This window comes from Halictus rubicundus, unplaced genomic scaffold (assembly GCF_050948215.1).
Source record: "Halictus rubicundus isolate RS-2024b unplaced genomic scaffold, iyHalRubi1_principal scaffold0029, whole genome shotgun sequence".
NCBI classification, from domain to species: Eukaryota; Metazoa; Arthropoda; class Insecta; order Hymenoptera; family Halictidae; genus Halictus; species Halictus rubicundus.
In genome coordinates, this window is record NW_027488570.1 from 122,327 (window position 1) to 249,351 (window position 127,025).

The 127,025-nt window shown below is 42.6% G+C and overlaps 17 protein-coding genes, 1 long non-coding RNA gene and 1 pseudogene across 18 annotated transcripts in view; 8 read left to right on the top strand and 11 right to left on the bottom strand.

The window, feature by feature from the left end:
* Positions 1-11,076: 11,076 nt before the first annotated feature.
* On the bottom strand, positions 11,077-19,784 carry LOC143363272 (uncharacterized). The gene is made up of 7 exons (XM_076803882.1): positions 18,681-19,784; positions 18,336-18,512; positions 17,470-18,122; positions 14,040-14,156; positions 13,839-13,942; positions 11,514-13,673; positions 11,077-11,411 (listed from the first exon to the last, which is right to left on the bottom strand). The coding sequence occupies exons 1-7, from the start codon at positions 19,782-19,784 to the stop codon at positions 11,077-11,079; spliced, it is 4,650 nt and encodes a 1,549-aa protein (XP_076659997.1).
* LOC143363273 (uncharacterized) lies at positions 19,784-20,599 on the bottom strand. The gene has a single exon (XM_076803883.1). The coding sequence runs from the start codon at positions 20,597-20,599 to the stop codon at positions 19,784-19,786; it is 816 nt and encodes a 271-aa protein (XP_076659998.1).
* Positions 20,600-65,068: 44,469 nt separating this feature from the next.
* On the top strand, positions 65,069-65,467 carry LOC143363252 (histone H4). Its single transcript, XM_076803861.1, has one exon. It carries the CDS (start codon positions 65,111-65,113, stop codon positions 65,420-65,422), a length of 312 nt encoding a protein of 103 aa, XP_076659976.1. The 5' UTR covers positions 65,069-65,110; the 3' UTR covers positions 65,423-65,467.
* Positions 65,468-66,594: 1,127 nt separating this feature from the next.
* On the bottom strand, positions 66,595-67,050 carry LOC143363261 (histone H2B). Its single transcript, XM_076803872.1, has one exon. It carries the CDS (start codon positions 66,997-66,999, stop codon positions 66,628-66,630), a length of 372 nt encoding a protein of 123 aa, XP_076659987.1. The 5' UTR covers positions 67,000-67,050; the 3' UTR covers positions 66,595-66,627.
* A 1,559-nt stretch (positions 67,051-68,609) lies between these two features.
* On the bottom strand, positions 68,610-69,458 carry LOC143363254 (histone H1-like). Its single transcript, XM_076803864.1, has one exon. The coding sequence runs from the start codon at positions 69,354-69,356 to the stop codon at positions 68,691-68,693; it is 666 nt and encodes a 221-aa protein (XP_076659979.1). The 5' UTR covers positions 69,357-69,458; the 3' UTR covers positions 68,610-68,690.
* A 2,907-nt stretch (positions 69,459-72,365) lies between these two features.
* On the bottom strand, positions 72,366-72,976 carry LOC143363260 (histone H2B). The gene has a single exon (XM_076803871.1). The coding sequence runs from the start codon at positions 72,910-72,912 to the stop codon at positions 72,541-72,543; it is 372 nt and encodes a 123-aa protein (XP_076659986.1). The 5' UTR covers positions 72,913-72,976; the 3' UTR covers positions 72,366-72,540.
* A 148-nt stretch (positions 72,977-73,124) lies between these two features.
* On the top strand, positions 73,125-73,706 carry LOC143363259 (histone H2A-like). The gene has a single exon (XM_076803870.1). It carries the CDS (start codon positions 73,179-73,181, stop codon positions 73,551-73,553), a length of 375 nt encoding a protein of 124 aa, XP_076659985.1. The 5' UTR covers positions 73,125-73,178; the 3' UTR covers positions 73,554-73,706.
* A 966-nt stretch (positions 73,707-74,672) lies between these two features.
* Positions 74,673-75,190, bottom strand: LOC143363257 (histone H3). Its single transcript, XM_076803869.1, has one exon. The coding sequence runs from the start codon at positions 75,129-75,131 to the stop codon at positions 74,721-74,723; it is 411 nt and encodes a 136-aa protein (XP_076659984.1). The 5' UTR covers positions 75,132-75,190; the 3' UTR covers positions 74,673-74,720.
* A 144-nt stretch (positions 75,191-75,334) lies between these two features.
* LOC143363262 (histone H4) lies at positions 75,335-75,835 on the top strand. Its single transcript, XM_076803873.1, has one exon. It carries the CDS (start codon positions 75,377-75,379, stop codon positions 75,686-75,688), a length of 312 nt encoding a protein of 103 aa, XP_076659988.1. The 5' UTR covers positions 75,335-75,376; the 3' UTR covers positions 75,689-75,835.
* Positions 75,836-76,551: 716 nt separating this feature from the next.
* Positions 76,552-77,270, bottom strand: LOC143363255 (histone H1-like). Its single transcript, XM_076803865.1, has one exon. It carries the CDS (start codon positions 77,186-77,188, stop codon positions 76,556-76,558), a length of 633 nt encoding a protein of 210 aa, XP_076659980.1. The 5' UTR covers positions 77,189-77,270; the 3' UTR covers positions 76,552-76,555.
* Positions 77,271-78,510: 1,240 nt separating this feature from the next.
* Positions 78,511-79,185, bottom strand: LOC143363258 (histone H3-like; annotated as a pseudogene).
* Positions 79,186-90,120: 10,935 nt separating this feature from the next.
* On the top strand, positions 90,121-92,095 carry LOC143363253 (uncharacterized). Its single transcript, XM_076803862.1, has 2 exons — positions 90,121-91,652; positions 91,896-92,095. The coding sequence occupies exon 1, from the start codon at positions 90,216-90,218 to the stop codon at positions 90,933-90,935; it is 720 nt and encodes a 239-aa protein (XP_076659977.1). The 5' UTR covers positions 90,121-90,215; the 3' UTR covers positions 90,936-91,652; positions 91,896-92,095.
* A 920-nt stretch (positions 92,096-93,015) lies between these two features.
* On the top strand, positions 93,016-93,491 carry LOC143363249 (histone H2A-like). The gene has a single exon (XM_076803857.1). The coding sequence runs from the start codon at positions 93,117-93,119 to the stop codon at positions 93,489-93,491; it is 375 nt and encodes a 124-aa protein (XP_076659972.1). The 5' UTR covers positions 93,016-93,116.
* A 1,518-nt stretch (positions 93,492-95,009) lies between these two features.
* On the top strand, positions 95,010-101,244 carry LOC143363297 (uncharacterized). Its single transcript, XR_013083784.1, has 2 exons — positions 95,010-95,205; positions 100,183-101,244. It is a non-coding gene; the product is annotated as an uncharacterized LOC143363297 (long non-coding RNA).
* A 2,017-nt stretch (positions 101,245-103,261) lies between these two features.
* LOC143363251 (uncharacterized) lies at positions 103,262-105,531 on the top strand. Its single transcript, XM_076803860.1, has 2 exons — positions 103,262-103,547; positions 104,708-105,531. Exons 1-2 carry the CDS (start codon positions 103,311-103,313, stop codon positions 105,392-105,394), a joined length of 924 nt encoding a protein of 307 aa, XP_076659975.1. The 5' UTR covers positions 103,262-103,310; the 3' UTR covers positions 105,395-105,531.
* Positions 105,532-105,850: 319 nt separating this feature from the next.
* LOC143363267 (uncharacterized) lies at positions 105,851-109,284 on the bottom strand. Its single transcript, XM_076803876.1, has 5 exons — positions 109,279-109,284; positions 108,659-108,817; positions 108,192-108,518; positions 106,730-107,698; positions 105,851-106,475 (listed from the first exon to the last, which is right to left on the bottom strand). The coding sequence occupies exons 1-5, from the start codon at positions 109,282-109,284 to the stop codon at positions 106,116-106,118; spliced, it is 1,821 nt and encodes a 606-aa protein (XP_076659991.1). The 3' UTR covers positions 105,851-106,115.
* A 2,612-nt stretch (positions 109,285-111,896) lies between these two features.
* LOC143363268 (uncharacterized) lies at positions 111,897-120,861 on the top strand. Its single transcript, XM_076803877.1, has 3 exons — positions 111,897-114,112; positions 117,393-117,535; positions 120,683-120,861. Exons 1-3 carry the CDS (start codon positions 114,012-114,014, stop codon positions 120,859-120,861), a joined length of 423 nt encoding a protein of 140 aa, XP_076659992.1. The 5' UTR covers positions 111,897-114,011.
* On the bottom strand, positions 119,993-121,264 carry LOC143363250 (paramyosin, short form-like). Its single transcript, XM_076803858.1, has one exon. The coding sequence runs from the start codon at positions 121,252-121,254 to the stop codon at positions 120,895-120,897; it is 360 nt and encodes a 119-aa protein (XP_076659973.1). The 5' UTR covers positions 121,255-121,264; the 3' UTR covers positions 119,993-120,894.
* Positions 121,265-122,905: 1,641 nt separating this feature from the next.
* The window catches only part of LOC143363269 (paramyosin-like), a 12,308-nt gene continuing 8,188 nt past the window's right edge, over positions 122,906-127,025 (bottom strand). The window contains exons 2-7 of the mRNA XM_076803879.1: positions 124,647-124,766; positions 124,222-124,371; positions 123,983-124,129; positions 123,635-123,851; positions 123,343-123,470; positions 122,906-123,043 (exon numbers count right to left, since the gene is read on the bottom strand). Of these exons, the coding sequence (XP_076659994.1) occupies positions 122,927-123,043; positions 123,343-123,470; positions 123,635-123,851; positions 123,983-124,129; positions 124,222-124,371; positions 124,647-124,766 (879 nt within the window). The 3' untranslated portion in view covers positions 122,906-122,926. The remainder of the gene's footprint in view (positions 123,044-123,342; positions 123,471-123,634; positions 123,852-123,982; positions 124,130-124,221; positions 124,372-124,646; positions 124,767-127,025) is intronic.

The following is a 127,025-nucleotide window of genomic DNA, read 5'->3' on the forward strand; positions in this document are numbered from 1 at the left end:
TCTTTTCCGAACGCTTCGACTCGTCGCGTCTCTTTCTTCCTCATACGCTGTCCTTCTCTGTGTTCGAAACTTTTAATGCTTGTTACACAAGTAAATATCATCGGAATTATATCATATTTGGTGTCATTTTAATCGGAAAAATGCCACGAATATGTTGGTAAAAGTTTCATAAAAAAATAATGAAAAATAAAGAAGTTTTGTAATTGGATTAGTAGTGGTCTTCTAGCCTCACACCGATATACGCGACAATTTTGTGGCCGCGACGGTTCTCGAGTTTCGCCGTCACCACCTGGGACGCCGGCGAGAAACGTCCGACGTTCCCCGGATTTGTCACTCTGAAGAACCGAAAAAGTGACAAAACTCGAATCTTTACTGTACTTTCATTGCGACTCAAAATCATTGACTCTCGTGATCTTGCACATTTCGATCTATCCCTACATTCTTATTACTTTTTCAATAGTTATAAAACATATATTAAAAACAAATTAAAAATGCATAAAAATGATTGATACATAATTATTGCAAAATTGTATTATGCATAAATATGGTCATTATATGATTATTATTAACAATTTCCATCCTAATACGCATGTTTTGCAAAAGAAATGTATTTCATATCGTGATATACACGAATATTGAAATTTTCCAGTAAATTCCCCACTGTAACTGTGGCGAACAAATTGCGAAATTTTTTACAAAAATCCAAATTTGTTTACAAATGTATACTTATTGTTAATTATTCACAAAAAATGAAATTTAACAATATAACTAATACATTTAAAAATAAAATAACAAATTTTCCACGATAGATCCTAAAGCAAAGGTATGGACACTTCTTAAAAAGTTTATAAAATTGAGAGTCGCAAAAAGTGGCAGACAAAACTATGAAATTCTTAAACTATAATAAGTAATGTATCCGAATATGCATGAATGTCAGGATATACTTTGCCGTTTTTGTTTTATGTTAATTTGAAGTTTTATATGCAATTAACAAATAAAACCACCGTTGAAAATTTGTACAAAAAATAAATCCACTTTATTAAATGTATAAAGAATGCATATTCCTTGGTAAGAACTTTCCATTACACAGAATTATTATTGCACACTCATGTACAGTTAATATAACATTTTTCGATTTTTGGCACTTTAGAGAGTGCCTCCATGGCCAAATTTTTTCACAAAAATCTAAATTTAGTTACTAATGCATATGCAATGGTAATTAGTCACAAAAAATTAAATTTAACAATAAAATTAATAAGTTGAAAAAAAAGAAAACAATTTTTATGCATAAAAAAAATTGTTAAATGATTTTTAAATAAATAATAATATGCATTTCCTGCTAATAAAGAGTTCTGCCAAAGGAAATTTTTGTGCATCGTCAAATAAAAATGTAGTGAGATGTGCCGACTTGTCCGCACTGTGCACCGTGCGAATTACACTTATACTCGTGTCGTGTTTGATCAAGAAATTGCGTCACCTGAAAACATTGTTCTAGTCTTTCATTTTGCGTCTCTACACACGATCCTACTTTTAAACAATTCAAACATCTTTGGATTCATTCCATTGCCCCAGTCAGGCAATTCAAGCAACCATTGACTAAACCAGGGATCTTGTACGCCACTATAAGCTCAGATCGATGAAACGATAGACATCCACACCTAACACCACCAAATCCCCAAATTTCGAGTCAATCCGAAGACAACACGAAAATCTCCTTTTTAAAGTCCCCGACAAAGAGCCTTCAAAACACAATTACTGATCTCACAAATAAGTTTGAGCTTTTTAGCGCACAACTGAACAATATTATATCAGCACTCAGAAACGACCCTTAACCCATATGCACGAAATATAATGGTTACCTCCTGAAACACAAACTCGCTCATAAGCAATTTTAAAAAAGTAGCACTTCTAAAAAAAACTAATAGAGGATAATAATTCCGATATCCTGCTTCTAAATGAAACTCACCTTAAACGAAAGCTCACATTCTACCTTAAAGACTACCACATAATCAGAAATGACAGACGGACTGTGAAGGGCGAAGGCACAGCAATAATAATAAGAAAAAAAGTTTCAAAATAGTAGAATTTAATAAATAGTTTGAAGTAATAGAGAGAAATGCTATCCAACTAAACCTAACCCCAGTGATATGAAGGATGGACCAAGTTCCTCTCGCCTACCAAAGTTGTGATATGAAGGATGGACCAAGTTCCTCTTGCCTATAAGGGCTGTGATATCGGGAAGGACCAATTCCCAGAGGCCAATGATTGTTGCACTTACCTAATTCAAACTTTACAACCTAGGGAACTTGGCGTCGGCGCTGGCACTAGTATTTTGACTTGCATGAGAAAAATTTATATCCGGATAGATAGTATTACTAAAATAACAAATAATTTGCAAACATATAAATGCATTAGCACTTTTAAAATTAATAAAATGAATTATACACAATCTCTGTGACTGTTTTACACGTCGCCATCTTGAAATTTCAAATGTCAGTGTTGCACGATGAAACGAAAAGGTTAGAAATACATGATTATGACAGGACGTGCAGATATGCAAGTAATGAAATATGTAATTGTACGTAAATTGTACGTGAATAGACTGCCGGTCGCGCACGTGCTCATGGTTCGGCGGTCGAGAGCAGAGAGAGCTCGGCGATCAGGCGGCAGCGGTCAACGCGTTACAAAACAAAAATATACCGCACGCGGTTCAGGTGTCTTACGTGCGGGCACTTTGAAAATCTTAACACGTACCTTCCGCCGAGCATTTCGCCGTCCGTTGGAACCGAAACCACACTACGACAGTCGCATTGTAATTGCGCCGACCATCCGCGCGCCGCGAAGTTCTCGTCTCGGCGAGAACATTAACCCATGCCAATCTACCGCACGCGAGTGGGAGATTTTATCGAACGACTCCCACGCGCTGCGATCCCTCCATCGATTCGCCAATCTTGTACAAAGAGCGCGGGTGCGGCCACGTGGCCGCGTACCTTGTAACATCTGACAGGGAATAAATCTTTTAGAGCCCATTTCGTATTGCGATTCTTTCAACCTGCGCGACCTGCCCTGCCGTGAGGGCTGTCCCCGCTATTTCCGTGTCCAAACCCCAGGCAGGTGGATGGTAGATTATGCGCGTATGCGAGACTTTAATGATCGCAAAAATCAATCTGCCGGTTTTAGCTGGGCAGATGAGGTCGATGTAAGAGATCGTTATGAGGCTGCGGTCGGTGCAGGCAAAAGAGTAACTCCTAGCCGCCAGCAACATAACAAATCTCGTTCCGACCGTTGGAAGGAGGGAGATAGAACACCAGCAAATAAACAACCCTCTTCTAGAGATGCCGAGTCCGTTGTGAAGCCAATCTTATCACCTATCCGACGCATAGAGTAAACTGCTCCTTGGCTCACCGTACGCGTCATCTCCTCCTAATGCATACAACAATTACTAAGATGCCCTTTGGATTTGAAGACTCATCATCGAAGATAACGTGCCCTTTCGGACCCCCAAAACTGTATATAAAGCCCACGCCAGTTCAATAAACCAGTCCAGCTGTCAATACCTTACGCCACGCACTGTTATTCTACCCCGCCGACTCCGTATCTCGTACTACGGTTCAGAATACGTAATTTCGACGTACTAATACGCGAAATCGCGAAGTAATCATTGTCGTTTCCCGGATTACGACAATTGTCTCGTGACACCGTGGTGGACTTGAAGATGTTCCGGGCACAGAAACAAACGCCTGAAGTAGTCGAGGACTTGTACTCCGTGGGGTCATGGTGCCACTGACGCCCATCGCCCAGCAGTAGGGTCACAATCTTGACTATTCGACATTTCCGCTCCTTGTTGAGCGGACATTTCGAGACTTACTCACCGTTGACGAACGGTTGTCACACAAGATGCCGTTTTGTGCATTCTTGCATTATTGCAACACGTTGCTTAATGCAACTATTATTGACGTCTCCCAAAACGAATATCTTGAACACGAAAACCGATATCTTGACTACATGGTACCTAGTCAGATTGGAGAATACTTCTCCCTTATATCACATGTCACCACGATTGCTGGTGACCACGTCCGAGTTAACATTCCGGACGTTGCTATTCCGCGGAGGGGGAACCATGCTGGCGCGTTTGTACCAGTGACTGCACAAAACCATAATGCATATGAGTGCTATGTCGCCCCGATGGTTACGCGAAGAAGAGTGGAAGCCATTCTTGATAGGAATAGGAACTGGCGTCCATTGCCCGAAGACCTGATGGGCTTGGAAATGGTTCCAACATCGAACTTCCTAGGATACGGACCAATTGAAGATCTTAGTCCGGAAGGAATGAATGTTCTTACGGGGGTATATTTTCCGCCCGCAACCGCCGACACTTTGGAGGGACGCCTCCAATTCTCCCAGGAATTGATGACCCGAGTTAGCCATGTTATGCGTAACATGGAAGAAAAATATAAGATGACGTCGGCCATGACGAAAAAGAAGGTTGTACCAGGCCTTGTTGGCTATCGGGAGGTGACACAACCTACTGAGAGCACTGAAGACTTGGCGAATGTTAATGCCGCCGTCTTGACGTGCAATAACGTCGGTTCTTCCATCGTACAGATAATGCAGAACCATGGAATAAAGAGGAAGCGATCTAGAGTCGCTCCTGGACCATGCGCATTGAGTGTGGAGCACACGCCTCTTGATGGTTGGATGACCACCATCAATGCTAATTTTGTTTGCAGTGGAGATTTCTCCTGCACGCGATATCGCGATGATCCAGGACTACGTTCAGCCCGATTCATCGCCATCGCACCAGATGGCAATCGGTCATACGAAATTGACCGATAGATCATCCGTAACTTCAGAAAGGCAGGTGGATGGCGTTGTAGCGCGTTTGAATCCGGGGTGGATTCTATGGGATTGGAAACATTTGGAAACACTTGGAATCATTGGAAACAAGAGTAGTAAAACTAATGTAATACTACGCATCGATAGCTCAGATTCAGAGCCAACGTGTAGTGCTTACTTCAAGGGGGTAAGAATGTAAGTAACAAAGGACATCTTTTCAATTATAATCCAAAAATCATTTAAATAAACCCTTATTATACCCCGATGGAATTTTACGAATCACTTTTTTAATATCTTTTTGTATCTTTTTTTGATTCCAGAACTCTAACGCAGCTTTCTCATCCCTCCAACAAGTAGTGAGTGCACAAACAAATGTCTTTTTTATTGCAATATTTGATTAGTAATAGATGATTTTGACGAGTACAGCGACCGAGGAAACGCCAGGCGTTTCCGCGGGTAGTAATTTGTTTCCTAGCTAGGTAGGGTCTTTTTGTACGTCGCGTTGTTTTTTTTTTTTTTTTTTATAAATTAAATAATTTCAATAATGTAATCACCAATTTTCGATTTTTATCGTCAAGATAATTATTTATTTTTAAGAACGTGTTTTAATATTAGTTTGAATTGCTCGGAAGCAGTACATCTTACGTACAAAAAGACGATTCGCGACGGATATATCCTCGAGACAAAGCAAATACGCACATAAATTTAAACCGTATTATTTTCACGAGTACTTTACACTTAGTAGAGTACTGTTTCCATTTTTTCGAAACTTTGCTTTGTCGAAAGGATCATCCGAGGGTTTTTTAATATTTCTTAAAGTTTCCTTAAATCAAATAAATTTAAATTTGTCTCAGTCAGTTTTTCAATAATTAAATATTTAATTCATACATTGAGATTATACTTTCAATTTCAAGTAGAGTCTTTTTGCAAAAATGCATGAAAATCAGCTCGTACACAATCTAACAAATTCTTTTAGTTAGGATTTTCAGGATATTAAGATTCCTTGTTCGTTGCTCGAATCCTCTCGCGTGCCCAGGCGCTACTCGGAAGGGTGAAAGCAACGGGCACATGGAATATTGTTTCAATAATATATATATTGTGACGTTGCAAATTTTGATCCTGCCCGTTACGAGATAGCGCAGGGACCGGACCGCCGAATTTCGCGTTAAACGACTGCTCGTCAGGTTAGGAAGCGCTCCCCGAGGAGCTAATACATTTCGCGCGCCGAGCACAGCCGAGTTTTCAGGGACGAGCACGACGCACCAACCAGATTCCGGGCGACCTGAGAAGGGCGCCTCGCTTCGCAGGACTCTCCCACGACAAATCATGGCCGATGACGGGGAAACACAAGTCCTGTGCACAGGCTCAATGGAAATGGGAACGCTACACCCGGGCGTCATCGACGTTACGTCATAAACAGTTGAACGAAAACCTGGTCACGATGTGGAGAGGGCCGTGCCGAAGTTAGTTACTCCAGAACCTTCTAGACTGTCGTATTGCGAATTATCATTCTGTAAATCTCTGTATAACTTCATCGCAGCGATAAATCAGTTAATAAACACCACGCAATTTCAAGAGCGTTCTTTCTTCCACTACGAAGCGAAACCACGGAGCGTGCAAGATCGTTCCGACGTGTAAGAGTTCCTATACACAACATTCTATTATGTTACATGAAATGAACAAATATATGAAACGTCCCATCATTTTGTCCAATACTCTACACCACCAGGTCACCAGCAATACCTGCCCGTGCCCGTTCATGAACCCTCCCCGCCCCTACCTTTGCATTTTGCTATAAAAGCGTCGGCATTCGGGTACGATTTCCACAGTACGACTCCTACAACGCTGCTCGACAGTCCTCGAGGAACACTCAGCGAACGTAAGTATAATGCATTACAAGAATATCACATTAGGCAAAATTATTTTGTTCACTAATAACCATGTATTGTTTTTTTACAGATTTAAAAAAAATGAACCAATCGGAGGTGGCAGCGACGGCGACGACGGCGGCGGCGACGGCAGCGTCGTCCAAGGCCGTTGTTGAAACCAAGGAGGCTTTGGTTAAAGCGAAAGCGGCGGAGGCGGCCGCAAAAGCGGCGCACAGTGGTCTGAGAACGCGATTTTACTGGCCAAAAATCAATTTTCGGTTCAAGATTTTGAAAAACTTTTTTGCTATACAGTAACAAAACACTTCAAACCTTAAAAATCCAAAATATTATTCATTTCAGATAATTGTGGAATCGAGGGTAACGTTTTGAAAACAAAATTCTGAAATTCAAAGTGAAACTAATTATTCTAAGAACTCACTATAGAACATGATATAACAGGTTTGAATGAATGAATGGTTTGAATGGTTTGTTTGATCCCGATCAAAATGAGTCCAAAGACGACATCATTTGGACTATCTTTAATGAAATTGTAATTTTTATCGTAACATTACGTATCAGCGAAACTTGTTCGATTACACTCGAATTTGACCTCATTTTCATCAGGAAAATCCCCTCCTTTCGCTCGTCACAATTTTATGAAGATATATGGATAAATCTAAAAGTTTAAACTTTCATTCGTGCGCGATTCTCCATCCGCTTACATTGTATGTCGTCTGTCGTCGCTGGGTCTTTGAAGCTCGGCGCTCGGCAAAAGTTATTCGAAGCTTTATTCGAAGCCTTCGAATAAAAGATACAGATAAAAGATGAAAAAATTATTCGAAGTTCGAATAAATCCGCTTCGAATAAAAAAAATTATCTTTATTCGTCGGATAAATTCTCGTAGAATAAAATTATTTATCCGATACTCGTCGAATAAAGATACTTTTTTTATTCGAACCTTGTAACCGTGTCGGTTACATATCGATGTATCGCGTGTATCCGACAGCGATACCGACCCCACCACAACATTCTATTACGGTGCTCGCGAGTCCGAACGTAGAGAAGGACCGCGAGATATCGCGATACCGTTCGAGTTGCGCACGCATCGATCCCCACTCGATAACGATCGAAGGAGGTCGATGCGAGCCGTAGATCCGGCACTCTACGTCTGGAAGCGGTCCGGGAAACACCTATTGTACCTTACTGTATACGAAGGCCTCGAATAGTTGGTCGTTGCCTTCTTCTCAATATTTGAATTGATATTGAGCACCTTTAAAGATGGGGAAGGAAAACACTTCTCGTGGTTCGCGTTTTGACAAATATATTTATTCGCGTTATAGATGTGGGAGTTCGCCTGACCCTTTTTCGTTTTTACTTTTTGGTTTCTGTCTGACTGTCTCGTCGTGTGCGTCCGTCGTCACCTTGGTTTTTTGGTGATTGGTGGAGGATGGGTTAGGTGGGGGAACTGTTGCCCTTTTGCAATTGGACGTGGGTGTGTTTAACGGATCTTAGGTTGAGGAGTGGGAGAAGTCTTCGGTCGTCAGTGGTATGATTTATTGGGACAGGTCTGGGTTCGGTCGTTTTAGGGAATCGGAATTGTCGGATTGCAGTAGTCATAAAAAAATATAAACGGTCAGTTTCGCAGCCGCTCCGCATGCGCCTTTTACATTTTGAATATCCCTTCCAGGTATATCGCCTGGAGGGAACGGAAGACCGGTGGGGTTCGTAGGATTTCTTGTTGCTCTCGCAACATGCCGCCCCCCTTGAACAATTGTGTTCAATTATTGTTAAGGCTGCTACGACGGTTTACAACGCGTTATACTTAATGTACTCCTTCTTAATCTACGTAATATATAATTATGCTATGGTTGTTGACTATCTTATATGACTAGTATATATAACGCTTTATGACTGTTTATAATATAATACAAATATAGCTTATATCTTAAATCGGCAAGGGTGCTAGACATTTCAGTGATCTTTTGTATTCACCGTTCGCAGTTCGTATCGTAACGACTCTAACAATATTGTCTTCTCCCGGGTGAAGTTGTATTATTCTCGCTAAGGTCCATCGCATCGCTGGTAAATTGTCGTCGCGTACGATAACAATGCTGCCTATGTCTACTTGTTCCGGTTTACGAGCATGCCATTTTTTGCGTGTGGTGAGTTCGTGTAGATACTCTTTACTCCACCGTCGCCAAAAGTGTTGTCGCATTTTCTGAACATGTTGCCACGATGACAATCGACCAGATGGGACCTCTGTCCAGTTGTAATCGGGTACACTTGTTAACGTATCGCCTATTAGGAAATGTGCAGGTGTCAGGACGGAGAGATCGTTTGGATCGGAGGACAGAGGTGTAAGCGGTCGGGAATTAAGAATGGCCTCGATCTGATTGACATAGGTTAGCAGCGCCTCATACGATAGTAGGGTTTCACCTATTACTCGCGTCATGTGAAATTTTAACGATTTTACGGCCGCCTCCCAGAGTCCTCCGAAGTGCGGGGACCGTGGTGGAATAACGTGCCACTGTATGTTTTCGTTGGCTAGAGTGTTTGCGATGTTATTATTTGTCGATTGAGACCTTACAAACGCGTACAATTCGTGTAATTCTCGTTTGGAACCAACAAAATTTGTTGCGTTGTCCGAGTAAATATGAGCGCTTTTTCCTCTACGAGCAAAGAATCGACGTAACGCTGCGAGGCAAGCTTCGGTAGTTAAATCGGTTACTATTTCTATATGGACCGCCTTTGTGGCAAAGCATACGAAAATAGCCAGGTATACTTTTTCCTTCCCCCGGTTTCGTTTCGTTTTCTCCTTAATGAATACTGGCCCGCAAAAGTCAACGCCTGAATGTAAGAATGGTCGTGTGTAATTGACTCTACCCTTCGGGAGATCCCCCATCAGGTAATCTAATGTGATAGGTTTGGCGCGCCGACAGGTAACGCAAGCATGAATATTATGCTTCACCGCATTTCTACCGCCCGGAATCCAGTATTTTTGTCGAATCGAGTGGAGGGTCGTTTGGGTTCCGCTGTGAAAGTTTTGCAAGTGATGGTGCTTTATAATTAAGTTTGTGACATGATGTCCCTTGGGTAGTAACAACGGATGTTTCTCCGAATATGTTAGGTTGGAATGCGCCAGCCGACCTCCCACTCTCAATAATCCATCCTTATCTATGAATGGAGTTAACGGGGATAATGAGCTACTGCTATCGTTTTGTTTAATGATGTTGTGAATTTCTTTACTAAATCCTTCCTGTTGAGTGAGCTTTATTATACGCAATACGGCCTTGTTTAACTCATCTGCTGTGAGCCCAGTCGAAACCCGTTCCTTACGTGAGCTGTTAGTCCGAAATCGCAAGCAATATGCTATGACACGTTTTAGTTTTACAAACGATGAAAATCGACGTAGTATTTCGTACTCTGTTTTTTGGGTGATGAATGCCTTCAGGGGGCGCAGTTCTGGAATTTCCACTGCGGTTAATTTTGTAATTGGCCATTGATTTCCTTCGGCCGACAACCACACCGGTCCGAAATGCCATAATCTGTTTTCTAGGTATTCTATGGTCGTTAAGCCTCGAGATACTACGTCCGCTGGGTTGTCGCCTGACGGAACATGTCGCCATTCGTATTTATTTGTGATTGTTTGAATTTCCGCTACTCGATGGGAAACAAAGGTCTTTAAAGCATGAGGTGACGAACTTATCCAATTTAGCACTATTGTTGAATCTGTCCAAAATTTAATTTCTTTAAATTGTAAATGATGTAAACTGCTCAAGACGTTATTAAATAAATTTGCTAGTAGATGTGCTGCACACAGCTCGAGTCGTGGTAGCGTTAATGTTTTTAGAGGTGCAACCCGTGATTTGGCACATAATAATTGCGTTTGTATCTCCTGATCGTTCTGCGATCTTATGTAGATACATGCTCCGTATGCTCGCTCACTAGCATCACAGAATCCGTGGAGTTGTAGTGAGGCGTAATTACCGATTACTACTTTACGCGCTATGTTGACCCTTTTGACGTGTGTTAAGTCCTGGCAATAATTAATCCACCTTGTATAGATTTCTACGGGTACTGATTCGTCCCAATCTAGCTTAATTGCCCATAGCTCTTGCATAAGCATTTTTGCTCGAATTATGATCGGCGCTAGCAGTCCTAGGGGGTCGAATAACTGTGCTACTTGTGATAATATAGAGCGCTTTGTAATGCGTCTTGTTAATGTGAATTCTTTGTTCGCGTAATTTATTACGTCTTCTCGTGCATTCCACTGTATACCTAGAGCGTTTACTGTATTGTCGAGATCTAAATTGAGATGAGCATCCTCACATTTGTCTTGCTGACCGTCAATTAACTCAGGGACATTGGATGCCTATTGTCTGAGTTGAAATCCTCCTTTATAACAGAGAGTTGTGATTTCTTCTCGGATCTTGATCGCGTCCTCGTATGTTTTCGCGCCTGTTAGTAAGTCGTCCACGTAAAAGTCTGTACGAAGTATGTCTGCCGCTAGTGGGTGATTGGCGGCTTCGTCCTTTGCTAATTGATGCAACGTTCGGATGGCTAAGAATGGGGCGCACGATGTTCCGTACGTTACTGTTTTTAAACGGTATGTTTTTATGGGCTGATCAGAAGTTTCTCGCCACAAGATTTTTTGATATTTGCAATCGTCTGGGTCTATTTCTATTTGCCGATACATTTTTGCGATGTCTGCAGTAAGTACATAAACGTGTGACCGAAACCGAATCAACAGGGAAAATAAATCCCCTTGGATAGTGGGGCCAGTCATAAGTGTCTGATTCAGCGATATACCTGTCGAGGTTTTGCAGGAGGCGTCGAATACAACCCTGAGTTTTGTCGTTAGACTATTGCCTTTTATTACCCCGTGGTGCGGTAGGTAGTAACCGTCATCTGGTGCGCAGACCTGGGCTACGGTCATGTGCCCTAACTCTTCGTATTCCCTTAAAAATTCTGTGTATAGCGATTTTAATTGAGGGTTCCGGCTAAGTGACCGTTCTAAGCTGTAAAACCGTTTCAAGGCTACGTTGTACGAATTGCCGAGATTCATGGTACCCGTTTTGAAGGGAAGTCCAACGGTATATCTGCCCGTTTCTTTATTACGGGTAGTTGTTTCTATATATCGTTTTTCGCATTCTGACTCTTCCTCAGATCGGAGTAATCGTTGAGGACCGTTTTCTACTTCCCAAAATTTCGCGATTTGTTCGTGAAGCGACTCTAAGGCTAAATTACAAACCTGAGGGTTTGATTTATTTGATGTCGGTAGGTTGCCCGATACTACCCAGCCCAATTTGGTTTTTTGCAAGATAACAGACGTATTACTGAGAGCGATTTGACCGATTGCGAGCAATTTATAAAATAGTTCAGCTCCGATTAAGCCATCAATTCGCGAAGGTTTATGAAAGTTGGGATCTGCTAGTCGTATGTTCGCAGGTATTTTTAGTTCCGCGGCGCGTATCGCTTGATTGGGGATGGAACCGCTGATCCGGGGAACTACCAAGAAGTTTAATTTTGCAGAAAACAGACTCATGCGCGATTGTATCGTAGTGCTAACCGACGTGTTGATTGTTGACGTGATTTGATTGATGCCGGTTACTGGAATGTTTATTGCATCGCGTCGGAGACCGAGTTTGGTGACTATATTATCCGTAAGGAAATGCGATTGTGATCCTGAATCTAGTAAGATGCGACATGTATGGAGTGTGCCGTTCTCGTCTGCAATGTGAATCAATGCGGTCGACAAAAGTACCTCCGATGGTGAATTTATCGTACTGAGCGTGGTAGTTGGAGATGGCGATAGTTGGTTGGATTCTTGATTGTCTATGTGTATCATCGTGTGGTGCTTACCCTTGCATTTTTTGCATGCGGTTGCCTTACAGTTTTTGGTCGCGTGATTCGACCGAAGACAGTTATGGCAGAGTCCCGACTTCCGTATTAATTCGATTCGTTGGTCCACATTCATGCTTACGAGCTTTGGGCAATATTGCGTATAATGACTTCCCTTGCATATATTGCAGATACAATTAAATGCTACGCTGCTGGGATACGCGAGTGACGATTTCGAATGATTGTACGGATTGTGTGGTGCGCGTTGTACGGATTGATACGGTTTTCTACCTGTTTCTGGTTGCGTTTCTTCTAGCAATTGGCAGCGGTTATGGAGAAACTCTAAGAGCTCATTAACGGTCGGAGATGTCTTCCCCTGTGTACGTTCCTTCCATTTTAGACGAGTTTGCTCGTCTAATTTTGAGGTAATGGCATATATCGGAAAGGCCTCTAAGAACGGCTTGTCTAAGGCCTCTAGCGCGCGATAATGTTTATTGGCCTTATCTAACAGCTCGCGTAAGGAATTTGGTTGTGCTCTATTAACAAGAGGTAATTCAAAAAACGACTTTACTCTACTGTTTACGATCGCGGTGGGATTATTGTAACTCTTTTCTAAAATGTCCCACGCTACCTTGTAATTGGCTGCGGTGGTCTCTAATGATTCTACCTTTTCTGCTGCTTTACCTGTCAGGCATGAGCGCAGATACATTAATTTTTGCGCGTCTCGAAATCGAGGGTTTTCGTGTACCGCTGACTTAAAGGTGTCGCAAAAACCTGGCCATGTTTCGTACGATCCGGAGAACTTAGGTAAATGTAATGTAGGCAATTTTACGTTAGTTTCATTGTCAGATTGTTCATCGTCATCTACTGGGGACCCTGTGCTCCTTGCTACCGATTTTTCGAATTGCTTCGTTGCGTTATCGACGATAGTCTGTGCTTCTGCGATTACTTCGAAATAATTGTGTTCGAACTGTGCACGTTCTTCTAATCGCGTCTTAAATATTTCCGGTCCCGCCAACAATTCTAATGCTTCTTGAATCGAATCGAACGTTTTAAAGTCCTCTTGTATTTTTGTGATTCGCGTCCGTAACTGATTGATCGTGGTACTTTCCGATCGATTACATTCCGCTATGAATTTACGAAACGTGGTTATCTTTGATTTCATCGTAGCGCGTTTTCTAACGAGGTCGGATTCGCTTAATTCCTTAGAGGTCGCCATGCTAATCAGAGTCGAGGTATGACGGCGGATCGAGATATTAGATAGGACAGGCGATACTTTTATTAGTGACTTACGATTATCGATGTTCTCGTTACGCGTCTGTCTGATGTGGTTGCTTCCACAGGTGATGTCTTCTTTCGAGTGTTGTCGTTGTTGCTGCTTCCGTGATTGGATGCGGCTGATGTTTCGATGGAGTGTTGAGGATCCCGCTGCGCTTCTTCGGCGGCGATGATCCTGATGACTGCAGTCGTCGGATGTGATGCTTCAGGCGTCACTGAATCCTCTCGCTGCTTTGTTGATGCTGTACTTCTGTACAGCCGATTGTGATGTTGTCCCTTGGTGATGCAAAGGTAGCGCTCACGTCACTAGCGACTTTGCAATCCTCCTTGGCACTGATGCGATGTTGTGGATCAGCAGTTTTTCAACAGTGATCCGGCTCGAAGGACCAATTTATGTATACGAAGGCCTCGAATAGTTGGTCGTTGCCTTCTTCTCAATATTTGAATTGATATTGAGCACCTTTAAAGATGGGGAAGGAAAACACTTCTCGTGGTTCGCGTTTTGACAAATATATTTATTCGCGTTATAGATGTGGGAGTTCGCCTGTCCCTTTTTCGTTTTGACTTTTTGGTTTCTGTCTGACTGTCTCGTCGTGTGCGTCCGTCGTCACCTTGGTTTTTTGGTGATTGGTGGAGGATGGGTTAGGTGGGGGAACTGTTGCCCTTTTGCAATTGGACGTGGGTGTGTTTAACGGATCTTAGGTTGAGGAGTGGGAGAAGTCTTCGGTCGTCAGTGGTATGATTTATTGGGACAGGTCTGGGTTCGGTCGTTTTAGGGAATCGGAATTGTCGGATTGCAGTAGTCATAAAAAAATATAAACGGTCAGTTTCGCAGCCGCTCCGCATGCGCCTTTTACATTTTGAATATCCCTTCCAGGTATATCGCCTGGAGGGAACGGAAGACCGGTGGGGTTCGTAGGATTTCTTGTTGCTCTCGCAACACTTACAATAAAGAGGAATGGCTTAGGCTTATTTGTACCTGATACCTCACTTTCAAAATAGTGGTAGTATGTAGCCCTTTTCTCTCAATTTGACAAAAACCAATACTTTGCTGCGTGTTATTTATTCAGAGTTCTTCTTATTTCCTCCCTAATTTCTGAAGACGCAAGGCTTAGAAACTAGATTAATGAATTTTAATATTAACAAAGTTAAACAGGACCGCAATGATGAACATATACAATTAGAGAATCGAGGAAATAATAGATACTGCAAAACTATTTTTGTATGTATTTTAGTTAAAAATGTTACCTCAATATTTTTAAAACATTAACAAAATATTGTTAAAATCACATGAATAAACCATATAAGAAATTGAAAAAATAAAGATGACGTATGGAAAAAAAACTTTCCCACCGACGGGATTCGAACACCCGCGTATCCGCTCCGTAGTCCGACGCCCTAACCGCTGTGCCAACCGGCGATGTTGTAAACGTTACGAACATTCTGGTATATACCGCACAAAATACAATCCATTTTTTCTCTTAAAACATTTCGTAGGTCAAACACTTACTTGTTTCAATGTAATAATGTTTAAAATGACTTAATATATACCTGCGATAAAACCAACAAATGTAACTTTCCTCCTAACAGCAGAAACGGCGAACAAATTCGTTTTTTCTTGTCTGGACAAAAAGTGCCCACAAGAAAAAATCTAAAAAAAATTGAGGACACTGCCTGTTATGGTACTTTATCGGGGCACTAAACAGCAAAATAGCATGTTTTCATATTTTTGAGAAATGTACATTTTTCCGATTTTTTTTAGATTTTTCATTTTTTACGACCACAGTTTGCAAGAAAAAAATCTGAAAAAATTCTCAAAAATCTGTCTTAGGATCCAAAATATGCCAATTTTTTCAGAATTTTAGGAAGCATCAGAGTGTGGGAAATGCGCGGAAAAGCGCGAAATCTAATTTACCCTGTAACTACCCTCACGGGCAAGATAGGGGGTTGAAATTTTGCTCAGAGGGGTTTTTCTGGGTCAGCTTTCGAATGGTTCATTAATCATTGAAAACCTCTAAGGGCAGTTTTGACCATCTTAATCGGCTAGGCCCTTTAATTAAAGAGATAATTGTGTGCGAGATCGTAATTCTGTTACTTAACAAGAAGCTTTCCTACGCGTATCAAGCAGAGATTGGTGCGTGTCACAAGCACATTCGAAGCGAGATCACCGTCACAACGCTAAACTGGTGCGGATACCTGCACAGACTAAGCCTAATCAAGATGCATGGGGTACTAAGTATCAAAAAGTGGGATCCGATAATCTCTGGGGATTGAAATGTACAGAAGTGAATGTGTGGCGTACCCATGTTGTCGGCGCTAGTATGCATGAAATACATCCTGACATAGAAGCAAATAATAACCCCAGCGTTAGGTGTTATGGAGCGACTGATACATATTGGATGCTCTGGACAACTGTTGCTGGGGCTAAGGAGCAGTTTATAATTAGGCCGAAACAGCCGTTTATATTGTGGGAGTCGGGTGAAATGACTGAGGCCGTGTTCGCGGGTATACGTCTTTATTCGTCGGTGGACCGTCAACCGTCCTATACCGACGTTCGCGAGCGAGTGTCGATCGCATACCTTTGACCGACCGATTCTCCCTCGCGTCAGTCGATTGTTTAGCAGATGGCGACCGTCCCCGAAGCCGATCTTCACGTGTTTCGCTGCGGCTTTCCGAGGACGGTCGCCGCCGCGTATACATTGTATGTTGTCGGTGGTCGGCGTGCTCTTTGCGCGGGCCGCCACATCACCCCCCTTGGTGAAATTAGGGGTTCGCTCGCTTTTATTTATCGCTACAAGTTTACTATTTACAATACTATATACATTGTTGCTTACAAACTACTTACACTAATGACTAAATCTAAGGAGTCGCCGCATAGCGGTCGGGAAAATGAACGCGCCTTCCCGATCTTGTCGAGCGTCCGATTCGCTCCCCCGTACTGAGGACCGGAGCATCGCTGTTGACCCCCCGCGGCGAGGGCCTGTCCGGTGTACCCTGCTCGTCGTCGTTCAGCAGGTACGCGGGTTTGAGGCGATCTAACGACACCGGAACCACTCGATCTTTAACACGAATGTTAAAGTGTTTCGGGTGCCGCTCAATCACCTCGTAAGGACCGTCGTACGCAGGCTGCAAAATACTTTTCAGTGCGCCGTGCCTCACGAACACCTGCGTCGTCGTATTGAGGTCCTTGAATATAAATGTTTTCTTTTTTCCGTGGCGCGTTACAGGCGTCGGACGCAACCCACGGAAATGTTCGCGTAATCTCGCGATGAACGCCTCGTCGTTAACGTTCGCGTCTCGCCGGTCTAAAAGAAGCTCGCCCGGTAGGCGAATCGGTTCGCCGTAAACCATTTCGGCGGAGGTCGCTTGAATGTCCTCCTTCCAGGCGGCTCGAATGCCCAGAAGGACGATCGGCAACGCGTCGGCCCAGCTGTCCGCGTGGCAAACGATTGCCGCTTTCAGCTGGCGGTGGAATCGCTCCACCATGCCGTTTGCCGCCGGGTGGTACGCGGTCGTACGGAGGTGTTTCGTACCGATAAGGTGCGACAACTGCTTGAACAACGCAGATTCAAATTGTCGCCCTTGATCGGTAGTGATTCGGTGGGGTGTACCGTATCGGGCGATCCACCCCGAAAATAACGCGTACGCCACCGTCTCGGCGGTGATGTTTTCGACGGGGAACGCCTCCGGCCAGCGCGTGTAACGATCGACGTACGTCACACAGTATCGATATCCCCTCGACATGGGCAACGGGCCTACTATGTCCACGTGGACGTGTTCGAAACGCGCCGAAGGTATTCGAAAAGTACCGACCGGAGCAGACACGTGTCTACCCGTTTTCGCCCGTTGGCATGGTACGCACGCTCGTGCCCAGGCTTTGCAATCTTTTTGCATACCCGGCCAAACGAATCTTTGTGCGACCAATTTCGCGGTCGCCTTGGCACCGGGGTGCGCAAGATTGTGTAGCGACGTGAACACGTGTTCTCGGAACTCCCTCGTTACGAATGGTCGTAACGCGGAAGTCGAAACGTCGCAGTACAACTCGGTGTTGTCGCTCGGTAATTCTATTTTCTTGATATTAAGAGAGGAGTCGGGTGATCGCAGGAGCGTTCGGAGCTCCCCGTCCTCTCGCTGCGATTTCGCGAGTTTCGCGTAATCTATCGCGGTAGAGATCTCCGCTATCCGGGACAGAGCATCGGCGACCACGTTGTCTCGACCGGCCACATGCCGAATGTCGGTTGTGAATTGGCCGATGAGGTCCAGATAGCGGAACTGTCGCGGCGTATGTTTCTCGGGGCGCTGCGCGAACGCGAAAGTTATGGGCTTATGGTCGGTAAAAACCGTGAATTCGCGACCCTCGACCATATGCCGAAAATACCGTACAGCCTTGTATATCGCGAGCAGTTCCCGATCATACGGACTGTATTTGCGCTCGGCCGCCGTTAACTTCTTTGTAAAGAAAGCCAACGGCTGCCATCCGTCGCGTGACCGCTGCTGCAACGCAGCGCCTACCGTGAAATCCGATGCGTCGCTGAAGATCGCAAGGGGCAGCGTGGTGTCGGGATGGGCCAGAAGAGCTGCGTGCGCCAGGCTTTCCTTGCACCTCTCGAAGGCCTCGATTCGCTCCGGAGTCCATGTCACCGGTGCTCGTCCCTTCGCGTTACCCTGGAGGGCCGCGTTGAGTGGCGCCTGCATCTCGGCGGCCGTTCGCACGAATCGTCGATAAAAGTTTATTACGCCCAGAAACTGTCGAAGCTCTTTCACCGTTTCCGGGCGCGGGAAAGTTCGAATCGCTTCAACTTTCTCTGGAAGCGGTCGGGTACCGTGCGCGGACACTGCGTAGCCGAGAAACGTCACCTCCGGCGCACCGAACACACACTTCGCACAATTGACGAGCACCCCGTACTCGTTTAGGCGGGAAAAAAGTTCGCGTAGGTGCTCTTCGTGTTCCTCGACTGAGCTCGATGCGACCAGAATATCGTCTATGTAAACGTAGCACCAGTCGAGGCCGCGTAACACTTCGTCCATAAACCGCTGGAATGTCTGCGCTGCGTTTCGAAGTCCGAAAGACATCCAGGGGAATTCAAACAGACCAAACGGGGTCGTGATCGCGGTTTTCGCGATGTCCTGCGGGTTCACCGGTATCTGGTTGTATGCGCGCACCAAGTCTATCGTAGAAAACACGCTTTTTCCCCCCAAGCGCTGCGCGAAACCTTCGATGTGCGGCACCGGATATTTGTCCGCGATTGTTCTCGCGTTTAATGCGCGGTAATCCCCGCACGGTCGCCACTCGCCGCTTTTCTTCGGTGTCAGGTGTAGGGCCGATGACCAACAGCTTTCGGATCGGCGCGCTGTTCCGTCCCTCACCATCGCCACGAATTCCGCCTTAGCGATGCGGAGTTTATCCGGGGCCAGCCGACGGGGCTTGCACGATACCGGCGGGCCTGGCGTCGTCCGGATGTGGTGCTTCGTCGCGTGTTTGGCCGTGCGGTGTCCTCCCGACGGCCGCGTGAGGTCCGGGAATCCCGCGAGGATCCTGTGGTAGGTGGACTCACCGGAAATCGCCTTCACGCTATCGGCACAACACGTCACTATACGACCAGCCGCCGACAGCGTCGTGACACCGCCTATTAGTTTTTTCGCGCGCATATCGACTAGGAGTCCGTAATGGCTCAAAAAATCGGCGCCGATTATCGGGGTTGTAACGTCCGCGATCACAAACCGCCACGAAAAGTCCCGACGCAGGCCGAAGTTCAACGCGAACCTCACGGAGCCGTACGTTGTGATCGTTGAACCGTTCGCGGCGTAAAGTTCATATGCCGTCCTTTCGCGTGCACCACTCACACGCGAACGCGGGAAAACGCACAGGTCGGATCCTGTGTCCACCATGAAGGTGATTTTTGTTGTCCGATCCGTCACGAACAGGCGGCTTGTATCCGGCGCAGAGTCGTTCGCCGCCATCAACGACCGTCCCGCCGGTTTTCCGTCGCCTGGGAACACGGGTCGCGGCACTTCCTCGCGGCGGGACCGTGCTTCCAGTGGTACCAGCATCTGCCGTCACCAGGTGGTACCTCGTCGCTTCGGCTTCGCGACTTCGACGCCCTTCTTTCGCGGGGACCGCGCGACTTGGACCGCGCGCGGCGGGTGTCCATACCGACGCGAAGGGCCGCGATTTCGCGGCGGAGTTCCGCTATCAACGCCTGGGTCTCGTCCATTCGACTCGTCGATGCGGCGTTGACCTGCGGACGAGACGACACCTCGATGACGGCATCGGCGAGGGCTGCGAGGACGGATAGCGGGTCCTTCCGTCTCGTCACCAGCACAGTTTGTACGTTCGTTGGCAGCCGCGCCATCCACAGCGTCTTCAGGAACTCGTCTGTCACGGCACCGGCGGCGAGGCCCTGCAGGCGTCGCAGGAAGACGGAAGGCTTCCGGTCCCCGATCTCCTCGTGTTCCAGCAGGTTTCGGATGTCCTGTTCCTTGGAATCCGCGATTCGCCGTATGAGCTCCGTCTTGAGCGTTTCGTACATATTGCTTTCCGGCGGGCTGCCGATAATGTCGACCACTACGTCAGCGTACTTGTTTTCCAAGTTCGCTGTGACGTAGTGGTACTTTGTGGCGTCCTGCGTGATCCCAGACAGGACAAACTGGGATTCCAATTGCTGGAACCATATTCGTGGGTTCTTTTCCCAGAACGGTGGGATTTTTATGGCCACTCGTGCTACGCCCGCCAAGGGTACGACGTTGGCGTTACCGGGCGCTAGCGGGTCAGTCATCGCTGCGTTCCGTAATTAATTTTTTTTTTATGCACCCGAACTGCACACTACCGCGGTTCGCTCTGCCTTTGCGCGACAGATCACGTCGGGGTCACCAATCATGTGGGAGTCGGGTGAAATGACTGAGGCCGTGTTCGCGGGTATACGTCTTTATTCGTCGGTGGACCGTCAACCGTCCTATACCGACGTTCGCGAGCGAGTGTCGATCGCATACCTTTGACCGACCGATTCTCCCTCGCGTCAGTCGATTGTTTAGCAGATGGCGACCGTCCCCGAAGCCGATCTTCACGTGTTTCGCTGCGGCTTTCCGAGGACGGTCGCCGCCGCGTATACATTGTATGTTGTCGGTGGTCGGCGTGCTCTTTGCGCGGGCCGCCACAATATTTTTCTGCAAAAGACTTGTTAGAGTTGTTTTAGCTCATGTCATTGTTAGCAAAAACAAACTTCCTTCAGGGCAGTGCATTTATACGTTGTCACGTCCGGTGGTTTGACCGTAAATGAATAAACGCTTAGATAAAGAATTAGTATTAATTATTATAGAAAAACCCGATGATGTCGCGCGAGAGGAAATAAAATAAGATTAAAATATATGTTAGCAATTCTACGCAGTTAGGTAGCGCGGAAAAAGACTCCAACTTATCTTCCTGCAAGACACGCAGACGAAGATCAGTTTACACCTTGGAAACAAACAAGAAGAATATTATGCCGAATTACAAGAAAAGACGTCGACTTTATAAGTAAAAGAACCCTGGCAACACACAGCTGACTAATCAGGAGACATTGAGAAGATCAACTCCTCAAAATGAGTTCAGTCAGTTAGTAAAAGATCCGTACGGTAGACGCGTCGCGCAATTATTAACAGTTCCTTTTAAAATCTATGAGTTTCGGCGTATAAGTCCCGCGAAGTGCTCGTGAAAGTTCAGCAACTTCGACCTACGAGCCACTGCGGAAAACCAGCGACTACAACCTGCGAGCGCCCTTCCGAAATCAGCGACTATAAACTTGCGAGCGATCTCCACAAATCAGCGACTCGATAAATTAATATTATTATAAAGCGAAACACTTGTAAGCCCTCTAGCTTATGCGCTATACAAAATCCCTGCTTGTAAAGTAAAGTCAAACTTCGAATATCTGATTCAGCACCTAATTCTGAATAAATCGATAATTTTGTTGTTTTTTTTTTAAATCCGGGTACAACATATTTAACCAATCCTCAATTTCCCGAACCGTAGCCGATGAATGCAGGTAGGTTCAAAACTGCGACTTATCCCCAAAAAATTATAATCCGCCCCAACTGGGACATAACAAAAATTGGTGACAGCGGTGGGATAAAGCGCAGTGACAAAGACCTTTGATCAACAAAATATTAGAAAGTTTTGGAAAGAACCTTCGATATATGAGTATGTATATCGGAAAATTAGGCCAGGGAAGCTGCTATCAATCCTCAGCACATCAACTTGTATGGGTAAACCAGTGATAAATTACATCAGAAACCCTGATATTCCTGAGACCAACTATATAAAATAGATGAAGGTAATAGCGGGACAAAGGATCAATTCAGAAAGACAACAATGCCTATACCAAGGCCGAATTATCGCCCAGAGGAAGAGGTGTTACAAGAATTCTAAGGGCCTATAGATGGGTTAGTACCGACCCACTATCCAGAAACATACCGGAACCTCCTGAATCTGTACTGTGTCGTCGCACCACGACAAGAGACGTCCTACATACATCACTGAAATAGGATATGTCGTGCGTGTTATGGCCGCCTGATCAGAAGGGAACAATGGTATTGTGAAGAAGGAGGCTGGCACATCTTGTGGCAGCTAGATCTAGCCCAAACCTACTCCAAATATGGACTGCCCGCCGGGAATTTTCCGGACCAAGACGTACGGAGGAGACGTATGCACTACCGCCCCGAAGAGGAGGTATTAGAGGAATTTTATGGGCCGATAGATGGGGTAATACCACCCCATTACCCTGAAACGTACCGAAATCTTCTAAATTTATACTGCGTGGGTACATCACAGCAAGAAGCATCGTACGTGTACCACCAAAATAGGATATGCCGGACATGTTATGGCCGCCTAACCCCAAGAGAGCACTGGTACTACGAGCAACGGAGCAGGCACATCATGTGTCAGCTGAACCCGGCCCAGACCTACTCCAAATGCCAAGACTGCGGTCGGCAACTAGAAAGGGTCCGTCAGGCATGGGAGTGCACGGAATGCATCGAAGAGCACTTCGAAATGAACGTGGACGAGTGGTGTCTGATCCATACTGACTACGCCCAAGAAGTAGTGACCCGATGGTGACAAGCGCACCCACACCATGTACACAGTTTTTTTCTTCTCTTCTCATTACATTTGGATCCTTCAGTACAGGAATATTAGCAGTCCTTATAATCCTCAAATTTATAAAGGTGTCACGTCCGGTGGTTCGACCGCCAACGAATAAACCCTCAGATGAAGAATTATTATGAATTATTATGGACATCCGATGATGTCGCGCGAGGAGAAGTAAAAATAGGATTAAGATATATGTTAAAAATTCTACGCAGTAAGGTAGCACGAGAAACGTATCCAACTTATCTTCCTGCAAGACACGCAGATGAAGATCAGTTTTCACCCTGAAAACAAACAGGAAAGGTGTCCAATTATGCCAAATTATAAGAAAAGACGCCGACTTCATGGTTAAAAGATCCTGTCGGCATACAGCTGACTAGTCAGGAGACATCAAGAAGATAAAAAGATGCAAGGTAGAGACTCCTGTGCCAGCATCTTTGAAAAACAAAGGACTGTCCATCTCATAAAAAGGGGGACCAACTCCTCAAATTCAGTTATAAACAGTCAGTCGGTCAGACAATCGTGAACAATCAGTTATTCAGTCATAGTCAATAGTCCAGTAACCTCTTTTGAAGTTAAAATAGTTCATTCGGTTGTTTCGCGACAAACCGTTTCAAAGACCAGTGTCAGCAGTCGGAGTATATTGTAACCGAATTCGAACCCGTGATCACGGTAATATTAATATTATTATAATTATTATCAAACTATTTGTAAGCACTCCAGTATATGCGCTATATAAACCATATTTGTAAAATCAAATTTGTAATCTCTGATTCAGAACCACACTTTGAATAAATCAATAATATTGTTGTTTTCAAAATAAGGGTACAAAGTTATTTAAACGATCCTCAATTTCCCGAACCATAGCCGGTGTATGCAGGTAGGTTTGAAACTGCGTCCTATCCTCTTAAAATCGTAATTCATCCCACTTGGGACGTAACACTATCAAAGCTTGCAAAGGAGTATCTTTGTGTTATGGCAACATCTGTTCCTTCCGAAAGAGTATTCTCAAAGACTGGCGAAATAATTAGAAAAAAAAAGATTAAAAGACAATATAGTGAATAAAATATTGCTTCTTAATATGTACAAAATAAATCCTTTATTATGTCTATTTCGTATATTTTCGTTTTATCTACGTTTTTTTCTTGCCGAAATGTTCCAGTATTTCCACTCGCGGCATTTCTATACTCATGTCAGGTCCGAACTCACAGTCAAATTTAAAGCATCGAGATATTTGAAGGAATCATTTGGCAATCGATACATATAGTACAGAAACAGCTTATAGTGATCATGAAAAAATTACTTCTGTGAATTTGATTGCAAAGTGGAAGAACATTGACCCCTTCGACTCAATAATTTCATACCTTCCTTCATATATTAATGTATATGTTAGCGCCAATATGTTTCGGGCCGAATCAGGGACGGCTACCGATACTTGGTAAGCACGGCGACCTCTGAGAGTCGGCCGATGCTTTGAGCGGCGACCTCTGAGAGTCGGCCGATGCTTTGGGCGGCGACCTCTGAGAGTCGGCCGATGCTTTGGGCGGCGACCTCTGAGAGTCGGCCGAAGCTTTGAAATCGGTGACAGAGACACCGATCCCCAATTGCCGATTGCCGACGCTACCGTTGACGCGACGTAATCGGTGACGTGTCGGATGAAGAACCAATCGGGATGATTTCGGAGCGGATCTGGCCACGGAGTGGGGAAGGCTATGCCTTTTTGGTGAGAGGACTGTGATGAACCCCACGGCACTTACCCCGGAACTAAATAGGTGAACGGGTCGCAACCGATTTCTAACATATATATATATAAGGCGCTAAAACTCAAGGAACGTAAAGAATATATTTCACAGAAGTCATAAGAAAATACCAATCCCTACGACCCATATCCCATAAATTCCAAGTTCAAGAAAACAAAATCTATTCAAATTAAAACATTGATAAAGAAATAATGAGGAAATACCTGCAAAATTACTTCTTAACCTTTGAAAACGAAACATGAGCACTGCATCCGTTGGCGAACCTCACCCATTTGAAAACACTGAAAATAAATAAGAACATGTATCCAACGGCAGAAGGTGAAGTTTTCAAGCTACTACATGCGGTAAGGATAATAAATTGTAGGGACAACTTGAGAATAAATGAAGGGATCGTTTGCGGTGCAATTAGAAATTGTCTCTACCTGAAATACTTCCACTTGTGAAGACTTCATTCAACGTTGATGAACTCAATGGATACATATACAATAGTATATCATGAATAAATTTCTTCCGTGAATTTGATTGCAAAGTTCAAGAACAGTGACCCCATCGACTCAATAATTTCATAGGGTGGATAATAAAAATTCCCTTGTAGATTGTTATGACACACAGCCATTTCCGAGGAAAGACCATTAGACCTCGGGATACTTTTACAAGGGTCTCGAGAAGGCCTACGCATTTTTTATATACACGTTACCAGTTAAGGCCTAATCGTCACGGGTTAGGCATAGGGCTGTTACTTTGCTTCGAAGGTCGAAGATTTCGAAGCTTCGAAGCTTCGAACATCGAAGCTTCGATTGCAGAAAATTCGAAGGTGATGAAAATCGAAGGATCGACACTTCGAAACTTCGAACCTTCGATTCGTTTCCAGTTAACGGATAAAAGGAATAAATTTTCATAATTTGTTTCTATATTCACCATCTGAATTATTTCAATAATTTATTGTTAAGATAATATATTTATTATTTGAATTATCATTTCGATAGTTCACTGATAAAATAATTGTTTAAATAAATAAATTTTTACAATTTGTAACTATATTCATTATTTGATTTGTTATTTCAATTATTTATTGTTAAAATAACTTATTAAATAAATAAATTTTCACAATATGTTTCTGTATTCATTATTTGAATTATTTCAATAATTTATTGTTCAAATAACTGTTTAGACAATGTACACGTATTTACATAATTAATATAGGAATACATTTCTATAGAGTATAAAAATTTATAATCTACGGAAATTTTTATAATCTATAGAAATGTGTTTCTATATTCATTATGTAAATACTTGTACATTCTTTAAATAATTATTTTAACAATGAAATATTGAAATAATTCACATAATGTATGTAGAAACAAAATTTGAAAATTTATTCATTTAAACCATTATTTTAACAATAAATAATTGAAATAACAATTCAAATAATGAATATAGAAACAAATTGTAACAATTTATTTATTTAAACAATTATTTCATCAGTGAACTATCGAAATTATAATTCAAATAATAAATAAATTATCTTAACAATAAATTATTGAAATAATTCAGATGGTGAATATAGAAACAAATTATAAAAATTTATTCCTTTTATCCGTTAACTGGAAACGAATCGAAGGTTCGAAGTTTCGAAGTGTCGAAGTTTCGAAGGTTCGAAGGTGCGATGGTTCGAAGGTGCGAAGGTTCGAAGTGAGATTTCTTTCCCCCAAAAATGGGACCATCTCCCACTCTTCTCCAAAGTCACCACCGAGGTGAAGAGCGAGCTGACCCCAGAGCAGAAATTAGATACAAACTTGTTCTCAAAGGAAACCGAATAATCACCAGTCCGAATGTAAACTGTATATAGTCGTTGTTCTAATAAACCAAAGTTGTTATTGCAAAGGAAGGTGTCGGGTCATTAATTCGACAAAATAACACGCAGAACCTCTCCTACAATTGCGAGAAACTGCACGACATAACATAGATTTTAATGAAAGAACTCTCCTCCATCCTAAAGAACAAATTCGGTCATTGAAAATAGGCAGAATTCGCAATGGAGACTCTGACAGTTTTTTGCAAATATCTCAGAAAATAAAGAGACCTCCGTACAGTGCGGACAAATGGTCTGTCTTCGGGCACTTCTCGTAATTTGGTTATTAATGTATATATTAATGTACAATAACGAGCAAAACTGAGTCTACACTATTTGAAGCAACATAACTTTTTAAAAATTAGATCAAATGACTTGAATTTTATTGAGAAGTTAGAAGGATTAGTTTATTAGACGAGGTGTAGGAAGGAATGGGAAGGGGTGGAAAGGTTGCAGGAGAGGTTTCTGAGGTGGGTCCTAGGAGTAGAGAGGTACGCACCTGGGTATATAGTGCGGGAACAGCTGCAGAGGGAGTTGTTGAGAGGGAGGGCGGGGTTGAGGGCATGGGGGTACGAGAAGAAGTTGAGGGTGGGAAAAGGGGGGAGCTAGGTAGGTTGTGCTAGGAGCAGGTAAGAGGAAGGGGCAGAAGGGGAGGGGAGGTAGTAGGGTGGGTGAAGGAGTGACGGCGTTTTTGGGAAGAGAGGGGCTGGACAGCGGAGGAGGCGGAGGAGATGATAGAGGCAGTGAGTGAGGAGATAGTGAAAAGGGAAAAGAAGAAGCAACAGGGGAGAGATGGGAAAAGATAGGAAGAGCAAGGTACAACATGTGGTACGGGAGGGTGAAGGGAGAGCGGATACCGGGGTATCTGAAGAAAGGCTGGGGAGAGAGCAGGTGGCAAAGGGTGGCCAGGTACAGGTTGGGAAACGAGATGAGAGGTGGAAAGTATTGGTTGGAGGAGGAGAAGAAAGTATGTAAGGTCTGTGGGTGGGAGGAGGAAACGTGGGAACATGTGTGGGAAATGTGTAAGGGAGGGTTGAGGGGAGTGGTTGGCAGGGGATGGTGGGGGAAGTATTAGGGGATGAAGGAGGAGAGGAATGGATGAGGAAGGTGGATGAATGGAGGAAGAGCAGGAATGGAGAGATATGGGAGATGAAGTAAATGGAGAGAATGCATAGGAATGGAGTGAAAGAGAGAGCAGCCGAAAGAGGAGGTCCAGGAGGCGTGGGAAGGATGGGTGAGGTGTAGGGAGGGGAGAGAGCAGAGAAGCATGTATGTGTGGGACAGGGAAAAATAATAACGCGGCGGATATTAGTGAAAGATCGTTCTCTCTCTCTCTATGGCGTGTTTTTAGGACACGTTTAACTAAGTTAGGGTAAATTAGGATAAGTTTAAGGTTAAGATTGGGGTAAGAGGGAGATGTAATTAAAATTGTAACCCCGAGGGGAATCAATAATTGATATATATATTAGACGAGGTGTAAAAAATTTTTGAAAAAAATTTGAATTGGTCGGAATCGCAAAAGAAATAGTAAAAGTTGGTTTTTTCAGCTTTTTTATCTGAGCCTGTATTGAAAATATAAGGAATGTATTTGATTCGCTCGAATAAATTATATCTATGCTTAAAATTTCACAGATATTGGTTAATTCGATTACGAGTTATAAACGATTAAAAGTGTGATTTTAAGTCGAAAATCATGAAAAACGGCAATTTTTCCACTTTTAAGCGTTTATAACTCGTAAACGAATTAACCAATATCGGTGAAATTTTCAGCATGGATGTAATTTACTCAAGCGAATCAAACACATTTTTTAAATTTTCAATACAGGCTCAGATAAAAAAGCTAAAAAAACCAACTGTTACTATTTCTTTTGCGATTCCGACCAATTCAAACTTTTTTCAAAAATTTTTTACACCTCGTCTAACAAACTAAACCTTCCAACTTCTCAATAAAATTCAAGTCATTTGATCAGATTTTTAAAAAGTTATGTTGGCTCAAATAGTGTAGACTCAGTTTTGCTGGTTAGTGTATGTATATAAAGCGGTAAAACTCAAGGAACGTAAAGAATATATTTCGCAGAAGTTATAAGGGAATAGCAATCCCTGAGACCCATATCCTATAAATTCCAAATTCAAGGTAACAAGATCTATTCAAATTAAAACATTAATAAAGAAATAATGAGAAAATACCTGTGAAATTTCTTCTTAACTGTTGAAAACAAAACACGAGGCCCTGGGGTGACCGAGGAACCAGTCAGTGAGGTGAACAGCGAACCCACATTGCATCCAATGGCCGGCCTCACACTTAAAACACTGAAAATAAATAATAACATGTATTCAACGGCAGAAGGTAAAGTTTTCAAGCTACTACACGCGGTAAGGAAAATAAATTATAGAACCTGAGAATAAATGAAGGGATCGTTTGCGGTGCGATTAGAAATTGTCTCTACCTGAAATACTTCCACTTGTGCACTTCATTCAACGTTTATAAACTCAATGAATAGATATATAGAAACAACTTATAGTGATCATGAATAAATAACTTCTGTGAATTTGATTGCAAAATGGGAGAACATCGACTCGATAATTTCATAGGGTGGATAATAAAAATCTCCTTGTACATTTTAACCAAAGAACCCTCCCGCGCCCTAAAGAACAAATTCGGTCATTCAAAATAGGCAGAAGTTTACATCAAAATAGACAGTTTCTGCAAATATCTCGGAAAATAAAGAGACCGCCGTACTGTGCGGACAAATGGCCTGTTTTCGGGAAAACTAATCAAAATGTATACTCCAAACCTAATCGCCATAATACGTACTTACAACACACGGCACTGACACGAATGGCTGTGAAGTGAATACTGGCCGACGCTCGCGAGCGAATGTTCGATGGCATTCCTTCGACCGCCTTCGGAACCGATCTTCGCTTCTTTCTCTGCAGCTTCCCGTGGACCGTCGCCGCGCCGCCGCGTATACAATGTATGTTGGCGGTTCGTCGGCGTGCTCGTCGCTGCGCGATGCCCAGGCTGCCACATGTCCATTTTCATCTGTCTTTTTCGGCGGTTTATTTGACTTCGAATAATTTCCGGAGGCGCGTTCGAATGCTGTAACGAGGACAGAGCAGTCAAAGACTGGCGCGCGCATTGCAATGTATGTGGTTGTATCGCCCAATGACAAAGCAAGGATCAAATAAAACTATAGTCTGTATATAGACACTTATGAATCGTAGTTCTTTTTAGACCTTTGAAATTTTGAATCATTTCATTTTTGGTTTAATTTAGCTTTACACATGAATTTATTGACTCTGTTGTAAACATTTATTTCATAATAAAAAAAGAGAGACCGAGGTGTGTGCATGAATAATAGTGGTAAAGTATTTTTAAGTTATAACATTCACAAAACATCGTATCCGGACCTAATCTAATCATACATTATCATTATTAGGATCATACTCTTATGCAAATGCACGTAGACTTTTTGACAGTGATACTGAAATAAATGTAATGTAACAATTACAATTTTTATTCTGTTATAACGTCTGACACCTGATCGTTCCATACTCCGGGTAAAAAAAAACATGTCCACTTAGGACCCTCCTCCCTATAAATATCCAACATTTAATAAAATTGAAAGATTCCCTTTTCAGTTCCTTTCTTATTCATTATCCAACACGCCGGTGTTTCCATCTCGTATTCATCAGTCAGCTACACATCTGTAGGTAATACCATACCTCGTCTATGGCACAGAAGAGGTATAAGAGTAGACCAATCACCATATGCGGTTTCGTGTCTCACATGTAAACAACTGGTTTTCTTATGCCCTCTACGCTGACGAACGATAAATGTTGGAACTAAAGTCGCGTTCATCAGAGTCTGGCACTATTTCGCGCAGCCCGGAAGACGTTGGGGGCGCTGCGAGCTCCTCAGACTCCCTACTCCACTACTCAGTCCCCACTTTGTAGACTGCGAGATTAATATACGCGGTAGAACAAAAGTACAGATTAATAGGCAGAAGAAGTGGGTAGGAAATGAGTGGCGAAAATGGGCTTCATTTACGAATTTTTATCTTAGGAACTGTTTGTCCGATTGCGCTAAATTTTTTTTTTGTTTTATTTAGAAAGGATTGGACTATAGTAATATAATTTTTTCAACCTCGATAATTAACTGTATAATGTCGGAAAATGTAAATGAATTCTTTCTTTACGTTTTTAGTTGAAAAATGTAAATGAAGCGACCATGGTGTGTGGGAACGAGGGAATTTTCGGACGCGGAAATTCCATCCTTCCCAAGTGCATGCCATAGGAGGTCGGGTTGAGGGCCTGGTCATTTAAGTGACGATTGTCAGAACCTTTCGCTATTTAAATTCGAAATACTTTGACACACCGCGTATTTGGTTGCGAATGCCGCTGCCGGACATGGCGTCACATCAGTCCGCTCCGCGCATGCGTAGTGCATTGGGAAGGGAGCCAATAAGAGCGAACATGCGCAGAACGAACGTAAATTGGTTTCTGAACGATGCCAGACTCTGATGAAAGCGACTTTAGATCTACAAAAATTATCAAATGTGGTCAAATACAAATGATTGACGAGTTATGTACATATCTGATGTTATGATCAGAGTTATGACTATATGTTCAAATTATATTTTTTAATTTTGTTCCGTCGTAAAAACCCTCTGCAAAGGGACGTCAGTACAACCGTGAAGGTCAGTTAAACTAACCACCCGCGGCATAATGACCATGACCGCCATAAAAAACCTACCGTAGTTTGGCGTAGTCAAAAATCCGAACAACCTCAGCTGACGATCACATGTTGGCCTGCGAACCGTTAGCGTACCGAAATTTATAGTTTTATAGCCGTAGCCGCCTGTAACCAAATGTATCTTCCACTCCCACTCTTCCTAATTTTCCACCACTTCCAAACACATCCTTCAACTAATCATAGACAACTTCCTAAGACCACACCCACATCCGAGCCTACCTTATTCCAAAATATTGTAACAACAACAGAACTGTCTGATACACCAACCTGACTACTAGTACACCGAGCTGTCTAGAGCTATCGAGAATTCGAATTCCTTCAAGCACCGAGCTGCTTAGAAGCTACCGAAGGCAAGCCGAGTCTTGCATTTTAGAAATAGAGACTACACTCTGCACCACGAGAGAACCGTACCGCGTGAAAACCGATTTTCGTTCGTCGCTGCGCATCTTTGCCCTGATTGGTGGTATTCCCACTCCGTACGCTCCCTTCCCAATGCACAGCACATGCGCGCAGTGACGCCACGCCATACCGGGTGTTTACACAGTATGGTCACGATTTCCTATACCCTATATTTCCATGCTAATCCGTTTAATTACGGTACACCGCGTATATGAAGTGGAGTGGGAGTTGTGAGGTTCGCAGCACCTTCCGCGGCCAGTCAAGCTGCGCGAAACGGTACGGTTCTCTCGTGGTGCAGAGTGTAGTTCTCCGGAGTTTGAATTTACAATCATTCGCCGTTAAACCATTACCCAGTCGCGAGCCGAGTCTCCCCAATTCCGGGATCGACGCGACACCACAAATTTGATGTCATTATGTTATATATCTACAATTATCTTTATCAATACAATATTAATAAATATAGATACCATGTTTCCAAATTATAGAAATACAATTTTCATAAATCTTGAACGTAAATAACATTTCTCCATATGTATAATTATTCGCATTTCTACAATTTTTTAACACTATTAATACGCATCCATTTTGAATATCTTTTGTAACTGAACTTGAAAAAGAAATTAAATTGAAATTTACTATATATTTCCATGTATATTTCATTTAAACAACATAAATTTTAGCTTTAAAGAATCATGTAAAATATCAATTAATATTAATTGTGAAATTCGAAAGAGTTAAGAATTAATTACTCAATAATTATGTAGTTGATCGTTTTTTGCGAGATGTCAATCTATTTCACTACTGACTGAGAATGTAGTTGCATTATTTTCTTTCACGTTTCTAGTGAGAAAATAAACGACGAACGCAACAGTACGACACGTACAAACACTACCGCATTCATCGAGCTCGATCAGACTTGTTCAGTCGTGATGCCAGAATCGCGTGACGCCGCACAGTGGTGCCAAATGGCCAAAAAGCGGCAAAAAATCTGTAAAAACGAAACTATCCAACGAATTTTCTCTGTTTTCTGCCCATTTTTTATTTATGGAAGCATAAAACAAATCCTTTAATAGATTTTGGTCTGGAACTAATCGTTTTGGCAAGGTGTAATATTGATCTAACTTTGTGCAAAAAATCATGAGACCCTTCCGTCACAATTTAAGTTTAAATATCAACTTTCAGAATTTCCGAGAGTGAATCGTGCGGAAGTTACGATTATTTGATTTTCCAGGTGAAAGTTTTTAGGAATATTTCTAATTAATAAAGAAAAATGTGAAGTGCATATGATTTATTAATTTTTTATGTATAAAAAAATATTTAATAACAATTTTTTTATCTTACATAAATTATTTTTATAGCGTTCATTGGAGCACTACCAAAAAATACCTGTTGCATTTTTGCGACAGTGGTCCAGTGAACGAAAACTTTGTTTATTTAACATAAAAAATTGTTATTAAATATTTTTTTATATGTATGAATGTAATTTTTTTTGTTATCTGATATGTATCCCTTAAAAATTCCACCTGAAACATCAAATAATCGTGACTTCCGCGCGATTCATTTTTGGAAATTCCGAAAGTTGATATTTGAACTTAAATTGCAACGAAAGCATCTCGAAGTATCTCATGATTTTTTGCACAAAGCTAGATCAATATTATAACTTGTCAAAACGATTAGTTCCAAATCGAAGCTATTCAAAGGATTTTTTGTATTCCTCCATAAATAAAAAATGAGCGTAACGCAAAAGGGCTTCAGGTTAGTCCATATTACTTAATGTTAAACAACTTTTTTTGGAAAATTTTTTTTGCCAGTTAATAGTTGAAGCCATTTGCAATAACCCATATGATTTGTAGATCCCTAAGTATTCAATTATAGGCGGAGTAATTACATAACTATCGCACTGAAAACTGATGAATTCTCAGGAACGAGGAAATGGTTATTTACCATGCGTATATCTCCATAAAACATATTTTTTCAAAAATCTGACTGGCACATCATGCACGTACTATTAGGCTATACAAAAATAATTTCTTTTTATAAAAATCAAAAATTTATAAAAAGGATTTTTTGCCGCCTTGGCACCACTGTGCGCCATCCCTCGTGAAGGGGTGGGGGGGGGGGGCACTCTCTCGTACCGTCGTCTCCTTAAGGCTCGTACAGACCTGAACATTTCGACGAACATTGCGCCGAACAGCGAACGAAACGCAAGATCGCGCCGTTCGGTTCGCCGAAATGAATGTTGATTTTGCGTTTCGTTCGCTGTTCGGCGCGCCGTTCGGTGCAATGTTCGTCGAAATGTTCAGGTCTGTACGAGCCTTTACGTTGCTTCTACTATGCACGCGCTACACACAAGCGTACCCCTATTCTGTCCGTGTGAGCTGCCTGCTCGACTGTTCGACGCGTTCCACCGAATTCACGTTACCAAAGTTTCGAGCGCCTGAGCCGCAATCGATTCCCGGTTCGGCGAGGCGCACATTTTGCTACAACTTTTAAACTAAAAAAGATATCAATGCGAAATTTGGACTAGAAATCTTTTTTAAAGATCGGGTTTAATGGCGCATACTAAAATATGTTCTATATTTTTTACATAATTTTTTTTTTTGTTGATTTTTAAGACAGAGCCGGATAAGATGGTCAAAAGTGCCTCCAAACCAAATTAATTTTTAGTCGTACCATGCTCAACAAAAAATTACGAAAGTGTTCACAAGTATTCTACCTATGTAATATCATACACGACTGAGATTTTTTCAGAATTTTTGGCTGCAAAATCAATTTTTAAACAAATCCGAATGCATAAAATTGCCGATTTTATATCGAAGTTTTCAGTTGACCACGTTTATTGGTCTTATTTTTTATGGGTCGTATTTTTTACAGATTTTCCAGATTATGCAAACGCGTTTAAGAAAATTGGATAGTTGGATGTCCAATCATTTGGAGAAAGTGCACATTTCGAATTGAAGTTTCAGAGATACCAGTTTTATAAAAATTCAGTAGTTAGATATTATTGAAACAATTTTTCCGAATTTTTTCAGAATTTTGTATAAATTGGATCGTCGTTAAAAAAAAACAAAATCAATTATTTCGATGCCTTCTGATCGTTTTGTAGGTGTATTATGTAATATTGAACATTTTTATATTCAGGAAAACAGTGTAGAAACTGCAATATAAAATATTTTTTTGCGTTACATTTCAATATATGACTGTGACTCTCAACAGTTTCGGTTGGCGCTGGTCGTAACATCTCCGGCTGAGAATCTGTTGGTCCGGGATCGAATCCCGCATCGAATGAAATTTTCAATTTTTAGATATTTTCAATACACCTTCAGAAAATTGTGGCGAGTGAATTGATGAGGGACTTTTCCTGGTGAAAATGTGTCCAAACTCGAGTGTAATCGAACAATTTTTATTGATACTTAATGTTGATAGGGAATCGAGGATTATTGGCAATTTAAGCTTTTATATTTTTAATGGGAATAATAATTTTAATTCTAATAAGTTGTAGAGCTTATCCCGATGAAAACGAGTCCAAACACGACATCATTTGGACTATCTTTAATGAGATTGTAATTTTTATCGTAACATTACGTATCAGTGAAACTTGTTCGATTATACTGGAATTTGACCTCATTTTCATCAGAAAAATCCCCTCCATTCGCTCGTCACAATTTTATGAGGATATATTGAAAAATATAAAAGTTTAGATAGAGGAAAATATTAGAGGAAAACGTTAGCTTTAGATAATGACCTGGACGATATGAATGCTATGATGGTCAACGACAATAATGACGACCTAATCTCTGACGACGAGGTGTTACTGGATGAGTTGAAAGTGTCTGGTAAGCCACCGCTGTGGCAGGCCACACATGCGCAAGAGACGAATGACAACGGGTTAAACATAGAGGCAATATGTTTATGCCCGTGGTTGATCCTTGGTGATCTTTCAGGCCTTTGATGTTGTCACGTCCGGTGGTTCGATCGCCCATGAATAAGACAAATAAAACTTCAAATAAAAATTATGCCACGCGAGGAGAGAAGAATAAATAAGATTAAGATAAGATTCTAGGAAGTAAGACGGTGTCATGTCCGGTGATTCGACCGCTTAAGAATCAAACGAATAAAACTTCAGACAAAGAATTATTATGAACTATTGTTGAAACCCAATAATGTCACGCAAGGAGAAGGAAATAAATAGGATTAGGATAGGCGTTAAAATTTCTAGAAAATTAGATAGCGAACAAAACCATTCCAATTATCCTCCTGCGAGAGACGCAGCAAAGATCGATGTCACCCTGAAAAATAAACAGAAAGTGTGTCCAGTTGCGCCAAGTTCCAAGAAGGAACACTAATCCCATGGTAAGAATGACGCGCATTAGATAAAAAAATCAAATCAATATCCTATTGAAACAATGGACTGTCCATCCTATAAAAGGGAACCAATACTTCAAAGACCAATCATTCTGTCATAAAGTTTGGACCAGACCAGTCCGTCATAGAAGTGTCAATTCAGTTTTAATAAAGTTTCAGTAAAGTTCAAGTTCAGTGAAAGTTTTATAAAGTTTAAAAGAAGCGATAATTGGAATTGGTGAAATCTGCGACCTGCGGCTGCGATATTGGAATTGGTAGAACCTGCAACCTACTACCTGCGAACCGCAGCAACTGCGATTAGCGGTATTTCCGACCTGCGGTAACTGCGATCTGCGGAACCTGCGACTTGTGGACTTGCGGTGTCCACTTAACGAAGCGAACCCAACAACTCGGTAAATTAACATTATTATTATTGAACGAAATATTTGTAAGCTATCTAGTTTATGCATTAACTACACATAATCTCTATTTGTCAAATCATATTTAAAATATCTGATTCAGCATCTAATATTGAATAAATCAATAATTTTGTTTGTTTTTGGAAAATAAGAATACAAGTTATTTAAAGAATCCTCAATTTCCCGAACCGTAGCCGGTGAATGCAGGTAGGTTCAAAACTGCGTCCTATCTCATAAAAATCATAATCCGTCCTACCTGGGACGTAACAATGTTTTTGCACTGCGAGGTGCCCGCTATTTAACTATGGATAACTCGAAGGACCACCTACCAATGGTCGGAAGGAAATAAATGAATGGAATTCGATATTGTAGCAAACAAACTATAATTCAAACTAAGGATGTGAGAAAGCTGCTGGAAGGAGCCAAATCCCGTCGAGGCTACAAACCATGTATCTAAAGAACTATACCGAGCTAGTTGGACTTCCAGAGCGATCTAACTGGGAGAACACGAGTTACCAAAAAGCTAAGCTCGGTTCTCCCCACTACTCTAGAGTTTAACCCTGCTTCGGGGGTTTGGTGGGAGGATCTAGGAGCTGGGTGCTTGAAGCAGGCCCAGGGTGCGCCAAGGCCACACACGCTTGGCGACCGAACCCTGGGTTTTTCCAAACATGTGCAAACTATTCAAACTGCAGTTTCAAGCACCCGGATGCGCTGAGCCTAAGGGGGAACGGTTTCGAGTGTTTTATGACAAGGGACGCATTGACGGGACCCAGGCACGGACGGTAACATTATTAGCTAAGTGGCCATGACAGGCCCATCGCCGTAGCCAAACTACGAAAAGTCACGTACCTGGTCTGCTGGCAAATGTCAAGGCCCCTGCCATAAAACCGTCGCCCAATGCGAGTCCCTACAAATTGAGTTTGTCACAAAAAGATCGCGAATAATGCATTCATGGCATCCTTGACCTAAATCTCACTACAGAAAAATAAAAAAGAGATCATACGAGATCCTTACACCGTTTGAAGCGTAATAAACCCTCCAATATCAGATATACCTTTTCCAACAGCAATTTTTGCAAAATAATCCATAAAAATCTATATATCTGTACAAAAATGTTTACTCCAGTAAAAATACGCGTTTGCAAAATTAATTGATCTTCGCACACAGCTCGATTATTTGAAAATTAATTCACTGTTTCATTATAGATATAAACATGCCAATTTTGATCATTGTCCCGTGCTAATTACCACGGATCCCGCACCGAGACACTTGATCAACGCGAGGCGTTTTGCAACGATCATGCTAATTGAATTTACGGGATTAAAGCGTACGCGTTGCCGTAGTAACCGTGATTTCCATAACTTGAAAGCCACCGATTATGTAATCCTTTCTGTCTGACGCAGGGCGATGACAGCGTGGTCGAGTGTACGAACGAAGGCGGAGAAATTGCATTACACATGTCTTGGAACTCTGGCAAACAGAATATGCGGCAGCCCATGGTACGTACCGCAATACTTGCGTTTGCACGCCGTTCGCAATGCTGCAAAACGCTCCCCTGGACACGATTATACCGTTACGCGATGTAACGATCCGTCAAAACAATGAGCTCGGTTACAACACCGCAACGAACAATTGATTGAAACTTGTTCGATTTGTAATTGGAACGGTTAAAACTGCTATGCTTTCGAGAGGATGCGATCAACGTTGATTCCATCGTGAATTTTTATATAGTTTGATGTATTTTGATATCTCTGCTCCACCAGAGAGGTCCTCCAATTAATCCAGTTCTTGGCGAATATATAGATTGTATTCAATAGTTTATCTATTTAAATTCTTTAGATGTTTTAAGTGCTTGGAATAATTAAAAATTGAAAATGATCTCGATTTTCTAATATTCTGTGACACGCAGGTGGTTTGAGATCAGATAAATCAGGGCTGTTTAACTTCTTTTCCGCCGCGAGTCACACGACGCTCCCACCATTCCCCCTCTACAATCTCCTCGGAATGACAGCAAAATCAATTGAAAACAAAATTCTAAACAAATCCCGGGAAATCTTGTTGTCTCATTCTGCCGCGCTTTGCCTCGCTTGCTTTCTTCGTTGCGCCCAATCCCCTCCACCAACGTCCATCGCGTAGAGAAGCACACAAGCGAAACGGAGCGCGGTAGAATGAGACAGCTACGATTCTCCTTTCCCCTGTGACTGCCTAGCTTGTGGGACGACGTCGTACGCAGTGGGGGTTTCTTGTCGAAAAAGGAAGATAGGAAATGGTGTTAAAAATGGAGTTTAATTAATATTGGCAACGGTAATTTTACGCATATTGTTCGAAATCGCTGCAGGCGTTACCGAGAATCTCGGTAACGCAAACACCATTTCTCGTGCCATATAGTTTTGCGACCTAATCCGCAGACGAGCGGCCTCGGTGCGACCGTGTCTCGGCGTTGACAATAGCCAGCTGATCGACCTCGGCGCCGAGACCGGGTGAACGCACTCAGACGTAAACTTTGTGTTTACGTCTAAACGTTTACTTGTCGCGTGAGCCACCGTTCCCATATTCCAAAATATCAAATCCGTCACCCACCGTCCTTGTTTCCTGTGCAGTAGCGGCCGTTAGGGCATTGCCCTCGTGCGCTAGCTAACGTTCGACACTGCCAAATCCTTTGTCATTTTCAAAAACCCCACTCCTTATTCCTTCCGACGCCGGTGGCCACGCACAGTATAAATAACCCGCGATAACCGCGAAACCAGGTCTTTAGACACGCTCGATCGCTCGATCACAATCTCGTTATACTTTCGTTTATTCGTGCGCTCCACGACACTTCACTCTCCCAAATCGTGCGCTTCACGATTTGCGCGTTACATCTCCGACTTCTATATATTCTCCGCTTTCTTGTGCCTCTGCACTTCACCGCTGTCTTGTATACTTTCCGCTTTGTTCTTAATACATTATTTATTATTTCATACAGTCCACTATTATTCTCTACCTGTCTCTATCGCACCCTATACCTCTTTCCTTTCGCTATAGTTCCAAACACATATCAAATTATCGTTTATTCGCCATGAACCTGATGATTGCAGGTAGAAAGGAGCTTCTACATTGTAATTCTAGGTATATGCAACGGTTCTGGAGAGCACACAAAATTAAGACTACAAAGCAAGAGGGGGTTTCTGCAGACGCGACAGCATTTAGAAGGAAATTGCGTTTAAATATTCATCGGGCACCCGTGCTATTGAATAAAATCTCGCTAATATATTTCGCCATCGTTGTTTCTACTTGCTGTGGACACTGCCGATGCTGTCACTAATTTATTCCTCGTTGGACTCGCCATTTCTCAATTCATCTTAACCATACCGTAAGAGAAAACGATCGACGATGAAGAGACTCGCTCATTTTCCTATTAAAAACTAACGAAATATTCGGTATAATCTGAACTACTCATTTATACTCCATGGGAACGATTGCGTGGGGCCGCGGTTTTGTAAGAAACACCGTGGCGACCTTGCTCCTATTTCCGATTTCCTTTACAGCAGGAAGGAGCCGTTCTGCTGGAGTCGAGCTCCATCAAGGACGACGTGATCTCTTGTGCTTTTTGGAGAGAGAAAACGACGGTCGTTCAGGCTCGGGAATACGATCTCGTCAACACACCGTACAATCTTCTGGTCGCTGCTGGCAAGACTCTCAAAAGTATGCAATTATCCCCTTTGAATATCCATCATCATTCACATTATCATTATTGTTCATCTCAATTGAAATTCTCAGGATTTATTAGCTCATTGGACACCTGAAGACTTTATTCAATTTTTATGCCATACATTCTCAGTATCCACTGAGTGGAGGCTCTATAAAATTGGGACCCTACAAAATTAGGATTTAATGCAATTGGGACCCTATGAAATCGGGACTATATGTAATGGGAGGACTTGCAATGAGGAGACTCGCAATGGGAGGATTTGCAATGAGGGTCGGTGCGTAGGGGGGCCTTGTAATGGGGGCTATGCAATAGCGTGTTTTTGGTAGTCGAATCTTTCTTCGGGGAACAAAAATGTCTGATGCACGTGTGAATGTTTAGGTAACGGGGTTGGTTTCCATGACACGGCGTTCGACGCGACCGGCGGTGCAAAATGGTTATCGGACGTGGGTGGTTACGCAACGGCGAGCAACGTGTTGATTCGTGTGCACGGCGCGCTGATGCTGGCTTCTTGGATCGGCACGGCGTCGATCGGGATCCTGCTGGCCAGATACTACAGGCAGGCGTGGGTTGGCTCGCAGTTGTGCGGAAAGGACCATTGGTTCGCCGTAAGTATCCAATTTTTCCTCTGACCGGGATCAGACGGGTTCAGGGAACGGGTCCAGACGGTTCCGGCGACCGTGGATCTGGATAAGGGTCTATTCATATTTTCCGGAGACGAACGCTAGTACCGATACTACCACGTTTTCTATATTCATACGCACCCGAACCGAAGCAAGGCCACTTGAGAGAAACATGAGATGCACGCGTCAAACGCTAAGAGCCGCACACGGCGGGTGTTTGTTACCTAACACCCGAACAGTTTACACCCCCCTCTACACCACCGGGAATGCCAATGCATCCGCTGAGAGGTGGGCATCCGGTGACAATACTTTGGGTATTCGATCTCCGTCGATGCTGTCCGGCCGTCGAGTGCCACGATAGCATCCGAACAGTATCGATTTTCGAAGTCGAGAAGAGAATATTGTTTGCAATGTTGCAACGTTAACCCTTTCGCTTCGGCAGTCCAGTCCGCCGAAGAACCGTCACCGAACGGAAGCATGCGCCAGAAATGTGCACAGTGCGCGTGATTTTTGTATATACGTTCTTCTAAGTCTTAAATAATTACTATACTTAATAAAACAATTATTAACTCAGAACGTAATTTTATTATTTTATTTCACGTTTGTAATGAGAAAATAAACAATGAACGCGAAGGTTATAATATTGTTACGAGTATTGATATGTTTCGATATCGAGACATTGCGCCGAATGGTCTTCGTTGCCGCGTCGTCTTAGTGACGACGATACAACGGAGACATGACAGAGTCGGTTGACGAACGTCACTGAGGGAAGTCGCAAAGCTAAGTACTCCTCCTCTATTTAATAAAGGTCTCTTTGGTATTTCACTCGTTTTATTCTTTAAAGATGCCCCGAACCCGTAACACTGGTGTCAGAAGTGGGATTTCTCTGGCGGCGAGTTGTGAGGGAACCGGCAACGTCCGGAGCCGACAAATTTTAAATTCGGAGGCTTGCATGGAGGAGCGGTTTGCTGCCTTGGAACGGCAGGTCGAACGACTGGCGGGGCGCTCTGAGGAGAGATTGACGGAATATCAGGCCAGAATTTATAAATTCTTTCGAGACTTTTACTTCTCACTTTTCTGGTCAGCGTGTTTCAAATAATGGAAATAGTGATGTTCGTGTGGATGACAGTGTAGCGGATTGTGGGACCGGTAATGTTTATAGTATGTCCTCTGTCCCCTATCGCGCTAAACCCGCGAAATTCAATGGGTCGTGTTCGTGGACACAGTACTTCACACAATTTGAGAGTTTGGCTAAGGTCAATAATTGGAACGAACGAACAAAAGAAATAGCTTTGTTGGATTCGCTCGAAGGGGAAGCTCTCTCGGTACTGACATGCGTGGAAGAATCGAAACGGACCGATTTCCACGCGTTGGTTGCTGGTCTGAATGCTCGTTACGGCACTGAACACTTGGCCCAGTTAAATCGTTACAAATTTCATAATTATAAACAAGGGGCAGGAGAGTCTCTTCAAGCTATGGCAGAACAGATCTGCCTCCTTCTCGCTCGGTCTTCGCAGATTTGTCTCTCGATTGTCAGGATAAACAGGCGCGAGAAAAATTTGTCGAAGCAATAAGAGATAATAATTTGAGAAAGGACGTCACCCTCGCTTCGATTAATGCCACTTCGTTGGGGGCGGTGCTGGATGTAGCGTTGAGAACAGAAGCTCTGTATCATTCGAGTAATCGTCGTGTTGAGCATTTTACTAAGGCATAGTCTGGCTTTCAGTCTCGGCGCCAGGAATTTCGGAATGGCCACAATAATGGTCCTCAAAACTACATTGTGGATCGCAAAAATAACGGGATCGTTTGTTGTAACTGCGGAAAGCCAGGCCATCTATCTTATAATTGTTCCGATGCTTACTTAGTTTCAAATTATGGAAGTCAACGGTTTCAAAATTTGCAGTAAAGGGGATTGCGGAGACCCCGATTATCGCACATAAAGGAAATCCCCCGTTCTTGGTAAATTCTAACGGTATCTGCGTAGAAGGTTTTTTTTTAACGAGGTTGGACAGAAGTTTTTGATAGATACCGGGTCGGCGGTTTCGCTTGTGAGAGGTACGTCACAGAGTGACACGAAAGGATCTGACATGAACTTGATGTCAGTTACGGGGGAATCTGTCCGAGTTTTCGACGTCAAAGAAGCTCAAATCGAGATCGGAAAATTTAATACTAAACATGTATTCTATGTTGTTGATATTTCGGACGATTGTATTTTAGGCCTGGATTTCTTGACGAAACATAATTGTTCGTTAGATTTGAAGCAGAATTGTTTTTCTTTTGATGGAGGAGAGAACGTTGATTTTGTGGGCTGTAGTTTTAGAAGACCGAAAGAAACAAATATAGCCGTAGTCGATTCTGCGATTGCTAATGAATCCGTAGTTCCTTCATTGAGTACGTTGAGCAACGAATGTAGCGCTGTCAGAGAGGACAGAGGGATGAATGAGAAGGCTGAAGTGGCCAAGGTCGATGTCGTGGAAGTAAGGGACGATTATGTTGAGTTTTCGCAACCTGACGGATCAACTTCGGCCGGTAGAGGAGAACAGTCCGATTTGCCTGGATATTTAAAATCGATATTTGAAAGTTTATTTTTGATTTGTTTCCAATATGTGTTCGCCAAAGATAGAACTCAGATAGGCAGCTGTAAGGTCGTTAACCCTTTCGCTACGGCAGTCTGCTCCGCCGGAGTGACGCCACTGAACGGGGCACCGCGCCGAAAAGTGTGCACGATGAACGTCGGTAGTCTTTTCGGTGTTTACAAGTTGCCGGATATAGACGGCACCCGTACACACAGGTCGTCGCGTGGATGCCGGCTATAGACGGCACCCGTAGCGAAAGGGTTAAACACAGAATTGACACTGGAGAACATCCTCCGATTAAGCAGGCTCCTCGCAGGGTTCCTGTTAACCGGAAGGATGAAGTTCGTCAATTGATTGCGGAAATGGAGGGCCAAGGAGTTATTGAAAGGTCTTATAGTGCTTGGACTTCTCCAGTAGTGCTTGTTAAAAAAAAAAGATGGGTCGACGAGATTTTGTGTGGATTATCGTCAACTCAATAATATCACAAAGAAGGATTCTTATCCATTACCTCGTATCGACGACACCTTGGATGCTGTCGCGGGGTCGTCTTGGTTTACAACTTTAGATTTGCAAAGCGGTTATTGGCAGATAGAGGTTGAAGAGAGCTACCGTGAGAAAACGGCTTTCTCAGTCGGCGAGGGTTTATGGCAATTTAAGGTCATGCCGTTTGGTTTATGCAATGCTCCGGCTACATTTGAGAGACTGATGGATAGTATTTTGGTAGGGTTAACTTGGAAGAAATGCCTCGTTTATTTGGATGACATCATTATATTTGGCACAACTTTTGAAGAAGAATTAGAAAATTTGCGGTTAGTATTTACCAGGTTACAGAAAGCGAAGAAGAAGTAAAATATTTGGGGCATATTATCTCGAGAGACGGTATTAAGACGAATCCAGATAAGACTGCTTCTATCGAAGGTTGGCCTAGCCCAGAGAATAAGTCTGGTGTTAAGAGCTTTTTAGGCTTGTGCACTTATTTTTCACGGTTCGTGGAAAATTTTACAACAATTGCGAGGCCTCTCTTTGATCTGACCGAGAATAAGGATTTTGTTTGGTCATCTGATTGCGAGGAAGCATTCGTGAAACTGAAACGTTGTTTAGTTTCGGCCCCAATTCTGGCATTTCCATTACCACAAGAGCCGTTTATTTTAGATACCGACGCTTCTAATGTAGGTATAGGGGCAGTTTTGTCTCAGATCCAGGATGGTGGTGAAAGGGTGATTGCTTATTTTAATAAATCTCTGAGCAAGGAGGAAAGGAATTACTGCATTACTAGAAGGGAACTATTGGCAATGACTAAGGGCATGGAACACTTCCATCATTATTTGTATGGGAGAAAATTTAGGGTACGAACGGATCACGCAGCGTTGATTTGGTTGTTATCGTTTAAGAAGGGGTCCAGAGGGTCAAATGGCGAGATGGATCGAGCGTCTTCAGCAATATGATTTTGAGATTGTACATCGGAGTGGAAGGGTACATTCTAATGCTGATGCATTGTCTAGGAGGCCTTGTTCGGAAGAGGATTGCAAGCGTTGTTCTGGTTTGGAAAAGAAAGAGGCGAGTCTACGGAACGAAAAGATTCCTGTTTTTCGTACAGAATGTGATTTGTTTGATGAACAAGATTGGTTCGGTTCCCAGCAGAACGACCCCAATTTAGAATTGATTTTAAGAAGTAAGAGTAGTGGACAGAGGCCTTCTAAGGAAACCTTATCATCTTTTACGCCAGAAGCTAAATTTTATTTTCTTATTTGGGATTGTATTCACATTAAGGACGGCCTGTTATTCAAAAGGTGGGAATCTGCGGGTGGTCGTAAGATCATTTGGCAGTTAATCGTTCCAGAAAGTAAACGGGAGATGATTCTTCGAGAGGCCCATGATTCAGTCTCTGGTGGTCATTTTGGAGTGAATAAGACATTGAGTAGAATCAGGAAAAGGTTTGACTGGTATAACTGTATTAGGGATGTTGAGAAATGGTGTCGCTGTTGCGATGTTTGTGTATCGAGGAAAGGTCCACGTGATCTTGGTAAAGGGTTACTACAGATTTATAATGTGGGCTTTCCTTTCGAACGAGTGGCCATGGATATATTAGGCCCCCTTCCTAAATCTACTGCCGGGAACCGCTTTATGTTAGTTGTTTCTGATTACTTTACACGTTGGCCAGAAGTGGTATGTTTGCCCAACTTTCAGTCAAAGACGGTTGCTGAGGCCTTTATTACACATGTTGTGAGTCGTCATGGTGTCTCTCGAGAAGTCCATTCTGACCAGGGACGTACTTTCGAGTCGAATGTTTTTAAAGAAATATTAGCATTACGTGGTATCAAAAAAAAAACGAGGACGACCCCACTACATCCTCAGTCGGATGGCTTAGTAGAAAGGTTGAATAGAACAATTCTTCAATATCTTTCAATGTTCGTTTCCGATCATCAGAGAGACTGGGATGAGTTAGTTCCTTTGTTCCTTTTAACATATAGATCAGCAGAACACGAGACATTGAAACTGTTTCCTTCTATGGTGTTGTATGGTCGAGAAATTTTATTACCCTTGGATTTGATTAGAGGAAGTCCTTTAGAAGGGACTTACGGTCTAGATGAGTTCTCAACTGTGGCGGACCCCTTGGAGAAGGGTTGATCGGACCCAGGTAGGAGCGTCGTCCGCGGGCTGGGACCTTGGACGCACTTGGTCGCCAGGCCCAAGCTTTTCCCGAGCGCACACTTAGTCGCCGGAAGTCTGTTCCTACCTGGGGTGCACATTTGGCGACCAGGTTCGGGGTTTTTCCTTGGCGTGCACATTTGGCCGCCAACCCTTGACTTTCGCCAGGACACGGATGTTCGGTGCAAGGACACGAACTTTCTCCAAGGGGCACGTACAGGAAGCGACATCCCCACTCCAGAAGTTTCCTTGTTCGAAGGAAATTCCTGGAGGCACGGGGAATAGATATAAGCGCGGATTCTGACGGATGACAGAGGTCAGTGAGTCGTAGTCAGTCAGTCGTTGTCAGTTGTCGTCCGTTGTTTGTAGTCATCCGTCCGAGTATTAACACGTTCCGTAGCGTTGACATTTTGTCGCGTCGTTAGTTCGTTGTTTTATTTGTTCCTTGTTACGTTGTTGAGTTTTTGTTGTTTTATTAATAAATGGTTATTGTTGTATTGGGTGAATCTTTACTTAACACCCAAACTACCACACATACCAAACAACTAATCTTAAAGATAAGATGGATTCTGTTCATAAATTTGTCCGCGCACAGTTAGAAATCTCTTCACAAAAATGAAACGTCATCGTGACTCCAGAATTGTAGAAAGATCTTTCCGAGAAGGGGAATCGGTCTGGCTTTATCAGCCTCATAGGGTTAAAGGTAAATGTCCTAAATTACAGCCCAGTTGGGAAGGTCCTTACGTTGTTGTTAAAAAATTGAGTGAGGTAGTATATAGAATTCGCAAGAATCCTAAGAGTGGGTACAAAGTGGTGCATGTCGACCGCTTGGCTAAGTACCACGAGAGGTGATATTTCTGTTTACGTAAGATTCTGGGTTGACTGTGTTGCTTAAATCACTTTTTTTTTTAAATTGTATTGTTTGCTCTGGACTTTTGGGAAGATTGTGATATGATCGTGGTCGAGAGAAAGAACAGTTAACTAGAAAAGATTACAGCTAGTCAGGATTCCCCGCTTCATTCGTACGCCAAGGTTTAGGGGTACCATGGAGTTAGGTGGAAATTTAGGCGAATGAATGTTGGTACACTTACTCCCCGCATCCTATCTGGGGTCATTGATGCTCCAGAGACGGAACGGCGGACGGGAGGAAGATCAGGGCAGTTTTTGTCTACGGTTCTTGCATGTCGAGACCGATATTAGCAGACGCCTTGATCGAAGTGTACCGTGACTGATACGATGCATGACTCGAATGAGAGAGCGAGTGTACGTTCCGTTATGGACATTGTTTATAATTTCGAATAATTTCGAATAGTTTCAACTTCGATTTGGGTTATTCGACTCCGTGTGTGCACACAATGGCCACCTTGACGGAAGTAGGGGACAGACGAATTTTGATAGTTAAGGAGAGATAGTCTCGAGTGATGATGCGGAGCTAAGTCTGGAATTGCCATATCGTGTCGTTTCAATATAACCTACATTACAGTGGTACTCGTGGCATCCGACCCCGAAATTTTGTTGGAATCGACAACTTCAAAGGAAGGGGAAGGAGGACACCTGATACCCAGGATAAGAAGATACCTACTGTTAAACTGTTCTTTTAATGTTCTGTTAATATTATTCTGCTTGGTGGACCGCTAATTTCCCCAGGTTTTTAAACCGTGGTTTTCCCTGGGGCAAGAAGGGCTTCCTTGTGACGTCCTTTTTGGGCAAATGCCAAATTAGTCGTGGTGCTGACGGGTCCACGGTTTTCGTTTCTTTGTGTTTATTCCCGCGGTACCATTGGCCTTGTTGATTGAGAGAGTTGAAGATGCCCCGAACCCGTAACAATGTTTCGCTTGCGATTCGTACGCTCGATCCAAATTTTCCCCCACCCAGTGGCGCAAGGTCGATAAACGCGCAATTCTACTTTTCCAGTCTTCCGTACCGGAAATTCCTACCTCGAGCGCCGGTTCCCCGTCTGCTCGTCGGCATGCCCGCGGTCTCGGTTCTCGTCCGAAGTTTAAAAATGCGGGCGAGGATTGGAGTGCAGTATGGTACGCGGTATTATAGGCGAATCGGAAACTCGGTAGATTTACGTCCCAATCGCGATGGTCGCGGCCGATATACAACACGATCATTGTTTTTAGTACGCGATTTACCCGTTCGACGGGATTAGCCTGAGGGTGGTACGGGAGCGTGGTCGTGATCGCGATTCCGTACGTTCTCGCGAGCTCGTGTATCGCTTTGTTAACGAATTCGGTCCCGTTATTGGTGAGAATTACTTCGGGAGTACCCCAACGCGAGAATATTTGGTTCTCGAGGGCCTCCGAAATTTTGACCCCGGTGGCTCGCTGGATGGGACAACATTCGACCCATTTAGTAAATAAATCCTGAACGACCAGGAGGTATGAAAATCCGGCGCGACTCGGAGCAAGCGGGCCCATGAGATCGGCGGCATTGACCACCCACGGGGGGGGGGCTTCGTCACGACGTCGTCCCATCAGCTCGGAGGGGAGTTTTTCTTCCACCTTCGTCAGCTGACACGTGTGACAACGTCGCACGTATTCCACCACGGTTCGGAACATGCCCGGCCAGAAATATCGGGTCGCGACTCGGTGGTAGGCTTTCTCCACCCCTAAGTGGCTCGCTTGCTCCTCGTCGTAAGCCTCTCGCAAAATTTCGGTAACGCGATCTCCGGGTATTACGAGTTTCCACTCGTCCAGATCGCTTCCAAGCATCTCAGTTATTAATGGATCGGTTCTCCGATAGTAGAGTTGCCCCTCGCGGATCGACCAACCCAAGTGCCCTTTCGGGTTTCCCTCGACCGTACGGAATTTTTCCTCGTACCACCCCAATTTAGTCGCGCTGACGATCGTCAACTCCCCTTCCCCCTCAACGGTAGTCTCGTACATTCGCGAGAGCGCATCCGGTACGTGGTTCAACGCGCTTTGTTGGTACGCGATCGCGAAATCATACTCCAATAACTGTAATGCTCATCTCGCTAGTCTCCCAGAGGGATTTTTCAGTGTACGCAGCCAACGTAAACTATGGTGATCGGTAATTACCATGAAGCGGTAACCCTCCAAATACGGCCGGAACTTCTGCACGGCCCAGACTATCGTGAGGCATTCCAGTTCTGTCGCGGAATATTTTCGCTCGGCCTTGGTTAACGCGCGACTCGCAAATGCGATTACCACTTACCGTTCCACCCCCTCGATTTCTTGCGCCAGGACGGCTCCCAGTCCTACAACGCTCGCATCGGTCTGGAGGACAAACGGTATATCGAAGTGGGGGCACGCGAGGGTAGGGGCGGTCACGATAAGTTCTCGAATTTGCTCGAAGGCGGATTGCTGGCCGTCTCCCCATTTCCACGCCTGTCCTTTCCGTAGGAAGATGTTCAGCGGTTCCGCGACTGTAGCGAAATCCGGGATGAATCTCCGATACCACGAAGCCATACCAAGAAATCGCCACAGTTGTCTCGCCGCAAATCGTCTTATATTCCGCTGAACAGGAAAGGACAGAACAGGCGCGACTTTTTCGACATCGACTTTCAACCCCTCCCTGCTCTCCACGAACGCCAGATACCGCACCTCCTCCCGACAGAATTCGCGTTTCCCTTTAAGTCGCTTAAAAATCTTCACGAGCCACGCGACATGGTCGTCGAAAGTCGTGGTGTCGTCGAAATACGCAAAAGCATAATACGATAATGTCATCTAAATACGCAAAAGCATTCGGCACCATTTCCGGACCGATGAGCCGATGTAATAATCTTTGAAAGGTCGCGGGGTCTCCGGTGAGCCCGTACGGCATACGCTTAAATTTGTAAGCTAAGATTTAATCCGCCACTGTATATATTGTTTATGTAAATACTCATATGTTCATGTTATTGATAAAACGAACGTCGAAAAACGAAAAACGAACGAGACGATAAAAGGACGAGCAGTCTCGTCAGGTCCGATACCGGAGAAAGACGTGTTGTTAATAAATGATTTTATTCTTCCCGTCTGTTTAAATTCCTTACAAATTTAAAGGATTAGTGCTCGATGCTCAATGCGATAAATCCGTTGTGTACGCAGCCTTTAGGATTCGAAAGGAAGCGACAGGCGTCTTGTACGTGTGTTCACAACTGAATTAGCTGGATCATTGTCTGAATGGGGAAAAAAGAGACAGGGAAATATTAAGTGAATGCAAATACGGTAAAAATCGGCGCGTCATCCGGTTGACAATCGTTGATGTCTCCAAGGATATCTGCCTCTGTTACCTCCGCCGAGAGACAGTTTATCTGTCAGGTAGATTTTCAACAGAAAGAAAATACGTATAATATAGAAAAAATTGAATGAGGCACATTCTGAATCTAGTAAGAACAAAATAATGAAATGAAAAAGGTTTAATGTCAGTTCTTCGGTATTATATGCCACGTTCTATGGAGAAGCTGGTATCGCTGGTTGCATCCAACGCCGAAATCAAGTTTCTGGATCCGCGAGCGGGGAGCCACTTGCCGTTGGATCAGCACGGAACCTTTATAACGCGGAAGGCCAAGCGTTCTGACCGATAACTTTCTCCCATTGAGCAGTCTGCCATACACGGCTAAATAATCTATCGATAGTCGTGCCTCGGTTCTCGTTACGTCGAATTCCCCGTTCTGCTCTTCTTAATTAGTTTTCCTCCAATTAAGGGCATTGTCTCGGGCTCGCTCGGAAGCAACGCGTCCTCGAAATTAGCGGATGCGGCCTAGGTTTATATACGAATCAAGCTCGATCGACTTTCGCATAGACCGAGGATTCCGTTTGCCCCTCGCGCCGCTCCCCGTGCTTGATTCGCAATTAATTCATACGTTACGTTTAATTATCGCGAAACAGCCCGGCTGCTATCTTATTTCACAAAACCCGAAGATTACCACACGCTGGCAGAACACCGGTCGTCGGGGCCGACTTCAGAGAGAACTTCTCCGCGGTTCCCAGAAGATAAACTCCGCATTTAGTTGACCCGTTTCCTCGGAGACCACCTTTTCAATGAATAATTTAATTCGATCGTAATTAATGCAATTTATTTCGCCGGGGATAGTAGTAATTTAATTAGACCACCTATGGCGAGGACACGTCGCATGAGACCAACACCGTTCGCCGATAACTCGTCTTCCTCTTTCCTGTCTTTCTCCACCGGCACGGCTGCGATTCGTCTGGCTCCAGTCTGGAAGCTAGATTATGTTCTCGACACTATGAAGATACCCTAAAACCTCCTGCTGCATTCGTAGAGCGCGCTCGAAGATCGGTAAAACTCGATTAGCGGCTTTATAACGAGACGCCGCTTCCAGTCACTCGCATAAATCCGTGATACCCTTTGTTTCTTTAGTAATATGTTCACCAATTTATAGATATAAATGCTAGTCGAAACAGTCAATGATGAACAGAGACAGAAATGAATAGTTGAGAATTTCAGTGAAATTAAAACTCTCCGCGTAATAACTCAATCATTCGAACGCTCAATTATTTTCTCGAAGAAGTGGATCTTCAAAACAGCGAAAAGCTCCAGGTTTCTTGTTAGCAATGTCGGCGATCATTGGGACCACCTGGTCTGGCAATTTTCTTGCACAGATAGCGAACCGTAGAGTCTAATTACTCCCGATAATTGGCGCTATTATCGCCATCCCCGGATCACTGTGCAACGAAGATGAGAATACGGTGGGAAAAAAGCGCAAGGAATCGATCGATCAAAGATGCAATTAGCTGTGCCACCATCCGAACCAGTTTTGTTCTTCCTCCGCGCTCCTCTTCTGTATGCGTCTAATTAAGGCTAATTACGGTAGCCGCCTCTTTGACGACTTCATTCGCCCCTGAGAATGTTTGTAATTTTCCGAGTTACGCTTATAACACGGAAAGAAGCGATCGGGATGATTGGGGCTGGAGGACCGAAAAATGTTTGGTACCGTTACAACTTTCACCTGGTCCGATCGATAAACCGCACTTTTTGTCGGGAACTGCTTAATCTCGAACATCAACGACTGCCAATCGAACCCCTGCCACAGCGGCACCTGCATCGACGGAGAAAACAGCTTCAGTTGCAACTGCTTTCCAGGATTCACCGGGAAACTCTGTCAAATACAGATTGTCAACCTCTGTCAAATGAGATTTTGTTAATATTTCGTTTCTCAACTTTCAACGTGATTTAAACGGAGTAACTGGATCATAAAGGAATATGTATATTATATTGAAACATATATAGATTCCACTGACACCAACGAGTGTTAAGAACATTAAGGATTCTTTTAATGGAAGGGATTTAAAGCGATAAAATTTTGAAAAAAACGAAGCTTTGAAATTTAAAAATGGTAGTCGTAATTGTATTTTTTATCGTAACGATAAATGGAGATATGTACGTATATTAAGTGAACCTAAAACAGTGTATAAACGGAAATTAAATTTAACCCTTAGCACTCGAGCGGCGACTCTGAGGCGCCATTAAAAGTATCGTTTACAGTATTAAATTTGTTTGTATATTCTAAAATGAAAAAGAAAAATCATAATTTCAAAGTCCTACTGAAAAAGAAAAATTTCAGTTCCACTGGGTGTGTTGGTCCGACGGCTCTTGTGTACATAGAATGGAAATATTCCAAGTCAGAAAAAATGTTTGATTTTCGAGTTAAAATGGCTTCGAGTGCAAAGGGTTAAAACTATTACAGTGACGAGCAAAAATGTAAACACACTTCGTTAGTTTTACATAAAACGTGATAATACAACCTATTTTTCAATTGAATGATAAGGCTTAGGTAATAATAATTATATGGTGAATGTGATAAACAAAACATAACAGTTTGTGTTAGATAATATTAACAATATATATATAAAACGGAAGCATATATATACATGTCTGCATCGGAAGTATTTGCTACCGGAGAGGGCTATTCCTTTCGTGCATAATAAAACACTGACGAATTTGACTCTGGAGAGCAACTCGCGACAGTTTTACTCTCAAATGCACACACAGTCTTAGAGTGTACTGTACGTTAAAAATGTTGTCATTTGAAATAAAAAAAATGTTTTCTTCACCATTTATTTTGCAATTGTTTTAGACAAATGCAATGTTTTCGTGGCAGGAACATTTTTCAAAATTTGAAGAATACGAGGACCTTTTTCAAAACATCGGACAGTTTAAAATTGACGAAATGAAAGTTATTGAAATGAACGCTGCACCATGATATGCAGCCTCCGACGGGTGGCGGTAGAAACTGCGGCCGTACGAGGTAACATAAGTGCAGCATTCACTTCAAATAATTTTAATTCTTAAAAAAAGAATTGCCAAGGAGACACTTTGGGCTATATCCTCCTTTTTTTCAGAATCAAATCCTCAATTTTTAAGAATATTCCTGCCATGAAAACATCGCATTTGTTTAAAACAGTTGCAAAATAAATGGTGAAAGAAACATTTTTTTCAAATGACAACATTTTTAGTACACACTCTTATGTTATCACTAGACTGCGGATGTTTATGCAATTTCCAATTTTTGCAGACAAATTTCCAGAAAATTAAATGAAATAAAAAGCTACTTGTTATGGGAACAGCTTCTGTAAATCCAAAACAAATGAAAATCATGCTAAATTCTATCGAATTTTATTTTATAGCATTTTTTAAACATTTTCATAAGCCATAAATGCATAAAGATCCGCAGTCTAGTTATCACTATAAGGTCCTAAAAACTTATTTTTATAGGTTTGTTAGTTCTAGTCATATAATTTAATGAAAAAAGAGTGACACTTTCTTTTACTTGTCTGTAAAATCAACGAAATCTACAATATAAATTACTAAAAACTACACAGTTCATAGATACTAAACATAGTTCATAGATTACTAAAAACTACAACATATTCAAACTTGAAAAAAATGCATATGTATATTTAATGATGCATAGATATATTTATACAAAATATACATTTTCTGCATTTGTCGATAGGAACAAATATCCATGTGCCATAAATGCATACAGATGAAGATTATTTCATGTGTTGCAAACATGTCTATGTTGAAAATTTCTTTTGATTTGTCAAAATGTACGTTAACAGGCAGACGCGTATCGCTGAAAATGTCCAACAGCATGCGTTTCACGAGGGAGAATAAGTCTCTGTCGTTGCAACAACGAGCGTTTTACGAGAAGAATGGATATTTGGTGTTTCCCCGTCTTGTGCTGCAAGAGATCCTGGATAAATGTCACAAAAGGCAAGCTAATGATTAATATCTGTCCAATGAGTATCGGGACTGAAGCCATAAAAAAAATTATTGAAGATATATTTACATTGGGTTGATAATCTTCAAAATATGGCCCTGCTGCATCAATACAGAGTTACCAGCGGGTTTCCACAGCTTCCCGTTGGCAGGAAAAAATCAATCCCCATACTTATTGACCCTGTATGCCCGTATTTGAGCCCCAGATTTCAGTTATTGTGTTACAGTAGTCTGCCCGTAACTTTCGTATCGTCGGGTCTATCGAGCGACAGTTCTAGTAGAGATGCTACATTCTTTGTAGTGTGCCGAACGTAGAGAAGGAGAGCGATTAAAAGAGAAGGAGGGACTGCCGTTCGACGATTCGACTCTCCGCGTCTCTCTCTTTTCCATTCGCCGACATCTTCCGCGCCTGAAACATTGATCGCCTATTACACGAGTAATTAGAATCGTACTTGTATCGTGTTTGGTGTCATGTGAAATAGAAAAACAAGGCGAATACGATGGTAAAAGTTTGATAAAAGAAATTACAAAATTAGAAAAATTATTATCTTTTGCCTTGCTTGCATTAGTGTGAGTCTCGCCGATATTCGACCCTTTGCTGCACCGTAGAGCGTGCTTACCGCTTGACTAAATGCTTCCAAGGGGATCAGTGGTGCAGATAAAATTTGGACAGTTACGGTAGAGACCTTTGCAACAGTTACGGCGATAATACAGTGAATTCTCGATATAAGTCCCTTACGCGATTCTGGCGAGGGACATTTAGACGAAATCTGTGGTTCTTGCCGAATGTTGCATTTGCATCACACAGTGTACGCCGGAATCGTAAATGATCCTACACATTGAATGTCCCAAACACGGGACATATAGACGGATAGGGACAAGAAAGCAAAGAAAATCTCTCTCTCTCTCTCTCTCCGATACAATGTTGCATGTAGAAAAGAACAGCGAAGCTCGAGAGCCGCCGCGCCGCTCCCGAAGTGTGTAACATAACACGGTCGGGTATATCGGTGTGAGACCAGAAGACCACTACTAATCCAATTACACAACTTCTTTATTTTTCATTATTTTTTCATGAAACTTTCGCCAACATATCCGTGACATTTTTCTAATTAAAATTAAACCAAATATGATATAATTCCGATGATATTTACTTGTGTAATGAACAATTAAAGCCACCTTCTATTACAATTATATTAACAAAAATTAGTGTAAACATGATCCGAATAATATCGTGTTTGGTATCATTTTAATCAGAAAAATTCCACAAATATATTCGTGAAAGTATCATAAAAAGATAATTAATAATAAAAAGAGTGCAAGTTTTGATTTAAAGGCTTGAGTTCACGCCAGTCTTTTATCTTTCCCGAACGCTTCGACTCTCCGCATCATTTCACAAGTAAATATTATCAGAATTATATCATATTTGGTATCATTTTCATTCGAAAACTGCCACGAATATGTTGGTGGAAGTCCCATGAAAAAATAATGAAGAATAAAGAAGTTTTGGGTACCCACCGTGGTGTGGGTAGTTCAGGGACCTTTAAACGTTGAGCTTATGGGATTTATATTTTATATTGCAGGCGCTTAGTAAATATCGCATTTACTATTATAGAAAGCTAGTGTTCCGTAATCTGCTTATTTTCTCTCTAATCACTTTGCTATCCTATTTCTCGCATACAATGAAGCGGAATGAACGGAAAACTCACTATAAAAAGTGTGCCTATCCCTTTTGTGGTTTAACAAACCGTACTACAACGAACAATATTTCTTTTCATTCATTTCCAACGAGAGATAGTGATAGGTGCGTAACGTGGCTGATTAACTGTGGCGTAGATGATTGGGTGGAAATGTCTGATAAAAAATTACAAAATCAATATGTGTGCAGTCAACATTTTTCTAATCATTCTTTTTACGCGTCGGGTAGACTGCGCAAAGATGCCGTACCGGAAATTTTTCATTCGTCCGATATGAATAATAATAGTTTTAGCACTGAGTCAGACACTATGTCTATACAAAGTTGTAATGGTTTGGAACAGCAGCTAATGGAAACCCAGGTGCAATTAGAGCAAGAGAAGAAAAAATATAAGGCTCTTCGCTTGCAATTGCGGGCAAAGTGTAAGGCAATGAATCGGTTGCAAGATAAGCTTTCTTCAGGCAATATCGATGATACATGTTTGAAGAACGCAATTTCTAAAAGAATTTCCGGGTACTTATTGACATTTGTCATCCTCATATTGTTTAAACTCAAATCGTGGCGAATTTTTTCGAAAAAGGAGCAACAATTATGCATTACAATGCACTACACTTCTCCCGTTTTGTACCATAAAATGCGTGAAATTTTTGGTTTTCATTTGCCAAGTCCATCCACAATTAGTCGATGGTTCGGGAAAATCGACATTTGGCCAGGAATTTGTCCAAATTTATTTAACGCGATAAAATTAAAATCTTCTTACATGGAAATTGCAGATCGTAATTCCACCCTTGTATTTGATGAAATGGCCATCAAAAAGTGTCTCGATTTCCACCCAAAACGGCAGGTCATTGAAGGTTTCGAAGATTTAGGATTTTTGGGTAGAAATGTAGCTGTGGGTACACAGGTTCTTGTATTTATGATACGCGGGCTGTTCACTAATTGGAAACAACCTTTGGCTTTCTTTGTATCAAAAACTGGTGTTAAAAAACATGATTTATCAATTATTTTAGATGAAATATTAGATGCATTGCATGAGACAGGTTTGAAAGTCAGAGCAGTTGTTTCCGATCAGGGAAGTAGTTATCAAAGCGTAGCAGATGAACGTGTTTCTGTTGAGAAGCCATTTTTTATAAGAAATGGTCAATAAATTTATTACATTTTTGATTATTTACATTTATTCAAGAGCATTAGGAATAATTTATTAAATTATGATTTTTCTATTAATGACTGTATAGTTTCGTGGCGCGATGTAGTACTTCTCTGGAGTTTGGAGAAAGATAAAAGTACGCGAGCAGCTTACAAATTATCCGATAAACATTTTTTTCCAAATTCTTTTGATAAAATGAAGTGTAAGCTTGCTCTTCAAGTTTTTAGCAAAAGAGTGTCAGCTGCTATGTTTACCGCTTCACTCACTGGTAGCATTAATACAAATACTGTACAACACACAGCTAGTTTCTTTGAAACGCTTAATGATTTGTTTGGTAATTTAAACAGTCGATCTACCAGTGATCCAAATCCCATGAAGCGTGCTATTTCGCGTTTTAATAACATTGATCAACATTTAATTGCGCATGTTACCAACATGAGCAATTGGTTTGTACTTTCTTCTAACGGTCGTAAAACACATCCATGTCTTTTGCAATTACGGCAATCTATAAATGCCACCTTGCAGTTGTGGAACGATTTAAAAGAAGAAGGCAGTATGTTCCTTATAACATCACGCTTAAACAGCGATTGCATTGAAAATTTTTTTTCCGTTCTTCGAATGCACGGTGGCACCTATGATCGCAATCCTTCGGTAAAAGCGGTGCGTCTTGCAATTCAAAAAAATATATTATTGAATTTGAATCGTAGTATACATAGTGGTAACTGCATGCCTGATGACGATGCACCGTTAATGCCGGGGGATATGATAGCACAATGTGAATCAGCCACGTTGGAATCAGATGCTTCATTGTCTGCTATCCAAGAGAACACAGATGATGATAGTTTTGATGACAATATTGAAATCGATAATATTGAAGAACTGTCAACATCGGTGTGCTAGCTAGAATCGTGTGCGATTGAATACTTTGCAGGGTATATCGCTAAAAAATGTATTGAAAAATCGGGATGTCGTAGGTGTTACGATATGTTTTTGGAGAATAATGCAACGTTCACACGAGACGAGCAACTACTGTTATCCTTTAGAGCATATATTGTACACGATAACATTGAATTTGGGCATCTTTGTGTCCCGAGTGTACATTTTTCGGCCATTTTTAAAATTATAAATAAAACTTTTGACATGGTTTACCCATCCATACGCAGCGAGGCATTCATATTAGATAAACTATCGATATTTTCGATAATTTCACGTTCTGTGGAACAGAAATATCCAAACTGCTTTCACCAAGACGAATGCGCTGAACATAAGAAAGACATTGTATATTTTACATTAACAGTAAAAATTCATAAGGATACAGTGTGGCTCGGCAAGAAATGTAGATGTATAAAAAATTCCGCGAAAACATTTTCCAAATTATCGCATTTCAGACATGTTTAAATTTTTTCATTTTTATCGATAATCCTGTTGGTATTTCAATATACTTTTTAAGTGTGTCTATAATAAATTCATTAAAATCAGTTATTGTCGAAACGTATCATAGAGTTGCACGTCTGTACAACCGCACGTCCAACGCCTCTAGCGGGAAATCGGCGAGCAAGGAGTAGTTGAGTCCCGTATAGCGTGGAAGTAGGACGGCATTTTCTGTATCCGTAGAAAAGTGAGGTTAAGGTGTCGCGAACACGTGTTAAATAAAGATATGTTTCGTTAGTACAAAGTATTACACTGATCCACCCCAAATCCAAATACAAACAGTTATTAATCATATTTTCGGAATATCATGCATAGAGATTTGCGTATACGTTGTGTATATGAAATTCTGGAAACTAGGTTAATAAACATTTTGTAAATGATTTTTTTATAGAAGCAATTAAGAAATATATACAGCTGCATTGTAATATTTGGAATACATTTGTAGTTGCTTTGGCTCGAGGAATATGGTGATTGTAGTAGTTTTGTTTTGTATGTTTTATTATCATGCAAAGACTTTGTATTATATTCTTAACGATTTTTTTGCTTGATTTATTCTTTTTTTCACGATTCGGAGTACACTCAATGTTCTTTTACTTAATAAAATGTGTAAATATATAACTTCGTGTATTTTATTGTGGTGTATACGTTTGTACACGTATGCCGATGTTGGTAAACATTTAATGTACTCTGGGATGTATAAGACCTTCTTTCACGCCTTCACGTGGCCCATCCGGTTAATTTTATTACTTTGACCACTGCATGTACTACATCACTGCATTGGGAAGTAATAGAAGAACTAAGATGAAAGAGTGGCATGCTATTACAATTGCATTATACGTATAATGGTATATCTGGTTTTAATAGTAACGTGGCTTGATTTTTAAAGCCCAATAACTAGTAGAATTTATTACATATGTAAAAGTATGTTTTTATGTCTAATTGTAATGTATTCTTTCTAGGAGATCATCTGCGCATATACATATATAATGTACATGTACGTATATGTAGGGAGCATCAAGAAGCACAAATTCACCCACATGCGGAGGAATTCGTATTAAAAACATTATTATGTATTTTTGCTAGTATTTAAATATATCATTATTAATGTTACTTTTTTGGTAAATATTCCGCGTAATTATGTATATTTATTTACACTTTATTCCTACACACTTCCTTAACTTCCTTTTCATTCTATAATATTTATGGCGTGTTTGGACTCATTTTTACCAGAAAAATATTTACAATTTATTGTTCATATTTTCATAACATGACAATAAATTATTACAAAAATTAGATTTTTATTAGCAAGCAATGCTTATGAGCTTGCATTGTTGTGTCCGGCAGCTGCTTGCCTGACTGACAATGAGCCACTGAAATTCTCAAGACCACGATCGGAAGACGAAAGGCAACATTGTAACACATTGCCTATTAATAATGAACAACCAGAACTCAACTGTCTTATTATTAAAAATATCGTAATGAAAATATTATGAGCCGATTGGAGATGTTTTTCTGATAAAAACGAATCTAAATTCGCTATAAATCGGAGAATAACGAAGACTAAATTGATATTGAAAACTCTTATGGAAAACGGTTTCCGGTCTCCGCCGACTCGTAACGTCGTCTGAGCTGCCTGCTCGACTATTCGACGCGTTCCACCGATTAGCGCAATCGATTCCCGGTTCGGCGAAGCGCACATTTTGCTACAACTTTTAAACTAAAAGAAAATATCAATGCGAAATTAGGACTAATTCTTTTTAAAAATCGGGTTTAATGGTGTATACAGAAATAAGTTCTATATTTTTTAAGTAATTTTTTTTTGTCCATTTTTAAGATATAGCCAGATAAGATGATGAAAAGTGCTCCCAAACCAAATTTATTTTTAGTCGCACCATGCTCAACAAAAAATTATAAAAAAAATTCATCAATATTCTACCTAATATCATACACGACTAAGATTTTTTTCATAATTTTTGGTTGCAAAATCGATTTTTAAACAAATCCGAAAGCATAAAATTGACGATTTTATATCGAAGTTTTCAGTTGACCACGTTTATGTTATTATGTTATTTGTGTCTCATCGTGATTATTAATATGAATTTTTTTCGAAAAAACGATTTTGCAAACCAAAAATTATGAAAAAAATCTCAGTCGTGTATGATATTAGATAGAATATTCATGAATTTTTTCGTAATTTTTTGTTGAGCCTGGTGCGACTAAAAATTAATTTGGTTTGGAGGCACTTTTGACCATCTTATCCGGCTTTATCTTAAAAATCAACAATAAAAATTATTTCAGAAATATAGAACATATTTCAGTATACGACATCAAACCCGATTTAAACAAAATTTCTAGTCCAAATATCGCATTGGTATCTTTTTTAGTTTTAAATTTGTAGCAAAATGTGCGTCTCGCCGAACCGGGAATCGATTGCGGTTCAGGCGCTCGATATTTTGGTAATGTGACGACGATACGTCTGAGTGGGGCCAAGCCGGCGAAAGGGTTTGCCCCCACCCCCGCCGCGTGGGACGGCGCGCCGCGCCGCGGCGACCCATGATTCTGGCATCACGACTGGACGAGTCTGATCGAGCTCGATGAATGCAGTTGTGTTCGTACGTGTCGTACTACATATTGCGTTCGTCGTTTATTTTCTCACTACAAACGTGAAAGAAAATAACGCAACTACATTCTGAGTCACATAGATTGACATCTCGCAAAAAACGATCAACTACATAATTATTGATTAATTAATTCTTAACTCTTTCGAATTTCACAATTAATATTAATTGATATTTTACATGATTCTTTAAAGCTAAAATTTATGTTGTTTAAATGAAATATACATGAAAATATATAGTAAATTTCAATTTAATTTCTTTTTCAAATTCAGTTACAAAATACAGGGTGGCCCACATAACTCTGAACAGCTCAATATCTCGAAAACTATGCCATCGATTTTAAAGTTCTTAGTTTTAAATTGCATGGAACTGAAGGGCCTTTCTGACTACATAAACGTGAAGTGGCCTCCCTTCCCCTTTAATGGGGGAGGGGAGGTGCCTTTGTAATTTTAAATGGAACCCCCTATAAAATGTTACATATTTAGATTCTACCGGAAAAAACAAGTCAATTTTGTCTGAAACATTTTTTTGTCAGATACATCCATGATGAGATCTAACAGTTTGAAGTTTCGAGTTGCAGGTACTTGAAGCGCTCGGAAATAGCGTTATGGAATTATACGCGCTTGAGTCCTTTGCTTATTCATGAAGAAACACAAACAACAATATTTACAATTCTTGAGTTTGACTCACATATCTATGAAAATGTTTTCAGTTTAGAGTTGTTATTCAAGCAGTAACATTGTGATTATGGCTACTTTTGACACAGAAGTGAATATGTTATTAACGTTAGGTGTTTTTTGAACGTTATGGGATCAAAAAATGTCATGCAACATTTCATAATTTAGAAAAGCGGCTTCGCGAGCACGGTGAATTGTGTAAAAAAACTCGCAATAAACCTAAAGCTGTCACTAATGAAAATAATAGTGCCAGTATTCTTGCTGCAATTACATTAAATCCTCATATTAGTCAACGTACACTTGCACAAACATCACATATTAGTCGTTCATCAATTCAACGAATTTTGAAACGGCAAAAGTATCATCCATATCACATGGTTTTATCACAAGAGCTTTCGATAGCAGATTACGATCACCGCGTAAGATTTTGTGAGTGGCTGCAGGGTGTTGTGGAAAATGACTTTTTGTGCATAATACTTTTTTCCGATGAGGCCACTTTTATGAATTCAGGGCATGTAAATAGACATAATCTGCATTATTGGGCCGTGGAAAACCCAAATTGGATGCGATGTGTTCCCTTTCAACATCGATGGTCTTTAAATGTTTGGTGTGGCCTAATAGGAGATTTTGTGATTGGACCTTATTTTTTTTCAAGAAACTGTAACATCTGCAAGTTATTGTGATTTCTTAAAAAATCGTTTGCCTGCGCTTTTGGAAGATGTGCCACTGCACGTTAGAAGAGAAATGTGGTTCCAACAAGACGGCGCTCCTCCACATTTTGCAATCATCACCAGGCAATTTTTGAACGAAAAATTTGGGAACAAATGGATAGATCGTGGGGGACCTCGTCAATGGCCTCCTCGATCCCCCGATCTAACACCATTAGATTTTTTCTTATGGGGATATGTAAAGGACAAAGTTATGTTTGAACCGCCGACGACAAAAGAGGATATGAAACAAAGAATACATGACGCTTGCGCTTCAGTGACTCCCGAAATGTTAAAAAGTGTTAGAACAACTTTGATGTTTCGAGTAAATAAATGTTTACAAGCCCGTGGAGGACATTTTCAACATTTAATTTAAAGTACATTTTATTTCTTCACGAATAAGCAAAGGACTCAAGCGCGCATAATTCCATAACGCTATTTCCGAGCGCTTCAAGTACCTACAACTCGAAACTTCAAACTGTTATATCTCATCATGGAAGTATCTGACAAAAAAATGTTTCAGACAAAATTGACTTGTTTTTTCCGGTAGAATCTAAATATGTAACATTTTATAAAGGTACCACCCCTCCCCCGTTAAAAGGGAAGGGAGGCCACTTCACGTTTATGTAGTCAGAAAGGCCCTTCAGTTCCATGCAATTTAAGACTAAGAACTTTAAAATCGATGGCATAGTTTTCGAAATATTGAGCTGTTCAGAGTTATGTGGGCCACCCTGTATTTTGTAACTGAATTTGAAAAAGAAATTAAATTGAAATTTACTATATATTTTCATGTATATTTCATTTAAACAACATAAATTTTAGCTTTAAAGAATCATGTAAAATATCAATTAATATTAATTGTGAAATTCGAAAGAGTTAAGAATTAATTAATCAATAATTATGTAGTTGATCGTTTTTTGCGAGATGTCAATCTATGTGACTCAGAATGTAGTTGCGTTATTTTCTTTCACGTTTGTAGTGAGAAAATAAACGACGAACGCAATATGTAGTACGACACGTACGAACACAACTGCATTCATCGAGCTCGATCAGACTCGTCCAGTCGTGATGCCAGAATCATGGGTCGCCGCGGCGCGGCGCGCCGTCCCACGCGGCGGGGGTGGGGGCAAACCCTTTCGCCGGCTTGGCCCCACTCAGACGTATCGTCGTCACATTACCAAAATATCGAGCGCCTGAACCGCAATCGATTCCCGGTTCGGCGAGACGCACATTTTGCTACAAATTTAAAACTAAAAAAGATACCAATGCGATATTTGGACTAGAAATTTTGTTTAAATCGGGTTTGATGTCGTATACTGAAATATGTTCTATATTTCTGAAATAATTTTTATTGTTGATTTTTAAGATAAAGCCGGATAAGATGGTCAAAAGTGCCTCCAAACCAAATTAATTTTTAGTCGCACCAGGCTCAACAAAAAATTACGAAAAAATTCATGAATATTCTATCTAATATCATACACGACTGAGATTTTTTTCATAATTTTTGGTTTGCAAAATCGTTTTTTCGAAAAAAATTCATATTAATAATCACGATGAGACACAAATAACATAATAACATAAACGTGGTCAACTGAAAACTTCGATATAAAATCGTCAATTTTATGCTTTAAAATAAATAAATATCAAATAATCAATAATGTTTATATATAAATATTATATTTTTTTTTTTAACCGAATGATTAATCGTCGTGAGCTATTTCTCATTCAGTTCAATGTTTCGAGGCACGGCGGACCAGAATTCCGATATTTCATTTAAAAAATTTGAAAATATTTTCGTATTACGAGAAAAAATGTTGTATTTGGCTGCTGCTTGTCGCAGTCGATGAATTTTTATTTTGGCCGAGCGGAATTTGAAAAATTTAACAGTCCGAATATACGATCATTCTCAATCCGGTAGAATCGATAAAGAAGGATCTCTATCTCTTGCAAACGGCGCGGAAAGTATAATGTTATCGCGTCCACGATCGAGGAGAGAGGATAGGATAGGATAGGATAGGATGGAGGATATGATAGAGGATAGGATAGGATAGAGGATAGGATAGGCTAGAGGATAGGATAGGATGGAGGATAGGATAGGATAGAGGATAGGATAGGATAGAGGATAGCATAGGATAGAGGATAGGATAGGATAGAGGATAGGATAGGATAGAGTATAGGATAGGATAGAGGATATAATAGGATAGAGGATAGGATAGGATACAGGATAGGATAGGATAGAAGATAGAAGATAGAATAGGATAGACGATAGGATAGGATAGAGAATAGGATAGGATAGAGGATAGGATAGGATAGAGGATAGGATAGGATAGATCATACGATATAGGATAGGATAGGATAGAGAATAGGATACGATAGAGGATAGGATAGGATTGGATAGAGAATAGGATGGGATAGGGGATAGCATATAATTAATATATATATTAATGATTTATTATTTTTTCGGCCCGAGAGCCCTCATTTTGTGCGCTCCGATCTCCCGCAGGGCGGCTCCGATTGGCTGAGCGCGTAGCGGGGGGGAGACGACGTGTAGAGTATAAAACACATGGCGAACGGTCCAAAAGCATCAGTTTCTCTTTGGAACTTGTCGAGATCGCATATTAATCGAGCATCATGACTGGTCGTGGAAAGGGAGGAAAGGGATTGGGAAAGGGAGGAGCAAAGCGTCATAGGAAGGTTTTGCGTGATAACATCCAGGGTATCACCAAGCCTGCCATCCGTCGTCTGGCTCGTCGTGGCGGTGTCAAGCGTATTTCTGGATTGATCTACGAAGAAACTCGTGGTGTACTGAAGGTGTTCCTTGAGAACGTTATCCGTGACGCCGTCACCTACACCGAGCACGCCAAGAGGAAGACCGTGACTGCAATGGACGTCGTGTACGCCCTGAAGCGTCAAGGAAGAACCCTCTACGGTTTCGGCGGTTAAATATCCATACCCGTCATCATCGTTTACAAATCGGCCCTTTTCAGGGCCACCAAATCTTTAACGAAGGATACTCACCATTCACTAATAGTCTTTTCCTTGTCTAAACGTTTATTTAATATTTTACTAAAAAGTGTAAGTTCAGATTTCTTAGGCTGTCTTAACATTAAAAATGTGATCTTTTAATTCAAAAGATCCCGTGTAAATTTTACTTAGATTTCTATTTGTGTCTAATACTACGAACTCATCGTTAATGAACATTCAGTACTTTCTCTGTGCATAGTTATTTTTACTCTCTAAAATAATCAGTACCAGATATAAGTTGGTTACGTCAATGACCGATGATATTGCAGTCGAGGATTGTTGCTCTTTCCGCTCTTAGACGCCTCGAAGCAATTATTAATGATGCCTGCATCAAATGAAGTTTACAGTACGATTATTCGTTTTGTCAAAACGATTATTCGTTTGGTCATCTTGACAAAAGCTTGCTACATAGTATATATACTCAGGTTGAAAGGGCAACGAAATGCGGCATAGGGCTGAACCTAACCTCGGCATGAAAAGCCTCTATAAGGATTCCTCCCCCCACAATCGATACGGGTGCCCAAGGGACTAATTTATGGGCTTGACTCGCTCAGCCAAACCAAATTTCTATTTCTTGAAATGTTACAAAAAGTATCAACGAAATAAATTTGTCATAAAATTTTACTGGTAAACCTTTTGTCAGAATCTTATTTAAGAGAGGAATTTGATATTATACTGTATTTACGACGGACGATAATATAAAGATTTTAGCCGGTACAAAGTGTTAGATAATGGTCGGAACATTCAAACTAATTCCACCGTTCTTCAAATATCTACTGTTCTGAACACAGAAGTTCCTTACACAAACGCAACGTTTTTTCAATGCATAATGCAAGAATTTACACAGAGAACAAAAAATGAAATATAAGGGAACTTCAGTTCGAATTGCTTTTACATGAAATTAAATTTTAAAAATCCCGAGGACCATGAATGAATTTCTAAAGTAATTTAAAATATTTGCACGAGATGGAGGAATAATTTATTCGGCTATCTTAATGTAGTTGTAGATAGGACAACATTTTAATGTTGTGGTAAGGATTGAAAGGTATAGTGAACGAAATTTGTCTGCGTAAAAATATTTGTTGGCCCTGAGAAGGGCCGTTTAATCAACTTGGAGGAGCCGTTTACTTCGAGCTGGTGTACTTGGTCACAGCCTTGGTTCCTTCAGAGACTGCGTGCTTGGCCAGTTCACCAGGCAGGAGGAGCCTGACAGCGGTTTGAATCTCCCGAGACGTGATGGTAGATCTCTTGTTGTAATGAGCCAAACGGGAAGCTTCGGCAGCAATGCGCTCAAAGACATCATTCACGAAACTGTTCATGATGCTCATGGCTTTGCTGGAGATTCCAGTGTCAGGGTGGACCTGCTTCAACACCTTGTAGATGTAGATTGCGTAGCTCTCCTTCCTCCTCCTCTTCTTCTTCTTATCAGTCTTGCTGATATTCTTCTGGGCCTTGCCGGCCTTCTTCACAGCTTTTCCACTCGCTTTAGGAGGCATCGTTGTAGTTTCTTCGAGAACTCGAGATGTTCACTCTAAGAGAACTGCAGCTAGAATGCTTGTCGCAAGGCAAGCGGCCTATATTTATATCGGTTAGGGGGTTCCGCAGTCCACCAATCGCGTGCGAGCTCGCCGTGGCGGCCATATGTCTGAATTCCCGCCATTATCGTGGCGATGGCTGACATCTGCTTTTACTGAGCCACCATGGGAAATAAAATATTACACATTGTATTATGGCCATTCAACAAACCCAAAATGATATTATCTACCATAAAATTTGTTAATGAAGTATGATTTGTACGCTGTCGAATATGATTATTAACAAATATTGCGCGTTGCTTGAGAATATTCAGTAGTTTCAAAATATAGAATATATTCTGTTTCGTGTCTGAACATAATATTTTAATATATACTTTAACCTTTTTAATATTTTAATATCGACTTGATCCTGTTACAAGGTCTATCAAATCCTGAAGATATTGAATTTCATTAAAAATTGCACAGTACTGAATTTTAAATGTTATCTGTACTATGAATACACGAAATCTGTTAGCTACTGCAACTATTACAGGAACAAAGAGTGACAATATATGTGCTGTTTGCTGTAGAATAGAATAGATAATTTAAGAGAAAGTCTAACTTTAATATTTTAGATCTTGTTGTGGAAATAACGTTCAACGGAATATCGACCTGATCCTGTTACAAGTTCTAACAAATTCCGAAGATATTGAATTTTATTAAATATTTCACGGTATTGAATTTTAAATGTTATACGAATGCATGAAATTTGTAAACTACTGCAACTCTTGCAGGGAAAAGACTGGCACTATATATGTTGTTTGTTGTAGAATAGGATAGGTAAACTAAGAGAAGGTATGAAGAAAAGTAAAAAGAAATTCAGTCTTCTCACAAACGGTCTATGTTCTATTTATTTATCTTCGGGTAAAAGACTGTGAGTAGATGTCGCACATTTCTCAATTGTAAATTTTCTATATTGGAATCATTCTAAATTGGAAAGAGAGGAAAGAACGTGGCGAAGCATTAGGTGTTCGGGAATCCCAACATTTTTGAGAAGCCGATTCGTCACGATCCATTCCGACCATCGAGTTCTCGTACATTTCTGCAAAGCATAAATCAGTTCCCCTCTATGGAAACTGGAAACCCGTTCCACAGTGAGGGGTTCATACATTTGTAATCGTATTCTATTATGTCACAAACAATTCCGGCTATGAGAATCCCGGCTTTACTGCTTTCCCTCGGGCAGATGATACGGGACCCCTATTAGTAGAATTCATTTCGTAGCAGGTAAGACTTTTCTGGCTACCTGGAGTAAGAAGGGTACAGGTAACATTGTTTCATATTTACAGCGAACAGAATTGTTCGGCATGGAAAAATTTAGTTGCCATAAGATGTTCGCTTCCTATACAAATAATAAGGAGAATCAACTCGGGAGAATATGGCATTTTTCTCATAATTCTATAGAAAATGGGATTGTTTCACGTGTAAAAATTTGTTGGCCCTGAAAAGGGCCATTTGAATTTGCTTGCTATGTATAGCAATGGGAATTGATTAGGAAACATATGGAATTTTTTTCATAATTCTATAGCAAATATGATTGTTCCACGTGTAAAAATTTGGTGGCCCTAAAAAGGGCCCTTTATGTTAGAATGAGAATCATGGTTGAAGAATAATTATTTCTTCGATGGGGATTTTACTGCTTTTGCAGCGGAGGCCTTCTTCGGTTTCGGAGTCTTAGTTTTGGCAGCAGGGGCCTTGACGGTCTTCTTGGCCTTGGACGGGCTCTTGGCTTCGCTGACTGCTTTGGCTTTTGTGGCAGCAGCTTTGGTTGCTGTCTTCTTCACGGCAGCGACCTTCTTTTCAACGGGCTTCTTCGGGGAAGCGGGTTTCTTCGCCGGAGAAGCTTTCTTGGCTACGGTCTTCTTCTCGACGGCTGGTTTCTTCGCTTCTTTTCGAGGACTCCTAGTCTTCTTGGTCTTAGAGATCTCCGTTGTGCTCTTGCCAGTGTTCAGCTTGAACGAGCCAGAAGCACCTTTGCCCTTGGTCTGCACCACTGCACCGGAAGTGACAGCGGTTTTCAAGTACCTCTTGATGAATGGCGCCAGTTTCTCGCCGTCGACCATGTACGTCGAAGCGATGTATTTCTTGATAGCTTGCAGGGATGACCCCTTGCGATCCTTCAGCTCCTTTATGGCGGAATTCACCATCTCGGATGTAGGCGGGTGCGAAGCTTTCACCCGTTGTGCTTTCGACTTGCTGCTCTTCGTTGCCTTCTTCGGAGTAGCGGTGCTCTCCACGGCTTCGGCGGTAACGTTCCCAGAGTTGGTCTTGTCCTCCATTGTTGCTCAACAATGTATGTTCGTACAGTAACTAATGGAAATAAGATTCCGTCTTGATGACTCTGAATCGGCTCGAGTATATCGGCTGGATGCGAGTGTTTTTCGTGTCTAACTCCCGGAACGCGCCCAATAGGACACGAGCGCGGACCACGGAGAGACGCTCAGCCAATATGTCGGACGCCGCGAATCCTTAACAACAACCAACCGGTAAACTAACTTCGACTTTCGACGATCATTTCGTCGCTCTCAAATTATGCAGATCGATGTACGACGCACCAAATTGTAGCTACTTGTTTGTAGTTTCGATCACGGCACTTTTTAAGGGCGTAATTCGCCCGTGCGACTCTGTATCGCACCGTATATTGGCGTCCCTCTTTTCGGTGCGATAGTGCATCGCGTAGAAAAAGATGAAAATTTATAGATTTTTTAACGTTTATGGACGTAAAAGTCCACGTGAATCGCGCAAAAGGAACCGATGCTAATTTACGTTGCGTTTCCGCAGCGATTCCTGTGACGGATACAGCGAAAACTTCGTTGAAACTTCACCGAGTGGTGATGTTCCTCGCAAACCATGGAGCTCGCTGTTGTTGGATTAAAATCAATTGCCATGAATCCATTAAACTTTCTTTTTTCACACCCGAAATCCATTTTTCGTAGTATTTCCCTCTAGATTTGGCTATTTCCACGCTGATAATTAATCTTGTTCTTCGTTTAACCGTTTTAGTTCTCTGATCTCCCTCTCTGCGCAGTCATGTCCTATACGAAAAAATGACGACAGAGATGAATAAAGCTGAACGAAGAAATAGTATTTTTCTTATGAAAATTTTTATATTGGATTATAACAGACCGATTTTTAACAAAAGTACAAATTATTTGGATAATTTTGATCGTGGTATTATGTGAAAACGACAACCAGCTACTCTGCCGGACCAGATCTTCTATGTGATAGTATTATTAGCGTATTATATTTTCGATATTTTATCGTGTAAAATGTTATAGTGTTGGAATATTAGTACTTAAATATATTGCTAGCATTTATTGATGATATTTTCTATTACAGTTTATCTGGGAAACTGTACTGAGGAATAAGAATAAAATAGTGAAATGAGTCACGTCGTTAGGGAATTATATTGTATATTGAATTATATTGTTAAATTGTAGATCCAAGGTGTGGTCGTCATTTCCCACAATGTGTGACTACGTGTATCATGAAAAAGATAACGAATCGTAGGTTTTGCAATACTTAATACGAATCAGGTGTATGTATTTTCAAAATACATGATAAGAAAATGCAAATTTAGTCCATGCACCGAAACAGACGACTGCATCTATTCGAAATGAGGCCAGATATAAATTTTTAGAAGCATAGGAGATCTTATGGGGAACATATCAATTATAAGACACGTCATCATTCGCTTGTGAAAATCCTGGCGTGCTTTACAGTTTCGTTGCCGAACATGTATTGCGGGGTAAGATAAGATACCTATAAACAATATGAACTCAAAGTAAAACAAACAGTGATTAATTTTGGTAGGGTAATCATTATTGTTCATTTATTACGCATCAGTGCAATAGACAGAACAGAGCAGTTCATAAACACATTCAAGTATGGTGGTCTACTTCGGCTGTCTGGTAAGTGCTCCCATCTGGAAGGGAAAGTAGGAAGCTGTGCTCCAACATATGTGCTTGTAAATTGTTAACAGCCATCATGCACAAGTTATAATGTTCATGACTTAACCTGTCGACTCCAGTAATGGAAATATCTAAACTTTCTAGTACATTGTTTTTCGCTACGTCATTCAAAAAGCTTTCTTAATTCCTCGTAATCTCTCGCTCTGTTTTTTCAAATTCATAGTTAATGAGCACTCTTAATGTCCAATTACGATCTTGGATAAGTCGGAGGTTGCGCCACCTCCTTGATTTTTCTCGACTTCATGCATATTTTCTTTTAGTTGCCATTTCCTCTCTGGTAGCATCCTCCTTGATGCAGTCGGTGAAGAGTGTTGTTGCGTGTATACATGTGCATTTAGATTTGTAAAATTTAGATTTAGTTCATTGAATCATCGAGTCAATTTTTTTAGAGACGCGTATCCTAGTTTGTGACGATTTTACAGTTGTTTGTGAATATATTGCACGTAATATTAAAAATATTGTTCAACGACAACATTCGCGCCATCTGCAGTACAGACGTCTATAGTGAAATTGTAATGATTTTTTGCGACTATGACTCATATCAAAGTAAACATTAATGACAAATAATCTGTACATCGTGTCAGTGGACAATAGTCATTTTATTAGGAGTTCCTCATTTTTACATAGTGACATGTATGATAAAAACAAAATATGTTGTCGTTGAAGTGACTGTTTGACTCGAGTTTGGTTAACGTCTCCGCTGAGAAATTTTATAACCAAAACGTGTGTTAATAATAACTAGGTTAATAACTAGGATTAATGACTAGGTTTTATTCGAAATATTTGAAAAATACACATAAATCTTACGAAGGTTGTTTTGTTTATATAATATCAATGTACAGGTTATATTACTGCGTCAAGAATAAATTAGGTCGTACAGAGCTGACATTTGTTCAGTCTGCAATCATATTTTGTTAAATGTGAAATGAACGTTCAATAAAAAGAAAAACATCCCCTTTTACGAAATGTTACATTTCTCTGTCAACCCAATGTATGTTAAGATTTCATGCAAAACGAACAATATCACGATCTCGTGAAACGAGAGCCTCAATCTATTTAGGAATTGTGAAACTATTCCAAGAATATGTTGTACAATTTATCGGAATATAATGTACTGTTCAGAACAGAAGTTCCTTACATAAACGCAACGTTTTCTCAAAGCATCAATGCAAGAATTGCCAAGAATCAAACTATATTTAGAGAATTACTTTAACAAGGAGAACAAAAAATGAAATATAAGGAACTTCAGTTCGAATTAATTTCACATGAAATTAAATTTAAAAAATCCCGAGAACCATGAATGAATTTCGAAAGCAGTTTAAAATATCTGTACAAGATGGAGGAATAATTTATTCGACTATCCTAATGTAGTTGTAAACAGGAGAACATTTTAATATATGGTAAGGATTGAAAGGTATAGTGAACGACTTTTTCTGCGTAAAAATATTTGTTGGCCCTGAGAAGGGCCGTTTAATCAACTTGGAGGAGCCGTTTACTTCGAGCTGGTGTACTTGGTCACAGCCTTGGTTCCTTCAGAGACTGCGTGCTTGGCCAGTTCACCAGGCAGGAGGAGCCTGACAGCGGTTTGAATCTCCCGAGACGTGATGGTAGATCTCTTGTTGTAATGAGCCAAACGGGAAGCTTCGGCAGCAATGCGCTCAAAGACATCATTCACGAAACTGTTCATGATGCTCATGGCTTTACTGGAGATTCCAGTGTCAGGGTGGACCTGCTTCAACACCTTGTAGATATAGATTGCGTAGCTCTCCTTCCTCCTCCTCTTCTTCTTCTTGTCAGTCTTGCTGATGTTCTTCTGGGCCTTGCCGGCCTTCTTCACAGCTTTTCCGCTCGCTTTGGGTGGCATCTTCGTCAATTAGGTTGTATGGTTCAGATGTACTAGTCACCTCGATGAGAGTTGGATACTGAATGTGCCGTAACGGTGAAAACGCCCCCTTTATGTGGCGTAACGCTACGCGGCGCGACGGCCAATCAGGGACGAGCTCGCGCGCCGTTGGCTGCCGCCCGACACATGTGGAGCGTATATAATAAAAGCGTTTCCTCCTCCATCATCAGATCTCCTTCGAGTTTCGTTGAGTTCGTTTCGATTGTACTCTTTTCGAATCATCTATCATGTCTGGACGCGGCAAAGGTGGCAAAGCTAAGGGAAAGGCGAAGTCCCGTTCTAACAGAGCTGGTCTGCAGTTCCCAGTCGGTCGTATCCACCGTCTTCTTCGTAAAGGCAATTACGCCGAGCGTGTTGGAGCTGGTGCACCCGTCTACTTGGCAGCAGTGATGGAATATCTGGCTGCCGAAGTGTTGGAGTTGGCAGGAAATGCAGCTCGTGACAACAAGAAGACCAGAATTATCCCGAGACACTTGCAACTCGCCATCAAGAATGACGAGGAGTTAAACAAACTTCTCTCTGGAGTGACCATCGCCCAAGGTGGTGTCTTGCCAAACATTCAGGCTGTTCTCCTGCCCAAGAAGACGGACAAGAAAGCTTAACTACACAATAGTTCCAACATATTCGAAATGGCCCTTTTCAGGGCCACAAAATATTTCATACGAAGGAAACCATCTGATTAACTAATACGAATACCTCCTACTCTTACAAATCCAAAATGAACTACCTTTTATGAATGTTTTTATAGAATTCGATCTATACATAGCTTAACAGTTTTTCGAAAGCATTTAGACACTTTGTCTCACGTTACTTCTAGTAGTATGCACATTTGTTAATTTGTGTCTGCACAATTTCGAGTTGCCCGCCACCATACGGAGCTTGTTCTTTTAACATGCCATGAAAACTCAACCCTGATCCTGTAATAAATTAAACGAAAGCGAGATAGCATTGAACTATCTGACTTCGATTTTCTTAAAAAATAAACCGTTGATGCACCCTGTGTGCACAAGGAACATTTTTGTTCATAACGAAGACACCAATATCATGACTAAGCTCTTACTTTAAATAAATGCAACAATTCACAATATAATACTAGAAAAACGACAAATTTTGCTGCATCTGCTGCGAAACAAATCGGTTAGAAATTCAGAATCGTGAAACGGAAAATATTTTCTGACGTTGCCGCGCAAAAACCTTGTGTTCTTTGTTCACTATCGGAAGAATGCAGAAGGCGGGAACCCTTCCCCTATCGTCATGCGTCACTAGGGCTGCGCGGAGGGTCTTTAGAATCTGGAGGGAAAGCATGATGGTGGAGCCCGCCATATTCTACCGTATTCTTAGTTGATCCATAACTCAAAGAAAAGAACGTTTAACGATTAACAATCAGTTAATACTGAATTATGTAAGGTTTCTGTGATTTCGGGGTTCCTTGCTCCATGTTAGTCAGTTGCGGCGGTAACGAAAAAACTAAACGAGTAAAACTATGAATGTCGTAATTACACCGAACCGCTTGTCTACAAACACAAACTACATAAATATTTTGGCCACGGCTTCTATCTCTGGTAACTCAAACCACAACGATGCCCGCGTGAGATGCAAACATGTTATGTGAGAAATACTGTAGAATTAAATATACAAATAGGAATACTACGAATTCGAGAGTTTGGTGATACAGGTATACATTCATATAGCTGAATTGCTGCGTGTTACTACGTTTAAACCAATTTTGGCCCTGAAAAGGGCCGTTTGTATAACTCAAGAAAAAGAAATTAAGCTCTTTCTCCACGGATGCGACGAGCCAGCTGGATGTCTTTAGGCATGATGGTCACACGTTTGGCATGAATAGCGCAAAGGTTGGTATCTTCAAACAGACCAACCAAGTAAGCTTCACTGGCTTCCTGAAGTGCCATAACAGCCGAGCTCTGGAACCGCAGATCGGTTTTGAAGTCCTGAGCGATTTCACGAACCAGACGTTGGAAAGGCAACTTTCTGATCAGAAGCTCAGTGCTCTTCTGGTATCTACGGATTTCACGAAGAGCGACGGTTCCAGGCCTGTAGCGATGAGGTTTCTTTACTCCACCGGTGGCCGGAGCACTCTTACGAGCTGCCTTGGTGGCCAACTGCTTACGTGGAGCCTTTCCACCAGTCGATTTACGAGCCGTCTGCTTGGTACGAGCCATTTCGTAAAGGGTTGTAGAAACACGAAGAACAGATGTCCGTACAGTTACGTAGTTCAACGAGAATTAGATTCAGCCGGCCCGAGAGCTCTCGTTTTATGCGCTACTATCGGCCGCAGGGCGGCTCCGATTGGCTGAGCGCGTAGAGGGGGGGGAGACGACGTGTAGAGTATAAAACACATGGCGAACGGTCCAAAAGCATCAGTTTCTCTTTGGAACTTGTCGAGATCGCATATTAATCGAGCATCATGACTGGTCGTGGAAAGGGAGGAAAGGGATTGGGAAAGGGAGGAGCAAAGCGTCATAGGAAGGTTTTGCGTGATAACATCCAGGGTATCACCAAGCCCGCCATTCGTCGTCTGGCTCGTCGTGGCGGTGTCAAGCGTATTTCTGGATTGATCTACGAAGAAACTCGTGGTGTACTGAAGGTGTTCCTTGAGAACGTCATCCGTGACGCCGTCACCTACACCGAGCACGCCAAGAGGAAGACCGTGACTGCAATGGACGTCGTGTACGCCCTGAAGCGTCAAGGAAGAACCCTCTACGGTTTCGGCGGTTAAAATATCCATATCCGTCATCATCGTTCACAAAATCGGCCCTTTTCAGGGCCAACAAATTTTTAAACGAAGGAAACTTGCCAACTTAAGAATTGCCCCTAACAATAACCTTTCACCGTGTTCGAATATTTTGTAATAAATTAGCAAATTTCTGAGAATGGTCGACTTATATCAACGTTTACAAGTAGTTTTTAACAAAAGTTTTAGTATTGACGACTGTTTTATGTCTATATTTTGTCTACGTTGCAGAATTTTAATGATAATGTCGTATCTATAAATGTTTATCATTGCATGAATTCTTAGAATTGTGCTTACCCTAAAGCCGCAAACTATTTGCAAGCCTGTCTATAAGTTTTTTGTAAATTTTCTTATAATTCACCCTCATGTTAGCTCACGCTAATCACAACCTATCAATCGATTACCAGAAATATCCATTATGCTTAAAGGTTAGAGAGCCCTCTGTTCTAGGTACCTTTAACACCCAAACCCTCAAAGTAAATTTCCAGGTTAATCCTGTTTAAAAAAAAATTCTTAGAATTGTTAAAGCTACTTGCATGTTGCATAACTTGAGCGACTACCCGGACTGAAAATTCGGGAGATTTCCGACTGTAATTGTACCGGAGGACCTTTTTGACCATTCTCTATATTATGAAAGTTTCCCTTTAGACCTTTTTTGACCATTCTTTTTATTGTGAAAGTGTCCCAGTCGAAATTCTTAAACCGTTATATTTCTTATTTCATTCTTACTCATATATTCCTACTACAGTAGAGTTTATGACGATGTCATAATCATGTATGTGAACTATGAGGTGGTTTTCCACGTTGTAAAAAAATGGTGGCCCTGAAAAGGGCCATTTTAGATAGGTTTTTTTACTGCTGTTGCTGGGGGTTATTGCCAATGTACTTTCTGCCAATCGTTCTTGATTTACGGGCGATCACTTTCTTCGGTTTTGGAGCCTTGGTCCTCGGAATTGCTCCCTTGACGGTTTTTTTAGCTTTGGAGATTGTTCTCATTTTTATGGCGGTAGTAGCTTTTGTATTTCTTTTCAGTGTTGCGGGTTTTTTGTCAAGAGGCTTCTTTAAAGCGACTGGAGTTTCGGCAGCCTTTTTTACGACACCAACCTTCTTCACAGGCTTTTTACGTTGGATCTGCCCTTTAGCCTTTGTACTGGACAGTTCGACTGGCAGTTTGAATGATCCAGAAGCTCCTTTGCCACTTGTCTGCACCACAGCACCAGATGTCAACGCTGTCTTCAAGTAACGTTTTATGAAAGGAGACCATTTGTCACCGTCAGTTTTATAGGTGGTCGATATGTACTTCTTTATGGCTTGAAGGGACGATCCCTTACGATCCTTCAATTCTTTGATAGCGGCTTTTACCATGTCTGCTGTCGATGGATGGTATGGTTTTACAGATGACACTTTCAACTTGGACTTGACGATTTTCTTCACCGGAAGGACTGTACCTTCTACAGCAGAACCAGCAGAGACTTTGGTTTCCATTTTTTTGTATGCAATGAAAAGACAAACTCGATATGCGGTAGTATTGTAAATCTCAAGAATAGACTTGTCAGTAAATTTTTAAGATGGCGAAGCGCGTTGATAACGCAAAAGCGCGGACCCTGTAGAGAGACCAATGCATTTTGTCAGCCTACTGCGCCGCTTGCAACCAAGAACTTGCTAAACGAACTTTCCTTTAATATTCGTTTACCTCGAAATCGTATCCTGCTAGGACCAAATTGTTGCTTCAATATACACCGATAAACATGTAGTATACAGCTCATATCATATTTCAGAGCTACCTATCTGCAATGCACCGCGTTAATGCATCTTTTTCGGATTACTCAATCGTGTCGAGACGACAGTCGTTACGAAAATTGATAAATAATGACTTTCCCCGAATTAATTTCAATCTATTTCACTCGAAATAGAAAGAAAATATGTTTACGTAGTTAATTCGATCACCGTTCGGTCCAGATGCCTTTGAAACAATGAAAAAACTTGCACGAACTTGTCGCGATCGCGAGTGCTACGAATCCTAGCATAGACTATACTTCACTTTTGAATTGATTTTTATATACCTTCAAGAGTGTAGTGGAAATATGCGAGTAGAAGTTATATACTTTCTGTACATCCTGCAATATTCTGCATTTTGTCAAATAATGTCTAAATTAATCGAATGTACCGCGAGAAACACCTGCCTGTAACGGGAAATTATATTCAAACATTAGGCATCGACGATCACAATTCGACTAATACTGAAAGAATTTATTCGACTGAAAGAGACTAGCGCAGCTGCATGTGGGAACAAAGGAAGTGAATACAAATGCGATCCCTGCGAGGGGAAAGACCAAGGGCGGTCAAACATCTGCTCTTCAGGTCATAAACCCAAACTCATAAACCTACCGCGTGCCTAACGTTGGGTCTGCTGCGGTCTTAGTCAACAATAACGGTACTTTCTGTAACGGATACTGTCCTCGAAAATGTGTCGAAACCCACAGTTCTTTAGGTCTTGTAAAATACGAAAAAAGGACGCCACTTGAGAAGTTGGTGAGCAGTCATAAGACTATACCTATCCCCCCGATTTACGCTCTCCGTACTTTTTTTCGCTTTATTGTGACTGCACACATATTTCTACAGTCATTTTTTTTAATTCAATCATACCGATCAGATAGAAATGATTAATAATCAATTTTAAGGTTCTTGTATTGGGCAGATAGAGCTCAGGCTCTTCAACGCCATCTTTATGTATATAAAGAAAAGAAGAAACCCTAAACCATTTTAAGGTTACTTGATCATGAAGTACTCACGGGCCGAGATTTTCTCTTATCCGTTTCGTTATTTCATATTTGTATTTTTAAATAGGCTGAATATAAAATTTTAGTAGAAGTAGATGAAATTCACAACAGCTAAATCTCTCCTCGACCAAATTCATAGTCTACTGGAAGTATTTCTGGTTTGAAAAAATTGCGGCCCTGAAAAGGGCCGATATTTTGTCGATATCCTGAGGATATTTAAGCTCTTTCACCGCGAATACGACGAGCAAGCTGAATATCCTTGGGCATGATTGTTACTCTCTTGGCGTGGATGGCGCAAAGGTTGGTATCTTCGAACAGACCAACGAGGTAGGCTTCGCTGGCTTCCTGAAGAGCCATGACAGCGGAGCTCTGGAACCGCAGATCGGTTTTGAAATCCTAAGCGATTTCACGAACCAGACGCTGGAATGGGAGTTTCCTGATGAGAAGCTCGGTGCTCTTCTGGTATCTTCGGATTTCACGAAGAGCTACGGTTCCGGGCCTGTACCGATGGGGCTTCTTCACTCCTCCGGTAGCTGGAGCACTCTTACGAGCTGCCTTGGTGGCCAACTGTTTACGTGGAGCCTTTCCACCAGTCGATTTACGAGCGGTCTGCTTGGTACGAGCCATTCTTCACTTCAGCAAAGTACGTGGATGATTCCAAGAGAATTCTGGGATTAACAGCGAAGTACACCGTTGTCCAAAATAAGTTTCCTGCCAGCCAGAAAATCGGCCTTATATAGAAGCTCTGGAGTGCCCAGCTCCCTGATTGGTTGCGTCGAATGGGGTGGGGGACGGCAGATGCAAGGCCTCCGATTCGATGCTGCGAGCATGGTAAGAATGGGTCCTCATCTCGTGGTATATAAGCGTATTTTTTCGAGTGGTGCAGTATTTTGTCTGATTCTTGAAGTCGACGTTGTTAGACGTTGTCAGGACTTTGAATAAGTTCTCGCTGTTTCTTCAAAGATGGCAGTAGCAGTACCCCGTTCGTGGAATTTCGAATGGTAACACACATGCAAGGCAGTAGTGTATGTAACCTTAAATTTCAGTGTATGGTAGTTCACTTTAGTGTAAACAAAGTAATTTTTTCTTAGTTCTGAAAATGTCTATTTTTGTGCCAAATAAAGTGTATTTGCGGGGAATTTTATTACACTACTTTATTCAATAGAAATCTGCAGCTGAAGCACATAGAATTCTTGTTGAGACTTACGGTGACAATGCTTTGTCGGATACGACATGCAGAGACTGGTTTCGACGCTTCAAAAATAATGATTTTGAACTTGAGGATAAAGAACGTTCTGGCGCACCGAATAAATTTGAAGACGAAAAGTTGGAGGAATTACTCGATCAAGACCGATGTCAGACGCTAGCAGAACTTGGAAAAACATTACAAGTAGATGAGTCAACTGTTTCGAAACGTTTAAAAGTTTTAGGAATGATCCAGAAGCAAGGACATTGGGTACCGTATGAATTGAAGCCGAGAGACGTCGAACGGCGTTTTCTCACGTGTGAACTACAAAAAAAATTGATTTTTAAAGAATTATTATGGAGATTATATGATATCTATTGTCAGATATTGTGTACGCCCTGAAGCGCCAAGGCAGAACCCTCTACGGTTTCGGCGGTTAAAAACATCATCATCATCGTCATCATATAAAAATAAAAGGCCCTTTTCAGAGCCATCAAATATTCATACGTGGAATATCAATTGTTCATTTCAAATTTGATTTCAGATATCTTCGAAAATAATAAAATAAAATTCAAACGACCTCCTTATATTCCTCATGCTTCCAAAATTGTTTTTTTTTTATGTGTTTCTTCTCCTTTAGGAATCTCATTTACTCTTTAGGTATGCCCATTTACATTTGTTGCGCACTGGCGCTGCTCGTGTACATGCATTTACGATGAACTAAGCATTCGTCTCGTAGACATAGGGAAATTAGCTATGCTAAAATTTATTGGTAGTCTGAACAATTAGTTGTTAAGCAACAAGTAGAAGTATATTGAATAAAAATTTTCTAACTTTACAGTTGTGGAGAATTGTGTTCTCCCTTTGTTCAGAAAATGTAGTTAACGATACATTAGCATATGTAAGCTACCACCTGCTGATTTTCAAAGCTGTGTCCGTAATAGAAAATACTACGAGATTAGGCAATGCATATCTCGAGAAAGAATTAGAACTACACAAAAATCCGACAATACTATTAATAATTTCTCGAGAAAGAATTAGAAAGAGACAGTAATCCGACGAAAACTTTTTAGTAACATCTCGAGGTAATATCAGATATAGAATAAAAATATCAGATATAGAATTTATCTTTTAGCGAGCAATCAATAATTTCAATCAAGAATACCGTTTCCATTGGTCTGACGAATGTAACGTTAATGTGCTAAGCATCACAATTTGGAAGAAGAAGCTCTTTCCTGTTGTGAGTCTTTTACAGCGATGATGCCTTAAAATTGTCGAATAATAATTTGTATTCAATACTTGTCACATAATATTCAACATTTCTTGTTCCTTCTCTATCCTTCGTGTTGATTAGGCTCATCGAGGATTAACCTACATGCAGATTTCGCAGCACTGCTTCCAGGATCTCAGTCGGCATATAGACTTTCGAATTTTTAAATGTAAAGTCGTAGACACGTCACTACATTAGTCACATGCTTTTACAATTTCAGAGCTCCATCGATATTTCCTTGAATAATTATAGATTAATGCCTCTTCGATTCAGGGATAAATAAAAATGAATAACGTCAATTAGGACTTTCCAAGAAATTATGTGAATGCCGCATCTGTACGTAGTCGTATCCAGATTAATAATCTCCGCCCATCTAATGCTCATCGAAATCTATGAGAGAAAACATGTGGTTGAAAGTGTACATTGTTACAGTTTTCCCACGTTGTTTTCTTTTATCAAGAAATATCAACAATTTTTTACAATCAATTGACGATGCGTTCTATAAAAAAAGTGATCAGAATACGTTATAGGTTGTGGCCTTATTGTAAAGTCTGAGACGCAAATTCTACATAAATGCTATTATGCTGATCCGTGTACTTTCAACTTGCGACATTTCGAAGCATTGTAAACATTTTCGAACAGTTGGTAAAAAATTTTTTATGCAAATACGTTTTAACTTATTCTATATAGGGAACGGGTGCATTGCTATTGCGAACGAAACAGATCGCGAGTAATTCCCTGCCGAACGTCTGATATTTGCGTCTACGACGGCGTAATTTACTCGGCAAATGAATTTTTAAACCGCCGTCATTGTTCTGTGGAGAAATTCGATTTTGCCGGTCTCGTTAAACATTTTGTTCAAGCGAATATCACGTCGTCCATTTGCATTGCATCTGCGGCATCCTTGTATCTCGATCCGCGTACAACGCTTCGAATTCGCGAAAATCTGCGGCTCAAATCGACGGTTTTTCGGCACGAGTTCTTCGCTCTGACATTGGAGCACCCGAACCGACCCGTGTGATCGCTCAGCAATAAACATTTTTCCATTTTTAACTTAATTTTTCGGATTAGTCTATCCGTCGCCCGAGAGAACCATGTGTTCGCGCGGTTCGAGACGTCTTTAATGACTGAAACCGGGGAGAATCTCTTGGTTTAACGATTGCATAATGCGCGGCGAACAATAATCGATCATTTCCGTGAATAAAAGTATTCGGGTACGCGGCGTATAATCGTTTAATTAACGAAAGTTTCTCGGACGGTCTCGGATTCTCGGCAACGCGATATTCGAATAATAGTAGGGGCCTCTCTTCGTGGTCCGCGCTCACGCTACAAATACGCCGGTGTTGGTAGCACGAGCAATTAGGAGCTCAGTCTGTCGCGAGTCGTGCTAGTGAGCGGACGCCTTTACATACTGCCCTCTTGCGATCGAGAACCGTCTCTGCGCCATCTCGGCATTGAATATTCGCGAATATCGCGGAACAGTCTCCGTATATACGGATCATATTTCCATACTTTCCTTTAATACTAAATAATTTTATCTCAGTTTATCTAGTGTTTAACAATACATCATTGTGTTTTTGCTTGTTATTTCTTCTGCTGAATCAACTCTTAACTACACTGCGAACAGCGGGCCACGTGCCCGCAAGGATACCAAAACTCCTCTGCGAGTTACTTCAAGAATTTATTACATAATAGATCCTGTTCAACAATTTGGTGACGTAGAAAAAATTTTTTTTCTATTTTATTCTGAGTATAATATATTGTAAAATAATTATTTTTGTCCAAATAATCGAAATTCTAGTTCCCACGGGCCACGTGGGTACATAACCTCATTGTGTGGGCCACATGCCCATACACGTGAAATTCTCCTTATAAGTACTATTATAGTTTAGTTATTATCCTTATTTCTTATAACATCATTATAGATATATATTAGTATGTAAATTTATTTTCTTTTCTTCCACTCGTTAATCTTGATAATTACGCATCGCGGCGTGATAAAATCTGACTTATGGTTGATTCGTTTCTGTATAGTAAAGTATAATCATTTACTTTATTTAATAGTTATAATTGTTATAATTTCCTTGTGTTTAATACTGTATAAATCATCCTGATCATATAATCGAAATTCCAGTTCCCACGGGCCACGTGGGAACATAACCTCATTGTGTGGGCCACATGCCCATACACGTGAAATTCTCCTTTATAAGTACTATTATAGTTTAGTTATTATCCTTATTTCTTATAACATCATTATAGATATATATTAGTATGTAAATTTATTTTCTTTTCTCCCACTCGTTAATCCTGATAATTACGCATCGCGGCGTGATAAAATCTGACTTATGGTTGATTCGCTTCTGTATAGTAAAGTATAATCATTTACTTTATTTAATAGTTATAATTGTTATAATTTCCTTGTGTTTAATACTGTATAAATCATCCTGATCATATAATTGAAATTCTAGTTCCCACGGGCCACGTGGGAACGTAACCTCATTGCGTGGGCCACATGCCCATACAAGTGAAATTTTCCTTTTATAAGTACTATTATAATTTAGTTATTATCCTTATTTCTTATAACACCATTATATCTATATATTAGTATGTAAATTTATTTTCTTTTCTTCCACTTGTTAATCTTGGTATTACGCATCGCGGCGTGATAAAATCTGACTTTATGGTTGAATTGCTTTTGCATAGTAAAGAATAATCATTTTTCTTTATTTAATAGGTATAATCGCTATAATTTCCCTGTGTGTAATACTGTATAAATCATTCTGATCATAAAATTGAAATTCTAGTTCCCACGGGCCACGTGGGAACATAACCTCATTGCGTGGGCCACATGCCCATATATGTGAATTTCTCCTTTATAGCATAACCATAGTCTAGTTATAATTGTTATTTCATATTATATCTCTATATTAACATATTATTAGGTGAATTTATTTCTCCTTTTTCTCGCCAATTTTGGTAAATCCCGCAATACGGTGCGCTATACTCCGACTTTCTGGTCGACTTACTACTTGACTAGTAAAGTATGGTTAATTTTCTTTATTTTATAGTAATAATCATTATAATATCTTAGTGTGTTATATACTACGAATTATTTTGTTCATTTAATTGAAATCCTAGTTCCCACGGACCACGTGGGAACATAACCTCTTTGCGTGGGCCACATGCCCATATATGTGAAATTGTCCTCTCATATGTATATGTATAATTATAGTCTAGTAATTATCCTTATTTCATATCATTATATAAACATATTATCATGAATATTTATTTTCTTTTCCCTCACTCGTTAATCTGTTAATCACGCATCGCGGCGTGATATACTCTGACCATCTGATTGATTTGCTCTTTGTATAGTAAAGTATAGTTAATTCCCTTATCCAATAGTAATAATTATTAAAATATCTTAGTGTGTAATATCCCATAAATCTTTTTGTTCATTTAATTGAAATTCTAGTTCCCACGGACCACGTGGGAACATAACCTCATTGCATGGGCCACATGCCCATATACGTGAAACTCTCCTTTATAGTATAATCATAGTTTAGTAATTATTCTTACTGTATATCGTGTCTCTATATTAATATATTATTAAGTAAATTTATTCTTCTCTACTTCTCGTCATGTTCGGTTAATCTCGCTCCACGGTGTGATATTCTCCGACCTCTGGATTACTTACCTCTTGTACTTTAAAGTATAGTTAATTCTCTTTATTTAACAATAACAAATATTACAATATTTTTGTGTGTAACATACAATAAATCATTTTGTTTGTGTAACTGAAAATCTTGTTCCCACGTACCTACGTGGAAACATAACTTTATGTACGGGCCATATGCCCATGTATGTAAAATCACTCCTGCTTATAATCATAATTAAACCCATAAACTCAGTATAGTTATTTCACCATTAACATAATAATATACTCTTCTCTTTAATCGTTTATTCTCTCTTAAGCAATTTCAAATAAATACTACCACTTTGTTAATCACCCTATTGTTTATTATCGATACAGCAAATACATATTATCTCACCCACATATATTGGTGTGAGTACACCTATTTGATGTCTTATCTGGTTTGAAGTGTATTACTCTTTCCTTGATAATTTTTAACGCGGCACTTAATTTTAAAATTTAATCTTATCCAGTACATATCAACTTGGCCTTCTACAGGAGGGGGAAATTCCCCCCCCCCCGTATTGTTAAACTGGCCCCCCCAGTAAACAGAAGACTTGCCCTTGCCAAAAGCAAGAAAGGCAACCCAAAAAACATCTATAAACGACTACTGTACCCAAACACTAGTTCAACCTCTGTGGATGAACAAGACAGTACTACGCACTTCTCTGCCTCTTTACCGGCGTTAAACGTATCCTCTCCGGTACCGACGGCCCTGTCGCAGAGCGTCCCTGACGTAAATCCACCCATCGTACACCAGCTAACGACCGATAACCTACTGTTCTTTGACAATGTGCTGAATTTCACCAGACATCCCACCTTAAATCCTATTCCTTCCTCGAAGGATTCTGCCTCCCAGGAACCAATGATCCTTCCAGACAATGAGGAAAATTTCCAGGTTGTACATTCTCCTAAAACTAAAAAATTCCACAAAGACAAATCTCCTGCCGGGTTAGAAACTGACCTTAATAGAAATTCTGACATGACGCTTACTACAGACATACCCCTGACCAACAAGTTTCAGGTGCTCACTTCTTTTGAGGGGATATTAAATCCTGATAGGCCCGCCCCTGGGCCTTCTGGACCTGGCCGGATACCTCAGGGTAGAAATTCCCCAACTCCCATTGAGCAGACCCAAAATTCGGGCCCGACCCTTAAAAACACAACCCGGACTGGTAATTACAAACCCAGACCACCTCCTATATACCTTTCAAACTTTGACTTAAACATTCCTGCTTTTTACAAAAAAATGAATGCTGATGTAGGAAAAGACGCCTACTCTGCAAAATTCTTAGGTAGACGTATCAGAATACAGTTCTTCAATCACGATAAACATCAAGAATTCCGTAACATTCTGGCTGAAGCCAAAATCCCGTTCTTCACGTTCAACCAGAACACTGATAAAAATCCAGTTATGGTACTCAAGGGATTGCCGCAAATCCCCCTTGAGGAACTCAAGGAGGAAATTCAAGCCACTGGTCTTATGACCACTTCTATCACTGGAATTACCCCTAAAAACACTAAATCACATTACGCATTATACAAAGTAATTTTTTCTCCGGAGATCACTTTTGCCTCCATTAACAAAGTTGGCTTCCTATTCAACACCAGAATATATTGGGAGAAGTACTTATCCAAAAGGGCGTACACCCAATGCTTCAGATGTCAATCCTATGGCCATTCTGCAAAAAACTGTAATCTCCCTGCGAGATGCGTCAAATGTGCTGCCTCACACTCCTCATCGGAATGTAATAAGGCTTACGATGTACCACCCACCTGTGCCAATTGCAAAGGAGACCACACCGCTAATTATTCGCAGTGCCCTGCGCTAGTTACTTATCTTCAGAAACGGGCCCCCAAACCACCCCGGACTCCGGTCTACGCTAAATCACCTCTAGTGACCGAAACTCTGCAGTTACAGCCCTCTAGAGCTAGTCGATCAAATATCCTAAACCCTATGCAGGGGATCCAACCAAACTTATCCCAAGCCCAGGTTAGTAGTAACATCTCCTATGCCCAGGTCACCAAATCCAGACTGACGACTCAAAATCAAACAAAATCTGTTGCTGATAAACAAAATCTCTTACCAAATCCCGTCCACTCTTACTCCAATACAAACACGCAGCAATTCCTCCAACTTGCAGACTCCATTCGAGAAATATCTCAATTATGTGACGTAAATCTTATGCTTTCTACTGCTCAAATCCTTGCTAGCAAACTAAGAACATGCACTACAAATACTCAAAAATTCCAGTCTTTTCTTGAAGTCCTCTCGACTCTGGAATAATCTACTATATTTCTTTTCTTTTCTTACCGTCAAAATGGCTAATTTCCCGCACATTATAACTTGGAACGCACAATCCATAAGGCATAAGCGTCATGAAATCATTGCCCAACTCGACCACCTGGAGTGCGATCTCCTCCTGGTGACCGAAACTTGGCTAAATCCAAACATTGCTTTTACAATACCTGGCTACTCGGTCATCCGAAAGGACCGGGATGACGGGAGGGGTGGCGTCGCCATCATAATTAACAACAACATTAAATTTTCAGTAGTCCGTACTTGCCCTGACCTGGAATTCCTGGCCGTCAAACTTGACCATCCAGTACTACTTGTTGGAGTCATCTATGCTAAACCCCAACAGCCCCTCTCAGAGCAGGATCTGAGACACATAACCAACTATGGATCTCCGTATATAATTGGCGGAGACTGGAATGCCAAACACAGGTTCTGGAAGAATCCTAGAGCAAACGCAGCCGGTATTATCTTATACAACCATATGCTTAAATCTAACTTTACAATAGTCTCACCTGGCTCGCCCACCCACTATGCTCCGCGAGTCTTACCTACCATCATTGATTTCTTCATTACCAATTCTACTGCATCCTTTGAAGCAGTAACGCTTGACATATTTGGAACGGTACACAGGCCAGTATCTATTAAAAAAATTGCACCCACTGACCCCTCCCAGGGTTCTTTATTCTATCAATCTGTTGACTGGGAAAAGTACAAAGAGACCACCTTGAGCTGGGGCATTGTCGCTCACCTTCAAACTCCTGTTGACATTGACTCGTGTATCGACTCCCTCACATCATTCCTGATCGGATCCAAATGGGACTCCACGTTCAGGGATCCGAACCTGGTAAACTCTCCTGCTGCAATCAGGAAAAAGCATATAGCAAATGATGATCGTCTAACTGCCTTGATGAGGACCAGACGAAAGATACGACGTTTATATCAAATCTCATATGACCCTTACTTCCTCCAACAACTGAAGGAAGCTAACAAAGAAATTCGATCCCGAATCTACAAAATCCGGGAATCAGCTTGGACAAAAATGTTACAAGGGTTCATACGACCTGATCCTACGTTCTGGGCTACGTACTTTACGTCAGCTAATAAACGTCAATTATCATTACCAGTACTCCATATTCAAGGCAGAACCTTACACTCTGACCATGACAAATCTGATGCTTTAGCTAAAAACTTTGCCCAGGTCCATCTGGACGCGGCCCTGATTGCATCAAGACACGAACAGACTATAAACCAATTTTACGAGCAATATGACTGGGAGGGATCGAGCGACGGTGTCCCCGCCAAGGTACCCTCACCTAAGGACTTATATGACCTTGTCAGAAGAATGAAGGCCAAAAAGGCCCCTGGTCCTGACAAAATTACCGTTCCAATGTTGGCTAATGCCTCTCATAAAATCTTTTGCCAACTCCATTATATATTCAAGGCTTCAATCAAATTCAATTACTTTCCCAGGGCATGGAGAAGTGCTAAGGTTATCCCGGTCCACAAACCAGGCAAACCCTCATCGGATCCTTCGGGATACAGACCAATCAGCTTGTTACCTATTCCGGGCAAACTCCTTGAGAGAGTAATATTCAACCTCATACTAGATCGCGTTAAATCAAATAATATAATTATTCCACAACAATTTGGATTTCGGGAAAATCATTCTACATTACATCAAGTAGGCCGCATATCTCAACACGTGGCTCATGCGCTAAACATTAAGAGGGAGGTTGCCATGGTCTTATTGGATCTCTCCAAGGCATTCGATACGGTTTGGCACAGGGCCATTCTGTATAAATTGTATAGAATGGCACTGCCTCATTCAATATTAAGACTATTAAACTCTTATCTGCTTGAGCGCACGTGCTACGTGAGCCTAAACTCTCACAAATCTGTTATATACAAATGCCAAACAGGAGTACCCCAAGGCTCCATACTGGGTCCCTTACTGTTCATTCTCTACATCAACGACATTCCCTCCATGCCCTCGTGCGAAAAAGCTCTATACGCTGATGATACAGCAATATACTCCACTTCTACGAGAAAGGGTCGATCGACCCTTTTTCGTAGAATGCAAAAATACCTTGATAACATCATACAATACTTTAGTGATTGGAAACTCGTGATAAATCCCTCGAAATCCGAAGCCATTCTCTTCTCTAGGGCCCTAAGATCTCGAACAAACGCCTTTAAGGAGCAACATAAACTCATGATAAACGGTGAACCCGTGAGATGGGCGAGCCAGGTCAGATACCTGGGTATTATCCTGCACGATAAACTGCTGTGGTCCCCTGCTCTCAAGGATCGCGTTGACAAAACATTGCATGCTCTCGCAGCTATTAAATCGTTCATTGCGCCTTCTTCGCATCTCCCACTCTCGCTTCGCTTAACTACTTACGTTATGTGCCTTAGACCAGTACTCACTTATGGGGCTCTCATATGGTACTACGCCACCCCTCTCACCATTCGGATTTGTCTGCAGCGGACTCAGACCAAAATACTAAAAAACATCTTAAACAAGGAGAGACGGTTCTCTGCCAAGTTAATACACCAAATCACAGCCATTCCACTGATTGGTAATTTTATAAATAAAATGATTGCTAACTATAATGTTTCTGAGCATGAAAACCCGTTAGTAAAGCTAACGGGGAGTTACACTGCAGACAATATCCCGTATACAATCAAAATTCAGTTTCCTCTAATCTTCTAATCTTACTCATTCTATCCCTGCTTAAACATCTTTAAAATTATCTTGCTCCCCCCCCTCTCCCTAAGGGTGCTCTCTCTCATTAAGTCAATACATCTACTCTTAAGTTATGTAGATCCATCCCCATTTTTCCTCGGGCTTGCTCATACAAGTCCTCCCGGATATTGGGAAATAACCTGAAACAACTGCTCCAGGGCAATACTCCATGGCTTTTTGCCACGGATGCTCAACACATCCATCATGCTACACTTACTCAGGTTTTTGAAAATTTCCTGAGTTTCTAACCAATTAGCCTCGGCTCACCAACATCCTGTCGGTAACACCAATTTTATTCCATCAGCCGATAAGAAGGCAGAGGCCTTCAGGTGCGGCTCAACCAGGCCTAGAGGTGTGTCTCTCCCTCTCTGTCCTAACACTCATTATATAATAAAAAAAAAAAAAAAAAAAAAGCACGAGCAATTAGGAGCTCGTTCAGCGCCATCTGCTAAAGACACACGGTTGTACAGTAGTCAACGTTGGTACTTTTGTTTTCTTTTTTTGTTCAAAGAAACACTTTACCGAATTCCGTTAACGATGGAGGACAAGACTAGCTCCGGTAACACCGCCGTCGCCGAGAATCAGTCGTCGGGAAGCAGTCCCGCGAAAAAGGCGGGAAAATCGAAGGCGAAGCCGCAGCGCACCAAGTCGTCGCATCCGCCGACCTCCGAGATGGTGAACAACGCTATCAAAGAGCTCAAGGATCGCAAGGGATCGTCCCTGCAGGCCATCAAGAAGTACATCGCGTCAACCTACAAGGTCGACGGTGAGAAGTTGGCGCCTTTCATCAAGAGGTACTTGAAGACCGCTGTCACTTCCGGCGCGGTCGTACAGACGAAAGGAAAGGGCGCGTCCGGTTCGTTCAAGCTGTCCGCCCCTAAGGGCACCGCCGAGACCAAGAGCAAATCGTCGAAACGCGTCGCCAAGAAGGCGGAGTCTGCCGACAAGAAGCCCGTCGAGAAGAAACCAGCTAGCCCGAAGAAACCAGCCGCCAAGAAGCCAGCTGCGAAGAAACCCGCCGCCAAGAAGCCAGCTGCGAAGAAACCCGCCGCAGTCAAGAAAGCTCCAGCATCGCCGAAGAAGGTGAAGACCCCTGCTGCCAAGAAAGCCGACGCAGCAGCGAAACAGAAGGCTGCTGCCCAGACCAAAAGCCTTTCGAAAACCAAGAAGGCTACCAAAGCTCCAGCGGCCAAGACGAAAACCCCGAAGCCGAAGACCGCCAAATCACCGAAAGCCAAGGCTGCCGCGAAGAAGTAATCGCTTCGCCACGATTCATAACTACTGGCCCTTTTCAGGGCCACAAAATCTATAACAAAGGAACACTCTCCGATTCACAAACTATATCTCCCTTCGCCCTTTCTATTCGAACTTTTAAATATTGATTTCAGCCTCGAGACAACAATTTTCATAAGAATCAATGTAGTTTATAGATATGTTCATTTTGTACTTCTAGGAAAAGTATCTGTAGTTAACTAGTAAGTCTAATTCTGATAGAGTCGAGTAAAAAACTTTGTAGGTCATTAGGATAGTTTCTTGGCATAATACCGTAATTGATCAGTATAGGTTAATGTGTTTTTAACGAGGCTGTTTAGGTTAAGCTGGGACGAGTCCTTTCGTCCAAGGAATGTTCTAGGAAACGTGGGGTATCCTAAATGGATAGTTTTTTAGTTTAATCATTATCATCGTTTCGCTAAAGATAAAATGTTCACGTCCTTGCTAGGCGGTTACATATGGGACATCCTATAGCTTTAAAGGTTAAGATGTAGAACTGAATTTTTCGAACGTTTTCGAAGAAACATTTAACAGTAAACTAACATATATGTCCGTGAGATTAGTTGTTGAGAAATGTTGTTAGAATAGATGCAACATTGTCCTGGTACGACGGTCGATTGCTTTGCTGTTGTCCTTTTCCACAGGTGTCCCCCGCCGCATGATTATGCGTCCAAGATATGACTTTTCAGGAAAATTCTCGCAGTTCCGACGATACTAGAGAAGATAAACTTCTAGCATTTCTTGTTATCTTAACAATATGATTCATTCGTTTACGATGACAAAGAAATGTTTCAACAAACAGTAACAGACCTAACCAAACAAGTTTAAAAGTTTTATACGTAATTCTTACTTGGAAAGAAAGCGAACAAATAAATTGTTTTAATATTAACCGTGCCATTAAAACTTATAGGTTAGAATGACTCATGTTCCATGTATAAACCTAAGTATCTACTTACAGAAAAAAGGGGATTGTCGGAAGTATGCTCGTCACGATTTTATCGAGAAAACAACGTTACGAATGAATGATCAACTAGACGATCGTTCTTCTTCTTTCCCCTTTTTCGTTTTGTTTTCTCTTTTCGCGTTTCCCGTTACTCATACCTGCATCTATCATTTTCTGCTATGTTGCGTATAAATGATATTGGTTTTTTAAGGTTAGACGTAATAGTACCAAAGCAGGCTTTATACATATATTGTACTATATACAGTTAACCGACGATATTATTACCTACAAATATTTATTTTTCCGCGACATTTAATCCTTATTTGTAAACCTCTGTTTTTGATAACATCATATAACAATCGTCTAAAGGATGCATGAAAATCTAGTAGGGAATAAGCAAAAATATTCATTATTATGAATAAATAAATAGTAATAGAAAAGAACGAAGTAAGAAGCATTGGAGGTTATGGCAAGTTCATTTAGTAGTTATAGCAGAACGTCCGTATACGCAGAGATCGATATTAGAAGTTACGTATATAACTATCGTAGAAGAACAAAAATGCATAAGTTCTCGTAGCGAAAGTCGATTTTATTTACTCATGGCATTTCCTGGGAACGAACAGATGCAGACCACGTGAAGAGAAGCACACGTTGTCGATATCTGTATCTCGTTCCCGCCAATTTCAGCGGCAGCTTCTGCTCGCCTCTGTGTCATTCGAAACGAGTTACACCTACATCTTTTGTTAGACTGAATGACTATCTTGTTTACACGCAGGTGTTGTGAATGAGCAACGTTTACAAATCACTTGTACGTCTGTCCTTTTTCTGTGTGTTTGTTGTGTACTCGTCGAGATCAACGACCCCGGCACGAGGTTTTGCTATATTTTGTCTAGAGCGCGGGTCTGTTTGACAAGCGTTTTCGAGTACCGACGTCATATTATTTTAACTTTCTCAATATTTCCAATTTTCTATGTTTTTTCTGGCTACAAAATAAAATGGCGGTAACTCGACGAAGCATCTGTCCGCGTGGCGGTCAACAGCGCTCCAATCGCCAGCCGGCGACTCCAACTCGCACGCTGATTGGCTGCGCGCTGGGATCCCCGCCAGCGCATAAAAGGCGATATTTCGGGGCTGAGAGCATCATTCTTCGCCGAGTCTCATCAGAGAGAACATCGAGGTTACTTTTGTTTTGTTGAAATCTTTTTTCCGTCTAACTCGACAACATGTCTGGTCGCGGCAAAGGTGGTAAAATCAAGGGAAAGGCAAAGTCCCGTTCGAACCGGGCTGGTCTTCAATTCCCCGTGGGTCGTATCCATCGACTTCTTCGCAAGGGCAACTACGCTGAACGCGTGGGTGCTGGTGCTCCTGTCTACTTGGCGGCAGTGATGGAGTACTTGGCTGCTGAAGTGTTGGAATTGGCGGGTAACGCTGCTCGCGACAACAAGAAGACCAGAATCATCCCGAGACACTTGCAACTGGCCATCAGGAATGACGAGGAGTTGAACAAGCTTCTGCCCGGAGTCACCATCGCCCAGGGTGGTGTTCTGCCTAACATCCAGGCTGTTCTTCTGTCGAAGAAGACCGACAAGAAGGCGTAAATTCCTCCTTGTTCATCGACCAAACTATAACGGCCCTTTTCAGGGCCAACAATTTCATAACGAAGGAAAACTCTGTTTATTTCGAATCGATTAACTCGATAACTGTTCAGTGTAAGTCTTTCGAATTTTTATGTTTATTGAACAAATCGTAGTATCCAATTTATATTGTAGAACTGCATGCTAGTGAGAAAGATTGTACCAGAAAAATGATTCTGGTCAATGAAGAAGCGAGATGTTAGTCACAGCTATTTTATTGGGATATCGTAAAAAATTCGATTTTCGTACGATAAATATAATTCGCAAATTCAATTGCTCATCTGGAATGGCACTAGTTGTTCCGATGACTCGGGGTCCCGCCAAAAAACTTGATAAACATACTGCCGCTTTTAGATTAGTGCAAGCTTGTTCACAGTGTAGCGTACAGAGACAAAGATTGATCGCAGTGGGCAAAGTATAATTTTCCGTCGATAGCGTATCATTTTGATCTGCACCATGCTGCATAAACTGATCTTCTTTTTCTGAAACTCCGATATTCACGGCCGCGAAAGTTTAGACCTACACTTTTGCCACTTCTCTGAATTGATGACATCGCTGTTCTTTGCTCTAACCTTCTGAACGAAAGAGAAGACATTGCACATGCGAAATTCGAAACTTTACATCTCGGCAATTATTAGATAGTTCCACAGAGAACCGAAAGAATCTCCGAGAGCTCGAACTGGTAGTCAAATGTTGCAGACGGAAAACTTTGATAATTTAAAAAAAAAATTAAGGTGCTGGACGTGTGTAGGTGAACGATAGCGGCGCCGCTTGCGGCAAATGCGATACGTCCGTACAGCGCCAATTTACGTAGTGGCAAAACGCTCAAACTGCTAGCCAAATGGTACCGATAAATGAACCCGAATTTGTCACAACCTTCCAAAGATGGCGTCATTAGATTTTCTCGCAAGAGACGATCCAACGCTCTCTCTCTCTCAATAGAAAAAAAGAATAGTATTTCAATGCCTCCCCGTTGAAAAGTGTCGACTTTCGAGGGCTCAAATTAAAGCTCAAATAATGCAGTTTTGGATAGACGTCTTCCGAATTAAAAGAATTTCGATAACACTCTGGAAATTTAAGTTGATTCGCCATTAGATCAGGTAGACTATTCGCATTCTTATTCACGGATCTTTGGATTCGTCATTCGAAATTTCCCCTTGCTTTGACTGTATGAGAGAATTTTGAACGATCAAGACAAGCCATGCTGAATCTTCTTTTCTCGACCGTAGCGTAAAAATGTAGGTAGTTAGACGTTCAAATAATTGCCCAATAATGAATCCAAGTGTTTCGGGACGGACATATGAGCTTGGCGGGTGGCAGGTTGAGTGTGGCTGATCCAGACAATCGCTCGCTGTTTGTAGCGTGGCGATCGTATCGATCCGAGGCCGACGAAGCGTTTACCGGGTGACTCAACCGACGTAACTCGGTTTCGAAGCGCCAAAGAAAGGGAAAGTACACTGGGGACGTCGAAGTATGGGCGCTTGCCGCGCGCGCTCAGTCCGCGGAAAGCGGCTGAAACGCACGCGAGAAACGATCACACGCGCCGATCTATCGCGCATTATTCGTGGAAACGGCGGTGCAGTTTTATCAGAGTCTATCCTAGTGCAGCCCTCGCGCGCGATAGACCGAAGCGTCGGCCGGTTGTTCTGTGATGTGGATCGTGCCGGATCGTGGAAAGGTAGGCAAACTCGATGGACCGAGGACGCTACGAGAGACACCACGGTGATCATCCTAACGATCCGACACCAGCTGATCGAAGGCCTCGCGAGCGACCTGCGGAAGATCCTCAACGAGGTTTTTTTTCGCCGCGGGGATACCCTGTTTCAACAAAATTACGTTGCCAACTCTGAAATTAAATAATTTTGGGTGAGGGGCAAGATGGCTGCCAAGCATCAGGACTCTCAGTAGATGGTTGGTGATCTTTGCTCGCGCAAATCTCTTGCTCTTTTCGCGCTGTGATTAATTTCTTGATTTCTTCTTGTAAAGGGAATTATTGGACGATTATCAATTATTATATTTCCGTAAGGACATTATATTTTATATTTTAGTGAAGGTCCCCGGTCTATTAATCGCAGAGCAGACGAGTAAGGGATTTGAAGTCACTTCCTGCTCCTCGCTCGAAATTGGTTAATTTCGTAGTTACAACTTTGCAGTTGTTGTGCTAATTGAAAGAGGCGTCGAAATGTTTGTTTCGTGCTTCGGCGCGAGCGTGCCGATCCCGTGAATTTTTACCGGGCCAAGGACGACGACGCAGCGGAGAATGGACCGAAAATCTCGTCCGTTTCGCCGGCCTGCGGCCACACTTTTACTTTGACCTAGAAACGCCGTTCCGACGGATTTAATAATTGCATGTTGGGCCCCGATCGATCGGGAAAACGGATTTTTCGCGCGCGAATCTGATCGACGTCCACGCCGTTCCCGCTGTACCGGTATTGTACCATTTCACAATGAACAATATAAACGCTTCGATGTAGCAAATTGTAGATGAGTTCGCGGAGCAATCGGATCGTGATCCAGAGATCAATGGCTCCGAGGTTTTCGCGGCAATTAAGCGCGGGCGTTAAAGTCTCCAGAGAAAGTGTTACGCGCGTTTGTCGGTATTAAATAATACAGGTTTTGATGTCTTTTAGAAACGACCGGGTTTTCGAGTTTCTTGGTCTCCGGTGTACGCTTGCTTCACTTAGACGAGGTCCGGGATCTTAGTAGTTTCCAACGGTTGTTAATTTGCAGCAGAGATTAACGGATTTCTCGAAGGATTAAATATCTGCAAGAGACTGGAAAAGGGTGATTTTTGGGAATTTTTTCTCAAGAAACGGGAGGGCATATTTCGAAAACGTTTTCGTATTTAAATTGTTTCATATCAGAGTGTGCTCCATAATTTTCTCATATAAAAATATTTATTAACCGCAAAGTTATGGTTTACTGTCCGTGGAGTTCTTGTCGAAAGAGACTGTGGCCATTCTAGTTGGGCAACTGGTTGATCCGAGATTAGAAATTTGCCAAGATTTCTGCAATTATGTTATCTACGGTTATCACTGAAAAGAGTGATTCAAGGTTCACAGAATCGAGTGTCGAGAATCGAAGGTAGAGTCGAGAGAAGCGGTAATCGTCCGCATAATTCCAGTACTTACACATCTCTCCTCACGGAGTTTCATTAATGGCCGGCATACTCCGTAACCGTGTGCCCACCGCCTATGCCGGATAACAGTATTATGCCACGATTACGCAATCGTGGAAATTTCACTTTCCGCAGTGGAATCGCGGTCAGCGTGGATTCGAGCGCGATGGATGCGTGCTCCGCGAGATCATTGGCGAACAGCAATCATCGAGCGCTCACCCAGTCGGTCATCCACCGTGATTTCGATTCGAATGATCGTTGCTCCCGCGTTCGGGTCTCCCGACTCTTTTCGTCACGTTTTTTCGTAACCACTCTGGCTCGACCGGTCCCCTCGTTATCACACGATCATACTTAGCGCGCAAGGACGACGACGCGTGCTTTCTCAAACGAGCGGCGGTTTCCTTGAACGTTGGACTTCAGATTACAGATCGGTCCCGATCCCCCGTCACGCTTCTAATTCTAGACAGATTTGTCCCAAAAGTGTCATATTTCTTTAACACTATTCCTACCGACACTTCAAGTATACCTGTTCCTACCGCGACCTTCCTACCGATATTTTTTAATATAGAATGAAGATAATAGCCAATTTGCCAGTATAAAATATAGTTTCTTCTATTTAGGAGTATATAATGTACATTTTATTCGTTTTCACCGCATAATATTTCGTTTACTATACCCTGTTGGGCCTGATGTCCCCCTAAAAATATTATGAATAGGTGCTCTTCCAGGATTATACCCTTCTTTTACTTCTTGCCAAACAGTTCCGTCTACAGCAGTTTCGATTACCCCTTCCTCATTCTCACTATCGGAACTAACTAAAAATCTCCTTCTCTTTCGTCCTCTGCGTACGTTCGAAACATCCTCTTCGTCCTCATCGGTGTTCGAGTCGGTCTCAAATAGATCATACTTTTCCGCATTGTCATTTGCGATATGGAAAATTTCCTGATCATCTTCGGAACACTCTTCATCAATATTATTTATTTTCTCCGATAATAAATTTACACTCTTCGAACGTCTTGACATTTTGGGAATGAATATTCAAGGGATAAAATGAAAACTAAAATATAAAAATGTGAATCAAGATGGATAAAAAAATGAACAAAAGATAAAATGTGAAACTTACTACGAAGTATTGTTGGTTTGTTCACTTTTTTGAAAATGACACTTATAACACGTAATACGATGTAAAACAAAAGTAGAATAATAATAGAATAAAAATACAAAATAGTAAAAGACTGCCGAATATGCTCCTTGTAACTTTCACGTTTCGATGCTCTCTGTTCAGGTCACAAGACTTTACCGATTTGAATTCGTGAGAAGACGTCTAGGCATCCCCTTCGGCTATGATTTTATTTATTTTACGGTCATAGTAGATAAGACGGTGTAAGAAAATCCGAGGTTCTGAACCGTTTCGGATATCAATCAGGCAAATAAACACCGCGAGGCCGATGGGCGAGTGAGAACTGTAAACACTTTGAAGTGCCGTAAAGCAGTCCCTGGAAGGCACTTTTCGGCTAAAATCATGCCACAACTGCATTACCTTTCGTTTGTAACGACTTTATAGTTTCGGAATTGTCTAAAAAAAAAGATATAAATCTTTCTACCGGTCAAATGACCGGTCGCGGTAGGTAAGACAGACCACAAATTTTTCTCAGAAAATAAACAACAAAAAAAGAAGTGAATATTGAAAAATGTATTATACGCATATTTTAAGAAAAGTCGTGAAGTTTAAAGGCGACTCAATTACGTTGCATATAGGAAATTCTAATCGAAATTTTAAAAACGGTCATTTGACCTGTCGCGGAAGGAATAGTGTTAAAAGGCGCTGAGATCATTAATTTTTGAGGAAGCTCTCAAGTACTGCATTTTTAGGACGCTTTGTAAAATCGTTGGGACGTCCAATGTTTCAAGAATTAAATAAACCGGGAAAAACCGCCAGGCTTGCCGGCCTCTGAGGTATGCATTGACCCTTGACCCTTTGCGCTTCTATGTCGAGGCTGAGGCCGACATTTAACCCTTAGCACTCGAGTGGTGACTCTGAAGCACCACTAGAAATTGTTGTGGCATTATTTCAAGGAAATTACAAAAAATATTACAAAATATTTGTTACATTACAAAATTTGTATTTAATAGATTACTAAACATTTAAATATTATATCTGGAAATCGAACCAGTTTCGTATGAATAAAATGAAAATATTCTAAGACGGAAGAGAAATTTCGTTTCAGAATGAAAATAGCGCCGAGTGCAAAGTGTTAACAGGTGTTTACAAACTTTCGGAGTGCAAAGGGTTAAAGGGAAAGACCTTGGTTTCAAAAATTACGAAATCATCGTCGTCGGATAATGTTTCCGTGTTTTCCTTGTTAAAGATCGCACGCGTTGACCTCCGAGCGACAGAGACAGCGAAACGCCTCGGGACCGAGACATCAGGATAGTTAGGACTGTGCGCCAACTCTCGAACGTTAGTTGGTAGCGAGAAGCTCGCGATGTCCTGTTACACAATCGTTACAAAAGGAACCGGTGGCCGGATTGCGCAACCGAGCGAGCGAGCGAGCGAGCAGCTCGAAGGCTCGCGTGCGTTTCGTTGCCTCGCCGTGAAACGCGCGCGACAGCTACCTGGAAAACAACGGGCCATTCGGTTTATTCGTAACACGTGGCCTGCGACGCGACTCCGCTGCGCAATATGACGACCATTATTCCGCACGCTGTACGGAAGACTGGTTCACCTTTCCCGGCGTGATGCAACGGGCAAGAAGTATCCTTGAAACCAGTAGCCAGCGCGAGACGCTTTTACGCGCCGAGAGAAAATTAGAAGGTTGCCCGGTCGGCCGCACAGGCCCCGTTTCAATTTCGGTGACCGGGTCCTGCGAAAGTCTAGGTTAGCATGGCGGGGCTCGGTAACGTTCGCATAAATCCCGTCTATCGGTTATCGCCCGCCGTCGAATGGCCAGGACATTTTCCCGGTTCCTTAGACTTCGAGCCGAGCTTCATTACGGGTTTGCCCCGAAGACGAGGAAGGTTGGGGAACTACCTCTATTCGAGACCCAGAGAAATTGTCAGTCGAAATGATAGTTGAAAGTGCGCAGGTATGCTCGTAAAGCGCGAGCGCTTCCAGGCGCGATGGAAATGGGATTTACCCGGCAGCATTGTTGCGCTCGAACGCGCTACGCCCATTGTCTGCCGAGGATAGACGGGTAGCGGAGTTATCCGACGCGACGCGAGACAATCGCTGTTATTATCCACTTGGGGACGGGAAAGTTTGCGTGACTTTTATTCCAGCAGATTGTCGCAATACCATCATAAACGATGGGAAGATTCTATGAATATTCCACGTCTTCGAGGATAGTCAAAAATTAGTCTTCAGACGCACACGAGTTGCACAATGTTCGTAAAAATTCTGTGAAACTTTGTACAGTTCAGGCAACAAAATTGAATTGGTCCGAAAGAAATTGAAAAAAGCTATCGTTGAGAAAAACATGCATGCGTGCTGCTTGAAATGTTGTAGTTGAGCTCACCACTAACGAGTGTCCTTTTCAGGGATAAGACGTCCTGCGATCGTCAGACGACAGAACCGGATGTACGATGATCTTGGTTGAAGATTGACCAGCGTTCACGATGTTGGATCCGGTGCTGGGAATGTCGTCGGTATGGTGGCTGGTGATGTACGCCAGCATCCTGCTGCTTCTGTCGCCGTTGGTCCTGCTGTTCGTCGTCTTCTTGCCGAACTTCCCGATCCTGCTGTTCAGGAGGATGTGCTACATTCCCATCGAGTCTATATGACGAACAATCCACCGATCTGTGATCACCGCCATCGTCTCCCTTCGCACAATTCGAACGCGAACCCACTACATAAATTTCGATCAACCGAAACGAAAATGATCAGGGCGCTCACAAAGTCCTAACATCACGGGGATGTATTGCAGGGGAATAAAATTAAGCGAGTTTATAAAATTAATCGTAAGATTGTGAACGTCACATATGACGGTGGTCGATTGTGTGAAGGATCACGAAGGCTCAACGAGTCCGGAACATGGTTATTTTATTAATTCCGCAAAGAGTATTACTTTACCGTAGTTGTTAAGAATTTCGTGCGAGAATCGATCGACAAGGATTATTTATACGAAGGAATTAATCGTTCCTCGTCACGGCGATTAACCTGGGCGAGCGTTCGACCGTTTATGGTCTCGAACAATAGGCACGGGTCGTAGGTCTTCCAGCGCGCAATCAAAAGTACGCCTATAAAGTTTAGAGTGCGTCCCGTCAGCAGTGCCGCGATCGTTCGTCCCACCTACTATGTAAATTATTCGCATAATTAGGGATAACGTTCGCCGGACGAAACGCCGTGACCCCCGACTATTGTATGCTAAACCACGCACCCTGGTATTTCCAAGAATATTACCGATTCGCGCGACCGCGAGAGGTTATCGGGCCGCTTTTTCTTCGGGATTCTAAGCGGCTCGCGCGACGTTCTGATAAATTGCCACGCGATTCGCGACCGTTGCCAACATTCTGACACTCCCGCGGCACGCGCGAACCGCCGAATACATCGATTTGTAACGGGACGCGATTCGCGAAAGCGAGACGATCCCGAGGACCCGACCGAAACGTCGACTAACCGAACCCGGAACTGCTTGTCGCGAGAAATGCGAAAAATCTCTGTGGGTAAGGTCTGATTGTGAATGATCGACACTTGTACTGGCACTTGACACTTGACACTTGATTTAATCTATATATACACTTAATGTTCGCGTCTTTACAATTTTCGAGGTGTGTCTATGGACGACGCTCGACCACTGTCTTTGTACAATACCCGACGTATGTCTCTCGACGACTTTCGACTGACTCTCCGTACAACTAACTTCCATCGCCTTCGTTTGCCCTGGTAAAAATCCTGAACGACCCTGATTGGCTAACCCACGCTTTGGGTCCTTCCAATCAGTACTGTTCTTTTTATTCGTCTCACCCCTGGTCCATCCGCCCTTGGCCTGTTTGTTTTCGGAACGGCGAGGTGATCGGAGAGGATGCTGGGACTTTCCTCCGGGTCACCCACGCCTGACCCGCGTGTCGATAGACCGTTGGGTCTGCTTCAAGTGCCCTTCAGTTCGTCCCTTAATTTACGACGGTCTCTGTTTGCTATTGAGGACTTCGGGACACAACTCTAATAAACATGCGCGTCGACTGGGCCTGGAAAATGTGTCCACTGAAAAATAGCTTCGTCGAACGAGAGTCGTAAATTACGTTGGTCGTTTGCACGAAAGAAAAACTCTTTTGTGTGCGTACGACCGGACACTACTCCTCGAATCGCCCCAGTCGCGTCCTGGATCGCATTTTGTTACGCTAACAATTTAATACATTGTTGACAATTTAAGTCAACAGTTGCAATCGAGAAAGGTTCTGGTTTATAACGGTGTCGGTTTCGGTTCTATAACGGTTACATATTGGTTTTAACATTATACAGAATGTAGAATAGAATATACCTTGTATATAATATAACCGATATATTGTCGGTCCTGTAAAATCGGAAATGAAATCGATAGAAGCCAGAACCTTAAGAAATTTGAATGACAGTTCCAAATGTGACAGCTCCGGTTCGAATATCCCGCCGAAAGACGCCGATGGCGGCCAAATTAGCGCGCGCCGTTTAAATTGACAGCTCGAACACGCCCGCTAACGTTTCCACCGTTTCTTCGTCGCGCAACCGCGTCAATTACAGCCCTGATTAATGGTACTCGCGAGGCATGGATGAATGATTGGAGCGGATGATTAGAATGTGTCACTTACCTTCGGAAACCAGGTCTCGCGACACAACGACAGACGTGTTCGCCTACTAACCACCAACTGAAAGATCCGACAGCCGCAGCCCATTCATGCTGTCATATTTTCTATTTTCCAGAAGATTTGAATTTATGTGCGACTCGTGACTGGGCTGGTCTGTCGATCGAAAAACGCGTCGCTCATTTCTTTTGTAAACAGAGGGAGGAAATAATTCCCTTACTACTTAGTACCTGATCGAATTTTCGTGGTCGTACCGTCGCGTTTTTCGTCGTAGCTATTGTTAAGGGTAGGCTGGGATCAATTCGGGTCAGCTCTGTGGTCGGATTCCGAGAATCGTACGGTAATTTGTCACCAATAAATCCGTGTCTCGACATCTACTGTCTTCTGCATCCGTCCGCTCCAATCCCAACAATAAAGGAGTCCTAACGACTATAATCGAAGCATTTATGTGACCCTAGATTTTTTGTTACCGATTTTCGCTACTGTAACGTTATAGTACTAGACTGCGGATTTTATGCATCTACGATAAAAACGGGTAGATCGACCGCAAAACGGAGAGAACGTTTAAAAGCGGTGAAATATACCGTCGTGCTATTTCCAACCCATGAAAATTGTTAAAAATATGGGTGTCTATATAGTCCCCGAATCTTGCAATTAATTCGGACAGTCTTTGTTTCTCTTCGTGGACCTACAGATCCAGCCCATAATGAGGGCTAATGAACGGTGTAAGTAAACGAAAACGTACTTTGGAATATTTATCAGAGAAATTCGAGCAAACGTTATCTCTTGCAGAGTCGGGGTGAACGGGATTTTCGCGGTCGAGCTACCGGACGGTTTACCGGTCGTATGCGGTGCATTGGGATCCTGCACACGGTAAACTGTCCTTCTGCATGCAGTTGCCCGGTGGTACAGCCGGGCCCGAAGTCGAACATTACATTACCGATCGGCGAGTACTTTCGCCAAGTGGCGTTCGTAGTGGGGGGGCCAGGGGACTTGAACCCTGGGACCCCATGAGCCATATATACAACGGTCCCATGCAGCTCTCTTGCTACTTGGTGTCAGCTTCTCGACGGTCCTTGCTCCAGTGTGAAGTCGCATCCGCAGAGGGAGGCCGATCAAAGCAGAAGGTAAGCATCATCGGTCCAATTTCGAAACTCGTGCGTCGATCGAAAACACAGTCGTCCGTGCCCGAGAACCAAGGATCCTGCGGAACGGAAGAGATCGAGCGTGCGTCGATGGGATGAATCATGGCGGCATGCGCGTCCTCGCGATCGCGAACGTTATACGATAACGATCGCACCTTCCTCGGCTTTGCAATTCTCTCGCTCGTCGTCCTTGGCGAACGTTGCCACCGTTTCCGTTTCTTTGTCGCCTCGTTGCAGCCAATTGTTACTCTTAGATTTTCGGATACAATCGATCGATACGGAAGCTTCGTGAATTGCGCGAGAATTCGAGAATTCGCAGAAATCGTAGCCGAAGAATTTCGCTAGGCACGCCTACGACGAAGACGCAGGAGATATTCCGTGCACGATTCTACCGCGGCTGTTTCGTATGCGTTCCCTCGATCCTTGTACGCGATCCTCGCTCCAGAAACAGGACGCGCTGTCGAAATCTCCGGGAAAAATCGGGCTTTCTCCAGCCGAGTTTTCGAGTCCGAAACTTATTCTCTCCACGAAACGTTTCGACAACGTGCTAAAACAAATTAATGTCTAAACATGCGTTCTTCCTGAAGGACCTCGAGGTCGGACTCGAGCCCGGCGCAGATTTATCTAGATGAAACGGTCCGATAGCGTGCGGCGACACGATTCATTTATTCGAAATATGCGCTTTTCAAGGACGCGCTCGTAGGAAGGGATTTATAGCCGCATTGTGGGCACGTTGCGTCAGAATCTGTCGTTTCTGCGTTAACACGGTTGACAGTCGGGACCGTTTCGCGTGTCAATTTGGGGTCATTCGCGTGCGTGTACGTGTCGACTGTACCGGTACCGGACTAAGAGGACTACGCGCTATAATTTCTCAAGCGACACGACAGTTTACGTGTATCCGCTTCGGCGTCGATATGATCGAGACTATGAGATACCAGCTCGATCGTTTTTTTTTTACATGTGCTACCGTTACCGTTGCGTCACACCGAGCAGGTTGGACATTTTAGAATTACACGAATCGGATCCTAGAAGCGACGTATCGAAGCCCACTTGACCCAGAAATTCATTTTCCCAGTAATTTCCGTTTCGTAATTCGATCCAGCGGTGTAGAACGATTCTTAAAAGCCTTGTACGTGTTTCAGATGAAGCTGTGGATCCTGCTTGCAATGGTGGCCCTAGCAACGGGCCATCCGGGTCTGCTGAAGGTGCCGAAGGTGTACAACGCGGTGATCACCAGCAACCAGAACCTGTCGCCGTCGCGAGCGTTCCCGGTGATCCAGCCAGTGATCCACAGGACGGCGATCGGCTACGTGCCGCCGATCTACTACCCGCAAGTCGCCCCGCAAGTTCCCGGCCCGGAGCTGGTGCAACTTCCGCAGAGCGAGTCGAAACCGAGCAACCGAGCAGTCGAGATGCAATCGGAGGTTGCAGCGGAGGATTCGAAGGTCCCGGAGGGTCCCGGTTTCCCGGAGGTGAAAAGGGAGCAGCAGACGGAGGAGGAAACCAGCCAGCCGAAGTCCGGCCCGAGGAACAGGCACGAGGAACAGCCTCTGAGCTTCTACCCGAACTACCAGTCGCTCTACTACGACCCCTATTTCTACACGTACAGCGGAATCAACCCTCACCTGGTCCCCGGGACCTATTACATCGACTACCAACCCTACGGCACTCTCGACCCGATTCCCGCGTCCACGCCGAAGAACGGAGACCCGGGACACCTGCTTCCCGGCTACCACGAAGAAAGGAAGGACACCGGCAAGGTCGACAGGCCGAAAGTACCCGACGTACCCCCGCCGCCTCTTCCGACAGCCGCGCCGAAAAATTCTTGAAGCTGCTTGGCTCGGGAGCATCGGTTCCGTCGAGACCCGACCGATTCGCGTCATCGTGGTCGTCTATCAAGACCAGCGTTGTTATCAAACGATGTGTATTCCCCGTGAAACGCTTCCCCCTCTACCATGAAACGTCGCTCGAGTCTCCCCCAGCGACTCTTCGCACGAGAAGAATACGTGACGTCACATTACTCCGATTAACAATCGCTGCACACGTATTCTCCTAATGCAGAGACTCGCTGGGAATCCGATGGTAGACGGGGAAGTGCAAAGACTCGTTCCGGCAACTCTTCTAAGGAAGAAGTTTGCGAACGGACCGGAAGATCGGACAGACAGCGGACGCAGAATTTGGGATTTGGTCTTCTATATTTTATTTCCGTGCGATTCCCGAGCTTCCAACGATTGATGCGCCAAATCTCTCGTCTGCTTTAGGAGGGTATTGAATAAACGAAAGCATAATTTCATGAATTTCATGATTTTTATGTAAAATAAAAATTGATTCGTGAACAAACAGACGTTCATTTCATTTCTTATCGGTTGAAAATAGTGTAACAGAAATGGTTTGAACGTTTTTACTGATTTCCATTTGATGTCACACATTTGTATCTCTAACACAGAGTGATCACACATTTCTGTCATAACCGTATAAAATCCGTTATTCGTTATGGTCGACTGTTACGCGTCGAAACTTGTACTCTAGAAGCTTGTGTTACAGTATATTTTACGTGAAGATCTCGCACCTAATCGATCGAACGTCTAAGCAAGGGAGACCATTCGCGGGACCCGTGTAAAATTGTAGGCTAATCGAAACCTGCGCGTTCAGTTCACCCTTCACTTTTAGAATGGCAGTTTTGAGGTCGGTATCTTTCTGCCATTTTCCGGCCTTATTGTTCGCGACGATGCAGACGACGCAGTTCCCTTCCTCTGTCGGCATAAATATCTCTGCCGTGGCCGACATGCCTTTCTTAGAGTCCAACACCAGGTTGTGCTGGTACAACATGTTCAGACTCTCGAAGGACTTGCATTTACCCATACTCTGATTGTTGTGGTGTTCTGGTTGTGCAGGTTGGATCGTTGTTGTCTGAAACATGAACGACATTCTTTGCAAACTCGTGGACCCTGTGTCTCGAACGAAAGCGCAGCTCTAATTTTACTCCAGTGGCGGAACTATGCGCGTAGCGAGAACACTTCAAGAAAATATTAGTGGAACGATCTTGTCCATTGATCTAACACAATGCAACTAGTAACAGATTCGACAATTCTTTGCTACGTTTTCAAGCTACTGTTATTGCTACTTTTTTGCTGGCTGTGTCACCCAGATATTGTCACGCTTACCGGCTCTGTTGTAGTAGCATCCCCGCGGTCGGGCTTCTGTTCATTCGTGACCAGGTCATCCATCTCATCTTCAGAGTCGTCTTCTGGACTGTCATCGTAGCCTCCAGCGTCATCGTCATCGAGTAACGCCTTTCTTTTCCCTTGAAGGATGTGCATCGTTGGCATCGTAGATGGTTTGGTGCTCGCGAGTACCCGAGGAGGTGGAGTGAAACTCGGCGGCTGCACCGTCGTTCTCAATCGGGACCGGTGATTTTCCGTGGCAGTGTTAAGACCTCCGAAGCCCAGAGTGTACCTGAAGGGTCCTTCGGTGGTGGTGGTGATGGTGGATGCTGGATCTCGGTACTTCCGGGCGATTTCGCGGTTCCTCGCGTGAAACCTGTCCATGATGGCTTTCCTCTGCGCGTAGTATCTTTCATCCCTGTGACTATCGAAGCTCACAGTTTCCGAACGGTTCTGGTTGCCGTTAGTTAGTTGCTGCCTGGCCGCGTTGTCGATGTATCGTTTCGTCTTCTTCGACTTCTTCCGACCTTGGGTCTGCGACAGTTTCAACTTTTTGTGCTTCCTCTTCGCGCCTTGCCGCGCGTCCGGTGCGACGTCTTCCGGGACGGGTCGTTCCGTGATCGTGGCTCTGCCCGGTTTCTCGCCATCGTTCTCGTTGATCGTGGCCAGGGATCCATCGATCGCTCGACGAGACCGCCGCTCCAACGGCACGCGGATCAGCTTCGGTTTCTCTGTTCCCGCTGCGGCTTTCTTCAGATCGTCCGGGGACACGCTCGAGTTGTCGGGATTCACCTGATCGAAACTCACGTACGCCCGCGTTTCCGCCAAGCAGGCGATTATCACGAGAACACTGATGAGACACGCGCCCTTCATCGTCGTCGAGATCGTTCTATCGTGGATCGTCACGATCTTCGTGGGATCGGTCGCGAGAATGAAGACGGCCAGAAGACTGCCGATGCATCTTTGACCCTACGATTTATCTGCCGTTGCTCCGGGCAAAGTTCCCCTCGTTGCCGTGTGCATAACATGATAGCTAAGTATAGAAACGGCGTCAAGATCGAGCGACTGCGAGGCGGACGCGGAGGAACGTCTACTGCAATCGACGGAGATGCAAAGAATAATCTGCTTTCGGGATAGCCTACTTTCTAATCTCCCCGGTTGCTAGGTCGACCCGAAGATTCGTTTATCGGATATATCTGGGAAAAGGAATGCTTGGAATGACGAATGTTTTGATCCGTGTTCTACGACTGCCAGCTAGAAAAATGAGAGTCGAGTTTATTATACGTTAAGGATCGAAGCGAATACATGAGGAGTTACGATAAAATCGTACAAGCGTTCGTACGTCCCGTGGTTTAGTCCACCGATGATAATTAATCGCTAATTAAATTTTTCCGACGATGCTACGCGGAGAATACGAACGAACGAAATGTTGACCAATATTTTAAGAAAATTATAATTATACGTAAACAGCGCCTAAGTTTAGAAATCCTCGCAGAATTTGAGGGGCACTCTCATCCACAGAGAAGAACTTTAAGATCCACTTGTTATCGTTATTCGGCTCGTCTTTGTCGTTCAACTTGTCTTTGTCGTTCACCTTGTCTTCGTCGTCCATCTCGTCACTGTCGTCCGTCTCGTCACTGTCGTCCGGCTCGTCTTCGTCGTTCAACTGGTCTTTGTCGTCCGGCTTGTCTTCGTGGCCATCCCCTGCCGTTGGTGATGCGGTGGTAGTCGTCGGAGGGGTTGGTTCTGGTTCCCCAAATTGTTGAACAACGTACGTAATCAAATTAGGCTGCAACAAAATCGATCATCGAGGTTGGCTGGTTCTTCAAAAGTCTTTTAACTAAACGCACGCGGGAACCGCATCGATGCGTCATCGAGGTACTGTCCGTATTGCTGTTAACTCTTACGTCACGTGAACGGTTTCCTTACATCATAGCCGGAGAGGATGTTGTGGTAATCGTAAAATATCGGCTCCTTCAATTCTGCGTCATCGGTGATATGATTGTTGCTGATGTAGTCAGACACCATCGGTTTCGACTCTATCGACGCGACCATGATCGCAGCGATGCCGAGCAACTTGGCGTGGACCTTCGAAAATGAAAAAACGTCGTTGTATAGGTCTAAGAAAGTGGGCGTCTTTTGCTCCACGGTGGGTCGCATAATCGCAATTGCTTACAATTGCAGCGTAAGGTTGTGCGGAAAACTCGGTGCGCCGAGGATCGATTAGGGTAACGAAGGATCGGAGAAGAGGAACGTTGGGTGTCTCCTCGAGGAGCACTCCGGGCGAAGATCACGATGGAAACAATGCGGTAGTCCGATACAGATTGATCGCGGCCTGCATCGAATGACGAAGCAGCACCAACGACGCGGACGCTTTTGATTTGGTATGCTAACTCGGTGCGCGAGGATCGTGGCCCGCATGCGAACACGGTGTTGAATTGCAAGCAACGCGGAAACAGATTTCGTCGAGTTAACGGTTCCTCCCGGGAATTATTTATAAAAATCCGAGGCTTTTGTCCTCGCTCGTAAGCGTCGATGAAAAGACTTACCTGCATGGTACGTGATAACAACTTCGTGGTAGGATCGGGTAGCTATCTGCGCTAACTTGAAGTTCCTGCCCTAACCGCGGCTTATATGTTGATCTTGAAGAGCAATCCCCCACTCCGTAAATGGTTTTTGTTTTTCGTTCGCGTTTAACTCGTCCGCGCCGGTTCCTCCCGAGCCATCCGAAGGATACCTGGTGCCTGGTACGGATTCTTTTTTCTCTCGCGAAAGAGGTAACGCAAGTTGAACGGACCTAATATAAATAAATTAGTCTGTTCGACACTTTCCTGGTCAGTCCAGACGATTCATTTCTTTGTGACACTTTCCTCATTGCTTGGAACAAACCGATACGAGTTTTACGTTATCCGGTCTGCGAAACGGAAGTAGGCTTTACGGTGCAACCTTTTGATAGTTGCGTTTGTAGGTACCGTAGGTACCGTTCTCATTTTTACCTGTCGATTAATTGCATACAACAAAAAGCAGGAGAAACGATGTAAAAGGAACTCAGAAGAAGAAGAAAAATACATATTTATTGAACTTCGATTCGTCGGGATCAGTTTTTATTTTGCATACATCGACAATCTACATTGTTAATTCGAACTGGTTGTCGTATGACTAGCGATTACGGGTTGCAAAGTTTTGTGATTTTTGTGTTCATTTTTGTGATTGCTCGGAACTGGATATTCCATGGCCACTTTCACGGGAGAGTCGCGCGAAAAAAGTATGGCGGACACGGAGGATGGGACGCCCGGTTGAGCGGATCCGAGTGTTCCGCGAACGATTGTTACATTTGGACCATTTTTTCATTGTTTCCAGCGAACAATCAATAATCGGGAGCGGAGCTATAGGAATATGAATCTGCATTTCTGATGTCCTCCGGTGATGGCACCGGCCAGTTTCGATTTTGATCGGTAATCTTGCGGTACCTTTGTACATTGAACCCGGCCAGGTTCATAATCATATTGGAAACGAGCTTATCGGTGACCGTGGCGTGGTCGGTGCCCGGGTCCATTTTGATCCGGCGCGTCAAGGTCGTCGCTCGATCGTCACTCGATTTCTGGTACAGTGTTCTAGCTCTTCTGGGAAGTGGGAAGAAAATTAATAACTTCTAATCTGTTTTCCCCTAATACATTTTTTAAAGAGGACACCACGGTATACAATCATACAAATAATATTATATTCTAACATAAAAATACTAGAACCCGCCGTTGTGACGGGCCCCCAGTGTTAGAGTATGCGCCATCAATATCATGACCGTAAACAGTTCCAGGAATCTGTGACCTGTGGTCACAGCTGTCGGTAAGGACCTCTGTGCGACGCGATATCGAATTCATTTGCTGTTCGGCGGGTAATCAGTCGGTTTCGAAGTTGACTTCAAGCAGTCGCTGACGTAATTTTGGTTACGCTTGCGGATAACCTTCTCGTTTTTTCTGGTCTGGGAGGAATCGTGCAGCTGGTAGGAATCCGTTAATTATGACCGTTCGTCGGCTGGCTGCCTGGCGGATTTGAAAATGTTTTTCTCATCGTTTCATGTGACCGATCGTGGCCTATCGAAGGATGGTTCGCGAGGTTGGCTGACCAAAAATGCGAAAGACAACTTCCGACGGCGAGACTTGATCGGACAGGGCCGAGGTGACAGTCGGAGGAGGATGAGCGATTGGGAAAGATGTCGCGAGGACTCTTCGAGGTACGGTGCCACTAATTTGCAAGTTATATTAGCAGCAAGGACGTTCGATGATTGAATTGTCTCTGAAAAATTGGTAAAAATTGCCGGGGAATCGAGGCCGGGAAAATGGCGGAGGAGTGGTCGGTGGACCAGTTTGAACCGGAGCGCCGTTTCAGGAATCGATAGACGGAGAGGCTCGTGAGGCGTCGACTATGCTCGTGGGTGCTCGCGCGGCCACTAATCAATCCGCTTCGTGAGAGGCTTCGTGTCTATCAACAAGTGCCGCATACACCTGATTCGCGCGACACCCTTCCGTGACGAGTCGCGTTCCGTCGGCTCGACGGTGTGTTGCTGCGTGACGGGTCGCGTACCGACGGGAATCCTGACGGACACGGGGTCCTGACGAGAGGACGAGTCGACTCTCCTCCGGTGTGTCCTCCGACGGCTCGCGATTATAGGATCCGCCTGGCTCGCGTGTGCTTTTTCCTCGTGCGTTCGAAGGCCGTTTCGCCCGCGGACACCGACCCCCTTCTCATATATTTTCCGCTCTTTTTCCTGAAAGTCAACTCTATTGATAACGCTCTCGCCCCGGCGTTCTCCTCCCCTAAGGTTTCGCCCGTGATCTCTCGAGGACTCCGAGGCACCCTAACCCCTTCGCAGCACACTCGCTTTGTCAGACGTGGTGTCTTCCATGCGACCGGAGACGCATGGGTCACCGAAGCTAGGTTAGCTCTCTTCTCAGGTGATTCGTACGAGGTTCAGGCTGCCACGATCAGTATGTTGGAGCAAGTGGAAACTGTGACTCGGTGTTCCCGCATTTGATGGATAGTCGGATCTGTTCGTTTCGTCTTAATCAGAGATTTTTATCTTGAGAGATCGTGTTCCATCTTGTCACGTTTCGTTCTTCGAACCGGGGAATCTTGGAAAGAGGGGAACTGCGATTTCGCGCTTTCACGCTTGACAGTTTTAGGTTCCCCCGCGGACCAGGCCTTGGACGCGGGCGTTTTGCTTTTCATCTTTCGTCAGCTTCTCTCGCAAGAAGTCTATGACATCTCGAGCAGGCCTCCACCTTCTTCGAGGTTCCTCCGTGCGGTGGTTCGCGAATCTAGAGACGCCAGCAGGACTGGTCGCGAAGAAATTCGGGCATCCCGTATTTTGAGAATGAAATTAGGTTAGAATTGACGGGCAATTCGGTCACGGAATTGCAAACACTAACTGGTGTTTGTTAACCCTTGGCGCTCGAATGGGGACTCCAAGGCGCCACTAAAAATCGACATATATGTATTTAAAACAATTTTTACATTGCTATGTTTGCATCTAATAAATCGTATTTTCAGAATGAAATTAGGTTAGAATTGACGACCAGTTCGCGAACACAAACTGTTCGTATGAACCCTTAGCACACGAATGGGGACTCTAAGATGCCATTAAAAATCGAATATTTAAAACAATTTTTACATTACTAGGTTTGTATCTAAGAGATCATATTTTCAGATTGAAATTAGGTTAGAATTGACGTCCAGGTCCCAAATACAAACTGTTGATATTAACCCTTAGCACTGGAATGGGGACTCTAAGGCGCCACTAAAAATCGAATATTTAAAACAATTTTTACATTGCTATGTTTGTATCTAAGAGATCATATTTTCAGATTGAAATTATGGAATGGAAAAAAAAATGGAATGGGGACTCTAAGGCGCCACTAAAAATCGAACATTTAAAACAATTTTTACATTACTATGCTCGTGTCTAAAAAATCGCTAAAAATATATATGTTGGAAATACGAGTAATAGAATCATACGGAATGGAAATTGGTCAAAAAATGATTTTGGAGTTGCCACAGCTTCGAGTGCAAAGGGTTAACCTCTTGCCCCGTAAAATCGAATCCATTAAACGTCTATATCATTAATCTCTGTCCGAAAAATTCTATTTTTCTGTTAGCAGCATTCAGCCGTTAGAGAAAATGCTTACAGGAGGACAAGGCATGTTCTTTTCCCTCTAGAACATTGCGACTAACAAAGAGTGCCTAAGTATCCTAGGCGGGAAAGAAATCCTAAAGAAATCATTTCACGAAGAAAAGCAACGGTAGGCGAAGGTTACCGTCAAGAATTTTCTTAGGAAGGTGGATCTATTCGCTAGATCCTTGGCGTTCCTCGTCGGAGGAAAATCCGGGACGATGTTCCCGTCGACGTCGCTAATATTTCACGTTCTTCCTCGGTTTTCATAACTCCGCTGGTTCGTTATTAACGATCGTTTCTCTCCATTTTTTGGCAGCCGGGTCTAGTTTCCGTCGTGCCGCGTCTCGCGCGGTAAACAAAATCTTTCACCGACCCGAATTCATACGAATCACGGCGAAGTTTCTGCGAAATCTCCTACCGATCCCCGAAGGACGAGTACCTCGAGCAGCGGGCATCCTTGGAGGCTGGAGGCCCGAGAGACCGTCGAAACCTCGCAAGACAAAAATAAACCGAAAACGAACAAAGAGCTCGAAGGTGCACGCAACCGGCGACATTATCAAGAACGGTTACCCGTAGGGCAATTATGCAAAAAAAGGACACGCCGTTCTACCTGGCTCCCCCTTGACCGCGCGAGACGCGAGGGTGTCATGGAACACGGGGTTCGATTCACCGGGGGGTGAGACCTCGAGGCGCGGCGGGGCGGGGGTCGGATCGAAAATATGAGATAAAGGGGCGCGGTTTTCGGAAAGCGGCCGTCACTATAAATAGAGGCGCCTCGTGCGTGCGTGCTATGCTTTTAAACATAGTTTTGGCAGCGCGAAACGTCAAACCGCCTCGGAGTGGCAAAGCGCGTGGATCGTGCCGCGAATTTCACGGAAAACCTCTCTCTCTCTCTCGAGCCGCCGGGTCTCTCGCGCGTTGTTCCTTTGATCACCGAGCGGGATCGCGGCAGTGATCGTCCCTCGATCCTCGAGCAGAGGGAAAAAGAGCACCGTCCAGTCGCCGCGTCCGCGTCGAGGATGGCGCCTTGAATCGCGAACGCCGTCGAGTTCGAGTGATACCGTTTTCTCGCGAGTGCCGATCGAGACGACGAAGAAGACGGCCCAGGAAAGTATGCTAAGTGCGTCGACCGAGTGCGACAAGGATAGTCTGCCACCGATGGAGGCGGATCAGCTGGCCGACGACGAGACCGACTACGATGACCAGGACGAAGAGTAAAAATCCCGCCACTAACAAAAACGCTCGCGCCCGCGTCCCGCGCGTGTGCCCGCAGCTCTGCGTCAGGTTTCCGGTTTCCGGTTCCCGTTCCGAACGCACCTCTACAGCCGTCTCGATTCACGCACGCTTCACCCCTTTGTCCGCGGGGTGACGATTTTCGCGGTACCGATCGCTCACCCCAAACAGCCTTCGAACAATCAATTTTTTAACTGATTCGCACGCGCGCTATTGATCGCGCGAAAAATACTTTAATGCGTACGAGCACTTTTTTAATTTATAAATTCTAAATTGTAGACATTTCAACATGTAACTAGATCGAATTGTTTGTAGAGTCGCCGATACGCGCGTATTAGGAAGCATTATTTATTTTGTGACCCGTACGAGATATCTCGTGACCCGTACGCAATCTGTGAAAGGTCGTCGATGTTTAACCCTTTGCACTCGGAGCTATTTTCACTGCATTTCTTCCAAACGTAGAGTATTTCCGTTCTATGTGGTATACAGAGAGTGATGGGAAAAGGGTACGATAATTACAGGTCTCATGGGGGAGTAAAAAATGTAAATACACATAGGTCTTAAAAGCAATCGGTTTCCTGTAAAATCAGCTTTCATTGTTTATTTGCGTTCCATGTCGTGATCGTATTGTTTCGCTTCGGACACGGGGAAGCATTAGTTCAAGGTTGTAAACACAAGAGGTACGCGTAAACATGGGGTTCTAAACGCAGGAGGTACGCGTGCAGCAGAAATCGTCGGTCACGTCTACGGAGTGTATGCATTCATTGTGTTGGGGGAACGGTAATAAATAAACAAGCGTTGATTTTACGGAGAAAGGATTGCTTTCTATGGTGATTTAAACATTCTGCGCTCCTCACGGTGAGTACTATAAAGTCTATAAGTGTCGCACCTGTCTTATCATGCATGCGAGATTGATATAATACGTCATACAATATTTATCTAGTAATTTATGGGATACAAATTTAACGATGTAAACAATATTGTGAATAACGGTAATGTTTAGTGTTGCCATTCGAGTGCTCAGGGTTAAATTGTTATGAACTCGTAAAAACGAATCGGTACGACACAATTCTCAGCTCATTTCGAAGCTCGAAAATTACAGACGAGGTGCCCAGAAAATTTAATTTATGCTAAACAAGTCACTGGCAAACCAATCAATTATAAACCACGGTACCGCGAATCATAATCACCCCGTGTACGCTGGAGATGTATCAAACGATATTTTTAGATGCAGAAGAGTCGGATCGATGAGAATGTCACTCGCCTACGGCGTTCACGCTAATTTTTCTGTAGAGAGAAAACTTTTCTTTATCTTCATTAACGGCGCTGAATACAACAGGGTTAAGGAGTTCAGTCGTATTAACACTAGATTTACGGGACCCGTCAAAATGACGGATTCTAATATTTTTAAATTGCGAATATTGAGATTGTGAAAATGCATCCGTGAGCAATTATTTAACAAATTGATTTCTTTGGGTATATATTATTTAAAAAATGGCTACAAACTTTGATCGATACATTCACGGTATTTTTATAAAGTAATGTAAAATAGTAATTTTTAGTGCTCCGTAAACCTAGTGTTAAACGAAGCGAATGTAGCATTGTTACTCGAGGGAAAAATTGTCGAATTTATGGACTCTAAGGGATCTTTCGATCTACCGAAATTGTTCTTACAAAAATAAGAATTTTCAAGAGCAGAGCGATCTGGCAGTGCAAAGCGTTGGAAGCCGTGTGGGAAATGGATTCCGCGAACGACGGTCGCGTCTTCGAGGAACAATGCGTACAGATGTTCCAGTATTCTCTAAACTCTTGGCCGGTCGGTCAGGATAATTTCAAAATCTGCATTGGCACGGCCGCGACACGATTCCGGCCAAAACTCACGGCGTGTCACGCTGTTGGATGTGTAAATTACCAACAGCGCGCGGCAATAATATTTATAGCCGATAAATTCTGCGGTTCGTTTCGATCGTGGGAAATTCGATACAGTCGGAACGAGATCGATTAATTGGTCGTTCTAGCCGTCGCAGTCTCGTCGAGAAAAGACTAATAATTAATTGAAAATCGGGCAGGACACGTGCGCGTCGACAGACTATTCGAGGGGCTCGGGTTTTTCAAAGTTAATGGAAAATGGTCGAGAACGCGGGAGATAATGCTAACTCGCGGAGAGCGGCGACGCTAATTATCCAATCGCCGTGAGACGCGAACGCGGTCGGCGCCCTTTATTTTCGAGCGCCTCTTGAAATTCGGCCGCGTTAATTGACCTTGACTGTTGACGGCGACGCACCGCGCTGCGACACGGCTCGCTCTCCAACGTGTTCGATTCTCGCTCGTTTGACATTGGCCGTGTCGGCGACCAAGCTGCTCGCGAAAGGAGATTAACTAGCCTTATGCCAGAGCTGGCCGGAAGCCAATGGACTGTCGATTAGGGGTGGGATCAAGTTCAATATAAATTGGGCATGGAAGTCGATTCCTATCCGATTTTGGAAAGAATTGAAACTGAAATTATCAGGAGATGAAATCAATTTTTATTTCACTCTTGCTTCCCACGATCGTGACATGTTGAATAGATTGCGCGAAGTTTATTGGGAAGACCTTGGGAAGACGTTTCTATGCCTAATCTGAAGTGTTCGAATCCAGTCGTTTTCCCCTTCCCTCGATTTCAAAAGCGATTCGTCATTACTGTATTCTTGTATCGCAGATTCGAAGTGTCTCGTAGGAAAGGAGTAGGACGAGCGGCCCGATCTTTTGGTTAAGTACAATGATCACAATGGTCTATGGTTTGCCCCCGTTCGGGTTCCCGGCAGGCCCCTCTCATCGCTCGAGTCGATCGTCGCAATTTCTTTCGAAAAATGGTTCGAGCTAAAATCAAAATTAGCAGCGACGATTGGTTCCGAGTTGCCGAATTAGAAAAGCCATTTGCAACGTGGAGATCAAGCAACAAGGTCAACCCCGAACTTCCTTGCAACGAAGCTCTCGAGTTCGGTAATGTTTTCGCTCATTCTGTCGGACTACGACGAAATTAGGGTAACCTCGAGGTTGAGGGGGCCAGCCGTCTTTCCCGTGGTACGTACAGAATCCGACGCGACAGATCCGAACTGTGTCTTAGTTCGTCGTCGACGAAGAACACGATCCAGAAATCTGTTCTGCTTGTTTCTCACAGTCTGCTCGCATGATCTACGCTAACGCCCGCTTGACACCTGCATCCCCGTCGCCCCGTGTCCCCTTATAATTGAGCTTTCATTGTTTGGTTTTGCGGTTTAGTGTGATGTCACCGAGCAACAAAGGCACGGACGAGGCTGCGAACGATGCTCTGCTGGAGAAGCTGGTCACCTGCGCTTCGAAGCCGCACAGCGAGGCGTTCAGGAACGTTGCCGCCAAGATCCACGCGCGTGTCACATCCACAGGTATGGATCACGATCGCCCCTTCACGATTCTCTCGCTTATCCGAGGCCTACGTTGATCTCCATCAAAGTGAGAGAGAGAGAGAGAGAGAGAGAGAGAGAGAGGGAGAGACAAATTCAGAAAGTCTGCTACGTGACCTAATAGCTGTTTTTAGAATTATTACTTAAACAAGCCGGGCGTATGCTCCGTTTCATGTGGCACCGGATTGGTGGACTGCGGATCTTTATCCGGAATAAGATAGTTCACGGGTTCCGCTACCTTGCTGCTTGCTTTATAATTCGATTCATTTCAGAACTAATAAAATGGCACAGGCGGCAGGGAACGCGTCGTTAACGCTACAACTACCCAGCCCGGAAACTCGGGCTTTACACGTCAGGGGAGTTCGCGCGAGGACGCGGCGGAAGCTCGCGAATGCGGCAGCGAAGTTTCCGCACGAGTCCCGAACCAGATTGGACACTTTAAGACTCGGGCTCGTGCCGTTAAATCGCTATTTTTACCGCGAACGTTGGCTTCCATTTCGCCGGACTAATCACCAGAAAACTTGCACAATATTCCTGCGGTCTCGCGAACCCGGCATCGCCGAGCTGCTCGGCTAACTTCCGGCCCCGTTTCGCAATTGGTTCGCCGTGTCGCAATCGGAACCGGACTAATTCGCAGCCGCACGAACAGTGCCCGGTCTCCGCCGTTACGACCGAACCCTGTCGAACCCTTCCGACGACCTGTCACGTAACAACTTTCCTCGCCGGATCGCCCAGAAAACGACGATTGTCGCATTCTGTTAACCCTTTGCACTCGAAGCCATTTTAACTCTGAAACGAAACATTTCTCCCGACCTAGAATATTTCCCTTCTATATATATTTTTTAATGCTGTACATACGAAAATAGTGTGCAATTTACTCGTAGAGTACCGAAATGTTTAGTAATTTATGAAATACAAACAATAGTGTAAAAAATATTTTGAATAATGATACAGCAATCTTTAGTGGCGCCTTACAGTCGCCATTCGAGTGCTAAGGGTTAATCTTTATTAGCTTGGGATAACCAGGCTCAGGATAACGTCCAGCAACTCCCTTTCATTTTGATTTTGGCTGGAGAAGAATGCGCGGATCGGTAAAACAATGGAGGCATCCGTGCCTCTGACAAACGTGTCCCAGCCGTATGGTCGCCCGCGCGCGACCGGATTATCTTCAGCGGATCATCGACACTGGATTTCAGTAACGCGTAAATTTAGCCTCGGTTTTATTTATCGCGCGGCGGATCGCTAGCCGGAAGCTCGAACTCGCGCGCGCGCGCACGCGGAGGAGGTGTCGGAGCCCCGCGAAGCGGGCTCCGGCGAACAGGTGTGCGAGCCAGCGTGGCGGGTCGTTCTTTTCGAAAAAGCCGATGCCACACTTCGGTTGCGTAAGGAAAAATGCAATATAACATTAAATAGATACCTATAATTATAGATAAATATAATATAATAATATATATAAACATTATAATATAATAATAAAATTATATTATATATATAAATAATATAATATACAAAAATAATTATAGGATAATTATAATATATAATTATAATATTATAATTAAATTATAATTTAATTTAATATATATTAAATGTATATTATAATTATAAGAGTATAGGATAGGATAGAGGATAGGATAGGGTAGAGGATAGGATAGGATAGAGGATACGATATAGGATAGGATAGGATAGAGAATAGGATACGATAGAGTATAGGATAGGATTGGATAGGATAGAGGATAGAATAGGATGGGATAGAGGATCTTACGAATTTAAAATCTCGAAAAAATTTGTTGACTTTAACCCATTTGCATCATTAGTGTATATATACGCTCAATTTTCCTGGTCACTATCATTATTCGTTAGCTAAAACATAGAAATGGAGGGTGGTGTTGGAGATGAAAGTAGTAATTCTGATTTTTTCTTATAATGCTGAAACATGAAGTTCTTTTATTTGTAGTCATTTTTCTACTTAAATATAATAAAAAAAAAAGTTTGTTGATAAAGGCCTCCTTTCTAAGTTTCCAAGAAAATTTACTTTACGAAATAATTTTATAATACTTATTTACGAAATAATTTTACTATTTACTGTATTATTTCGTCAACCTTTTCGTATTGTTTGCGTCGCGGAGTTAATCGGTTTGGCAAATGAATGGCTCAAGCATTGGCACATTTACGCAGAATTAAGTGAACGTTAATTTCTAGAAAATTTCTGTTTTAAAAAATTCTTCGGGTTATAAACAATTTGTAAATTCAATACCACAAATACTATTTGAATTATTGAAACGCGTCGAAGAGAATGGTTCGAAAGTTGTTGATATTGAAAAATGTAATTTCCAAGAGAGTCACGAGACGCAGTTCTTTTCAATGCGATTGTTCATTTAAGCTCGGTACGAGATCGAGATAATTACAAAATTCAATTATTTCGTCAAAGAGAATGCTTTCGGTATTTCCAAACCTATTTTGTTGTTACTGTTTGCGCACGTCATCGTTTATTTTAAAGACATTTTCAGAGCCAACGCGAAGTTGGACGGATCATCTATCGACAGATCGTGTAACGATGACTTCCGGTGAAACACGTCAGGCAAGCACAGAGATTCTATTTTAAGCATGCCTGCGCGCAGCATTGGTAATTCAAAGATTTATTCGCTTGTCATAACAGAGTCACAAATCTTGTTAATCGATGTAAAATTTTGCAATTGAGAATACCTTCGATGCCATCCGTCTAAAACTCGACCACGACAATTTACTCTTTGGCCATCAATATCAATTAGCAAGTAACGTGGCAAGGTAAGTATATAAAGTGAAAAACATAAGAACTGTGCTCTACATTTTCAATTAAATTGTTCCGAATCTTTGTCACATTAAGAAACCCTCAAAAACTGACTGGATATTTTAATAAAGCGTGACCGCCTCAGGAAATCTTTCCATAAAAATATAAAGTTTTATGCTTTCGGAACCACAAAGATTTTTCTCAATTTAAACAGCTCAAAAAATATGTGCACCAGAGATTTCATTAAAATTTAAAATCAATTTCTCTCTGACTTGATTTTGTCTCCCTCAAATTTTCCCACAAAAATATAAGGTCGCGAAAGCGGCTATCGAAAACGCGAGGAACCGCTCGTCAGTTCCCAGTGACCGTGACATCCCGGATCGGAGCGATCCCTGAAGATCTAGCTGAGGAGGAGCGGTCGAAAGGCGCCACGAGGGCATGCATCTTCGACCCAGGTGCAGGGCGTAGCAGCAGCCGCTTCCGCAGCACCAAATTTAGAAACCGAAAAGGTCAGGCAGTCGTCAAGTTGCACGGCGCCTAACGAAATGGGCCGTCCGCGTTTCCCGCGCTTGCTTCATCCCGCTCGCGACCACCATTTGTTTATGCGTACCTTGAACTGGCGCAGGTGCTCCCTGGCCTGATCTTCCGCGTCGATCGCGTGTTGGATCAGCTCGCGCCTCGAGTATGGTTCCACCGGCCTCTCTCCCCATAGAAGTCTGCCATCGGACCAGGGCAATTCCGGCAGCTCTGTCCTCCACGTAATGCGATAGTCGCGGTAGGGCAACGTCGACGATCTTCCTTTTCTGTCTATGTAATCGATCATCGGCTGATAGAAATTGATCCCGTATTTGTAATTCGTGTCGTAGATATAAGTGGGCCAGTGTTTCCATTTTGACTCCAAGGGGACGTACAGAGGAGGCAGCGAGCCTGCCATTTTTACAGCGTTTTATCCTGAACCAGGAGGACCCTCTTCCCACGGGAGGAAGAGATCAACTATTCTTGTTGCGAACTCTGACAAGATTCTTTCTTTTATTTCACGACGAGGATTCTGACTTGAGGACTGACCGACACCGGTTCTATCTTTTTCGATTCTGAGCAGGGTACTTTTCTCTTCGAGATTCGGAACTGTTGGTTCTTCAGGTTTTACCTTATTTTCTTCCTATTCGATGAAAATCGTGGATCTTATTCCAGGTTAAACTGTTTCGACTCGGATGATTTTTGTTTCGTTCGTCTCTGTGTCGATTCGTTATCCAACCTTTACCTTGAAGAGAAATTATTGTTCGTTTTTCAGAAGTTGAGAGCCGCGTCCGAGGATCGTTCGTTTTCGAGAATTCCGCGGGAACCGGCGTTCGCTGGTGGAAATAGAAACGTTTTCTACTTACGAATTTCTCATAGTCGGATGATCGGAGGTTGACACTTACAATGGAACGGTCACGAAAAATTGGGCCGACCGAGTGCGGTGGTATCTTTTGTAGGTTTTTCTTGCGGTTGCCACATTGGGGACGGCCAATCAGCACCTCCCGGTAATAATTGGATCGCGCGGTTGATCGATCTTATTAATAGACGTTTCGTGTGCTGCGCGTGCACCAGCATCGCGCGATATTTGATCATGACTCAAGACAGGTCAGTAAAGTGATACGTTTGACGATTCTTTTCAATGTTTGCAGGTATTATTTATCACTTCTTTCTAAAATCTTCACGTCGTTTCTTGCAAGTCTTCATTTCTTTTAACATTTCCATGATTCATTTTCTTTTCCGTCATTATTTATTTCTATATTCCCTTTTCAATTAAATGTACATATTTATAGAATTTTCATGAGTATTCTTCCGAAAATTTACCGTATTTGTAAACACAATACGGTGATTGTCTTCGCACAGCTTCCACGGGTTATAGAGAGCAGTATGTCTGACCATAACGCGCGTATTCTACTGCCACAATTGTACAATCGTAACGTTCATGGTTTCGAAACCTAAACTTCGCAAGAATAATTGCTTACTTAACAGTTAGTTGCTTCTACGTTATTTGAATGAATTATCACAGCCATTCTATTAAACGATCATTAATGTTGTAGAATATCGATCGTCTGAATCACCGATAAATAACAATAGAAATTAGAAGTGGTTTCATCAGGATGTGAATTCTTTGCCATGATTCATTCCGTTCGGAGTCCATTCACAGTGACATAATCGATATATCGACTGATCGGTGTTGCATAGGGTCGCTGTTCCAAAGCGAATCTGCGCCAAACAAGAGTCGTCGACGTGCTCGACGTTGACTTTGGCGTCGCGCCACCGTTGTACATCTCGCGAATATAAATAAATAATTAGATCGGGACAGGATATTCCCTTGAACGTCTGATAGGTCGGAAAACACCGACCGGTGATTAATCGATCGCGTTGATCGACGACGAAATTAAACGCGCTTTATTAATAGGCCACGTAACGCACGGTGGTTGTACCGGAAATAAAATCGATTGCATCATAGACCGTGAGCAACTGAAAATTCGTACTCTCTGTATGGTCGATAGTCCTTACTTTAGGTTAACGCTAACAGGTAGTTTGACACTTTAGGAGGAACGTTTGCTAATTGTATCGAGTTCTTGTACTCACCGGATGATTTCAATTTCTTCGTCCTTTTCGCTGATACGACGCTCGTAATCGTGACGCATTTGAGTCAACTCGGCAGACAATCTCTGTGCACGTTGCTCCTCGATCTTACGGCCCTGAAATTGATATGTTTCATCAAGTATTTACTGCAGTAATTAGTTGCAAGGAAGTTAGACTTTATGCAACTTGGTGGAAAGCTTCCCTTGCCATTTTCAACCTATTAAAATTCTCTTTCAAGCAGACAAGTTGAGTAGCAGAACATTTAGATTTGAAAATACAATATTTTTGTAAATATTTTTAGCCTCAGCAATTGACAATTTTCGTTTCGTCCGCAGCAACGAAAGATTCTGGGACAGTGGACGGTTAAATTCGTTGATTGTTCAGTTTTTTTAAAACACGTTTTCATTGTACTTACTGCTTCAGCTTCCTTGTAGGCGGCAGCAAGCTCCTCGCGTTCGTTCTCCAAACGACGAAGCTCGAGTTCCAGCTCGTGAAGTCTGCGGTTCATGTCGGCCAGTTGGTTCTTGGCATCGTTGAGGTCATCTGAAGCGAAGTAATCGAATAATTAGTTACGTACAAATTGACAAGAAACATCTCTCGTATGGAAACAGAAAAGTCGAAAGAACAGAACTAATAGCGAGATTATACAGGAACATTGTGGTTCTTTTTGGAATAATTTAGAGGAATTGTAATTTGACCGCAATTACCTCCCATTTTCTTGTTCTCGCGCGCCAATTGGTCCTTCAGCTCGCGAGTCTTGTCGAGCTCGCAGTTGGTGCGCTGGAGTTCCTGTTGCTTGTTGCGAAGGTCGCGTTGGCTTTGCTCGTACATCGACATGCTCTCCTCCAAGCGTGCTTTCATTTCAATATTGATCTTCTCCAATTGTTCCACACGTTTCTGGAGCTCGCGGGCTGTTCCGTTGGCCTGCAGGCATCCATTGAATCGTTCAAACAAAATTATCGAATGTCGTACGCTTATATGAAATGTGATTTGTCTTCATAAAATTGGTAATGTTAGTCTTAAAAATGCAGTTTGCGGTTAACAGTTGATCGTACCTTCTCCAAATCAATGATCAGAACTTCAACTCCGGATTGCAGACGCGACTTTTGCTTCTCAAGGTTGTTGATCTTCACCAGCAGAGTTTCGATCTGTTCTTCTTGTTCCTGGATGCGAGCACCGTACTTGCGGCGCAGTTCTTCTACCTAAAAGATTTAACAACAATATTAATGTTGCGACGATAGCGATTCTTCATTCCGGAAAAACAAGATTGTTAATGCGAATTTAGTGTAATTACCTCTTCGGCGCGAGCGTTGGCTTCGGTTTCGTATTTCGATCTCCATACTTGAACTTCTCCGTTAGCCTTGACCAGCTGGCGTTCAATGTCCAAACGAGCTTCGGATTCTTCTTCCAATTGAATGCGTACGGATTCCAACTCCGATTCGACCTGTTAATAATATTTGTTCTCGTGACATAATGTCGATTTTGTTACTCTTTGATATTGAAACTATATCTATTTGGTACAGTGACAAATTAGGTATAACTTTGCTTTTCCTATCGTAGACCAATGTTTGTAACAGGGTTAACGCATAAATAATTTCCTTTTCCCTTGCAAGTGATTATCAGATTCTACATCAGATTTCTTGGAATTTCTCGGGGCCGAATGGTTATATCAAGTATTGACAATAAGTCAGAGCTTCAACAAATTGAAATGACACGTGCCTGATGTAAAGAGGCTTCAACCAATGAACGACGACGTTCTTCATCTTCGAGACGACGACGAGCATCCTCGAGCTGTCCAGCGATCTGGATCCTCAGATAAACAACGTTCTCAATGGACACCTAAAATCACGAATAATTTAGGATTAACAAATAAATATCAACGCTCCAGGCGCAATAGATATACGAATTATCTAACACGGTGATATAAATTGTCGAATATTGTGAAACAAAATTAAATTAATGTTAATTTTACTACTGAAAGTATTAAAATCAAATATTGCTTTGTATAATGTATTATTTTTAACTTCAAATTTTCAGCGTACTAAGTGTGACTGGTTTGTAGCGTTGTACTGTCAGTGCTTCTCGGTTAATAATAAAAATCGTAGCAGTTATAGTACGAATAGATTAACCCTTCGCACTCAAAGCTATTTTAACTCGAAAACGAAACATTTCTTCCGATCTAGAATATTTCCCTTCTATACATTCTTTTTCATGTTATACATACGAAAATGGTGCGATTTACTCGCACAATACTGAGGTGTTTAGTAATTTATTCAATACAGACAATAATGTAACAAATATTTTGAATAATGATACAGTAATTTTTAGCGGAGCCTTACAGCCGTAATTCGAGTGCTAAGGGTTAATGTAAAGATTTTACCTTCAAGATAAAAGTTAAATAATAAATTATATAATTATAAATAATTATATAATAATTATAATAATAGATATACATATATATATATTAATATAATATTTAAATATTATCCTATATATTTAATATAGGATAGGATAGAGGATTGGATACGATAGAGGATTGGATAGGATAGAGGATAGGATAGGATAGAGAATAGGATAGGATAGAGGTTAGGATAGGATAGAGGATAGGACAGGATAGATGATAGGATTGGATAGAGGATAAGATAGGATGGAGGATAGGATAGGATAGAGGATAGGATAGGATAGAGGACAGGATAGGATAGAGGATAGAAGACGATGAAAAAAAATAAATATAATAGGTAGATACTATAATAATAATCTATAATATAAATTAAATTATATAAATATTATTAATATTATTATCATATTAAGTTAGATAGGATAGGATAGAGGATGGGATAGGATGGAGGATAGTATAGGATAGCGGATAGGATAGGATAGATAATAGGATAGGATAGAGGATAGGATAGGATAGAGGATAGGATAGGATAGAGGATAGGATAGGATAGAGGATAGGATAGGATACAGGATAGGATAGGATAGAGGATAGGATAGGGGATAGGATAGGATAGAGGATCGGATAGGATACAGGATAGGATAGGATAGAGGATAGGATAGGATAGAGTATAGGATAGGATACAGGATAGGATAGGATAGAGGATAGGATAGGATAGAGAATAGGATGGGGACCGAGGGGATATGGGCTTAGTAGTGGTGACTCGGATCCACTACTAGGTATGCCACAGTGGTGGCGGTCATATCCCTAAAATCCTCTACGCTCCACCTCCTCGTGGTGGTCCCTGGGAACACACATAGTTGTGTGTTGCTAACGGAGCGAGGGGTATTCCGCGGAAAGTAGTCCCAATGATGTATGAGGCGATGCCGGCGGGATCTTCGGATCCTGGCAGGGCCTCCCTTGCCGGTAAGGCTCACACGGAGGGATAAAAAACCGCGGAATGGGTCCTGCGATAACGACCGGGGAGGTCGCCGCAGGGCCCTTGCCGTAAACCGGTGGTCATGTTTTACCGGAACGGTGGTCTTGCCTTAATCGGCCGGGCCGCGAGGATGATAACCTCTATAAAAATCCCTAATGCCCTAAGCTTAGGTGCGCGGTGAGAGGGTACGCCCTGGCTACAGGGCGCGGCTGGTGGGGTACATCAGCCACTAGCGCACCATCTCTGGATACCTGGCGAACTCCAGTTGAAATTAGCCTTACCCGGGCAAGGAGGCTCTGCCCGGGCGGACGTGTTTTTTCCTGCCAATCTCGTGGGACCAGATATGGAATCGTATAATAAAAACCTTGATGTTGTGGGGGAGGCTGCCGATACGGCAGCAGCTGCGGCGGGGGAAGAGACGGCAGCGGTCACTGACGGGGAGGGGATGGCAACGATTACTGCCGGGGAGGACGCGGTCGTGGTCATCGCGGACGAGGACTCGGATGGGGATGAAACAATCATCTCCATCTCGAGCTCCGTCGGCTCGATCGTGACGCGCGGGGGCGCGGAGAAGCGGGGCGCGACATCTGGGGTCTCTGACCCCAAGCGTGCCCGGTTAGAGGGGGGGCAGCACACCCGCGGCGGGTCGGTGTCGCGGACGGACCCCGGGGAGGGCTCGTCGGGGACGCCCACCATGGATCTGGCCCTCGGCGGCCGCGCCGAG

Bases quoted from the DNA above. Each gene is read 5' to 3' on its own strand.
- LOC143363262 (XM_076803873.1), top strand. From the start codon at position 75,377: ATGACTGGTCGTGGAAAGGGAGGAAAGGGATTGGGAAAGGGAGGAGCA.
- LOC143363254 (XM_076803864.1), bottom strand. From the start codon at position 69,356: ATGGAGGACAAGACCAACTCTGGGAACGTTACCGCCGAAGCCGTGGAG.
- LOC143363259 (XM_076803870.1), top strand. From the start codon at position 73,179: ATGTCTGGACGCGGCAAAGGTGGCAAAGCTAAGGGAAAGGCGAAGTCC.
- LOC143363273 (XM_076803883.1), bottom strand. From the start codon at position 20,599: ATGACTGACCCGCTAGCGCCCGGTAACGCCAACGTCGTACCCTTGGCG.
- LOC143363267 (XM_076803876.1), bottom strand. The intron at 108,519-108,658 runs GTAAGGAAACCG...ATTTTGTTGCAG, and splicing joins ACATCCTCTCCGGCTATGAT to CCTAATTTGATTACGTACGT. The intron at 106,476-106,729 runs GTAAGCGTGACA...TTCATGTTTCAG, and splicing joins ATGCTACTACAACAGAGCCG to ACAACAACGATCCAACCTGC.
- LOC143363250 (XM_076803858.1), bottom strand. From the start codon at position 121,254: ATGGCAGGCTCGCTGCCTCCTCTGTACGTCCCCTTGGAGTCAAAATGG.
- LOC143363260 (XM_076803871.1), bottom strand. From the start codon at position 72,912: ATGCCACCCAAAGCGAGCGGAAAAGCTGTGAAGAAGGCCGGCAAGGCC.
- LOC143363253 (XM_076803862.1), top strand. From the start codon at position 90,216: ATGGAGGACAAGACTAGCTCCGGTAACACCGCCGTCGCCGAGAATCAG.
- LOC143363249 (XM_076803857.1), top strand. From the start codon at position 93,117: ATGTCTGGTCGCGGCAAAGGTGGTAAAATCAAGGGAAAGGCAAAGTCC.
- LOC143363251 (XM_076803860.1), top strand. From the start codon at position 103,311: ATGCAGTTGCCCGGTGGTACAGCCGGGCCCGAAGTCGAACATTACATT. The intron at 103,548-104,707 runs GTAAGCATCATC...TACGTGTTTCAG, and splicing joins GAGGCCGATCAAAGCAGAAG to ATGAAGCTGTGGATCCTGCT.
- LOC143363272 (XM_076803882.1), bottom strand. From the start codon at position 19,784: ATGGCGGCGAACGACTCTGCGCCGGATACAAGCCGCCTGTTCGTGACG. The intron at 14,157-17,469 runs GTACGCGTTATT...ACATCGCATCAG, and splicing joins ATCACCGCCGAGACGGTGGC to TGCCAAGGAGGATTGCAAAG. The intron at 11,412-11,513 runs GTATATCGCTGA...TACTTACTGCAG, and splicing joins CTCCTGCAAAACCTCGACAG to ACATCGCAAAAATGTATCGG.
- LOC143363252 (XM_076803861.1), top strand. From the start codon at position 65,111: ATGACTGGTCGTGGAAAGGGAGGAAAGGGATTGGGAAAGGGAGGAGCA.
- LOC143363261 (XM_076803872.1), bottom strand. From the start codon at position 66,999: ATGCCTCCTAAAGCGAGTGGAAAAGCTGTGAAGAAGGCCGGCAAGGCC.
- LOC143363255 (XM_076803865.1), bottom strand. From the start codon at position 77,188: ATGGAAACCAAAGTCTCTGCTGGTTCTGCTGTAGAAGGTACAGTCCTT.
- LOC143363257 (XM_076803869.1), bottom strand. From the start codon at position 75,131: ATGGCTCGTACCAAGCAGACGGCTCGTAAATCGACTGGTGGAAAGGCT.
- LOC143363268 (XM_076803877.1), top strand. From the start codon at position 114,012: ATGCTAAGTGCGTCGACCGAGTGCGACAAGGATAGTCTGCCACCGATG. The intron at 114,113-117,392 runs GTAAAAATCCCG...TTTGCGGTTTAG, and splicing joins TACGATGACCAGGACGAAGA to TGTGATGTCACCGAGCAACA. The intron at 117,536-120,682 runs GTATGGATCACG...GTCAGTTCCCAG, and splicing joins CGCGCGTGTCACATCCACAG to TGACCGTGACATCCCGGATC.